A 144,179-nucleotide genomic window follows, 5' to 3' on the forward strand; every position below is an offset into this window, starting at 1 on the left:
ATCAAATATTGTGTTGTCTATTTCCATGCATGCCTTTACTTTCATGTTAATTAGAAATGTTCATGCATGTATTGATTTCAGTTTAAAAAATTATGGGTTAAAAGTTTGGTACTTTTGATTCATCTCCCCCCCCCCCCCACCACTCTCAAAAGTATTCTTCCCACTTGTAAATTCCAACACACCTAATGCTCCTTCTGATTCCTTCATTTCTACATTCCATCTACCTAGTCTTTTCCCTAGTTTTCCCCCTTCTTCTTTGTTAAGCTTGGTTTCTTGTATCATTATTATATCTTATTCAACGAGTGTTAAGTTATGTTTTTACATAACTTCCTAGTGTTATCATAAGGGCTCTCATAAAATATTTCATTAATAGAATTGGAACTCTTTGGCCCATTAAGGTTTTACACAGAAAAATCAAGCTCAAGAACTTATTTATTGGAAAATCTCATACATTGTAGCTTATAACCTTAAAATCATAATGTTCACAAAAGGAGATATAAATGATGATACACATAGAGGAGATTTATCAATAAATAATTATGTATTCTAAGTGAAAAATAGTCAAAATTGTATGCACCCTAAAATGGTCACCTAGACTATGGGCCCCCATTATTTAATTGATCAAATTTCTTGAATCAATGGTTTGCAATATTTTATTAAATCAATTTCCCTAATCAAATTCAATTTTTTTTATTTTTAAGGTTGATCATTTTATCCTAAGTCTTATTTAATTAAAAGAAAATCTCTCTCTTAATTAAATAAAATAAGTCCCCATTTTATTGAAAAAAAACCTATCTTTTACTTAAATAATTCATCCACATTTAATTAATTAAGAGAAAAATCCCCCTTTTAATTTAATTAAATATTTTCTATTTAATTAAAAGAACTTTCTCCCTTCTAATTAAATAAAAATCCCACTTAAATATCTCTTTTTGATGAAAAAAGAAATAAAAAAAAAAAAAAAATTAAATAAATCTATTTTTTGTTTTCTCTACACTTGATGTGGGAGTTATTTTTTTCCTCTTTCCACTTTCTTCTCCATTTAATTATTTTCCTATTTTCTCATTGGTGGATCTTTATTTCACAGAGATCATTCTTTCTCCACCCTTGATTAAATCTTTCTTCCCTCTTAATCTTGATCATCCAATCTTTTTTATAAGGGAGAACCCTCTCCTCATTTTGGACATCCATTATTATGCTATTGTTATGCTGTAGGTTTGGAGAGAAATTTTTGAAGGAGGAGTTTGAATACTAAATCTTTTTGTGGAGAACTTCTACCTTCTTGTCTTATTCTCTCTTGCATGCATGGCTTCCATCATGAGTTTTCATCCTTGCATTTTCATATTAACTTAGATCCATATTTGTTTTTGTATTGCATTTTTTATTAAATTTTCCTTCTTGCATTGTTTTGCATTGTTATCATTTATATTAGTTTTCATCTCCATTTGCATGCATATTGGATCTTTGAATTTCTTGTTTCATGGTGTACTTTCATGGGCATAAACTAGGTCAAGCTGAGGGCCTCCATTACAAACCTCTGCACTCCATGAATAGAGAGCTATGAGCCACCATTCGAGACCTCATTTTTTAACAATCTTGAATATAATGACTCATAGAAGTATGCCCACATTTTAGGCATACAAAAGTAACTATTAAATATCAGAAAAATGTTCCTTTATAGTTGGAAATATTCTTAACTAAATATACTTAAATTAAAATTTAAAAAATAAAAAAATGAATTCTATACATCTATAAATACTTGTTTTCTATAGCAGAAAAATTAGTTGTGGTTTCTATGCTAGAAAAGGCACACAAAAGTTCAACTGATCACGATGAATGGAGTCACATTGGTTGATGTTTTGGAGTCCAAACAAATTGTGAATCTTTGGTTTTATAATAAAGAAAAACCTCGTAGTATAATAGATGTATAATAGATGTGTTATAAAACATGAGTATGCATTATTTTTCTGATGTATTAAAAAGAGAAGACTTGTAAAAATAGAGGATAGAAAATAAAACCCTTATGAAAGCTAAAAGTATAACATCACAAAAAAGAAGGCTTTCTACCTATTATAATCAAATTAGATTCTAGAAAATTCACCATGTTGAAGCTCTTTTCCTTGGCATTGAGACAATAGCTCATGACTAGGTCACAGATCATGGCTCTTTCTTTGGCTTTTGCAAGCCAAAAAAAAAACATAAATGACAAGTCTAGAACTCCACTTAATGAATAATTTTACTAAAAATTATATCACTTTTTATAGGAAAAAAAATCCTATTCTTGAAACCTTCTTTGATAGTCTACAAGATAGTGTTGTTTTGAAGGCAATTCAAGGTTTCACAATCAAAGTGTGGTGGAAATTATGAAATGTCGATTAAAGGGAGATAGACATGGGATTGGACTGAGCAATTCATGATGAAGATTTGAGAGACCATGGGAAAAATAAGGAAAAATGTTAGAATCAAACATCAAAGCTAAAGAAAAATTTGGTATTTAGTATAGTTTGCACAATCCACTCAAGGAAAGTTTGAATTAATATGTTTCACACATTTTTTGTTCACAAATCATAAAAGAATTTTCTTTTAGAATGCTGCTAATTATAAGGAGTGTTGATTTTGGTGAAGGTGAATAAAAATCAAAAGAGGATATACAAAGAAAATTTTTTATGGGAGTGTTTCTAGAGAATTTCAAAGAGTACAACTGCTAAGTACAAAGTTTTATGCTACTCTCTTAAGATGGATGGAAAAATTGAGGTTTGAAAGTTGCCTAATTACTTGCTTGAAGTTAAAAATTTAATTACAAACACATGTGAGTCTACCTGTTAAAGAAGTTATTTTTTACAAACAATTTTGAGTCTCCTTACTAAAGGAGTTTTTTATCTACATGCAAAGTGGGATTGATAATGTCTAGTCGTACTCCATTACTAGTATGAGGTCCAACCCCATCAACAAGTTCAAAATTGTTCTTTATTAAATTGGGATTTTTCCACTTGTCATGCATGCATATGAAATATGGACACATTGGCAAGGTACATGTTAGCATAAGTTGTTCTATATTAAATTGCGGTTTTCCCACTTTTCATAGATGCTTGTGAAATGTGAACACATTGACAAGGAACATGTCATTGTCTATTACCAATAGTTTTTATAGCTCTCAAAGCTCAAAATTTTGGAGAATTTTTTTAGCAAGAAAAAGAAAAGATCGTCAAGAAAAATAAGTTGAGCTAGTCAAAAAATAAGAATTTTCTAGGGGGATTTCAATAGGAAGTGGTTATGAAACTATAGGATATACCACATATTAGAATATTTTCACCATTACCAAGGCTTGAACTATTGTAAGATAGACATCCCAAAACTTTAGTCTCTTGCCTTAATGATAGGGACTAATAATTTATACATAGACATTATTGATTAATTAATGTCTCTTTTAATGGAATCACTTTTATATTATTGGATGTATGGGAATACATGAGAGATGTGTATATAGGATTACTAATCATTATAAAACATACAATTGAGTCACTAGTTACATAATGAGATACTATAAAGATAGATAAAGGAAAGACAAGATAGAATTTAAAAAATTAATGACATGTATATTTAATAGATTGAGATCCATAAATGTTAGCTAGATGTTCATGGTAAAAATTAATTTTAATTAATATTAGTTATTATATAGGATATATAGTGGGTGCATCATAATTATTTTGCTATTCCATTATACAATAATTAATGTTAATATTGCATATAAAAGGGTCTATGTAAGATTAATTTTAAAGAACATGTGTAATAGATCATTGTTTGTCTAAATGGATACATTTTTTGATAAAGGAGGAAGGGAGAGGGCCCTGAACCCATAGTTACAAATATAGTAAGGCAAGCTAAGAGCCATTACAACCTAATAGCTAGCCAAAAGACCAAAACTGTCAAAGAGATCACTCCCACAAAATAATCAAAAATAGAAACCAACCAACAAAGAAACTAAAACACATATTGAGAGAATCGTAACTAATCAAAGATAGCATGAAACTAAAATTTTACTAAACAACATGCAACAAAAGAAATCAAGCCAAAATATAGGATTCGATATAAACTATATGCATATAACAGTGTTCTAAAAGTAACGAATCTTTAAAATACTTAAGTACTTAACATAAAAAATGTAAAGGTCCTAAATATATGTAAGTTAAAAATAATATAAACCATATTAAGCTTAGGACTAATATAAGTTTGTATACCTCTGCAACAAGCGATCTACAAACTAAAATAGGAAAGAAAACTAACATTTTCTAACATATTCCATTCTTTGGTAATTTGAGCAAGCTCCCATGCCAATATGTGACATCTCTAGCCTCTTGTTCATGATCCTTCTCATTTCTAGTGGAGTCCAAATCCTTGATCTTCTTGTTGATATGAGATTGTTTTGAAGAACTTGTAATGGAACAATCATTATTTTGTCATTGATGTCAAACCTACTACTTGTTGGTAAGACAAATGCCTAGTTGATTTGAGTACTATCATTTGTTTGATTAATGGAGATGTTTTGATCAAATAAGGTAATAAGAGCTCCTAAGGGAAAGATTGAGTTATGGTATGAAAAAGGAGTACAAAGATCAATTAAGACAGTGATGATGTAACGCCCCACTAAGGGATCCAAAAGAAATAACCTAAAGTTTTACTAAGTTTGCCAACATTTAAAAAAAAAAAAAAAAGATGAATAACATACACATCAAAAAAATAATAGTCGAAGCAATAACATACAATCAACTAAAAGCATACATAATAGGTTACATTTCTTAAGGATCCCATGATGTTGAAGCACATTTAGATTTAATTAATACTAAATTCATCAAATACCACATCCATATGAAAGAATAATTAAAAAGTCCAATGTCCATTTAATTTGGAATGCTCAATCATCCACTATACATATCACAGGGTATGAAAGGCTAAAAGAATATACATATGGAGAAATAGAAATACATCATCCTCTTCGGATCCATGGTACAAGTACAATAAAGTAATGAAACCATCCACCATACATGATATATCCATCCATCATAAAAGATATAACATCCATCATGAATTATAACAATCCATCATAATGATACATAGAAAGAATGAAAGGAAATGCAAACAAAGAATGCTCCAACCACGGTGACTATGGATAGATCTCAATGGTAAGAGTAAAAAAATAACTACCACCCAACTACATGGAACCTAAATGGCCCACTCCCACCATGCTAAGGAGATAGTCTCAAGTCCCAAATAGGATATCGAACCAAATATCAAAAATAATCTCTAAGTCCAAGAAATCCTAAAAGTATTCTAACTCAAGGGTTCCAAGATAGGTTGACATCTATACCCAGAGGCACACAAGACACATAGGAAACCTACTATGTAAGTGGGCAAGTGTCATCGAATGAATCACACTAGAGTTACCCTAGTAGTCTCTCAGGACCCCAGCCCCTAGTGATCCCTATGAAGCCACTAGCATCCTCTCATACTAACAAGGCATACTACAGATGCAAGGTCACAACCAAGCATTCTCTCTACTCCCACCCTAGTATGTACTAGCACTCAAGGCATGCGCGATAACATACAAAGACTCTTATTAGGTTTATTTTACTCTCATTTAGTCTAATATTTTCACTTATTAAACAACTTACAATGGGTTACCCTAGCATCCACTTAGGGCCCTAGCCCCCATTGCAAGCCACTTCTTGACATTACATATAGATAACCTACCCTAAGCTCATGAAATCACAAATCAAAGAATCAGAGTAAAACACCTCAGTCCATTACAAGTGACTGGAAAGCATCATAAATCACAATACCCATCAGTTGTCAACGAGCAATTGGCAAGTATCCCAATAATATTGATCCACGACTTAAAAATGGTTAAGTCAAATATCTCATAGCATAAATCTCGCCATCCTACAAAGGCACTGAAAATAGTAATCAGCAATATAAACACACTCAACATAGAGCATATCAACACATTACCATGGTTCAGTAAACATAATCAAAATTGAGTCAGCATACTTTCACACTCACAGAACTCCAAAGCCTTTTGTAGATGTCCTAGAACTGGTTAACAATCTAGTCAACTCCAAACCCCAAACATAGACATCACACAGAAAACAAGGTGTAAGTTTCATGTTTTGGTTTGTCTCGAAAGCACATGGTTAAGTTAACTATAAGGTTTCATTTTTCATTTCAAAATATGTTTTCAAGTAAGAAGATTCTCTTTTACCCTATAGTTAACCCATATATTTTTTGGAATAAAAATAAGGCTTTACCCCCATAATACTTGAAATCAATTTTTCTAAAATTTACTAAGGGTAAATATTATATTTGTTTGAATTTGCTAAGGTAAGATTCTCATTGATTTCTGATAAAATAATAGTAATTATATTAGAGTCAAAATTTAAATAATCTTCAACAAATTTAAAAAGATCTCCTATCTTACTAACTAATGCTCATAATATATTTTATTTTATTTTATTTTAAATAAACTAATATCTATTTAAATAACATTTAATTAATTATTATAAATTTATTTTAAATAAATTAATAACTATTTAAATAACATTTAATTAATTATTATAAATTAAAACTTTTAATAAATTTTATTAATAAAAATAATATTAAAACAATTTTATTATTCCTCTAAGCTGCAAAGCTTCTCATTCAGAGAACTTGACTCTAATACCAATTGTTGGAATTACAAGGGGGCTGGTGGTAAATCAAGAGTTTAAACTTGGACCCATAAAACTTTTACCATTCATACATCACATGCAATAACATACTAAAATAAAATGTAAAGTAAATGCATCTAAAGCATGTAAGCAATTAAACACAGAGACTTGACACCAGATATGATTACCTAGAAACCCTCCAATGAGAAGGTAAAATTGGGATGGGGATGACATTGACAAATCTTCACTACTACACCAATAAAGTGTAGTCAATTAAGGTTACAATGGTTTGACCATGAATCATGATCTGCTCTATTAAAGGCCTACCCTATTAAAGGCTTACAAAGACTGTTAAGTTCCACTTTGTTAGAGGATTTCAACACCTTGTTAGAAGTGTGCCTAGTTAAAGGAATTTAGGTCATTCACGTGGAACACCACCCTATTAAAGGATTTGGCAAAGCCTATTAGGACTACTTCACCTAGTAGATTTAACTAAAATCACTTGTCAAAATGTCTTAGCATAGGTCTTGCAGTTGGCACTTGCTTGCTTGATAATAGATCACCTCTATCCAATCTCTAATTAATCCTTCATTATCTGATGTACCAATGATGTATCCTCTATCCTATGTTCTTCACTTAACTGATTTTACAATTCACTCTTACTGTTAAGTCACCTTGAATGCTCTGCAAACTATCTTGTTCACTCCTTCAATTCAATCATTCACTCCTTCACAATGCTCTCAACTCTCTAAATAGTCATTGATTCTTTTTAAGGTCATTTTAGTAAAATATTTTGCGATAAAAAAGAAATTTTGTATACTAAAATTTTTTAGGAACCACCTCCATTTCTCTTTGTATTAATTCTTGACAAGAAAATAAAGAGAAACCAAATGAGTAGATGGTTTCGTTTCCTAACATTGTTCTAGAAATCTACTTGAAATTATAAGGTATGCATACTTTCCTAGGGTCATCATTTTTCATTCTCATTATGATTTTCCTTTATGAATATTGAAGTCTTAAAACTTTATGCTTAGAAATATCTAGTTATGCTTGATTGTCACAACCTTTTGTTTTAGTTCTCTTTAATTCAAGTGAAATGCTACTTTTACTGTACTCTAATTTTTTTACCCATCAATTGTTCATTTCAATTTCAGACATGCCCACTGGTTAAAATTTCAAATAAAAATGGTTGGTTCTTTTACTTTTGACATATTTCTCTTCTTATTAGCTTCAATTCTATGTACCTACGACCAAAGTAAATCTATTTACAATTTTAACCTGTTATTATTTTATTTCAAGATGACAATGATGCTTATTATTTTACCTAAAAATCAAAGGATAGAGTGGTTTATATATGAGTTAATGTATTTGGACTGGACTCAAAATATAATTTATTTTGAGCTATTTTGAATGTTTGAGATTTGTGGGTGTTGGAGCTATTGATCTAAGATTGTTTTTGACAATTGAGTGTCAATACAGTTAAGACATTTAGTTAGTTTATGCCAAACTAGTAATGCATGTCGAATATAACATGTAAATATAAAACCATGCCAAGTTACAATGAGTGTTGAGTCACTCATGTGCTAAGTCACTCAAGTGCCGAGCAGATAGACCATGTTGAGTGATTCAAGTGCTGAGTGAACATTAGGTGTTGAGCAGTTCAAGTGCCAAGTTAGAAGCAAAATTATAGTATATGCCAAGCATCAGTAACTACATATGCCAAGTAACACAAATTGGACATATTTTTTTGTTATGTCACAAAAAACTATATAAACCATTCTATTGCTTTAGTGCTAAGCTTTTGTGATGTTCCAGTTGGAGTCCCTGTTGTAGGAAAATTTATCAATGTTTGTATTGCCTCTTGTTCCTTCTCCTTAGGAATTTCCTTGTCCTCTTCAAAATGTTCCTTATAAATTATTGTGATTTGTGGGGGTGCACCTTATTCTTGTGCTATAGAGATAGAGATATCCATTTGTCCTGTTTGATCCTTTACTTGCTCCACAACAGTTATAGAGACTATAGCTCTGGAGTCAACCTTAGTTGATGTATCTTGTGAAACTTTCTCTTGGGGTTGTCCACTTGTAGTTTTTGGGATATGAGAAGGTGGTTCTTGTGGATTCACCTTATCCCTTGTGATTTTAGTTGCATCCTTTTGCAATTCTTCCATACTCACCAAGACTGGATTTGTACATAGTTGTGCTTGCAGGGTAGTCTCGTGAAGGATTCTTTTAAGATCCTCTATAGTTAGTAGATTTATGTTCTGACTAGAATTGTCAGGAACATCTTGAACAATTACTGTAACTGTAGGTGTGGGAGTTACATGTGGAGGACTTGGTGGCGGAAATTGTATGTCTTGCACACTCTATTTTGTTTGCTACTGTTTAGTAGTTTCCATTTCATCTTTTTGTGTCTGCTTCTCCACTATAACATCTACCTTATCCTTTTCACCTTGTTCTTCCTTCTCATTGTCTTCTTCATCTCCATTATTTCTTCCCTCAAATGGATCTGCCTCTCCTTCTTTCACAATTGTGAGGCCATAGATTAACTTCCACATTAGAGTGGACTTCTTCACAATATCCTCAATTTTATTTTGTAGAATATTGAATGCTCTGTATTTGGGTGCAAATTTTCTCCCATGTTTCTTATTTGATTTGCTAATTTTCCCTTTAGTGAGTTTAGGCATTACTCAAACCAATGTTGACTCTATTATTTCTTTTTCATATTAAGGCAATAATGTCATTTATTTTCTACAATGGAATATAACTCCTTAGGCATTGAATTGTCAAGTTCAAGTGGAGTGTTCTTGAAATTTTCCATCATGGTGTAGACTGACTCTTCGACCATGTTCTATTCCTCTCTGTTCAACTTATTAAAATCAATACTTTTTATACTGACAAGTCTACATTATCCTTAATATTATCACATATGTTTTCTAAATTAGACTTAGTGGTGTGACTTACCACTCTGAATTGGCTATTGTCATCAGATTCTATTCTTTCTTCATCTGATTCAAGGGGTGCAAAATATTTTCTTCTCAGCTTCTTCTTGGCTAGAGCTGCTTGCTTAGCAACCTTCTTCATTTTTCCTGCTCCTTAGCCTCCTTTGTTGTAGCTCTTGTACTGGCCCTTGTAGTAGGCTTTTCTAGGCTAGGATTGGCTAACTTCTTGCCTTTGGGATGAGCTACAGTCTATTTTTGAGCTTTTCTCTTCTTTGGCTTAGGCTTGGTAGGTGCTTCCTTGACTTGCTCTTCCTCCTCAACACCTTCTACCTCTTCTGCATCTTCTCCCATGCCTTGAGTCAAAGAAAGTGGCCCTTGCTCCTGCTCTTCTTCATCCTCATCTTCCTCTTCATCCTCCTCTTGACCTTCTGCTATTCCTTCACCAAATCTAGCCTTAAGCTTTTTCACCAATCTATCCTTTTTCTTCAGGGTTGAAGTAGTTCTCAATTCCATTTCAACTTTGGACTTCACAACATCAAAAGTGCCAAAAGGTTTTGTAATTTTGTCAATGTCTTTTGCAAGAAATGTTTTGATTGCTACAGATGCCTCATCAATATTGATTTCATATCCAAGTGGCGTTAGCCCTCTCACCCTTGGTATTGCTACTTGGATGTATGTGAAATCAATGTCAACTAAGAGACAAATGTCATTAATATGTTGTTCAACAAGAGAGACAGGTATCTTGAGTCTCTGTTTCATTGACTTCTTAAAGTCTTTGAAGTAGCTAGTCATTATAGTTTCAAAATTTCCCCCCATTTGATCTATTTATTCATTCATGTGTACTGCTATTGGCCTATTTTTTTTCCAGCTTACCTTTCCAAAAGAGGGGAATTCATTCTGAACATAGAAAAATAACCATATCGAGTTTTCCTTACTTAGCTTCAATAGGAATTTCCCTTCACTTGACATCCACTACTAACTCAACTTCTACTGACTTTGGTAGACAACTCTGCATATACTAGGATTTTACCCGACATCTGAAGGAAACTTTCCTTACTTGACAATAATGTGAAGATATTGAAGATTTAACTTTGCATCTTTATTCATGTTGATCTATCCTTTTTATTACTAGTTTAGTCTTGGAACTAATGTATGATATAACATTTAAATATTAGTCCCTCATACCTTCTTTTGCTTAGTTGGATGAAATGTGACCACTTGACCTTTTAGGTGGAGTGATCCCTCTTTTCCTTTCCATGTTCTATTCATTTCTCCTCTAATGTGTTCAATATCACTTTTTCCTTATCCTTTGTTGAACTCAGAGTTGGGTGTCTTTGATCTAGTTGGGCAATACTTGCTAATGTGTCCAATTTTTAGGCTGCTAAAACAAGTGATTTGACTCAACCACCTATTGTAATTTCCACTAAAGTGTGTTCTTATGTAGTTCTCAGGAATGTGTCCATATTCTTGATAGTAGTGACAACTCTGCCTAGTGTTGTAGTCCCAACTGTAGTGGTGTCCATGACTATTTGTCTTTTCTAGTTGGTTTGGTATCCACATAGGCTTAGATCTAAATTCAAAGGCTCTATGTCCATACTTCTTGCAATTGTAGTAGTGACATTCAAATCTTGGTTCTTGATGGTTTTAGTTCTACAATCACATGCCTGATGACCTTTCTTATTGAACATGTGACAGTGTCCCATGTTTTTAGGTTTGTCATGCTGATTGACATTCTTGCTTCTATATAAATTAGAGGTATGTCCCTTTTTACCAAAAAAATTACAAGTAGGTTTTGTGTTCTTACCTTTGTCACTTCTTTCTTTTGTAGTTTTTGACAACTCTCCTTTTTTAGTGCTGGTGTATCTAAGTCCTAAAGTTTCATTGCTAGATCTTGGTGATTTTAATAGTTGTTCAAAGTATTTGATAGCTTCATTAGGTTTGTTGAAAATCTCTACAATTTTATTCTCTCTTCCCAAGTCATTTTGCAGTTGTTCATTTTGCATATTTAGTGTGGAGATCTCAATGTCGTTGACATTTAGCTCATGATGGGCATTCATCATTTGGCTTAGGATGTCTAGCTACATATTGGAAAATCTTGCAAGCTCAATTAACTTTTCCTCTAGCACGTTGGCAAGGTTTCTCTTGTCATCTTCTATCATAGCTTTATCTTCAATAGCTCACTTCTTCTATTCAGTCACTTCATAAAGCATCATGGCTTTTGATTCTTGTTCAATGTTTAGAATTCTGATCTCTTCCACTTAAGCTCCATTCTTCTCCATTAGGTTTGCATTTGCTACATCAAACTCCTTAGAATCTCTAGATCGACAAATAATTTTGTAGTGTCAATCTCCTTATACTATGTATCATTTTTAGCTATGGCAATTTCTTTTCTTCTCTTTAGGGATTTCCTCAATTCTTCCCTAGCTTCTTCTAGAGAATGTAGAATGAGATGTATTTCAATCTCCTGATTCTCTATAGTCTTCCCAAGTTTGTAGACCTCCATTGCTGGATCTTTTCTTCAAGTTGTAAGGCTTCTCCTTGTAAGAACTTAGCTTTGATACCAATTGTTTGAATTTACAAGTGGGAAGAATACTTCTGGGGGGGGGGGGGGGGGGTGAATTAAAAGTACCAAACTTTCACTCATAAAACTTTTAACTGAAATCAATACATGCATGAAACATTTCTAATTAACATGAAAGTAAAGGCATGCATGAAAATAAGCAACAAAATATTTGATCACCCAAAAACCCTCCAAAATGAGAAGGTAAAACTGGGGTGGGGATGACACCCACAACTTATCACTGCAACAATATGTAACTTGTCGAGGTTACAAAGTTTGACCATCATCAATGGTCTACCCTGTGAGAGGCCTACCTTGTTAAAGGCTCCAACACCTTGCTAATGGTGTACTTGTCTAAAGAATTTTAAAAACACTCACTTGGAATGTCACCTTGTTAAAGGATTTACAAAATGGCTATTAAACCAACCTATCTTCATAGGATTTTCATTCTCCTAATACAATGGCTAGAAAACATAGTAGAATGTGTTGACTTGATAACTTACAATCTTCAATTGCTGATATCATATCGATGTTTAGTCTACTATGATATGATCCTCTTTGATCTGATATGATTCTATACAAAGTGCTGATATCTAGTATGAATCTATGTTTGAGATTCATCCATATTTCCCACTCAATTCTTTCCATTTTTTGATTTTTTGCATGTTGATTTTATAGGGAATCAAATAGATTCGATCTTATCTTTTAATCCTCTGAGATTCATCATATGTTGGCTTAGAAATAATTTGCATCTTAGTTTGTGAGGGTACAAACTCTTATGCTGATTCTATGTTGGTTGACACTTACTCATTATTGATGCTTAACACATAGAAATTCTATCTTTCTTGGCACCTATAGTTTACTCGGCACATACACTAGCTCAGCATCTTTTAGTCACTTGATAGTTGAAACTTGCTCAACATTGTCTATCTACTTGGCATCTAAATGACTAGGCACTTGTTGAATTTCTAGCTCGACACATATTGTAACTCAACATCTATATTATACTTGGCTTCAACCTAGAAAATTTCTTAAGTGTGTTAACACTCAATTGTCAAAACCAATTTGAGATCAACAAGGTGCAATGGGAATCATTTAGAAAACTAGGACAAAAAACATTAAAAATATAGTATCAAAAAATAACTGGATGGGGAGTATGGTTTCAAGCATTAAGTATAATCCCTAATTCATTCTAATTAATGTTTATGGCCCAATACAAACTTTAGACAAACGAAAAGTTTGGAATGATATATTTTCCTTTATGGAACTATATCCTACAACAAACATGATCATAGGTGGTGACTTTAATGCCATACTTGACCTCAAAGAAAAATTTGGAGGTTCTGAGATTTTAACAAGAAATATAGTATAATTTAGAAAATGGGTCAGAGTTAATAAATTGATAGAAATACCAACCAGTAATAGAGTATTCACATGGAATAATAAAGAAAAGACTTCAATTATATTGTAGAAAAATTGGACAAATTCTTTTTCAAAGGAGAACTAACAGAAGTGGATTTCACAATCACTGCCTCAATTCAACATATTGCAAGATCAGATCATTATCTTGTTAAAATTGAATTAAGAAAACCTATAAAACCTAATAGGAATCCTTTAAAACGTGAAAAGATGTGGTTCTTAGATAAAACATTCATGGAGAATATTAAACAATGGTGCGATGAAGGGAAGTTTATAGGATCAAAGATGTATTATTTTGTATCAAAACTTAAAATGCTCAAAGAAAACATACAAAAAGAGAATAAAATACATTTCAATAATATATTCTAGGACAAACTAAATAATGAAGAAGATCTTAAAAATTTAAATAATGAAATCATTAAAAATGGCAAGGACAATGAAAAATACATTAAAGAAAAAGAACTACTAATCATATAAGAAGAAGTCTTTTGGAGACAAAATTCAAGGAAAAAATGGTTAGTAAAAGGAGACAAAAACACAAAATTCTTTCACAATCTTACAGTACACAACAGAGCTTTTAAAACTATTACTCAAATTAAAGATAATAATAGTAGTACTATTGATAATCCAGTAGAAATAGCTCAAACTTTCATCACATATTATGAGAATCTATTAAACAATTATGACTCATCTAATTTAACTAAACAAAAAATTATGCTAAATAATATACCTAAAGTTATCACAGAATTTGACAACAAGGAGCTCAATAAACCTTTTACAAAAGAAGAAATCAAATTAGATCTTTTTAAGCTTAGCCTAGATAAATCTCTAGGGCTTGATAGTTTCCAAGATTTTTTCTTTCAAAAATGTTGGAAAATCTTAGCGAAAAAATTATGGAAAGCAATAGAAGCAACTAGAAATGGGGGATCAATCTTAACTAAAATTAATCAACCTTTTTAGCATTAATACCAAAAAAAGCTACAGTAAAGTCACCAGAAAATTTTTGCCCAATAGCATTATGTAATACAACATATAAAATTTATTCTAAAGCAATAGCAAATAGGATTAAAACTTTGCTTCCAAAAATTATTTGAGAAGAACAAATTGGGTTTGTATCTAGTAGATCAATTCTCAATGGAATATCCATCATTTAGGAAACTATACATTCAACAGTTAAAAACAAAGAAGTCTGTATGTTTATGAAGTTAGATAAAGAAAAAGCATATGAGATAGTAAATTGGAGGTTTTTATGTAAATGTCTAGAAAAGTTTGAATTTTCTAAACAATGGATAAATATAATTTATAACTGTATATCTACTCAAAAAATCTCACTACTTATTAATGGTACTCCTAAAGTCTTCTTCAAGATTTCAAGGGGTATTCAACAAGGAGACCCCATGTCACCTTTTCCTTTTATAATTAAGGAAGAAATATTTGGTAGAGCTATTCAAAAGGCACAAGGTGTAGGATTAATTAAAGGCATTACTATCACTAAGAATGTTCCAAACATTACCCATCACCAATTTGCAAATGATACCATTCTTCCTAGGAAGTAGTACAAAGGAAAAAATCAAAGCTTTTAAACAAATTATATTGGATTATTCAGTAGCATCAAGACAAAAGGTTAATGAAGAAAAATCAGAAATTTTCTTTTTAAACACACCAATGAACATGGAAGAAGAATATATATATATAGGGATATACTCAAAAAAAGGAGTTAGGAGAAAAATAGATTGGGACAATATATTAGAAAGAGTAGAAAAACAAATAGAATCATGGAAAGGGAAATGGCTAACTAAAGTTGGGAGAGGAACAAAAATTAAATTTTTTCTATCAGCTATTCCTACTTATCCTCTATCTTTCCTTCCACTATCAAATAATGTTAATAAAAAATTGGAAGGAAAATTTAGAAATTTTTCTGGAGTGGAATAGAAGACAAAAAGAAAAAAACACTAATAAAATGGGGTAAGATATGTAGGCCAAAGAATAAAGGATGATTGGGCATAAAAAAATCTCATTTGGCAGAATGAGGCATTAGGAGAAAAGCTAGTATGGTGCTTATATAAGGAAAAAGATAAAAAATGGGCAAAAATACTTTATAATTAATCTCTCAATCCATTAGATCCTTCCTCTCTCTTTAGAATCAGAAATCCACTAAGAGGTTCAAAAAATTGAAATTTTATGATGAAATGCAGGCCTCTAGTTAGCAACTATCTTGGGATTTAGTTAGAGGCGATGAGGCATTATTTTGGTATGATTCATGGGATGGTCAAACCCTGATTATTAATTCTAGAATATCGAAAAATAGCATCAATGTCATTATTGATATTTGGGAATCCAAGGTTTCTGATGCCAAAAAACTTATCAAGATTCATGAGACCAAGACTTTGGTATGGAAATCTTTGGATACTATCAATATTCTAAGTATAGATAAAACTATCCTTGAAAATATCCTTAAGGGTAGATCTATGACTCAAAATAATCAAGTAGTTAAACTCATCTGGGGAGCATCTAATGATGGAATATTCAAAGTTAAGCTAGGATATGATCTTATAATTAATTCATAAAGATGGGATAATATTGCTTTAGCCTTGGATCTATGCTAGGATTCAACATGACTACCTAAGGCTGGTATCTTTCTTTGGGGGCAGCAATTTAGAATCAGATTCTTACAGCTGATAGACTCTCTAAAATGGGATTTGAAGGACCATCCAAATGCAGTCTATGCAAAAATGAATCTCAAGATATAGTGCATACTTTGTTTAAGTTCCCCTTTGCACAAGACTATCAATATTGCGTTAAGAATAAATTGGATTGTACTTCCCCTTTACCTCAACATAGTATGAGATTTCTTAGGGGTTGGGCAATTAAGAATAGGATAAGGGTCTATGAGAAACTATGTAATAGTACACCTACAATCATTATGTGGGAAATATGGAAGGAAAGAAATAGTCAAATATTTCAAAATTTAGAACTTAGTAAAATAACTTTTTTCAATAAAATTGAGGCAACCATCATAGAAGTTATAAATTACCATCTCAGGAACACACCAAAGGGGGAAGGTACATTCTTAGCATGGGATGAGAATATGAGGAAAAATTGGCTTCACTTGATTAGTTCTCCCTTAGTTTATCCTAAATAGGTTAATATAGCTAGGAAATAATGTAAATGGGTAGCACCTCCGATAGGATGGAAGAAATTAAACTTTGATGGAGCTTCTAGAGGGAATCCTGGAAAAGCAGAATTGGTCTATATAGTTAGTTTAGAACATGAAGAATGGATATTAAAACAAGCTAAACCATTAGGTAATGTAACTAATAATATAGCTAAATTCAAAGCATTAAAAGAAGGATTAAAATTAAGCATAAAAAAGAATATTAAAAACTTAATTATTGAAGGTGATTCATAAATTATCCTAAATACAATTAGAAAGCGACAAATACCAAATTGGATATTAAATGTTAAACTAGAAAGTGTACTTAATATTATAGATCAATTTGAGGAGATTAGAATACAAAATATTTATCATGAAGGGAATTTAGAAGCTTATAAATTGGCAAATAAAGAAGTGGAAGGAGAAGACATTATATATTTAACATAATAGAATTAAGTTAAGTAGAATACTAAGATTAGAGAAAAGGACAATTTAGTAGAAATATGATGCACCTTTATTAGAAGTAATTATTAGACAAGCATTCGTAGCAAGAAAATCTACTTACATTTATTAGACATCTGAGAAATAATCATGAAACATTAAGTATAGTCTCTTTTAGTATGTCTCAATAATTCCACACACATATGAGTAGGCATCAATTAATGCTTAATGATCATGAGTAGCCATCTATTATTTAAGGCTTGGAATACTAAATATTTTTATAGCTTCTCTTTCTTATCAAACCCTATTGTTTCACTATGAACATGGAGTCATCTATTGCTGTCTCTCATGGTTTGGAAGTGAGGATAATCGTATTCAGAGGGGCTATCAAATAGGAGAGGTGAAATAGGATCCTTAACCCAGTAGATGATGTTCTAAGGTGGCAATCTCTTGGGCAATTGGGGAGAGGTTGTATAATTATTCTCCTCTTAAGCCCATAAGTATATGATAGGAATAAGAAGAATCAATGAACATCTAAAATTATTGAATTTAGTTAATATAATTTTGATGAATCTTTCCATTCAAACTTGATAAGGGCCCTAAATATCTAATCCACTCTAAGTATAAAATGTAAACTAATTAGGTAATGAGATGAGATTTTAGATAAAGATTCACATAAAGCATATTATAAAATCTTCTAATTAACTCTATCGGTACAATTCAAGATTCTTATTGTATGAAGAGTCTCTCAGTGTGTTAATTGGTCTCTTTACTCCTCCCATTTTTATGATAACATTGAATTGGTACTAATCCGAAATTGGACGATAGTTGTAATTTGTCATGCAGATGGCAGATGGATTAATTCTTCATGGTAGGATCCTTGCTAAATTTTGTTCGAAACCTTTCCTCTCTCTAGTTTTATGTCCCCTTTTCAAAGGATGTCTATATTTTATTACTTTCTTCATCAAATTTTGTATTAGCCTGTATGAAGCTTCATATAAATTGGGGTACGACCCTTTTAAACTGTATAAAATAGGACTTCAGTCCTCGATAAGACTGGATGTTTTCTTGCTCTATTATTTCCTACCAGTGCCTGCTTGGATAGAGAATTCTATAAATTAAATTTATTTTATTCAATATAATACAAGGCTTTGACCGTTTACTAATAGTAAAAAAAACAAAAACAAAAAAAACTAGGAAGTTGTGTAATTTAAAAATGATGGTACTCATTTTGTTGAGTACCAATCTCTTCATTTGGTTTTTCATTTCTTTGATGCATGTAACCAAATAATATCATTGTATATTTGGTTAAAGGTAAATCTAATTTTTTTTTTAAAAAGAAGAAATAAATAGTTCTATCTCAAATGACCCTATATTTGAAAAATGATATTTCTATATACATATTTGTAGATTTGACTATTTAGAGTAATTTTGATTAAAGTTTATTTAATATTATATGATTTATTATTACTATGAAGAAAATTAAATTTGAGATTTACCTTTAACAAAATAAAAAAAGAAATTTCTCTAAATTTTTATCAATATTTTCAATTAAATGCCTTTCCCTATGAATTGCTAAATTTCTAATGATCAATGAATTTATTTTCTCAAAATTCTAAATAGTCATTTTTTTTTCTATGGATATTTTTAATAGAACACAAATCTTGTAGCTTTTGTGAATTTGTAGTGAGAATGGCTTATGGTGATTCCCTCTCATGGTGTTTAGTGATTCACCCTCCTTAGATCAAATAGGTGAATGGGTCGTTCTTAGACACACAATAAAAGAAAATGTATATGCTAAGTGAGTGCTCTACCATGCTAGGTGTAGGATAACTCTGTTTAATGATAATTTTCATCAAATAACAACCAACTTTATAAATTATTTTTAATTATTCAAACAACCACATCAATCCTTCCCTTTCAATGGGATTTTATCTACGCTATTTTCTTAAAAGCATGGTAGTAGAAAATAAGGTTATAGAGTGAAGAGGCACTGCAAAAACTATATGTTTAGGAAACAATGAGGAAGATACTAATGATTTAATGGATTAGGCAAGGAAGTTACCACTGCCATGCATTATATTTTCTTAGCTACAATTTATATTTGAGGGTAAAAAATAAATGGTATACACTTATGAAATAATGTTAAACACACTAATAGTAAATATAAAGTAAGTTTGAAGCATCAGTAAAATATAGTCTCTCATCATACTAAATGGTGCACACCATGCACACCCTATTTAAGAGATTCTTAGAAAATATGTTACATTGATGCACCTCTATTTATTATAGCACCACATTGAGCTAAAACAAAATCCCATATGTGTCCTTTTTGGATAGGTTTTCTTGTCCTAATTCATCACATTTCTTGCCTTTTGTAATCTTGGAAACAATTCCTCTAATTTCAATCACTACTATGTGCAATGCTAGCCAAATGATAACATCTTGCTCCTACTCAAGGTAGGGACTCTAACTTGGGGTGCAAAACTTGTTATCTAACTAGGTTATGAAATAAGTATCTATTAAAACTAGGTATAATAGAGTGTGCTCCTTATCCTTCTTTAATAACTATATGAGATACTATGTAGTATAGGGAGAATAAAGAAAAAAACAAAACCATGTAATATTAACAAGAGACAAAAGTGAATAAATTACCTTAAACCATGAGGATATTGTACCTAGCATAATAAAAAAGAAAGTGACACCACTTTAAAAATAACACATCCAATCATTTCAAAACAACAAAATATAATATTTTTCACTAATAATGCACTACTATATACTTTTAATATTCTCTCATTATTGATAATTTGTAAGATTCTCCACACATTAATCTATTTTCATAATATGTAAATCAACTATCAAGATCACTTATTCTATATATATATATATATAAAGTTCTAAGTGACTATAGTTTTAGACCATTTTCATGTATAAAATAAACTTTGATTTTTTATTTTTAAAGAGGGGTAAACACTTTGACCTAGAGCTATGAACTAGTGAGGCCACAAATAGGGGACCTCATCCCCATTATATTTGAACCTTGATGGCAAGGATAACAACTCAACAACTTAACCATCACAACATGCCACTATTGGAAAAATAAAAATAAACTTTGATTTAAATGAAAAAATAAAAACCAATTATTTCTCATTATTTTTCATAATTAAATCTATTAATTGTATATACTTTAAATTAGAATAATAATATATAGGCTGTTGGAATTACAATAGGAATGGAAAACTTCTAAGAGACGGGGAGGGGGTTGGTGAATTAGTAGTTTAACCTTGAACCCATAAAACTTTCACCACACATCCATCTCATACATTCAATGAGTAAACTGAAATAACATGCAAAGCATATACATCTAAATCATGTAAACATGTAAGCATTCACACACATAACACCAGATATGATTACCTAGAAACCCTCCAAGTGAGAAGGTAAAACTAGGGTGGGGATGACACCCACAAATCTTCACTGCTACAGTAATAAAGTATATCAAATTAAGGTTACAATATTTTGATCACGAGTAATGAATCTACCCTGTGAAAGGTCTGCCCTGTTAAAGGCTTACAAAGACTATTAGGTCTCATCTTGTTAGAGGATTTCAACACCCTGTTAGAAGTGTGCCTTGTTAAAGGACTTTAACTTACAACTAAGTAAACACCTTGTTAAAGGATTTCATATAGCCTATTAGGACTACTATGTTAAGAGATTTTGATTGAAAACACCTGTTAAAATATCTTAGCTTTGATCCTACAGTCAACACTTGCTTGCCTAATAACATGTCACCTCTAAGCACTTCTCTTCTTGATCCTTCTTGATCAAATGTCTCTATGTTGTATACTCTTCTCTAGCCTCTATTATGCTCTAACTGATTTTGCAATTCAATATCACTTCATAAGTTCTAAGCCACCACGAATGCCCTATTTCACATGCAAATTTCTTTCTTAGCTTGTTATATTCCTTACACACATAGAGAGTTTAGGGTTTTGTCCTCCTTAAGAAGACTTAGTGACTTAGGGTTAGGTATGAATCTACAACTGAGATTCATCTATTTTGCCACTTAATCCTTGCCATTTTTTGATTGGCTACATGTAATTGCATAGGGAATCCAACTAGAGATTCATCCTTATCTCCAAAATATCAAAATTCAATCTTAAGTCAGATCAAAAATGGTTTACATAGTTATTTGTGCCATTAAAAACAAATATGTCAAGACTGTGTCAGTCAGCATCTGAAGCCTCTAATGCTCAACATGCATTAATATTTTTTCTATGACTCGACACTTACATTGCTCGACATCCAATATTTACTCAGCTCCTATGTCACTCGACATATACTATATGCTTGACACTTGAGTGACTCGACACATGAGTGGCTCGGTACTCACTATGACTCGACATGGTCTATGTTTTTCTTGACATATGATACTAGTTCAACATGAACTAAGTAAATAAATTAACTGTGTTGATACTCACTTGTCAAAACCAATCTAAGATCAATAATAAGCAAACAATATTAATTTACAAATAAAACAAAATTTTAATTCAATAATAACACAAAACTATGCTTATAAATTTAAATTTATTTAAATCATTATTACTTTCTACTTATTTATATTTTTATTATCGTATTTTAATTATTTCTAAAAATATATCTATAGTACAAACATTTAAATTCAAGTCTATTTTTATATATTTGTTTTAATATTTTACTAGTACTTTCTTTTAATAATTTTTAATGTGAAGGAAAAAGATTTGTTACTACAATGTCTAAATAAAATTTTGTTTATTTTACATTTTTGAGTCATCTAAATTTATAATTTTGTTTCTACAACTTATACAATTAATAAACTTCATATATAATTTAATTTAAAAGAGTATAACCAACCATATAGATATTAAAGTACTAAGTTTAAGTATAAATGTATTATTTATATAATGAATATCATAATAAATTTATGTATATATACATATATATTTTTAACTTTAAAATTATAACTAAATTATTGAATAAAAATAACTCTAAATTATTATCGTTCAATTTGTTTATATGATAAATGTAAAAGCTATATAAAATATATTAATATAAAAATGCTTTTCAATTAGTAAACTGGAGAAGATTTTTCCTTCCTTCCTCCTTTCATTTTAATGGAATTGAAATATTTGGCCTTAGAAGTCAAGATGTCACTTGGGAGGGTAAAGGTTGGACTTTGCAGTTTAAAAAATTATTTCCTCTTGTGTTTCTTAACATTGTGAGACAAGGTTTCCAAAACATGTAACCAAATGGGTTTAAGGAAAACCCTCATTTTCGCTTTATCATGTAATAAGAATTAAGATGGATATTGTTGGACCCAAGTTCATTAGAAAATCAAAGAAAATTGATTGATACAGTTGAAGGTAATTTCAGTGGAGAAGAGGATATAGGATAGTCGGTTAAAGTTACAACCAAGAGCAATGAAGGAGAAAGGAGTGATGAAGCTAAAGAAGAAGAAGAAGTTGATATTGAAAAACCAAAGCCTAAGAAAGGAAAATAGTAAACAAATTGCCACACCTTAGAATCTTCAAGCTACTTGTTCGAGGATTAGAGCTACTACCCTTTCCACCCCATATGTCAAGAAAGGATTTGTAAACATCACTAAACCTATACAATCTCAAGCTAAAACCTATTAAAAGAGAAAGGATAGTTAATCATCCACTCACAAATAGACAAAGAGGAGAAGAAAGCTAATTGTTATTGAAGATAGTGATAAAATTGAGTTAGATGACATAAGCCAATTTAGAGGGGAAGAAAGTAAGAAGCCCAATACAGTTAATGAGATTACAGATTCAATAAGAGCAACTAGAGGTTTAGCTATACTTCTAGACATTTTAAGTATCACACATTAAGAGATGTAGATAAACTTAAGCTTGAATAATATATTATTGATATGATGTATAAATCTAAGTACATGCCTATTGAATTTTACAACATGATTGCTAAAGATTTCTATAACCAAATTATTACAAAAACAAAGATATGTGTTGAGAGTTGAGAGAACAATGAGAGAGAGTACTCGTGTAGTCACAATACCAAACTTGTTAGTACCGAAAATGAATGAGATAATGCAAAAATATTAGGGCAGATTTATGCACAAGAAAAGAGCATTAGAGGTGTTAACTAGAAGACTTCATGAAAATTATGAAGATGACATCAAGATGTGGAAGAAAATTTTAAACATAAAGTACACTAATGAGACAATTCATGTGTCAAACATTGAGCTGACATCAAAATTTGAAATGGATAATAAGAAGACGAGTATGAAAATACATGTATACAAAATGTTATTGATGATATACCAACACTAGTAAAAGGTATAGAAGAAAATGTGTTAATTGTAGACTTGATAGTAAAAGATCTAGATGAAGAAGTAAGTGATGATCAATATGTTATGGCTACTACCAAGAAAAATCTTGATGATCAACTATTTCCTAAGTCAACCACGATGTATATATACTTGGTATTCACCTATTATTAAACAAGTCCAAGAGTATCAAGCTACTACAACACCAATTGAAACACCAATTATAAATATGAATGTAAATGATTCTTTCAATTATTTACCTACTAACATTCACATGGATGTAGACAACACTAATACTTAGCAATAAAAAAGGGAGAAAATAAAGGGATCAAGTGACCTACCAAAGGAAATGGTGGAACGATATAAAACGAAGGAGATACCAATGCAAATATTGAAGATACTTCTTCTATTGGAACAAGTAAAAGGTCAAATGCTCAAAGACCTCAACATGAGGGATTAAAGAAGCAAGAAAAAGGTAAGACAACTGAGGAACAACCTCAAGTGCCAGCAAAGAATAACACTCAGAAAGAATCCCATGAGAAGTAGAAGAACAATTTAGAGAATAAGAAGAAGAATGTGCCAACAAAGACAAATCAAGAGCATAAGGCTCCTATTCCACCAAAATTGTTCTTGAGCACAAGCTCAAAAAATTATAAGGATAAGGCCAAGAAGAATAAGACATGAATATATGGTGTAACTTTAGATGAGCTAATTGTAATTCCATATGATGACCCCTCAAGTTAGATCCTAAAGCTTTGAAGGAATATAGTAAATTGTGTGCAAGGAAAGATAAACAAGATAAACTATGAAAGCAATTAAATAACAAACATGTGGTGATAGATGTTAAGGATATTCTCTTGCAAATTGTGCTAGATGTACAACTTTGGATGAAAAAGAACACTTGGTAGATCATTTAGCATTACTTTTGGAGAAGGTGAATGCACTAGATATTGACACACAGGGAAAGTTGATAGAGAGATAAGAAAAAAAATTAGATCAAAGTGTGATGTAGATGGTTGGATAGCCTATTTCTATCCAAAAAGTATAGCTATCACCAATGGTTACCGAGCTAGAGGATCTTACAAAGGCGACAATTACCTTATTTCAAAAATTGTATAATATTTCATACTTTACCAAGGATAATAAATAAGATCATTGCATTTATTAGGGATATTAAACATTTTTTTACATTTATTAGGGACATTAAACATTTTTATTACATTTATTAGGGATATTAAATATTTTTATTATATTTATTAGAGATATTAGGGATTATTGCATTTATTTAACAAGGATAATAAATAAGATTATTGCATTTATTTGTGTGTATTGTGTTTATTATCCCTACTATAAACACAATAACCTTATTTTTCATCATTTCGCCTCTTCCTTTCCTCTTTTAATATTAAGAAACTGTCATATTTTCATGGGATCTTCTTATATACATGGGTAGTAATCATTTCTTATCATTACCCTTGATCATAGGTAACTTTTCATTTCCTCTAAATGTATCTTAGCTAGGTTTTTTTTATTTTTTGGTGAAAGTGACCCTCATTACCATAATTCACAAAATAATCGACTCAGGGGGGTTCATTCAAACATTCACATAAGCATCTTCAAACAAATTCCTTGGGAAACTTTAAATGAAGCCTCCAGTTTGTTTGAAGGTGTAAAGAATGAAAATAAATAATTAAGTGCCAATTTTACTTTATGGATAAAAAGTGGGAATCGCTTTTGTAGGCTAACTAAGCTTCATCCCATAGATCTCATACATTTGACATTATTAAAGTATTTCCCTTGAAAGAGACATGAATTCATCATTGATGAATCATTATAGATTTTCATCTAAATACGCTAGGAAATAAGTACTTCTTGTAAGTAGGTATAATATCATGAATCCTATCCTCCTTTAATAGCTATACAAGATAATATGTAAGTAAAGGGGAGAAAGAAGAGAGAGAAAAACTATAGAAGAGTAAAGAGAGAAAAAAGTGAATAAATTATGTTGAATTGTAAGGATATGATACCTAGAATTTCAAAATTAATTTATAACTATTATTTCTTGTATAATATAGCCCTATTTACTTCTAATCTTCTCTCATTAATGATAATATGCAATACCATCCACACATCCTCGACTGTGTGCTTATAATCTTGTCCCATAATGGCCCTTCAATCTTTACCTATTCTATTTTAATAATATCCAAGCTATTTATGAGTACCACTTATTAAATAAATTCAAACGCAAATAGGTTCCAAGTGACTAGAAATTCTAGACCATTTTCATTTATCAAAAAAATTTCACCTAAATCAAAGCAAATATCATTCAATTGTTTGTCATAATTTTCTAGAGTAAAATCTATTAATCATACATATTTCAAATTATAATAATCAAACACGGTTAATTTACACTTAAGCTAAAATTTAAATGAACAATTTCAAATAATATTTATTAATTTCAATAAATATAAATTATTATTTTGATATTGCTTATTTTCTTCCTATGAATATACTCTAGTTCTTTAAATTGTTATTTAAACTAGCATATATATATATATATAAAATAAGTCGACAGATATCGTTGTCAGCGTTGCTGTACTGAGATAATTTATGACAATAGGTGCCTTGAGAAGATATCCTTCTCAGGCATTGTTGTACTGAGATAATTTATGACAATAGGTGCCTTGAGGAGGATATATCTGTCCAAAATATGCAATGAAATCTGTTGCAGAGCTGAATAATACTCTCCAATCATCCTTTTTAGAGGCATTGGTTATGAATAAACTTAATCTACTACTCCATCCACTCTCCTCCATTCTCATTAAATATTAATAAAAATTCTTAAAACACGGGGGTTATTTTTTGCAACAAGTGACTCTTTAATCTTTGTTATTACTTTTTGATTGCATTCATCAGTTACATTTGCAATGAACAGATGTAAAAATAATTATAAAAATATATGACACTTATATGAATGTCAATTTTTTAAAAAATAGTAAAAGTTTACATTGATGAATGTTTCCATTGTAGAAAGCCTCTCCACTTAATTATTTGATATTAAATATCAAATAACTATATATTTAAAGTACTATTGAATTTATTAAAATGCTAAATTTAAATATATATATATATATAATTTTAAAACAATAAATTAATTGTTAAATAACTCAAAATTAATATTATTCAATTTGTTTATGTGGGAAATATCAAAGCTTTATAAAATATATTAATATAAAAAAAAATTTCAATCAGTAAGCCGGAGAAGATCTGTGCTTCGTTCCTCTTTTCATTAAAGTCACAAACAGAGATTATTTAGCAGGTTTTGCGATGGATGGTATAATTGCAATATAGATAAGCTAATTGCAAACCTCATTAAACTAATAACAAAGGGAAACACGGCCCTAATGAAAACCTAGAGTTGACAAACACACATTCGAACTCAACCCTATGAAAAATAGGACATAGGCCTCCTGCCGTTCCTTTTGAAGTTAGCAATGGCTTCTCTAACATCATCATAGAGATAAGCCCACTTACAGAACCCATTCAGCTTATATAGCTCTGTATCCAAACTATCATCCTCCTCCAATGGAGTTACCAGAAACTCATTATAAGGATGATGTTTAAATGTAGAAGCATCATAGTCCACAATCACAACATTCTTCACACTCGCATATTCCATGTTTAAATCCTTATTCAGAACACCAATATCCTTATACAGCCAATAATCTTGGCAAGAGTCTCTGTAAAGTCTGCGGTTGAGATGAAAACCAATGTCCAGCTTATCAAGAATAGGATGTGCCTGTTTTCGAGTATAATGAGTATAGAGAACAATCTCATAGTTTTGCTCCAGCTCGGCCAAAAGATTGTCCAAACCAGGCCTCTTCCTTACATAAGTCGTGCAAAGCTCTCCAGAGATACGAACCGGAATAGTGAAATCATGCCTCATAAACTCCTTGCTTCTCTTCACCAAAGTGTTCATCAGCTCCAGAACAATAATCTTCTTTTGCGGTGCTATTGCATGCAATCCCCATAAAAACTCATACTCCAAATTGTGACAATAACCTACAAGAAATACACATTTGAATACATATAAATTAATTCAAGATATTACCAGATATGAATTTAAGTTAGTCTATTAATTCGAGAGATCAATGAAACCCTAATTATTAAGGATGAAGGAAAAAACTGACAACTAGAAAACTAAATGCAAAACATTGTGCAAGTAAAAAGAATTATTAATGTTATTCCAACACACCTATGGCCAGATATATTTTGATGGTCTCTCTCACATCGCAGGACAGCGTCGCAATGATGGAGAGGTCTTTTACCCAGCACAGCTCTTGATCGTTTAAGTCCCCAGAAAATGGTTTCACGGGGAAGGCATTTTCCGGGTGAAGTTTATAGCTCGCCGGATTATTCTCCACAATTATGACATTTTCGAGGTCTCTTTTGAGGACTGTGATGTCTTTGACGTAGCCGTCTTTGTTAGAGAGGAGGCAGGAGTCTCTGTAGAGGCGGATGTCTATGTTGGCTTTGTGAATAATGTCGATTTGTAGCTTGTCGAGAATGGCGTCTGCGTATTCTTTGGTGGCCGAGGTGAATATTATTATCTCGTAGTTGATTCTCACCAGTTCTGCCATCAGAAGGTCTATTGCGGGCCTCTTCTGTACGTAGTATGTGATTGTACTTGGGGCTGAGTGCTCCTGATGGCCTCTCACGGATATTGTGTAGTCATATTGGGGGATGACTGTGGAGCTTGAATAAATAAGGGTGTTCTCCAGATCTAAGACTATTGTTTTCCATTTGGGCTTCTCGTTCTCGTTGCTGATCGCTTTGTATGATGAGTAGTGCTCCATTTCTTAGGGTTTTGCTGTCTCAATCAATTTCAAGATATCTTCAATGGTGGATGGGTATTCTGTGCTGACATGAAACTCCGGGCTTATGTTTATATGGATCTTAATGGTGGGGTGATCAGTCGCAACCGCTCCTAACTTTTTTCAATACCAATATCATCATCTTAATAATAAAAATAATAAGAATGATTCGAGCATGCTAAGAAACATATACAAAAATATATAATGCTTTGTCTTTCTTAACTCTATACAAGTGCTTGCAATCGGGCGCACCGCCCTCGATCTGGGACAGAGATTGCTGGGCTGAGAAGACAAAATCCAGTACCCATGCCATCTATTTATTTGCCAGGAGCTGGAGCACTATGGGACCATTATGAAGATGAATTCTCATATCCTCCTCATCTAGTTGACTATCTATTTTTCGTTTTTTTTATTAGAGGAGTCAGAAAAGTGTGTGTATATATATACACACATACACACACTTTAATATACTCAAATAGAATTAAATATTCGTTACACCATTTTCTAATACAATTTATCATTTACAATTCATATTTTTTTCAAATACATGATACTTGTTTATACTTTCTTCAAATTCTGTTTTATTTAATAGATGAAAATAAAACCTTGACACACTTATTGTTAGTTCCACCTATGTAGCGGAGGCTTATGTTTTCACTTCATTTTATATGAATTATCTTATTTTATTTTATATATTTTAAATACTACTTTTTTCATTTTGATTTTCAAATATTTTTTGCAACCAATTATAAACAAAAAAATAAATAAATTTATTTGCCAACATTTAATGTTTTCAATAAGATTCATAAATAAATCAATTAGACCAACTTAACTAACCAAAAAAAAAACAGTAAATTAAACTTAATACTTGAGTTTGACTTGACAATTTTTTTCCAGTTCTTATTAAATAATAATAACAAGAAGCATGAGAAATATTGTTCATCATTGACTTGTCAAAATTTTTCCATATTTTAAACTTCAACCATTGTATTGGGTTCATCAAATCCTTTAAAGATTATGTTTAATCTGAACAACTTTGATGGTATCTCAAGACGTAATAATATTTTACAAGCCCGCAAGATGTATCTCAACATGGTAGACATTTTCTCTCAAATTCCTTTAAAAGATCTTCCAAAAATCTTTCAATTAAAAAATGGTTTTTATTTATAGTTGTTTTTTACTAAAGGAGGTGGGAAGGCAGTCCTAAACCTGTAGAACTAGAGAACATTTATATTACAACCAAGCTACATAAAAGACCATCACTAACACAAATTGTTAGAGGTTCACCACCAAAAAAAACTTAATAAAAAAACTATAGTAATAACTACTAATTCTAGAGTCTAACTAATAAGCCAATTTTTTTTTGATAATCACAAAAAATAACTGAGTCTTAGAGTACTGCGGATTAACATAATTTAGTTTAAACTTAACAATATTAAAATTATGTCCCAAAATTATAAGCATGAGCACAATAACCCACACCAAAGCTAAAGAGAACAAACAAAACATTAAAAGAAAAAGAGAAAAGGAAGCCCAAGGCCTAGAAAGCTAGGCCTTTCTACTTGAATATTATTCTTTTGAATTCCAACTTTTTAAAATTTTCTATGTCTAGTAATAGATAGCCTTCTACATCGTCTCTTTTTGGACCTTGCATAAAGTGGAGATGACCACACCCATTTCAACGCAAGTGATTTTATTATCAAATGTGTTGTTCAAAGACACCATTTTTTCATTAAGGGCCTTAATCTAGTCTTCTAGGTGATTTTTTATCTTTCAACCTTTTCTTCCTCATTAGTAGAAATAATCTCATGGGTTTTAATTTGTTCTTCAGTAGGGTTATCAGCATTGGGGATCTCAACATCATGCCCTAAAAAAACCTCAATAAAAGCTTCCTAGGAATCTTTCTCAACCTCATTTGAGTCTTTTCCATCAGCATTGGCTTTGAATTCTTGCTCAGTAGTACTATTCTCATCTTACTTAGGTGTTTCTTTGATCTTAGTATAATAAGGATCCTCTTCATTTTTATCTTGGGTTTCCTCTGTAATTTCTTCCTTGTAATTCTTTCCCTTTTCAAAACTTAATCTCTCTGACCTCCTTTCACTAAAGCTAGCCTCAATATGGTACCTTTGAGCTTTCAAATTCTTGTCTCCAAAGCCTCCCTATTGGAATCCTTAGAATCCTATTTATCCACCTCAATAACTTCTCTAAGGATTTTACTTTTCATAAGGTACCAGCAAGGTTTGATTTGGTGGCATTTTCCATTTAGTTGGGGTTTCCAACATAAAGGATTCTTGAAGTGTTTTGGTTTTACCCTTAGGTTTTTTAGATTCTTGCTTGGGATTAACTGATTCTCTAGGCTCAAGAAGAGGGGTTTCTGGTTCATTATCTGACTTAATTTCTTCAATAACCATAGAGTTTCCAAGAGTTTCTAGAGAGCTCTCTTTATCAATAAGAAACTTACCTAAACCTAGATGATGGGAAAACACATGGTGATAGAGGATGAAAATCAAATCCTCGTGAATGAGTTGATTATCCCCTTTTTTATACTATTGGCTAAAGACAAAAATAAAATGAAAGCAATGTTTATCTTTCCACCATGTCTTAACATGTTTGAGAGTGGGAAGTGGTAGCCATGATAAGTGGTAAACCATCTTTCTAAAGTAAAATAATGCATAACCCAAAGGGAAACAATTGCAAAGGGCAAGGGAGAGAAGTATGATCGTACCCATTACAAGACTTAATTCTAACTGGCTATTCAATACCTTCAAAAAACTTGTTCTTGAATTTTCTATAATTTCCTATCCCTTTCCTCTCCACCTTATCCCCTTTTCATCTCAATCTCATCACCTTGCTAATTAGTTGGGGAGTCACATTAAACTTAACACTACCTATGGCACCTCATCGTTGTACCAAGAATTTGGAAACTTAGTAGAAAGCATGGAGTTGTGACTTTTCATCACTACAATGTAATTGCTCAACCCTGCCTTCACAAAGTAGTTCCATATTTCCTCATTCTGCAAAATATTCTTGTAGCTTCTTGGCTTGACCCATTTGAAAGGATCCCCCAAATATAAGCCTTTAAAAAAACCCAAGCTTCATCAAAAGTAGTAGTATAAAACCTACCCTAACTTTCAATGTCTTTCTACATTTTAATTATCCTCCTCAAACCTCCTAAAACCAAGAAATAATAGTTAATGATAGTATAAAGGCAAAGAGAAAAATGAGAAGTGGTACAAAATTTAACTTTTTACCACATTAATTGAGAAATCCTTGACATAAAAAATGATAACTTTTAGACCTTTCAAATGACAGGGGTCATTATGATGAATTAAGCCACATTGCCCATTCCATAAATAGGTGTTTTACTTTCAATGATTCATTGAAGTCTCCTTAGATTTCAACATTATTACAATATCATGTGTCATAGCCTTCCTTATTATAGATTTTTTCCACAAAAGTTTCATGTTTAAAATGCAAAAGGTATCTCCGCTAAATTTAGGATTAATTTTTTAATTTAAAATATGTTATTTAGAAAAAATAATTCGACCAAGTTTCTCACTCAACACTTTATTCATCCTTCTAACTAAATTCCACTTCTTTGAGAAATTACAAAATTGACTAAAGACACCAAATATTTTTTCCTTCTTAACATTGATATTTATGGAAAAAAAGTAAACTTTTCCATTCATTCTCTTTCTAGAATTGGGTGTGTCTTTGATCATTTAATGCTATAATATTTAACTCCTCATGACATTCAATATCAGAAACCTGTCCCCAATTTAAAAAAAGAAGTTGTTACCACATTTTGTTTACCCCACCGAATTTCAAAATTCAAATGTTACCCCGTCCAACGGTCACCTCCCCAATTAGTAATATTTTAATACCCATGGAAATATTGAAAAATAACAAGTTCCAAACCTTATAACATATTTTTTGCAGCTCGTAAGCTCTCTGCCGTCATATCAAAGGAGATCAATGGATGGCGCCATCACGCTATGAAAAAGATGCACGATATTTATGATAGTGAGATGGCACCCTGATGACACGTTGCCATGGTGGGTCCACATTCAGCAAATAGGTTACAATGAAGGGCGAGTCAAAAAAGTTCTGTGGCACCGTAGGTGCTATGTCGCTATCGCGTGTTGGCCGAGAAATCTTCATAGCGACATAGCGCCCGACGAAAAGGTCTGACGGCGGGCAGGCTATGTCACCAAAAATGTTAGCAGTGGGTGAGCATGTTCTGATGACCGGAAGTCTCAAAAAGTGGCAAGGCACCAAGTTGCCAACGAAAAATCCACGAGTTTTTCATTGGCGACATAGTGCCCAAACGGAAGATCAGACCACGGCAAGAGCAATCAGGTATGGTGGGTCCCAATAGTTACTTCGCATGCACGGTAGGATTCCTAGTGCTATGGTAACCAATCAGATGGAGACACGTCTGTGACAGAAGGACATGTCATTAGTTGGATGCTATGGCTCTACGGGGATTTGGCCTCAATTTCCTCATAGCGACATGGTGCCTAGTTGAAAAGTGGCCACTCCATGGGGTCAAAGTCTTGAGTCTACCAGGGTGGTGCTTCATTTGGCCAATGAGGAACCACCACATATGCCAAGTCAGAACAAAAATGTGTCGTGGTACCATATTTTCATGTAGCCAGTGCAGTGAAGACAAGCAGATTTTTCGTGGCCATCAGATCAAGGCAGATCGACGGTAGGCACCCTCGCGCTATGGAGAAGTTGCATGAGATTTACAATATCGAGTTGGAACCTGGTGGACACGTGTCCTCGTGGGACCAGGTCTCACCAAGGAATGTATGCTAAAGATGGCTAGGTGTCATTCAAGCATGGTGCGGTTGCTGAGGTGGCGCCAGGTATGAGGGGCCAAGGGTAAGAAGCAAGTACGACACATGACGAGTCTTCACGATCGTCAGATCTGCAGAGATCATTGTATGGTGCTGTATCACTATGAAGAAGCTGCATGATGTATATGTTGATGACATAGCACCCTGATGACACGTGTCTCATTGGCCCAGTCGAGATGGACAATCGAGGACTGGAAATTAGTGTAACCATCACAGTTAGTATTAATATTTGAAGGGTGGCACCGTTAGTTCAATAAAGGTGGTCAACCATAGGAGGACTTCCAGGGTGGCCAAAAATAAAGAGTATCATTGGCCTGCATGGCCCAGCTGGCTTGTATAGCCTGGTTGAATGTTTGACTTTGACGGATTCATGAGACCAGGAATGATAAGAGATCAAAGTTTTGCTGCGAATCTGATTGTGTAATTAATTGCCACCAACTCAGAATGAATACCAGGTGTAGAAAGACACTCCATCCATCTAGTCGATCTATCTACTATGTCAAGAAATGTTGTGGCACCATTTCTATCTTCTCCAGGCTCTCTCTCAAAGAAATATCAGATAATTTTTTGGTACGCAAACCATTTTCAAATTAGATCTTTGATTGGATTCCCAGGGTGAGAAGTTAATGCCAGTAGGTGAGAAGTAAATGCAATGCAAAAATCCTTAGTTATGCCTGAACTATAAAGGCAATTTTGTGATCTTTTTCTAGGGTCGACTCTTTCTGATTTCTCTACTACTGCTTGCACATCTGCAGTGTAAAATTCCCTTTGTCTCTGAGCTGTATAACATTCTGTATCATCTCCTTCAGCCATCAATGTGCATGCGTATCCATCTTGCCTCTCATTGGTGTATTGTTGAGATCTGTGGGTTGCATACTGTATCTATTTTTGACCTATTGGATAATATATAAGTGAAATCCTCCCTTTCCTTGTGTTATTCATTTTGGTTTCTTGATCTATATGTGGTTATTGATTGATATAAGTCTGAATGTGTATGTCTCTTGAATGTTATTTTGGTTTTGTAGCACATATATGGGCAGAAATGAGTCTAAACACTCTATTTTGGTGCATCACCTCCATAATTTAGGTAGGGTAGAGTTGTTGTCTGCATCTCCTTCTTCCCCTTTTCCTTCCAAGAGTAGTTAGGTGCGCGCTGATAGTAAGAGGAAGTTGGCGTTCTCCGAAGACTCAACCTCATAGTTCAAGTCCCACTACTCAGAGGTTGCTTCCATGTTTCACTAGGTTGTCCTTGCACATAGGCCTTGGACAAGGGTGCAAACCTAAGTGACAACAGTTTTTGGCACACTCGGTGGGACACTTTTTCAAACAAAATTTAAAGTCTACTGGTGTCAAGAAGAAAGAGTTCAAAGACTAATGCTAAAGAGGTAGTGCTGGCTTCAGTATTCAAGCCTTTAAGAGGCTGATCCTTCAAAGTACTTGGTGACTCTGAACATCAACAAATCTGGTTCCAAGAAAAAGTTGCAGAAATTCATGCCTAGAGCTTAAACAAGGGTGTCTTCTAGAGGTAAATTTCAATATCAAGAGCTTTCTCTTTCAAACCCTAGAAGAAGGAGGACTAGGAATTCATTATCACTAGTTAGGGGTGTAATAACAGTTAATATACCTATAAGACCTGTCTCTACTCCTCCTATTGCTCGAACTCAACCTAGATTTCCATCAACACTCATCAATAGAACACTTGTTTACATGGCACAACCAAGAATTCATGCTTTTTCCACCTTTAATGGTGGAAGTCCTCTATTTTCATCACAAAGACATGATATACCAATATGTGCATGAAAAAGTATACCTGATTTTACTGGTGAAACTTCCATCTCCCCCTTAGAGCATATCCAAGAAGTAGCAAATGTCTGTAATATTCATGGTATCATAGAGGATGATGTTGCTGTCAAACTTCTAGCCTCATATTTAAAAGAGAAAGCATTACAGTGGTATAGAGGCTTAGCTCATGGTTCTATAACTGATTGGAATGGACTAGGAACAGGATTATGCAAACATTTTGAGGATAGAAGTGACCATCTATCACTTTTAGAGTAGCAGACTACTATAAAAAGAGCCCCCCATGAATGTATGACTAGTTTTAATTATAGATTTCAAAAGACATGGGATAGAATACCCACTACAGTGAAGCCTACCTCTGGTAATGCCTTCTTGCATTACCTTAGACATTTTAACAGTGATATTGCCACTACAATCCGAAAAAAGGGAGGATATACCTTGCCTAATGCTTATGAGATAGCTATAAAAGGTGAGAATATCCTGATACAAGGAGGAAAGTTGGCTCCAAGTCCCCCTATGCCTTTCTTTCCTGATGTTCCCAATCACCAACTAGAAATGACCCCTCTTCCTACAACTTCTACATCACAAGCCCTTACTCCAGTCCCTCAAGCTTCCACATCCTCAAATGGGATAGAGGAACTCAAAGAGATGCTCCAAGGTCTAGTGCTGAATACAGATAAAAGAGAGAAGACCTTGGATAAAAAATTGCAAGAGTAGGGGAGGGAGTTGAAAGACCAAGGGAAGAGATTAGAGGATAGTTTTTCTATAATACAAAAAATGAGTAACAAAGTGGTGGACTTAGAAAAGCAGCAGGCTCAAGGTGGCAAGCCTCCCCAATTGCAATATCAGGCTCTAAATGGTGGTAGGCCTCCTAATAAGTGGAATAGCTCTTCTAATAAGGGTAGGAAAAATAGTCATGCTTTTGCTGCAAGCTCAAATCAGAACAGAGCTATAGTCCCTCGAAATAACTTGGCCCAAGATCAAGATTTTTGTCCTTCTTGCAACTATTCTTATGCCTATTGCATGTGCCAGAAGGTAGAATCTTATTTGGCCCTGACTGACCAAGAACTTGCAGCAAAGCAACCATACAAGGAAGATCTTCCCAAGGAGGCCTCATATATTCAAGGATGTGATGATTGCTCTTTCATGAATCATCAGATTGGGGAGCATTGTAATGTAAACCAGGATTTTGTTGCTCATAACACAAGAAGTAAGAAGAGAGCTATGGAATATGTTGCCCCTCCTTCTCTAGAGCAGGCCTCAACTTCAAGTGCTACACCTGATGCGCATGCAGCAAATGAACAAAAAAGTACTTCAGAGTAGAAAAAGCAAGATTCTAGAAAGAAAGATGCAAGTGATCGTTATGTTGCCCCATCTCAACCTCTTATAAGTGAAGCCCCTAAATTTTCTACCAAAGTTCCTAATACACCATTCAGTGTGGTAGAGAAAATGAAGAAGACCAATGTGAATATTTCTATGTGGGGTGTTGTTGCTACCATACCAATGCAAAAGAGGATGCTACAACAAGAATTAGAGAAGATTGAACCCAAGGATCAGCCATCTACCATGGAGAGTGCCACGAGTCTAGTACAACCGACAGGGGATGTGGAGACAAGTAAAAAGGTTAGACATCCTCCATTCTATGTTTCTCTAATTATAGGGGGCAAATTAGTCCGCAATTGCATGATAGATTTAGGGGCTAGTAGCTCAGTAATGCCTAGGTGTGTTTCTAATGCTTTAGGAATGAAATATGAGCCCATTGTTAGGGATGTGTTACAATTAGATGGTAGTACTATCAAAACTGTAGGTATCCTTAAGAATGTGGAGATGGCCCTACATGCATGTCATGGTTGCACTGTAATTCAAGACATATTTGTTGCTAAAGTCAAGCCCTATTTTGCTATCTGTCTTTCAAGAGACCTCACTACTCAAATTGGTGAATTCATATCTACTGATTGGTCATATATGTCATTTAAGACTAGATATGGAGCCAATGCCTCAATTAGAGCAGAACCTCAAGCCCTTCATCACACTGAATCTTACACTGCCAATCCCATCAACATGAATTGTCCTATTCTAGAGGTGGATGAAAATGACATAGAAAATGAGCCTATCACTTCCACAACAGAGATTCCTGATTTCTTCTTGGATGAGTGGGCAAATGCATATCAGTTTGAGCCTATGTCAGAGACTCTTGAGATAGGCCTTAGTACATATTGCATAATAGAGAAAGATGCTCAACTTCCTAATTTAATTGGGACTAATGATGATATAAATGAAACATGGAGTATGTACTTTGATGGTTCAAGGAATAGAAATGGATCAGGGGCTAGTGTTATGTTGATCTCTCCTACACAAATAAGATACTACTTCTCCTTTAGGGCCCAATTCAATTGCATGAATAATGTGGCCGAGTATGAATCTTTGATTCAAGGTCTCTTACTTGCCCAAAAAAGAGGAATTCAAGCCTTGAGAGTATATGGGGATAGTGAGTTGGTAGTTAACCAAGTGAGAAACAGGAATATAACGAAAAATGGCCTGCTCAAGTCTTACAAACATAGAGTCTAGGATTTTCTTGAGGACTTCAATGTGTTTAATATTCAGAGCATTCCTAGGAAAGAAAATAGACATGCTGATAGACTTGCAGTAGTGGGTGCAGCTTATGATGTACCAGGGAATCTTAAGGAAGAGAAGAAGCAACAAATAAGGGTGGTAGTGAGGCCTGCCATCCTTGAAAACAACACTCATTGGCAAGTGTTTGATTCTAATGAGCAAATTGTGAGTTTCTTACAGAATGAGGCAGAATTCTCAAATAGAAACCAGTCAAGATTGCAAGATCAGTATGGTGATCAGATCATTCATCTCAGTTCTAACAAGTTGCCCAAGGGTCTCATTACCTTGGAGAGTGTCTTTAATCCTGATGATCAAACAAGAGGCAAAGGAATGAATCTAGCTGCAAAAAAGGATGATTATGCCCTAGCTACGATTGTTGATAGAAAATTTTTGAATATGGGGAAGGTATGTTCTGAAACTGAGCAAAAAAACTTCATCCATCTATGTCAAGAATTTAATGATGCATTTTCTTGGACATATGATGATTGAAAAGGGTTTTCCCCTAGTTTGTTTCAGCATACCATAGATTTAATTGATAAGGCCAAACCAGTAAGGAAAAAATAGAGGCCAGTGAAACCTAAGATTGAGCCTCTAATGAGAAAAGAGCTATCCGAGTTGATAGAAGCTAATGTAATATTTCCTATCAAACACTCATCATGGATAGCTAACCTTGTCCCTGTAAGGAAGAAAAATGGAGAAATCAGACTGTGTTTGGACTTTACAGACCTCAATCAGGCTTCTCTTAAAGATCACCATCCTCTCCCTTCCATGGAGAAAATTCTATCCAAGGTTAGTGGGTCAAGGAGATTCTCTTTTCTTGATGGATTTTTTGGATATAACCAAGTGTTGGTTAAAGAATCTAACAGATATAAGAAAGCATTTACTACTAAATGGGGCACCTATGCTTATTGCAATATGCCATTTGGATTAACAAATGCAGGTGCCACAGTTCAAAAGGCAATGGAGATGGCCTTTAAAAAATTAATTGACAAGTTTGTCTTAGTATACCTTGATGATATAACTATATATTCAAAAAATGTAGAACATAATTTTGATCATCTAAGACAAGTATTTCTAAGATGTAGAGAGTTTGGGGTTTCCCTTAACCCAGCCAAGTGTGTCTTTTCTACAAGTCAAGGAAAATTATTGGGACACATTGTATCTAAGGATGGGTTAACCATTGATCCAAAAAGAAAAAAGTCAATACTTGCCCTTCCACTTCCTAAACACAAGAAGGGGCTGCAAATTTTCCTTGGTAGGATAAATTTTTTAAGAAGGTTTATTCCTAATCTTGCTACCATGGTGAAACCTCTTACAGCTATGCTTAAGAAAGGTATGGTCTTCTCATGGACCAAGGAAGGGAAGGAAAGGTTTGAAGAAATCAAGGTAGCCATAGCCTCAGCCCCTACTCTCATGAATCCAAATTTTGAGAAAGATTTCATCCTCTACACTCTAGGTGGTGAGTCAAGTATCTCTGCTGTCTTGACTCAAACAAATGACAAAGATGAGGAGCAACCCATAGCTTTCTTTAGTGAAGGGCTCAAGGAATATGAGGATAAGTACAGCTTTGTTGAGAAGCAGGCCCTTGCGGTCATCAAAGCCTTGAAGAAATTCAAGCACCTCTTATCCCACAATAGGATCCATTTGTTGGTGCCCCATGCCAGTGTAAAAGACTTCCTGTTAAGCAAGGATATTAATTAAAAGAGAGTTGGATGGATCACTAGGGTAATGGAATATGATGTTGATATTCAGATTACCAAGTTGGTAAGAGGGAGAGGATTGTGCAAGGAAATGTTATCAGGCCAAGATTCTGATGAAGAGGCTACTATGGTAATAACAGAGAAACAGGAGGAAGGAAATGTTAATGGTCCAAGGAGCTGGATAAATGATATGAAGAGCTTCTTATCAGGGAATGGATACTCTCAGGGATTGGACAGGACTAAAAGGAGACAATATATACTGCAATCCATTCCCTGTGTTGTAATTGATGGTATCCTATTCAGAAGAGATTTTAATGGGACCCTGTTGAGATGCGTTGGAGAGGATCAGGCTGAGAGGATGATTAAGGAACTTCATGATGGCCCTGATGGTGGCCATTTATCTGCAAGAACAACTACCATGAAGATCATGAGGGCTGGTTATTATTGGCCATCTCTATTCCATGATTTTTATAGATATGTGAGAAAATGTGAGAAATGTGCTTTCTTTTCAGGCAAATAAAGGCTTGCAGCTCTCCCCCTTCATCCTATTTAGGTGGATCAACCCTTTACCCAGTGGGGGTTGGATTTTATAGGCCCCATTAATCCTCCATCTAGTGCAGGTCATAAATGGATTTTGGTTGCTATTGATTATTTCACTAGATGGACAAAGGCAGTTGCCTTGAAGGATGCCATAGAACCATCAGTTGTTGAATTCCTTGATGGAATTGTATCTAGATTTGGTGCTCCTTCTACTATCATTTCAGACAATGCCAAGTCTTTTGTTGGAACCCATATTTGTGCATGGGCAATGAATCACAATATCTACTTGAGCACATCATCAAATTACTATCCCCAGGGTAATGGTTTGGCTGAGTCTTCCAACAAGAATCTGATCAGAATCATGAAGAGGACAATAGAAGACAATCAAAGGGTCTAGCATGAGAAATTAAGAACTGCTCCATGGGCTGATAGGATAACACCCAAGAGAACTGTTGGGAATTTACCTTTTGTGCTGGTATATGGTAGGGAGGCTAGACTCCCAATTTCATTGGAATTCCCAGCCTTGGAGTTGGGTCATTAGCTGGAATTGATTGAAGATAATGCCATGTTATTAAGAATGGCAGAGCTGATTGAACTAGAAGAAAAGAGAAATAAGGCTATGCAAACCATAGAGATACATTAGCAGCATATGAAGAGGAGTTTTGACAAGAAGGCTAGGGTTAGGACCTTCAGAGAAGGAGATTTAGCTCAAATGTGGGATTTAGACAGAGTAAAACTAGGAAGACATTCCAAATTTGATGCACTATGGAGTGGCCCCTATCTGATTGCCAATTGCAAATAGGCCAATGCGTTTCAATTGAGCAAGCCCAATGGAAAGATTTTGCCCATTCTAGTCAATGGGATCTATTTGAAGCCCTGTTTCTAAAGATTTGAGAATCCATGTACATAATTAGTTTACTTCTTTCTATTGTTTCCTACTTTTCAATAAGTGCACGTGCACATGGTTCTCTCTTTGAGTTGCTAGCTTTCAAAGTTTTGAAAGTTTTGAGGTTACAGAGGCAGAGCTAGGGTTTTCAATGTTTTGTTTTCCTCGCACAAAGGTTAGGGTTTTTTGCAATTCTTAGATTCATACCTTTCAGATCCATTTTTTGACTCCATAGCCCAATGGATTTTTTCACAGGCACTGGTCTGATGCATAGCAGGCTTGCATCCCCTACGAGTCGCCAGAATGTTACCACATTTTGTTTGCTCCGCCAAATTTCAAAATTCAAATGTTACCCCGCCCAACGGTCACCTCCCCAATTAGTAATATTTTAATACCCATGGAAATATTGAAAAATACCAAGTTCTGAACCTTATAACATATTTTTTGTAGCCCGTAAGCTCTTTGTCCTCAGATCAAAGGAGATCAATGGATGGCGCCATCATGCTATGGAAAAGATGCATGATATTTATGATAGTGGGATGGCACCCTGATGACACATTTCCATGGTGGGTCCACATTCAGTGAACAGGTTACAATGAAGGGTGGGTCAAAAATATTCTACAATGCCGTAGGCGCTATGTCGCTATCGCGAGTTGGGTGAGAAATCTTCGCAGCGACATAGCACCTGACGAAAAGGTCTGACAGCAGACATGCTTCATCACTAGGAAAGTTAGTGGTGGGCAAGCATGTTTTGACGGCTGGAAGTCTCAAAAAGTAGCAAGGTGCCATGTCGCCAACGAAAAACCCACGAGTTTTCTGTTGGCGACATAGCGCCCAAATGAAAGATCAGACCACGAGAAGAGCAATCAGGCCCAGTGGGTCCCAATAGGTACTTTGCATGCATGGTAGGAAGCCTGGTGCTATGGTGGCCAATCAGATGGGGACACTTCTGCGATAGAAGGACATGTCATTAGTTGGGCGCTATGGCACTATGGGGATTTGGCCTTGATTTCCTCATAGTGACATGGCGCCTAGTTGACACGTGGCCATTCTGTGGGGTCAAAGTCTTGAGTCTGCCAAGGTAGTGCTTTGTTAGGCCAATGAGGAACCACCACATATGCCAAGTCAGAACACAAATGTGTCGTGGGACCATATTTTCATGCAGCCAGTGCAGTGAAGAGGGGCAAATTTTTTGTCGCCGTCAGATCAAGGTAGATCAACGGTAGGAACCATCATGCTATTGAGAAGTTGCACAGGATTTACAATAGCGAGTTGGCACCTGGTGGACACGTTTCCTTGTGGGACCAGGTCTTTCCAAGGAATGTATGCTAAAGATGGCTAGGTGTCATTCGAGCATGGTGCGGTTGTTGAGGTGGCGCTAGGTATGAGGGGCCCAGGGTAAGAAGCAAGTATGACACATGACAAGTCTTCATGATCATCAAATTTGTAGAGATCAACGGATGGCACTGTATCACTATGAAGAAGCTGCATGATGTATATGTTGGAAATATAGTGCCCTGATGACACGTGTCTCACTGGCTCGATCAAGATTGACAGTCAGTGACTATCAATTAGTGTAACCGTTATAGTTAGTATTAATATTGGAAGGGTGGCACTTTTAGTTCAATAAAGGTGGTCAACCATAGGAGGACTTCCAGGGTGGCAAAAAATAAAGAGTATCATTGGCCCACATGGCCCAGCTGGCTTCTATAGCTTGGTTGACTATTTGACTTTGATGGATTCATGAGACCAGGAATGATAAGAGATCAAAGTTTTGCCGCAAATCTGATCGTGTGATTATTTTCCACCAACTTAGAATGAATACCAGGTGCAGAAAGAAACTCCATCCATCCAGTCGATCTATCTACTATGTCAGGAAATGTTGTGGTGCGATTTCTATCTTCTCCAGGCTCTCTCTCAAAGAAATATCAGATTTTTTTTGGTATGCAAACCATTTTCAAATAAGATCTTTGATTGGATTCCCAGGGTGAGAAGTTAATGCCAGTAGGTGAGAAGTAAATGTAATGCAAAAATCCTACGTTATGCCTAAACTATAAAGGCAATTTTGTGATCTTTTTCTAGGGTCGACTGTTTCTGATTTCTCTGCTACTACTTGCAGATCTGTAGTGTAAAATTCCCTTTGTCTCTGAGTTGTATAACATTTTGTATCATCTCCTTCAGCCATCAATGTGCATGTGCATCCATCTTGCCTCTCATTGGTGTATTGTTGAGATCTGTGGGTTGGATACTGTATCTATTTTTGACCTATTAGATAATATATAAGTGAAATCCTCCCTTTCCTTGTGTTATTCATTTTGGTTTCTTGATCTATATGTGGTTATTGATTGATATAAGTCTGAATGTGTATGTCTCTTGAATGTTATTTTGGTTTTGTAGCACATATATGGGTAGAAATGAGTCTGAACACTCTATTTTGGTGCATCACCTCCATAGTTTAGGTAGGGTAGAGTTGTTTTCTGCATCTCCTTCTTCCCATTTTCCTTTCGAGAGTAGTTAGGTGCAGCCTGATAGTAAGAGGAAGTCGACCTTCTCCAGAGACTCAACCTCGCAGTTCAAGTCCCACAGCTTGGAGGTTGTTTCCATGTTTCACTAGGTTGTCCTCGTGCATAGGCCTTGGATAGGGGTGCAAACCTAAGTGACAACAGAAGCTCCCAATTAGCAATAAAATCAGTATCTTTATTTCCTTCTCTTAAGGTATGTCTTATTATAATATTTTGAAAGGACTGGAGATGTCTTTTACAATCATCCATAAGACTCTAAATGCACCATCAGCACCTAGTTTTATCAAGAATGATATTAGTTATAAGTTTTGAGTCTCCTTCCAATTCTATATTTTCAGCTGCATAGTCCTGGAAGAGTTTAACTCCATACCACATGGCAACTCCCTTAATAAAATTGTTAGAGTTAACTCTAATGTTCATAGAATATCCCATGAGAAGAAGACCATTATTGTTTCTTATGATACCACCTGCTTTTGATATGCCCAAATTTCTTTTATAACAACCATCCATGTTGTATTATCAAATTTTCGTAAGGAAGAATCCTTTTATACTACATTATTTTCCAAATATTGTTCTAGTTTAAATTGACCAAGCTTTGTGCGACATTCCAATTTTGTTTGATTCTTATCAATGTAGGATAGAGCAACCCTTTAGGGAAGTAGACAATTATTGTTTCTCTCCCTGATAATTCTCTTACTACTATAGAAAATAGGAGGGATTTTCCTTTTCTCTTCTTTGAAGATTCTATTGTTTCTTTCCTTCCATATAGACTAGGCAATAATAGGGGGGAATAAGAGGCCATAGGTTATGAAGGATAGGGCAGAGTTTAGAAGCTTTGCTGCATTATGGTATAAGAAGATTGATCGATCTCATCATCACTATATTAATTATTGTTTCCTACAACAAAAAGCTATATATCTCTAATAAAGGAACACTAAATAAATAAATGGTCAATAGTTTCCGTGACATTCTCACATAAAACACATCTATTAGCAAAGTTGAAACCTCTTTTGTTGAGATTATCTAAAGTTATGATTTTCTCATGAGCAACTTCCCACCAGAAGTAGTTAATTTTTGGGGAAATGTTAGCCACCTAAGCTTCTTTCCACAAATTAGAATCTTCTCCCACTAGTTCTATCATAGAGTAAGTAGACTTGACCGAGAATAGACCATTATTGTTATGTTTCCAAATCCATTTTTCTTCCTACATAATGTTTAATAGAGAAGGGCTAGGAAACTAAATTTTTAGAGTGCACACTACCTCCCTTCTAATGCCAACAATTCACCAGGAAGCCAAGTTTTAAGAGTTCACACTTCCTCCCTTCTAATGCCAACAATTCTCCTTAACTCCCTTTACCTCCCTTTATCTCAACCATAGATTTTCTAGGTCAATCCAAATAACTTTTGCATTCCTCCAAGAAAGTTATTTTTCTACTTTGATACCTATAATAGATTAGAGCCAATTCTGTAAGTCTTGGTTAATAGTCATCTCTTGGAATGCGACACTAGTAGCCCAGGATTCACTAAAAAATAAAGTGTTTCTTCCATTACAAATTCATTGGTTTATTCATCAACCATTTCAAACGTGTACTAAGAATAATACAAGATTTCATAGATGAAAAATCCATAAGAAGTAGGAGTTTCTCCTAGTTGGAATTTGAATTATTAATAGTTGGATAGATAAAATACTCTATTCCATAATCCTCAAACATCCTAACTCTGTGGTATATGTGGACATCGATCTGTATAAAGATAGTCCTTTCTATGCTAATAACCATCGTCTTTTCATCTTAATGTTAATGTTGAATATAATATATATGTAATTTACTATGCTTTAGGTCAACATTTTCTTTCAAATAGTTGATGTGCATCCTTAATGATTCCACTTTTCATCTACTTTGAAAGTTTCTAAGACTTATAAACATAGACACAACACAATTTGTAGGTATATGGTCAAACTTGACACTGATTATGTGTTCATATTTTGTACCTCACCAATTATGTTTTCTTTAAATATCCTTAGCTTTGCTGATAATCTATATTCATAAAACTTCCACATCATCATGATATAATGAGATGGCATCTAAATGAGCCATTCTAACAAATAATTTAAATTCCTTTTTCTATGCTTCCCATTTCTCACAACTTGAAAAATAATTTTTAATGGATGTTCCTTTGAAGGCTTTTGTCAAGCAACCACTACACTTCTTTCTTGCACACATATTTTATAAAGTAACCTATGATCAACAAGGGACATGGTTGAATAGTTCAAAGTAGTGGTTATGGTTCTCCATGTTTTCTCTTTGTATCAACGAGGAATTGGCTTCAACCTTGATACTTACAATCCTTTCTATCCACAATCTCCCATTTCTTTGGAACATTTTATGAAATAGTTAGTGTTCCTTGCTTGCAATCCTACATTTTGTTGCAATATTGGATTGTTGCTAATATTGAATTGATTCTTTCCTAAATTGATTCTTTCCTTTTTTTCTTGTAGTTGTTTGCTTTCCTGTAGCTTTATGTATTTGGCACACAACTATATATGTACCTATACAATTTTATGTAAATACATGAATGAAAAGTATTCTTCTTGATTTTTGAATTTCAAGTTGGGATAAGAGCTTTGAAGCTTGAATCATTTGTATCCCTTTATTGAACCATGACCGATTTATATTCAAAAGTATTTGGGAGCAAATTTTCTCCCATTATTATTCAATCCAAAGGTTCATCATTCAAGGCAAGGATTACACTCGATGAAACAAACTATGATTCATGGTCTAAAATCATGGAGATGCATATGCTGAGAAGGAGAAACTCTCTTTCATTCATGATAACTCATAGCCACCTATCGAGAAGGATGATGGATATCAGAAGTGGTATGAAAAAAATCAAAAGGTCAAAAGATGGCTATTCATATCCATGTCTCAAGAAATTATGAAGTGATACATTCGGTTACCCACTGCTCGAGATATTTGGAAAGCTCTTTCTAAGACTTTTTATGATGGAGCAGATGAATTGAGGTGTTTGTCTTGAATTAGAGGGCTTTCTCAGCCAAACATAATGGTAGAACACTCTTTGTGTATTGTGGAGAATTAACCGAGATTTTTGGTGAGTTGGATCATCGTGATAAAGCGATCATGGAAAGTGATAACGATGTAGAATCTTAACAAAAATTAGTTCAGTGACAAAGGGTGCATATTTTTCTTGCTAGATTAGATGGTGACTTCGAACAAGTTTGTGGTGAAATTTTGAGAAAGGATCCTATTCTCAAATTAGAAGTATGTTATGCATTGGTCCATTGTGAAGTTGTTTGATGCACAACAATGATTTGAGAACTAGAAAAGATTGAAGCTTTAGCCATGGTGACTTGAAACCGATCTAATCAAAATGGACCTCCTCAAAACTTGCATAAGATCACTAATGGTGCTGATAAACCCACCTACATATGCACCCATTGCAATCAAACTAGTCATACCAAAAGTCACTATTTTGAACTTGTTGGGTATCTAGAATGGTGGCATTGTAGCCACATTCATAGAAGAAGAATTCCAAGAAGACCTCTAGTGCATCGTTTGTTGAAACATAGACAGAGGATAATGTTGCTAGACAAATCTCAGCATTAGCAACAGTAGTAGGTAATGGTGATAAGTCTTTAAATATGTCTACACTTGTTTTTAATAGTGCATTAATAATTGATTATGGTGCTACAAATCATATGACGTTTGATTCTAGACATGTCTTATCCCTTAAACCATCCTCACAAATTTTTTTTTCCACTGCGAATGGCTCTTCGGCCCCAATTATTGGTGAAGGATCCTTACCTCTCACTGATACTTTGTATCTAGATTCTATTTTAGTGGTTATATCTTTAGATTACAATTTGTTTTCAGTTTTCCAAATCACCACTACTTTACATTGTGTTGTAATTTCTTGGCTTGATTTCTATGTGTTTAAGGACATCCAAATGAGGCAAATGATTGGTTTTGGTGTTAGCTGAGGGAAGCTATATTACTTGGACTTGGTGTCAAAGAGTTCAGACAAGTTGCGTCAAGCTCTAGTGATGGATAGCTATGAGGGGGACAAGCAAAAATCTAAAATTTGGTTATGGCATCGACGTCTAGGAGATGCTTCCTTTGGTTATCTAAAGAAATTATTTCCTAGTTTATTTGGAAAATTTGATGTTTCTAGCTTCCAGTGTGGAGTTTGTGAACTTGCAAAAAGCCCTCATGCTTCTTTCTCCATTAACTTTTAATAAAAGTCCAATTCCATTTATGATCATACATTCTAATGTTTGGGGTTTGTCCAAAGTCACTACCTTGGGTGGATCACATTGGTTTGTTACTTTTATTGATGATTGTACTAGGATGACTTCGGTATGCTTAATGAAGTCTAAAAGTGATGTTAACTTTTTATTTCAAAAATTTTATAACATGATTCATACTCAGTACAATACACAAGTTCAAGTTCTTCGTAGTGACAATGGAGGTGAATATTTGAGTTCTGAACTTCAGTAGTATCTGGAAGCACACAGAACTATTCATCAAACTACTTGTTCCAATAAACCTTAGCAGAATGGGGTATTCAAGAGAAAAAATTGTCACTTGTTGGAGGTTGTGCATGCTTCTCTGATAGAAGCCCGTATGCCATTATCCTATTGGGGCGAAGCACTTACTTCTGTAGCATATTTGATCAATCAGGTACCCTCTAGCACTATTGATTTCCAAACATCATCCCAGGCTCTCACTAAGGTGGTTGTTGCTCCAGCTATCCCAAATTTATGTCCTCATATCTTTGGTTGTGTAGCTTTTGTACACCTCCATAAGCGTCAACACAACAACTTATCTCCTCGAGTGCTGTGATGTGTCTTTCTAGGATATGTTGTTTATCAAAAGGGCTATCGATGCTATCATCAACCAACCCAATGACTATTTATTACATTGGATGTAGTTTTTCATGAAGACTTGATATATTTTTCCTTTGAGCCTGAACTTCAGGGGGAGCATCAGAAGGAAATTCAGACTCTAGACTATGATGATCACATCTCTAAAGATGTGGATGTTTACATCTCTTAAGATATGGGTAGCTTGGAAATATTTGAAGATGTGGATAACACCTTTGAAGATGTGGATGTTGACATCCCTAAAGATTTGGGTAGCTTGGACATCTCTAAAGAAGGGGAACTCTCATAAACTATTAATCAAGAAGTAGGCGAAACTTTGGATCAAAGTAGTGATGAACACCTAGAAACTAAAGCTATGGGTCCACCTCCATCCAAGTCCCTCACACCATACCAATCACTTACCAAGGATGTTCCCAAACCATCTAGAAAATAGCTACCTTAGCATCTCACTAGATGTATTCCTAAATTCACATATGAACCCAAATTTTCTAGTAAAGTTAAATATCCTATGAGACATTATGTGTCTAACCCTTATTTTGTCATAATGAAATAAGTCATTTGTAAATCAATTATCTATTGTATCTATTCCAAACAATGTGTAGGAAGCCTTAACTGATCCAGGGTGGAAAGCCACTATGAATGAGGAGATGAAATAATTATAGGAAAATAATACTTGGGAACTTGTTGACCATCTACAAGGAATAAAACTAGTTGGATGTGAGTAGGTTTATACTGTTAAGTACAAAATAGACGGTACAATTGAATTCTTTAAGGTAAGACTGGTAGCAAAAGGGTACACCCAAACCTATGGGATCAATTATATAGAGACATTTTTACCTATAGCTAAAATTAATATAGTACAAGTCTTGTTGTCTCTAGCTGCAAACTTGGGTTAGCCATTACAATAGTTTGATGTGAAGAACACCTTTCCACATGGAGAGTTGTTTGAAGAAGTATACATGGAACTCCCACCTAGCTACATGATACCAGAAATACATAGTTTGAAGGTGTACAGATTAAAAAAGTCACTATATGGGTTGAAACAATACCTGAGGTCATTGTTCAGAAGATTCATAAAGTCAATGAAAGCCTTTGGTTATCGTCAGAGCAATTCAGACCATACTTTATTCATAAAGAATTAGTAGGGTAAGATCACTACACTTATTATGTATGTGGATGACATGATAGTTATAGGAAATGATCCTAAAGAAAGGAGGGCTCTATAGGATTACTCGTTCAGAGAATTCAAAATGAAAGACCTCGATCCCTTGAAATATTTCCCTAGGATTGAAGTGTCTCGATCTAATAAAGGGATCTTTCTATCTCAAAGAAAGTATGCCTTAGACTTGTTACAAGAAATCAGTATGTCAGCATGTCAACCCATTGACACAACCATGGAAGAAGGATTGAAGTTATGTATTGAGTCTAATCAGGTACTAGTTGATAAAGGTAGATTCCAGAGACTTGTAGGAAGATTGATTTACTTAGCACACACAAGGCCAGGCCTTGCCTACGCATCAAGTATTATTAGCCAATTTATGCATAGTCCTAGAGAGCAACATATGAATTCAGTTAAGCAAATTTTGAGGTATTTGAAGTCTGCTCCCGAAAAAGAAATTTTATTTACTAGAAATGAGGATTATCAAAGTGTAGATGCATATACTGATGTTGACTGGGTTGGAGAAATAGATGATAGGCATTCTACTTCAGGTCATTTCACCTTTGTAGGAGGTAATCTCATTACATGGAGAAGCAAAAAAATAAAATGTTGTTGCATGATCAAGTGTGGAAGTAGAATTTAGAGGTATGGCACTTGGAGTATGGAAAGCATTGTGGCTAAGAATTCTCCTAAGAGATTTGTGTTGTCTGCCTAGGTGACCAATTCAACTATATTGTGACAATAAACTAGCATGTGATATTGATCATAATTTGGTTCAACATGATTGTACAAAGCATGTGGAGGTAGATAGATTCTTTATTAAGGAGAAGTTGGATGAGAAAATTGTGGAGCTTCCTAAGATTCGATCAGAAGATTAGCTGGTTGATATTCTTACCAAAGCAGTTTCAAGTCGAGTGTTCTCAAAGCTTTTGGGCAAGTTGGGCATATGGGATATCTATGCACCAACTTCAGGGGGAGTGTTGCAATATTGGATTGTTTCTAATATATAACTGATTCTTTCCTAAACTATTCTTTCCTAAATTGATTCTTTCCTCTTTTTCCTGTAGCTGTTTCCTTTCTTGTAACTTTATGTATTTGGCACGCAACTATATATGTACCTGTATAGTTTTATGTAAATACATGAATGAAAAACATTCTTCTTGATTTCTAATTTTCAAGTCATTTTGCATGCATGTCTATCAGAGCATTCAAAATCTCTATATTTGACTAGGACTTGTGATATACAAATAGGTGTAGCATCTTTTGAAGTAGTTCATAATTAGTGAAATAAATCTACCTTATATATGTATGTGATGTAGGTGGATAAAAATACAACATTTAACGAAAGTCTTTATTACTTTTGTCCATTGCTTCTAGAAATTTGTCCTTTTGATCACCGATCTATTTCCTCTAATGTCACAATGCAATTTGAAAGAGCTTTAATAATTCAAATCTCTTGAAGGATTCCATTGAATAGATCACTTTTAGTACTATTTTATACAGTCAAGACTTCTTGTCATTTTGTGCATATAATGCAATCATTGGATTTTGATAAAAAGATATTGTTATATGATAACCTACTGCTTAGTTCAGGGACATTGCTTTATGATTAAAGATGAATATTGCTCATTCACTTTATAATGTGTCTCAAAGGTAATCAAGTAGATCATTCATGGTATATTATTTCTTCCCAACTTTGTGAATGCAACTTCTTGGAGAAGATGGATATGCATTTATTTGCAAGATACAATATGTTTTCTATCCCTTTCAAGGAAATAGTATTTATTTACTTCAATCTTTGTAGGTTAATAAGTTAGTTTAGATTCACACTTTTGAAGACATGATATTGTTAGAATTTTTTTGTGCAAGAGGAGAATGAATTCATGACAATCTTCTATAATAGATAACAAACAACTATCTTGGTAATGGGATAGGAGATGTTCTAGTGGGCATTTTGAAAATAGTTAGTTTAGATTCACACTTTTGAACACATGAGATTGTTAGAATTGTTTTGTGCAAGAGGAGAATGAATTCATGACAATCTTCTATAATATATAAAAAACAACTATCTTGGTAATGGGCTAGCAGATGTTCTAGTGGGCATTTGGAAAATAGTTCACATTTCTCTCACATTTGGTATATCTATTTAGTAGAACCATATCAATGGTATTTTTTAGCCATAGAAAATGTAAACAAATGTGCAAAGCTAAATTGAAATAACATTCTTACTTGGGGTGATTTATAACTGCAATGACACAAATCTTATATTTTTTAACAAATGGTGGGATTCCTACTACATGCAACTCTTGTTTTGGCTAGTGTAGCCTTTCATAATCTTCTATTACAATGACTATTTCTATTCAATTTATATAAATTCTAATGAGAGATACTTACATGAATAAATAAATAAATACAGAGATGTCTCATATCATATATATTGTATCAAAAACTTCATATAATTATAGGTTGTACCCTTGTACATGTTCTTGATGAAAGCATTGGGTTTAATAGTAAATGATATGAGAATAGTTGTATGGAGAAAAAAATCTTATTATTTAAATGATCACTATAAATAATTTGAAATGTGAATCCTAGTTAAATGTGGAATGTAGACCCTAATTAAATGTGAAATGATGTGAACTATTTGAATCAAGAAGAAATTCTTATTTAGAAATTAATTATTTACTTTTATTTTTCGTACAGTCTACTACTATAATCTTTTCTATTTGTAAGACTATTTGGAGCAAAAAGAGATTCTTTCTATGTAAATGAAATAGTAAAAGTTAAATTGAAATATAAATTTTAGGGTTTAATGTTCAATGATGTGAGGTTGAACAAGAAGAGATTCTTATTTTGGAACTAACTTTTTGTTAAGGTTTCTTTTATGGTCTATTTGTATGCTCAAACATGCAACTAGTTGAAATTTTTTCCATACAAATGAAATATAAAATATAGTGTTCAATATTCAATGATGTGAGACTAATTGGAACATGATGAAATACTTTATTTAAAAAAAATTTAGACTCTTTGATTTCTCCAATGGTCTACTACTAGTATTTTCTCTTTGTAAGCCTAGTTGGAATAAGAAGAGATTCTTTAGTTAAGATTTTTTAAAATAAAGTTTCTCCTATATGCTCTACTAGTATAATCTTTTCTATTTGTGAATCTAGCTAGAACAAGAAGAATTCATTTTTATTCTTTGTGAAGAAATTCTAAATATACAAATAGAATATTAGAAATAATTTAATATATCATGAATCTTAATTCAATATCATTGACATGGAACTAAGTGGAACAATAAGAAGAGGTTTGTAGTTGTGAACTATTTATTTCTTTCTATTTCTCATAGGCTCTAGTAAAAAATAATCCTATTATTTACGTTTCTCTTATGACCTATTATTTGTTTGAGGAGATGATTACTAGCAATCTAATTATTGTCAGAAATGTTTTTTTAGCTATTTAAAAATAAAATATTAGAATTTTATTTAGTGAATCTAAATTAATTTCTTTGTTTGGAGACATTTTATTATTTTTAATTTTATTGAAGTCTTATATTTTTTAAATAATTAATAATATTTAATAATTTTTATAATATTTATAAATTTTAAATATTTTATAAATTTTAAATATATGTTTTTATAAATTTTTAATATTTTATTAATATTTGAATATTTGATTAATATTTGAATATTTTTGATATACTTTTATATTAAAAATATAATTTTCAATTTAGATAGATTAAAAAATTATCCAATATTTTAAATATTTAAATATATGACACTTCTTTTTTTGTTGTCTTAAAATGATGTTTGGCAAGAGCTAGGTGGTAACCCTAAAATTTGCATATCTTTGATTCTTTGATGATTTATCATTCATAGAAAATTTTGGTTTTTCGTGCCCTATATTTTATCCACATCTTAAAATTTGAAGGACTCTTAACATTCCAATGTATTATTATAAGCAAGGTATATTTTAGTAGCTAATATTTGCAAATTGAGTATCTTTAGAAATTTTTGGATAGTAGTTTGGTTAATAATTTAAGATTTGACATAACCTAAATTGCCATAGTTTTATAAAATTTAGTTTTAGAATATTTAAAATCGCTCAATAATTTATTTTATTGAAAAATCTAAACTCAACTATTTGCCACAATTTTCAATATATGATTATATTTGAGTCACCTAAATACTATATATTATTGTAGAAATTAAATTGAACTGATCAATAATTATCACAATTATTAGTTTCTTTAAGAATATATCACTAATATTTAGTTTTCTCTATTGATTTAAAGTATATGTAACGATCCTCATAATATTACACGAGGTTAAAAAATGTTCAACTTTGATTTGTAATATTCCATGGTGATTAATGAACTTCCTATTATTATTGAGATTCGTCAATATTTTATATAAAATGTTATGATTTGAAACTAATTGCCAATATTTATCATATATGGAATAAAAAATTGAGAGATTCACTAATAGAAATAATTTTGTTTTTTCAAAATAATGAAAGGTTCACCAATATTTTATGTCTTTTTTGGAGGCAACTTTCTTAAAGTTTACCCTGATTATAAGAGTTCCTTGTTATGCTTGGAATATAAAATATTCAAGTAATACAAATTTTAGTAAACTGTAAGACAAAAATAATTACCATGTAGTGGTTTTTGTTTGTCATAGTTTAATAGTTTAATTAGATAGAATATATTAAGTAGAATAATTAAATATTTTAAAAGAATCAATTTATTTGATGGTGATGACAATATATCAGATTATTGATTTTAAATTTTAATGTTTTTCATTATATCATATATATATATATATATATATAAAATTCTAATATTCAATTAAAAAATATTTTTAATTTATAAATTTTCATTAATTTTTTTAATATAAAACTATTTATCATTGAAAAATAGTTTATAATATATAATATAAATATAATGTTAGTATCTTAACATATTGTTTTTTTTAAAATTCAAAACCTTTTAAATTTTAAAAAAACTTTTAGAAAACATTTAATTATAACTGTAAACTAAATTATATTGAAAACAAACCCTAACTAAACTAAATTAAATTAAAGTATTACATTAAACTAAATTACTATCATTAACCAATATTAATCTTAAAATTGAATAAAATCCTTATACTACTAATAAGGTAAATTAAAATTTAGCACTAAATTGTAACCCTTATTATAAATCAAAGTAAAATGTAATAAAAAATCAAATTTTATAATAACTATTATGATAGTATTCAAACTATTTGTTGAATCCAAATAGAACCATGTCTCTATTAGTGAAAAAATATGAACATTGACTAATCTTAACCAAATTGATTTCCCTAAATAAAATTACACAATAATGAATCCTCACTCAAATCATAATTAAAAATTAGGGATAAAAAAAAGCTAAACTATATTGAGCCCTAATCTAATCAAGAGATGGTGGTAGGGTAAAATAGCTCTTATAATAGTCATATCTTGAAAGGATATTCTTCTTTTCAACTAGGTAGAAGAAAAATTTGATTTTAGAGTTCTGACTTGATCTTGTGTATAAATTTTTGTTACACCATTCCACAATATCACATGCATTTTTGAATTTGGCTTTTTCCTCAAATTTTAATTGCTTTCTACTAAGGGCTCTCTTCACACATGCACTGACACCATCATGTTCTCCTTTACCATGTCTAGCCTCAAAAAATCTCCACACATGTTGGATATTAGTTTTCCTATGTGTACATTCTAGCATTCTTGAATTATCCTATACAATTATCTGACCATATCCAATGTTGTGTCATTTTAATTTGCCTCTCTCTTAAATTATCATAAAAGACCTTGAAACAATATTATAAAAACTCAGATGAATAAAGTTTATTATTACTCATATAGAAATGGTACTCTCTTAATATCTTTCTATCCTCCTCTATACTATTAGGTGCATGCCTATAAACTATATGAACATAAATTGTTACTTGCACTAAATTGTAATATTGTGGTTGTACCCCATCTTGCAGTGCAAGTAAGTAGTTCTTTGCAAACTCAACAACTAAAAGTATAATACCAATTGAAAATATATTCTTACATATGTGAATGTGTCCTTCAAGCCATCTAGTACATTGAGAGTGTTTAAAATATTTTGATATGATCACACTCTTAAACTCATCCATAAATGTATGACAACTAACTTTATCTGTATCAAGATCACACCTTCTTTCAATCTTCCCATCCTTCAATAGATATTCATTAGTTTTGAATCTTTTTACATCAACTAATTTTTGTCCAAAAGTAGTCAACACATTTTCATGAAAACATTCATCTAACAAAGACAGATTACCACACGTATCACATGTACCAGAAAGACATGCATTCAAAAGAAAGAATTGATCATTAGGTGGCTTACAAAACAAACTTGATATGAAATCTTTTAGAGTTTGAGAAGGTATTTTTATACCACATTCTTGCAACATTTCTTTACTATGTATAGTACCATGTATAGATCGAAATACATCATAATGGTAATGAAATTGAACATGATTTTTACAACAACATGTGATTCTTTCCTTGTTAATCCTTACATACCATGGTTTACACTTTTCAAAAGATTTTTGACTAATGGTAATATTTAACACCTTACCATCTACAATTTTTTTGAACAATTTAGTTTGAGTAATATCCAAAAGGTTTTTAGGATATGGATCATGTATTTTTGACTTCACTAGTAAGTTTCATATCACATCTCGGGAGTCTACTACTAGAAGTCCACAAAATATTTTCTGGATCACATTCAAAGTTAACCCTTCTCTGTTAGATTGTGGTGACTAATCAGGAAAGTACTATACATACTTCATAAAAAAATTTTGGGCAGTAGCCGACATATTATGGCCGACATATGGCCGACATATTATAATCCTAAAGCGGTTTAATATTTGTATAAAAGGGCTTAGGGTTGGGTATTTTTCATAATGTTGTGATACAAAATTGGTTCTTGCGACGATATTGAGCTATAAGGGATTACAGATTGTAATCAGGTTGTAATCACTGGATTGTAATAAGATTGGACTTGTTGTTCGGTGGACGTAGCCCAGGGATTGGGTGAACCACATTAAATCTTGGTACCTTGTGTTCATTTCTATGTGTTCTATTATTTTATGTTATTGGTTATATTTGCATATAGTTTTTATTTCTGTCCGTGGTTTATCCTAACAAGTGGTATCAGAGAAAGGTTGTCTTTCAGTTATCCTCTGTAGGAAAGTCTCACGGTTAAGTGGGAGTCTCACGGTTGAGTGGGAGCAATGGCAGATGAGGGTAAGTTGAGGGTTGACAGGTTTAATGGGTAGAACTTCTAGTTATGGAAGATGCAAATGGAAGACTATTTATATCAGAAGGATTCATGGAAGCTGTTGGAAGGAAAAGCCAAGAATCAGGGAACTATGTCAGAGGCTGAATGGGATCTTTTGGACAAAAAGGAACTCAGAAGCATTCGGTTATTCTTGGCACCATCGATGGCATTTAATATTACAAAAGCAAAGATGACAAAAGATTTGATGAAAACCCTAGCGACATTGTATGAAAAGCCCTCCACTTCAAATAAGGTATTTGTCATGAAGCATTTATTTAATATGAAAATGGTAGAAGGTGGATCTGTTGTAGATTATTTAAATGAGTTTAATACTATTACTAGTCAATTATCTTCTGTGGGTATCCATTTTGATGAAGAAATTAGGGCTCTCTTGATTTTGTGTTCTTTTCCTGAAAGATGGAATGGCTTGGTAATGGCGGTGAGTAATTTTGTTCCTGGATCTAGTACCCTAAAATATGATGATGTGATCAGTGTTATTTTAAGTGAGGAAACTCGTAGAAAATCCTCAGGTGGATCTACATCAGGAAGTGCTTTAAATGCACAAAGCAGGGGCAAAATGACTGAAACAGGAAGTAACTCTAGAAATCATGGGAAATCAAGAGGAAAGTCAAAGGGGAGGAGGTCTCAATCGAGAGGACCAAATGATTGCTGGTACTATGGGAAACCAGGGCACAAAAAGAAAGATTACTGGAATTGAAAGAAAAATGAAGGAGATAAATCAGATGGAGAAAAGGAGGCAAATGTGGTAAGTAACAAATCCGAAGAGGATGCTTTGCTTCTGTCTTTAGAGAGTATTGATGATTCATGGGTTTTAGATTCTGGTGCTTCATTTCATGCTACACCTCATAGAGGTTATTTCATTGATTATGTCCAAGGGGATTTTTGGCTTGTTTATTTGGGGGATAATGAACCCTATCAGATTGTTGGAAAGGGAAAAATTAAGATTAAGTTGCAGAATGGGAATCATTGGCTACTACATGAGGTAAGACATGTTCCAAAACTAAGTAAAAATTTAATTTCAGCAGGGCAACTCGGTGATGAGGGTTGTGTAGTTACTTTTAATGATAAAAATTGGAAGGTTTCAAAAGGTTCCCTTGTAGTAGCAAAAGGTGTGAAAGTAGGCACCTTATATCTTTGAACAGGTCATATTGTTCCTTCTACTTTGATTGTTTCAGAGAAAAATGAATATTCAGGAACAATTACTGCAGTTGAGCAGGGAGAACAAATAGCTGCTGTAGATTTTGATACAGGGTTGTGGCACAATAGACTTGGGCACATGAGTGAGAAAGGTATGGAATTACTTCATTCAAGGAAAGTTCTACCAGGTCTAAAATGTGTGAATATGGATTTCTGTGAAAGTTGTGTGTATGGAAAACAAAAGAGAGTGAGTTTTGTAAAGACTGGGAAAGAAAACAAAAAGGAGAAATTAGAGCTTGTGCATACAGATGTATGCGGATCGGCTCAAGTATCTTCCCTTGGTGGCTCTCATTATTATGTTACATTTATTGATGATGCAACTAGAAAAGTATGGGTTTATTTCCTTAGACATAAATCTGATGTATTTCAAACTTTTAAGAAATGGAAATGCTTGGTTGAAAATGAGACTAGTAAGAAATTAAAATGTCTCAGATCTGATAATGGTGGTGATTATTGCAGTCATGAATTTGAAGATTATTGCTCCACTAATGGTATTCATAGACAAAAAACTATTCCAAGGACTCCACAGGAAAATGGAGTGGCTAAACGCATGAACATGACTATAATGGAGCGCGCAAGGAGCATGCGGTTGCATGCTGGGTTGCCCTTACACATGTGGGCGGAGGCTGTCAATACTGCAGTATATTTGATTAATAGAGGTCCCTCTACTCCTTTGGGCTGCGGTATTCTAGAGGAAGCATGGACTGGGAAGAAGGTGAGTTATTCTTTTCTCAAGACCTTTGGTTGTGAAGCTTTTGCTCATATAGACTCTGAAAATAGAACCAAGCTCGAAGCTAAATCAAAGAAATGTGTCTTTGTTGGATATGGCATTAATGAATTTGGTTATAGGCTTTGGGATTTTTAAAATCATAAAATTATAAGAAGTCAGGATGTCATATTCAAAGAAAAAGTGTTGTACAAAGATCTGTTGCAGCAACACGAGAAGAAAGAAGATGATTATGTAGTGCTAGATGATACTCCAAAAGCTGATGTTCCAGCCATTCCTCATGTTGTGCAACAACTGCAACAACAAATACCACACACACCAGTGAATGTCAGACAATCAACAAGGAAAATTAGACCTCCAAAAAGGTTTTCTCCCTCTTTGTATTCTATTTTACTTGCTGATGCTGGTGAACCTGAAAGTTATGATGAAGCTGTGCAGGTGGATACTAAGATTCAATGGGAGTCTACAATGAATGATGAAATTGACTCTTTGCTAAAAAATAAGACATGGGATTTGTGCAAGTTGCCTACAAGTAAAAAGGCTTTACAGAATAAATGGGTTTACAAGTTGAAAGAAGAGGAAGGAGGTAAGAAAATATTTAAGGCTAGGTTAGTTGTAAAAGGATTTGCACAGAAAAAGGGAATTGATTTTGATGAGATATTTTCTCCTGTTGTTAAAATGACTTCTATTCGTACTATTTTAAGTCTTGTGGCTACTGAAGATTTGCATTTAGAGCAGATGGATGTTAAAATAGCCTTTCTTCATGGTGATTTGGATGAAGAAATATATATGGCTCAGCCACAAGGTTTTGAGGTCAAAGGTAAGGAGAACTTAGTGTGCAAATTGAAGAAAAGTTTATATGGCTTGAAGCAAGCACCTCGGAAATGGTATCTAAAATTTGATAGTTTTATGCATGAGCATGGATATAATAGGTGTCATTCAGATTACTGTGTTTATTTTAAGAGGTTGGATGATGATAGCTACATTATTTTATGTTTATATGTTGATGATATGCTTGTGGCTGGGTCTAACATGGATCATATTAAGCGGCTGAAACGCCAATTAGCACATGCATTTTCTATGAAGGATTTGGGGGCAGCAAAAAAAATCCTTGGTATGAAGATTTGTAGAGATAAGAAGAACAAAACATTGACGCTATCTCAAGTTGATTATGTTGAGAAGGTGTTGCAACGTTTCTCTATGGAGAATGCTAAAGTTGTCAGCACACCTTTACCCAGTCATTTGAAATTGACTAAGGAGATGTGTCCCAAGACACAGGAAGAGGAGGATAAGATGTCCAAGGTACCCTATGCTTCAGCTATAGGAAGTTTGATGTATGCTATGGTATGCACTAGGCCAGATATTGCACATGCAGTGGGAGTCGTTAGCAGGTATATGAGTCATCCAGGATTTGAGCATTGGAATGCTGTCAAGTGGATTCTCAGATATTTGAGAGGAACATCCAATAAGTGTTTACACTTTGGGGGCTCTACTACTTATTTAAAGGGCTATGTTGACTCAAATTTGGCTGGGGATATTGATACCAGGCGGAGTACTACAGGTTATGTCATTACTATTGGTGGGGCAGCCGTGAGCTGGGTTTCTAGGTTATAGAATATTAATGCTCTCTCCACTACAGAGGTAGAGTATGTTGCTACTACAGAGGTAGCCAAGGAGATGATATGGCTTCAGTTCTTCTTGGAAGAATTGGGACATCCTCAGAAGGATAATTATTTGTTCACAGATAGTCAGAGTCCCATTGATCTTGCTAAGAATTCAGCTCTGCATTCTAAGACCAAACACATATAGTTGCGGTACCATTTCATTCAGTCAGTTTTGGAGGATGGATAGTTAAAGCTGGAGAAGATACATACCAATGACAATCCAGCAGATATGTTGACAAAGGTTGTAACAAGGGAGAAGTAAAACTCCTCTTCAGCTTCGGTTGGTCTTTTAGATTGAAAATGAATAAAAGAACAGTAGAGTCCAGGATGGTTTGATCCAGTGGGAGCCCCATGTGGTAGTGGTATTTCTATAGGATCAGTCTCCAAGTGGGAGATTTTTGTTTAGTGTGGAGCCTGATCAGTCCCCAAGTGGGAGATTGTTAGATTGTGGTGACTGATCAAGAAAGTACTATATATACTTCATAAATTTTTTTTGGGCTGTAGTCGACATGGTAGCCGACATATGGCCGACATGTTATAACCCTAAAGCGTTTTAATACTTGCATAAAAGGGCTTAGGTTTGTGTATTTTTCATAATGTTGTGATACGAAATTGGTTCTTGCAACGGTATTGAGCTATAAGGGATTATAGATTGTAATCAGGTTGTAATCACTGGATTGTAATAAGATCGAACTTGCTATTTGGTGGACGTAGCCCAGGGATTGGGTGAACCGCATTAAATCTTGGTGCCTTGTGTTCATTTCTGTGTGTTCTATTATTTTCTGTTATTGGTTATATTTGCATGTAGTTTTTATTTCTACCTGTGGTTTATCCTAACATTCTCTTTACATCTCTTTCTAAAGTTTTATGATTCACATTAAGATATCCACTTATATTACTAATCAATCTTTTGTCAGTTGTTGATATTTTAACTAAAGTTCTTGTTATTTCTTATCATGCTGCATTCTTATGTTTAGAGTGACTTCTCTTTTCGATAACATCAAAGGCACTAGAAATAGTGTATACAACTTTTTTTAAAGATTCATTTTTATTCTTAGGTTTTGCATACATTCCAAATCTTTTCATTACTTTTAACTTTTTAGACATTTTAATTAATTGCAACATCAATTGACATCGAAACCCAAATTTCTTATAATAAAAAAAGTCTATATAATCTATTAGCATGTGTCCTAATTTGTCTCCATGAAACACATCCATGAAGATTATCTAGCACATCATTAGAAAAATGAAAATTACGTTCATACACTTTAATATCATTTTAACATGTTTGTTTAGTACTTGGTGTTTCCATGTCTATTTTCATACCATTTTTATTTTCAATTGTCATTTCATTTTCAATGTTATTTGGAATTTGAATCTTATTTTCATTTTTTCTTAGTATTTCTTTCAGGGCATGCATTTCTATTGGAGTTTGTTGTGCATGATTGTTTGGCAATTTATTCTAATGAAGAAAATATAAATCATTTAAATCATAACCTGCTTCTAAAAAATCAACAATTTTATCACGAGAAAAAAACTTAAGGGTTTGGAGACACACCTATATTGAATGTTTGATTAGAATTTGCACCTGAATCTCCTTGTATTAGGTTATCTTCTTCAGCCTCTTCATCCATCGTGGTATCCTTAATGTCTTTCTCCTCTAAAAAATTGCTCAACTCTCTAATTCTTCGTCTTCTCTCTCATTGAAATTGTGATCTCATGTTTGCACCAGTTTTGAATTCGAATCAACAACTTGCAAATTGTAAAAGAAGACAAGAAAATAAAATAATTATGATAGACATTCACTATTGTAGTTTGAAACTGTCATTCATTCATTGCAATAACTGAAAGATGCTTTGTGGGGCATCTTTTGGGGCCCAACGGGTACATCAAAATTGGGTACCTAATTATAAATCAACCACTTAATTTTTAAATAATTGGGTAGCTGATTATTTAAAAATTGAGTGTTTGATTTGGTTAACGACTAAATTCAAATCAAGTGCTTAATTCTAGTGACATGGGCGGGAATTCGCCATGGGTGGGAATTCACATCGAGTTTTTCCTTGGGGAAAGGCATGGCATAGGCTTGGTGGGACCAAGCCTATGCTTTTATGAACCAATTTTTGACTAAGGCATTTAATTGACAATTTTAGGGATTGTCATTATTTTTATATGGTCGTCCTGATTGAATTTTTTGACAAAATTAAAACCCATTATAGGTCTTACTATTCTGATTTCAAAAGTGTAAATTTTATAGTGTTATGAGTTCATTTTCTATTTTTCCATTATTTATTAATCAAAAGTATTTCTTAAACATTAAATAATGACATTCACTAAAATTTTAATATCATTTTAATTTTTCATATTTTGTAAATTAATTTACATTTCATCAATTCTCACACAATTCTTTTGAGGTTGAAAAGAAAAAAAAAAAAAAAAATTGATTAAATTATGGCGTCCATACACGAGAGGTTTCAGAAATTAGCTTAATCATCAATTAAAAATTAATTTAAAAAATAGACTAAAAAATTGAAGAAAATTATTCTCATCAATATTTGGTGTGTTAGGTAACTTCATTTAAAAGGATTCACAAAAAATCATTTAGTTGTGTCAAATTATGGTGTCAGTACATGAGCATGGTATGCTCTTGAAACAAACATTTTGAAAAAGTAGTTTTTAAAGATCCATACCAAAAATATAATCTATCATATGGGTATACAAATAAATTACATATTCAAAAAGAAGATTCCAGGCACTATAATTTTTATTTTTGAATTTTTTTATATTTAATTTCTAAATGGCTCAAATTTTGGCATCATTTGACAATATATTTCAAAAATAGGAAAAAACACTTCTACTTTTTGGCCAAAAGTGAGACCAACTTCTTGCACTAACCCATACATGAATATTTGTACTATAGTCTCATAGGTTTAACTGAATGAAGCTACCAAACATCAACATTCCCTCTTAGCTAGGGGGGATAAACAAGAACATGAACAACATATTATCTCAATGTAAAAAATGGTTTCTAAAATGTCAACTCATTTGATATCCTGGTTTATTGAATGCCAACTCATTTAACATTTGAAAGTTAACTCATTTGATATTGGGTAAGTGCACCAAGTTGTGGTGCCAAAAGGGGGTTATAAGTGGACACCTTTTTTCTGAAATCAGCAATTTCTAAACTTCAACAAGAATTTGAAGATAGTTATGCTCAAAATTTTAAGATATGACAAAAACAAAAGTAGTAGTCCTTTGAATCTAGTTTCCAAACTACTAATTTTTTTCAAAATGGTTTACTTTTAGGTCCTCAAAAAAGGAGGCCACAGAAAGTGCAACTATTTATTTCAAAAAAATATAACACAATACAAAATGTGGCCCCCCTAAAATTTTAACTTTATTTTTTAAATTCTTTAATCACTCTAGTCAAAAGTTATCTAACACTATGTAGTTTATCCTAGATTTTTTGGGTAATTTTATAATGTGTATTTTATTTAATGAATTTTTTAATTAGACACATCCCAAAAATATAAAATATCTATGTGCTCCCCCTAGAAATGATTGAAAACTAATCTAAAATAAAAACTTCCTTTTTTTCAAAGTATGTAGAATGCAGTCTAGTTTCTAAGAAACTAAGTTGTTGCAAAATTTGATGAATGAGCTAAAATCTATAGCCCAATTAGTATATGTTGGTTTTTTACAAAAAATGGACATATATTCAAAATAAATTATAGATGAAAGGCTTAAAATAGTTCAAATAAAAAATAAATTATATGGTTATATAGCTAACACAGAGACCTACAATGTCATGTAACCTGATTTTATCAATGCTCAACCACAAGAAAATTTGAAGGAGAGCACACAAGAAAAATCAATCTTTTTTTGTATGTTTGTAGCAAAACATGTCTTAGACCAGTTTACAGACTCCAAACCTTTGGGTTGGATCCCCAAGGCAAAACCAAACCTTAAGCTTGGTAGAATGCAAAGCTTTGAATAATGTGTGCACCCTATAATGCACACATGCTATTTAAAGCTTTTTAAATTTAAGTCTTGATAATGTGTGCATGCTTTAGTGTACACACACTATTGAGACCTAAATAGTGCATAGAGAGGGAAGGAGAGAGATAGAATGAGAGTGAGAGAGAGAGGAGAGGGGTGGGGATGGGTGTGTGTGTGTGTGTGTGTGTGTGTGTGTGTGTGTGTGTGAGAGAGAGAGAGAGAGAGAGAGAGAGAGAGAGAGAGAGAGTAGGGAATGGGAGAGGGGACAGAGAGAGTACAGGATGGGTGAGAGGGGAAGTGTGTGAGAGAGTGTAGTTCCTACCTTCATTCACATCTTTTCTAGACTTATTGTTGCTATTATTATCAGACTATGTAGACTAGTTTTATGTTGATGGTTTAGTGGTGTTGTTTTGACACTATCAGATATTATGATATGGATTCAGTTGATATATGATGAGATCATTTAGACTTTAAATTTCATGTATGTATGATGATCATTACATTGTTTTCAATTATTAATGATGATTAGTTAGATGGTTTATTATCTCATGTGTTTTATTATGGTTACTTACCCCATACTTGCATGTGTATGGTGTGTGTGTTTTCTTAGTGTATGGCGTTTCTGATGTGGTTAAGGAAGGGAGTTGTAGTCACCTGCTTAGTCAGGATCTACATGATGCACCACTTCCTGCCACTGTCTGTTTAGCTTAGCATTATATATTGTATGTACATGCATAATTTTTCTGTAGGTTGTAGGTACCAGATATCAACTTCCCTGAATTATTAGGATGAGCATACCCTATTATACTATCCCAATGATAAGAGAAGGGAGATAAATTCTCAAATCCAAATCCCAAACCTAAAAAAACCATTTGTCTTAATGAGTTAGCACAAGTATCAGAGTTGAATACCCACCGAATGTGTCAGATGACATATTTCATGATTTTTAACCCTTTAGATTTATTTTGTATGATTTGTTCTATGATGGGTTTCCATATTTTATCTTGGAGGTTTATGGTGAATTTTCCATTAATTAAGTCTTAATAAATAGGTTTAATTAATAAATTATTTATTTCAGAAAATTAATAAAATATCATGATCTTTGATAATTTGATTGTAATTAATTAAATGTGAATTATTGGGGAAAAGAAATTAAATAAAAGAAAACTAGAAATTAAAATTAATAATAATTATAAAATAATAATAAAGTAATAAATAAAATAATAATAATAAAAGTTATAAAAATTAAAATGAAAGTTATAAAATTTAAATAGAAATTATTTTAAAAAGTAAATTGGAGTTATAAGCTTGCATGGGAATTAATGCACTTTTCTATTTCTCATGTGTCAACAACACGAGGGTTAGTGCATCAATTAAGCACATGGTGTCTACAACTCTATGACTCATCAAAAAGGTTGGAAAAGACCCATGCTTAGTTGGTGACACCTTCCAGCTATTTCAAGAAGCATTCTAAACGTTTCCTGAGAGCTCTTTATATTCAGGCATTCCTAGAAGCTTAGAGGTAGCCTTTGGAGTGCAATTGGAGCATTGGAGGATTCAAGAGTTCTGAACGAGGGAGCTTGCTCTGTGGGTTTTCTAATGAAGAGCGATTTAGCATTAGCATCCAGGTAGATTCTTGTGATTTTATTTATGCTATTTTTGCATATTTCATTTCCCTGTCTTCTTCGTGTCTTCTATATGTCTTCTGAGGAATTTTCTATTGTTATTGTATGCATTCTCTATGGGTAGTTAATTTATTTGAGAATATTGCATGCATAGATCTGGAAAAAAAAATGGGGCTAGGGTTGAATTGTAGCCAAATTCATTGAAAAAAATTATAGAGAAAATTTAGAGAGTAAATAATTGTAGGAAACTTATAAATATATATATATTCTTTGTGAAAATATATATATAGTTCAGATCTATATTTTCGTATATAAATTTATACTGTATAAAACCCTGTGTATATTTGTATACACACACACACACACACATATATATACATACACATGCATATATATATATATATATATATATATATATATATATGTATATGTATACATACATATATATATGCATGTGTATATATATATACATACACATGCATATATACATATATATATATGTATATATATATATGTATACATACACATGCATATATACATATATATATATATATACATATATATATATATATACATATATATATACATACATACATATATATATATATACATACATATATATATATATATATACATACATATATATATATATATGTATATATATATATATGTATATATATATATATATATATATAATTAATTGGAAGGCCGAGCGAGTTATCGCAGTAATACTCATTAAAACGCATTTGCGATTTCAATTTCGTTTCAGAAAAATTTTATAAAAGAAAATGTTTTAAAATATATATATATATGTAAATGTTGGTCGGGTATCATATACCCCACCCACCGCAGGCCTGCGATCTGCAGTGTACCTGCGGTGTGTTACTTTAAATAGCCGCGCGATTTTAAATCACATTGAGTCATATGTGGGTTTCAAATTATATAAGGTTTAATCCGCAATGTTATTTCATATGCGATTTGAGTTTCAATTTTGTTTTAAATGCTAAAATGTTATTAATTATTAAATGCTATTAAATATATATATATTTATGTATGTATATATATATATATATATATATATGTATGTATGTATGTATGTATGTATGTATGTATGTATGTATGTATGTATGTATGTATGTATGTATGTATATATATATATATATATATATATATATATAAGTATATATGTATATATAATTAGTTATAAATGATTATTATAAAGTTCTCAATTAATGGGTCACTCTTTTTAATGATTTAAAATATTACTATTAAGCTTGTCAATTATGAAGAGATATTAATAATTAATTTAATTAAACTTATTTTTAATTAAGATTAATTATTAGAATAAATAATCAAAGTTTTGTTCATAGGAAATGTCAATCTTCAAACAAAGTTTATGTAAATAAAATATTATTAGATCAATTAGAAAATTGAATCTAATGGAGAAACTTTTTATCTATCAAACAAATATATGGGTTAGGTAAAATGTGAAATTTCTCCACTTGATATAGTTGAGAAACGTAAAACGAGACCTTTGCTTTTGAAATTGAAAACTTAGCAAAACCAAAACATGTGTTTACATTGTGTATTCTTTATGCTATTATTTTGGGTTTTGTGTTGACTAGTGTTGACCAGTTATAGGACATCTACCAGAGGCTTGGGAGTTATGTGATTGTGATGTCATGATGATGTTTAATCTCAACCTTTATAAACCCAACCATGGTAATGTGATGGAATGCTCTATGTATTGGTTGTAATACTGATTGTTATAGTTGAGGTTCTTATTTATGAGACACTTGACTTAACCATTATTTTTGGTCATCGATCAGTTATCTTTGATTATTTTCTAGTCGCCATGATGGGACTGAGATGTGGATTTATTCTTGATGATGTCATGTTGTGACATGTTTGACTCAACCATTTTTGGAGTCTTCAATCAGTATGATTGAGATATATTTTGGTTATTGAGAACCATTGAATACTTTTGATTATCAGTGATACTTCAGTTGCCAATAGAGAGCTATTGTGTTCATGATTTTCTATGGATGTTTGCTCATGGGGATTTGATGCTTTTATGCATATTTGATGATTTTATTATGGATTATCTTTTGTAATCTTGAGATTTATGAGTCCATAAGCATTAGGGTAGGATATTTGCATGTAGTGTCGGGAAGTGGCTTGCAATGGGGGCCGGGGCCCTAAGAGGCTACCAGGGTAACTCATTGTAAGTTGGATTAATAAGTGCTAACATTCACACCTAATACTAACTGAATGAACCTAAAAAGGTAAGAGTTTTTGGCTCTCGCCCATGCCTTGAGTGCTTGTATAGGCTAGGATGGGAGTAGTGAGAATGCATGGTTGCGACCTTGCATTCCATAGTATGCCTTGTTAGTATGAGAGGATACTAGTGGCCGCATGAGATCAGTATGGACCCGTGGAGTTTAGCTAACTGCCAGGGTAACTTGTACGTGATAAATGCGATGACACTTTCTCACTTGCATAGTTTCGTCATTGGAACCTTTGAGTTAGTATACTTTTAGGATTATTTGGATTTATAGAGAGATGTGCTATGTGATTTTGATAGCCTATTTGGGACTTGACATTATCTCTTCAGCAGGGTGGGAGTGGACCACTTAGGTACCACATGGTCAGGTGGTAGTGTATTTCCCACTCTTATCATTTGAGATTCATTGAGACATCATCGCTGATGCGTCCTTCATGATGGTGGATATGTATCCTTTCATTGATGATTAGCATATGTTAGATGATTTTATCTTATGCTTATATTTGCATTTTAGATTACTTTCTACATATGATGTTGTATATGTTAGGTGTGACATTCCTACTATGTTAATATCGATGATCTCTTCGATGATTTGGGATGTTACGCATGGAGGGATGGCTAGGGCCCACGATGGTCTAATGATGCTATTAATGGTCAGGAGGAACCATGCACTTAGTTTATTTTGTTTGATTTTTATGATGGGTGTATATGTCTTCTATGATGATGTATCATGTGATTATCTCTACTTTGATGTATCACGGATTGGAATAGGATGATGTACCTTATTCTACATATGTATATTCTTTGAGCTTGTCATACCCTGTGACATGTACAGAGGATGATTGAGAATTTGGAAATGTAATGTATTTGATGTATCATGGATTGGAATAGGATGATGTACCTTATTATACATATGTATATTCTTTGAGCTTGTCATACCCTGTGACATGTACAGTGGATGATTGAGCATTTGGAAATGTAATGTATAAACATTGAACTTATCATTATTATTTCATGAAGATGTTGTACTAGATGGATTCATGTATGTAATTCAACATTAAGGGATCTTAAAGAATGTAATCTGTTATGTATGTTATGTTTACTTTTCAGATGGACAATGCTATTTCTTCCGTTATTGTGAAAAAGTTATATGTGATGTTTACTATCAAAAAAAAATAAAAAATGTGTTACCAAACTTACTGAAATTCTAGGTTAATTCTTTGGATCCCTTGGCAGGGCATTACACACAGAGAGAGAGAGAGAGAGAGAGAGAGAGAGAGAGAGTAGGGTGGGAGAGAGAGGAAGTGAGAGAGAGAGAGAGAGTAGGGGCAACAGAGAGAATATAGGATGGGAGAGAGAGGAAGTGAGAGAGAGAGTAGGGGTGGCAAAGAGAGAGTATGAGATGGGAGAGAGAGGAAGTGTGAGAGACAGTAGGGGTGGCAGAGAGAGTACGGAATGGGAGAGAGAAATTGAGAGTAGGGGATTGTAGAGAGAGAGTAGGCTATGGGAGAGGGAGAAAGAGAGGGAGAGAGAGAGGAGGATGGGTGTGTGTGTGAGAGAGAAATTAGGGCATGGAAGAGAGTGTGAGAGTGTCAGAGAGAGTAGGAGTGGCAGAGAGGGAAAGTAGGGGATGGGAGAGGGGGGAGAGATAGTAGGGGATGGGAGAGAGAGGAAGTGAGTGAGAGAGAGTAGAGGTGGAAGAGAGAGAGTAAAATATGGGAGAGACAGATTGAGAGTAGGAGATGGGCGAGAGAGAGTAGGCAGTGGGAGAGGGAGGGAGAGGGGGAATGGGATTGTGTGTAAGAGAGAGAGTAGGGAATGAGAGAGAGTGCAAGAGAGAATAGGGGTGGTAGAGAGAGTAGGGGATGGGAGAGAGAGTAGAGAAGGAGAGAGAGAGAGAGTAGGTGGTGGGAGGAGTGGGAGAGGGAGAGAGGGGGGATGGGAGTGTGTGTGAGATCTAGAGAATAGGGGATGTTAGAGAGAGAGAGGGGGGATGGGAGTGTGTGTCTATGAAAGAGAGAGAGTAGGGGATGGGAGAAGGGAGAGAGAGAGTATGGGATGGGAGAGAGAGTGAGAGAATAGGTGTTGGGAGAGGGAGTGGGAGAGGGAGAGAGAGAGGGGGGGATGTGAGTGTGTGTAAGAGAGAGTAGGGGATGAGAGAGAGAGAGAGAGAGAGAGAGAGTAGGGGGTGGTAGAGAGAGTACAATATAGGAGAGAGAGAGTGAGAGTAGGGGATGGGAGAGAGTGTGAGAGTGAGAGAGAGAGAGTAGGGGGTGGTAGAGAGAGAGTAGGGGATGGGAGAGAGAGAGAGTAGGCAATGGGGGAGAGAGTGGGAGAGGGAGAGTGAGAGAGAAAGGAGCATGAGAGTGTGCGTGAGAGAGAGAGAGTAGGGGATGGGAGAGGGGAGAGAGTAGGGGATGGGAGAGGAGAGAGAGGGGGGATGGGAGTGTGTGTGTGTGTGAAAGAGAGAGAGAGTAGGGGATGGGAGAGGGGAGAGAGAGTGGGAGAGGGAGAGAGAGGGGGGATGGGAATGTGTATAAGAGAGAGAGAGTAGGGGATGGGAGAGAGTGTGAGAATGTGAGAGAGAGTAGGAGGTGGCAAAGAGAGAGTAGAGAGGGAGAGAGAGAGAGAGAGAGTGTGTGTGTGTGTGTGTGTGTGCGCATGTGTGTGTGTGTGAGAGAGAGAAAGATAAAGAGGGAGAGTGGGTGAGAGAGAGTAGGGGATGGGAGAGACGAGAGAGAGAGAAAGAGAGGGGGATGGGTGTGTGTGTGTGAAAGAGAGAGAGTAGGGGATGAGAGAAGGGAGAGAGAGTAGGCTGTGGGAGAGGAAGTGGGAGAGGGAGTGGGAGAGGGAGAAGAGAGAGGGGGTATGAGAGTGTGTGTAAGAGAGAGAGAGTAGGGGATGGGAGAGTGTGTGAGAGAGAGTAGGGGTGGCAGAGAGAGAGTAGGGGATGGGAGAGAGAGAAGAGAGAGGGGGTATGAGAGTGTGTGTAAGAGAGAGAGACTAGGAGATGGGAGTGGGTGATGGAGAAGAGAGAGGGGGTATGAGAGTGTGTGTAAGAGAGAGAGAGAGTAGGGGATGGGGGAGTGTGTGAGAGAGAGTAGGGGTGGCAGAGAGAGAGTAGGGGATGGGAGAGAGAGAGTGAGAGTAGGGTATGAGAGAGAGATTAGAGAGGGGGAGAGTGAGAGAGAGACAATAGGTAGTGGGAGAGGGAGAGAGAGAGGGGGGGATGGGAGTGTGTGTGATAGATCTAGAAAGTAGGGGATGGGAGAGGAGAGAGAGGGGGAATGAGAGTGTGTGGATGTGTGAAAGAGAGAGAGTATAGGATGGGAGAGGGGAGAGAGAGATAGTAGCCCGAGAGAGAGTAGGGGATGGGAGAGAGAGAGTAGGTGGTGGGAGAGAGAATGGGAGAGGGAGAGGGAGAGGGGGGGATGGGAATGTGTGTAAGAGAGAGAGTGAGAGTAGGGGATGGGAGAGAGTGTGAGAGAGAGTAGTGGATGGGAGAGAAAGTGAGAGTTCGGGATGGGAGAGAGAGAGTAGAGAGGGAGAGAGAGTGTGAGAGAGATAGTAGGTGGTGGGAGAGGGAGAGAGAGGGGGGATGGGAGTGTGTGTGTGAAAGAGAGAGTAGGGGATGGGAGAGGGGAGAGAGAGAGTAGCCCAAGAGAGAGAGTGTGAGAGAGAGAGAGTAGCAAGTGGGAGAGAGAGAGAGAGTAGGTGGTGGGAGAGGGAGTGGGAGAGGGAGAGAGAGAGGGGGATGAGAGTGTGTAAGAGAGAGTAGGGGATGGGAGAGAGTGTGAGAGTGTGTGAGAGAGTAGGGGGTGGCAGAGAGAGAATGGGATGGGAGAGAGTGAGTGAGTAGGGGATAGGAGAGAGAGTATTTAGTGGGAGAGGGAGTGGGAGAGGGAGAGTGAGAAAGACAGAGGAGGATGAGAGTGTGTGAGTTAGAGAGAGAGTAGGGGATGGGAGAGGGGAGAGAGAGAGTACCCCAAGAGAGAGAGTAGGCAATGAGAGAGGGAGTAGGAGAGGGAGAGCAAGAGAGAGTAGGGAATGGGAGAGGAGAGAGAGAGAGTAGGGGATGGGAGAGGAGAGAGAAAGTGAGAGAGAGTAGCGGATGGGAGAGGGGAGAGAGTGAGAGAGAGTATGAGATGGGAAAGAGAGAGTAGGAAGTGGGAGAGGGAGTAGGACAAGGAGAGTGAGAGAGAGAGTAGGCGATGGGAGTGGAGAGAGAGTGTGAGAGAGTAGGTGATGGGAGAGGAGAGAGAGTAGGAAGAGAGAGATAGTAGGGGATGGGAGAGGGGAGAGAGAGTAGGGGATTGGAGAGAGAGTAGGTAGTGGGAGAGGGAGAGCAAGAGAGAGAGTAGGGGATGGGAGAGGAGAGAGTGAGAGAGAGTAGGGGATGGGAGAGGAGAGAGAGTGAGGGAGATTAGGGGATGGAAGAGAGAGAGTGAGAGAGTAGGTAATGGGAGAGGGAGTAGGAGAGGTAGAGCGAGAGAGAGAGAGTAGGGGATGGGAGAGGAGAGAGAGTGAGAGAGAGTAAGGGATGGAAGAGGAGAGAAAGAGTAGGGAGAGAGAGAGTAGGGGATGGGGGATGGTGGGCTAGGGAGAGATTTATTTTTACATAGTCCATACACACTATAGTGCGTACATGCTTTATAGTGCATACACACTATGTGAAATCACCAAAAAATAGTCATAAAGCAAGTTTGGGTACCTACTGATCCATATTCTACTTTTGTTGGTTTTGTGCATTCTATTGTTCTGATAGAAAACATGGGTTTCAAGCTGTTGGAAGTTAGAAAACACTATTTGAAGAGTTTTTGAAGCTAGCAAACATCAAATTCAATCATTGGATATGTTATTTGAAGGCTTTTTGAATATTTTTTCTATAGAAAAGGTTAGTGTAGTCCTTTTTAAATATTGTTTGTTGATATATAGAGACAAATTTGATTATAATTTGACATGTTTAATATATAGTGAATTCATTGAAATTTTTATGTTTAAATGAATTATTATTTAGAAATGGTTAGAAATTTGGCAAGTTGTTTGATATATATTGTGCATTCATTGTAATAATTGTAATTTTTATATTTATTTGAATTATTTTTAATTTATAAATTGTCAGTAATTTAGATGTTTGAATAATTTGACATAGAGAAATCATCATCATGCCAAGGAAGAAACCAAAAACTCAAACAAAAGAAGAGAGGGAGGTAGATTTGGCAATTAAAAGAGATGAAATGAAACTACTAAATGAAGAAAGAAAATTGCAAAGCAATAATGAAGAATTGACTATCGAAGAGGAATAAAAACCATCGATACAAAGAAACAAAGAGGAAGAATTGGAAAGACAAAGAGAACGAATGAGACTATTATGCTCAAAAAGATAATTAAATTTTGAAGCTACACCATCTTTCAATATTGGAGTCATATCGTCCTCTCATGTTGAAGAGACACTAATTTGTACATCCAATGATGTACACATTCCATCATGTCATGTTCAAGGCACAACATCAACATATCAAGTAGGTGATATTCCATCTTTTTCATCTTATTGCCAAGGCACATCATATTTAGTTCAAGGTACACAAAATACTCAACCTTATGTTGATGTTCAAAATGTTGAGGGAATGGAAGATATTATAATACCTTCTAGAATTCGTTTTAGAAGACCAAAATATTTGATTGATATTTATACTAACATTTTGAAATCAATGCATGACAAGATTAGCAAGTGTACTTGTCAAAGAAAATTTAATTGTATGTGGAGATTATTCTTTGAAGAATTAAATATTATAGGTCAATGCCAATTATTTGTTGAAATGATGATGAATTTGAAATTTAGGCCTATCATGAACATTTTTGGGCTAAGAACAATGGACGATTCAAATGAAAAAAGTATTGTAAAGAATCTAATGAGTGCTTATGACAAAGTGGGTTCTAAATCATACATAAAAGATAGTAATATCACAAGATGAGTACTTACATCGACAATAGTAAGTACCCAAATGAAGAAATCTCGACTCATGAGAAAGACAAGCAAAATATTGAAAATTGGTAAAGGTACTCTAAGGAGAGCCATGCTAAGGCCTGAGAGGTTGGAAGATCCAACAAAAAGTGAGTTATGGACATTTAGTAGTAGACTACCACAAAAGGATAAAGAAATTAGTGAAGCTTTGAAATCATTGATCAGAGATTTTTGGAAAAATAACACGTGTTTCCCCTAATCAAAGAGATGTTGTAAGAATGAGGATGGGTAGCCAAAATTGCGACCCACATGCGAAACATTTTTTGGACTCAACTCAAACATAATTTTTTGCAAAATTTATTGGTATGTATCCTCAAATTTAAATAAGTTAAAGATTTTTTGAGATGGGTAAAGCTTTTTATGTGAAGATAAATCACACACACACAACTTGTTGTTGTAGGATACATATTGAATTTTCTAACCATTTTGATGTTTTTAGGCATATATGTGTATTTTTGCATTCTAAGTTTGTTTTGTAAGATTGTGACATGAATGAGCCACCAAGATCTTCAAGGGAATTCATATCCAATATTTTATGTGAAATAGGGGACAGCCAATTTTTTTAAAAGACATCATGCTTGGATGGTACATGCTTATTTTGTGGTTCTTTGCAACTTTTATCAACTTGTGAACATATGGATAGTACACATGCAATTGGAAATGAAATAATAGATTATGAAAAATTTAAGATAGTGAAATATGATCTAAAAGATGGGAAATAGAATAAAATATGTGATTTAGTAATTAAAAAGATTCCAGTGTATGAGTTCATGTAGATTTTTCGTGAAAAGATTATTTATGAGTATGCAAGGCATACACATAGAGCTTGATGGTTGGATTTGCAATTCAAGTTGTGCAAAGATATGTTTCCACTAGATACCATTGTTTTGGTTGTAAATTTCAGAGAGAACTACACACTACAACCACAAAATGAGGTGCAAGCAAAGTATTATACTTCTCAACAAGTTTCCATATTTGTTCACATAACATTCATGCATTCACCTACAAGTACAGAGGATGATAGGAAGATTTTGAGGGAGTACCATTTTTACATCAGCGATGATCGATCACATTCTATGGAGTTTGTACATGGTTGTTTTCAACTATTTTATGGAAATTTGGTTAACAAGGGCATATCATATTGTCAACACATTATTTGGTCAGACCATTGTGCATTTCAATTCAAGAATACATAGATGTTCTATTGGTTGAGCAGGATGCACAGGTTGTGTAGAATTTAATATATGTGAAATTTCATAAAGCTTGGTCATAAAAAGGGAGATCACGATGGTATAGGCACATGCATCAAAAGAGCCTTAGCTCATGAAGAACTAAAGTACAAAGATGGAGCAATATTCACATACAAAATTCATCATCTAGTGGTGTAACACTAAAATGTGTCTAGGTAAGGAAGGTGAGTCTATGGTTCACATATTTTTTTGGTTGATAGATAATACTAACATTGCACCATATGAGGATTGTTGCACACTAACAAGATCAAGTGAGTTGCACTCTTTTAGAAGCTCTGATGTAGGTTCATGGAGTATCCACACATAAAAAATGGCATGCTATTGTCCATCATGTGTAGAGATAAATAGGGATGATTGTGAGTTGGCTGAATGGGTGGACAAATGGCATATACGAGTTTTGGACCCATTTGACACCTATCATCCCCCACAAGCACTGGAAATGGTAGAGATGGATTCATCTATTGATTTTGACCGCTTGCCTGATCTAGTGCATATATATATATATATATATATATATATATATATATATATATATATATATATATATATATATATATATATATATATATATATATATATATATATATATATATATATATATATATATATATATATATATGTGTGTATATATATATATACCTTTATAATTTCAATATGTAACTTTATAACTTTTACTTAAGTATTTTCTAAATTAATGACCACATTTTATACATTTATTACTGGAAGCCATGTCTTTGTTGTTATTTCACTTGAAGATAATGAAGAAGGGACATATTATTATTTGTGTTGTGTCCAAGCCAAACAAAAATTGAATCACTTGATTATAGATGGTGAAGGTTAAGAGTACCATATCAGTATGGTCGTTATAATCGACACATGGCTTAGATGATATTCTAAGAAGAACCCTAACTTGTGGTTGTTCAAGGATTGGCAAATAGAGAGGAACGTTCTTCATTATTCAAACCTTGTTGTTGCATCAAATGTCCACTTGATAAAATATGGTGGAAAACCACATAATAAGATTCTTTGGAAAGTTTGTGAGTCAGACCATGAGGCAATACTTGAGATATTAACATGTAGAGAAAATCTAGTTGGTTCATTAGATTGAATTGGGAGAGATGGAGAGAGAGAAAGAGTGGTTGTTTGGATCCTTGGTGTCATTATAAGCCACGATACCAAATTGAATCAAAGGTCAACTTTGAGGAATTTGAGTTATTTTATATGAAATAAGGACTTTGTAGGTCTTTAGATAGATTTAAATGCCTTGGGGTCTTTGGGAAAATATTTAGGTGTCTAGAAGATCAAAAGAAGCTATAATGAGTTGGAGTTTTCCTTTCTAGCATTCCCTCCAAATTCATTGTATTCCTCTACCTTGCTTGTTTCTGCATTGGTATGTTATTTGCATACCGAATGTGGACTGTCCCTCACCCAAAACAATGTTGCAACCTCTCCCCCAAGACTATCCACATGACAAGGTGGGTATTGTTATTATGTGTAAGTGATGAGATAAGTTTAAACCACAGATTTTATGTTTTGATTTGTTTAAAATCTAGATACATTATTTTAATTTATATTAGATTCTTTAATAGGACCCATTTTTAGATTAGTCATTTGAATAAGAGAAAGTTTAGAATTTGTTGTTTAGATCAAAATGTAATGAAAGAACATGAAAATTGTTAGAATGTGAATGCTTTGTGATGTAAAGTCATGATTGTGTGCATGTAACCAGAAACTTGAAACTGGCCAAAGCAAGGACATAATGGGAGAAGTTTCCAGGACTCATCAAGCCATTCAGTAAGCCACTTGATCATTGCTAGAAGCTCAAAAAAATAATTCTTTGCATTTGGAACATTGTTATCAATAATGATATTATGACTAACATGATTTTATCTTTTATTTTTTTTTCCATCTATCATTATTTCACATAAACTCTAAAACAAATTTATTTTTGAATCATAAACTTATAAAACCTATCTTATAATGCTAGATTGAATTTTGATGTGTTATCATCTAAGATATATATAAATGTATGAGAAGTTTAAATTAGCTAAATCTATTGGGATAAGTGGTATTGTAATAGATGGTTTTAAGATTCATTTGAAGAATATAAAGGGGCATAAGTGATGCATGTCATTAGACAAAACAATTTCTTCACTGGAAATGAAATTAGGAGCAGCAAGAGTTGCGAATGGAATGAAGATGAATGGATTAGAGAAAGCAAATAAATCTTCAGCCAAAAAAGTAATTGTTGTGGTGGGAATCAACATTGCTTTCAGTAGTAGAAAATGATGTGATTCTATTTGACGCACTTGGATGCCGCAAGGTCAACAACTATACTCAATTTAAACACTTGTAACAATTGTAAGTATTTTAATTTGAATATTACTATGTCTTGTTTGAAGCCCACAAATAAAATGGGAAATGGGAAATGAGAATGGCAAGGGCAAAGCTGAAGAAGTTGGAGGAGGAGAAGGGGATAGTGATAAAGTTTGTGATTGGGCACAATGCTACACTAGGTGGCATTTTGGATCATGTAATTGAAGAAGAAGATGCAAAGCATAATGATTTCCTTAGACTCAAACATGTTGAAGGCTACCATCAGCCCTCAACAAAGACCAAGATCTACTTCTCTACAACACTCACTAAATGCGATGTTGATTTCTATGTTAAAGTTGATGATGACATGCAATCCAATCTAGATATATTATAATAATTCATGGTTTCATCTAAATAGTATATTTTATGTTATAATTTGTTTAGATAGTTCATGTGTTTGTTTTTTGGGTAGAACTTATTTGTTGTTTTCATTAGAGTGGGTAATACTACATAAAAAGCTAGTGTCATTTTATATGTTTTTTAAAGTTGATATCTATCTTAAAAGTCTAAATCTTTTACATTTGCGTAATATTTTAATCCAAAGATAACTAAGAATTCATTGAGTCTTCAAGAACTAGGTAAAAGGTGTTTTAAAAGGTGATAAATTGGCCTTGTCCTTTGGAAAGTTTGGAAGATTGCTAAGGAAAATTTAATTTTGACCTACTAGGAATTCTAGGCCTAAGTTAGGGATATTGATCCTTTGAAGGTGTTGGGGCCTTGAAAGTGCATGAATCCTAGTTTTTTAGTCATAGAAATGATGAATCGAGTCTAAGTTTGAAGTCTTGAAACCTTTTTACTTGTTTTCCCTTAATTGGCCTAGTTAAGGGCAAGTGTCCCTAAAGCCATATTTTGATCCAAGTTTTCCAAGAACCCTAGGAAAATGGAAGGACCTTAGGAGGGTGGATTCCACTTAGATAAGTAAAGGTCATCATTTGGCAAAGGTTGGTAACCAAGATATCATCTTGAAGTGGGTTTGGGTACCCTTAGAGGTTTAAGAACCAAGTGGTCGAAGTAGGCTATGTACTTTGCATCTATAAGGGTCATTAGACCTAGGTGTGATAGCTAGGGTGTAGGAAGTCACAATGTATTTGGAAGAGTCACTAATTGGTCTAAAATTCAAGGCATATCTTACCATAGGGGAATCAGCAAGTTAAGGGATAAGTCTCTAGCTTAGGGAAGGGTCTAGCATGGAATTGCTAAGGGATAACCCATTTAACAAGTTGGATGTGTTAGAAAGTATTTTGCATGTAGTAGAAGTTTGAATTATATAGGTGAGCATAGAAAAGAGTAAAAAACATATGAAGCAAGTTAATTGAACAATGCACATATTGTTTCATCCTAAATAACAATGTATATTGAGATTTGACTTTTTTTAAAAGGGTTCAAAGGTAGATTGAAGGTCATCATCAATATTATTTTTGTTTAACATAACCTTTCAATATGTTACTCTTGATTTTTGCTTGGTAAGAATTAAGTATAAATCTACACAAAAATCCATTTGCATTGTGGCTCATGTCTCTTAGTGGTGCAGGAGCACTCTCACATGGAATGATGAAATAAGGGTGTTTGGGCCTCTTAGGTTCAGCGTCAACTCTTTTGTGTGGCCCATTAGCAATTTGGGTATATTATGAACTCGTTGCTCAATGAGCTCACAACGACACAATTTATGTAATTTGAATGCATATACTTATAATATAGGGTCTAGTAGTTGTGTTTGGTCAATCTAGACTCATTTGAATGGTTAAAATGCCTTTTAGGCACTAAAATGTAAAAAAAGCATTAAAAGTGCAAAAGTTGCTATGCAACTTTGCAACTTTTTGCATAACTAAGTAAATTTGCTTCTAATATTTCCTCCAACGGTCACAACCTTTCAGATATCATTGGATCAGTTGGGGAAGACCTTCATATATCTATTTCAGGTGGGTGGAAGATACACTGTACATTTTTTGCATTGAAATCATTAAAAAGAACCTTATTTTCTGCATTCTAGGCTATTTTTCTGCATGGGTGAACCCACAATAGTGGGTTACACTTTTTTGCCTAAACTGACACTGAACTCTGAATTTTTAAGAAAATGTTCACTTTCAAATGCAAATTCATGTTTAACAGTTAGGAATTTGAAGATGAAGTAAACTAGAGTCTTTTAGGATTTTGTGTCTAGATTCTAAATCTTTTTTTTTTTTGAATAAAAAATTATTTTATTGAATTATTTTTTCTCCTACGAAAATTGGTATGATATCAAAAACCTGATTTTTAAAGAGTGACACTATTGTTGACACACATAACTTTTTTTCTACAATAGATATCAATGTGATTCTTTTGAACTTAGTTTGTTAACACCCATACCTAAACCGTAGAGTTGGTCTTATATCTTTATCATTAGTATTTCATATTTTATTGTAGTTTAAAGTTGGAATAACACTAATTTAGACATACGTGGCTTTTGACACATGTAACTGATTATATATTTACCCAATTTTTAAAAAGTAAAATTTGATTGAAAGGTGACTCAAATACAGAGACTGTACTTATTTTTCAAAAAATTTATTTTTATATTTACTATTTTTCCATGAGCGTTGAATATCTTAGTTTATTTTTTTCAATAAACCTATATTTAATTAATGTTAAAAAAATATTTACTTAAAAAATTTGAAAAGCACCAAATTCATAGTCATTAGAAAGCTAGTTCAGAGTACTTCAATCATGTACAATTTCAGGTCTTTAGTGCTCCATTTGAACCTGGTAATTCAGCTCTGAAGAAAGGAAATCATTGAAAAAACTTCAAACTATTCATGGGGGCTTCTATCGAAACTATTGGCAGCTTAACCACGTAGTTAGCAAATCGATTTCCTAGTTTCGATCGAAACTATCCACCTAGTTTTGATCGTGGTACTGTCATGTATAGATGCCTCAAAATCTATGCTTGGTATGGTTGGATAGATTTTTGAATAATATTTATAATGCAATTGGTTCAAGGTCTTCAAATTCTGTAGAACTCAAGTTATTCCTATTTTAGTGCCGACAACCCAAAATTCAAGGGTTTCAAGGGTTTTGATTGAAATCAAGATATAATGTGAGACTCCACCATATGAAAATTATGGCCTTTTGTGGAATCCTTTTATTTGTAATGCACTTTAAGATGATTTTTTTTTTAAGTGATAAGATGTAGGGAGAAGAAATAAACATGATGGCCTAGGTACATATACCTTGTATGCATCAATTCACAAACCTTTTGTCCCAACATTTTAAGGCCTCAACATTCCATATTATGGTCTATAACTTGGTAATAAACATATTTGGATCATTCCTCAACATCTCCAATTGGTCTCATTTTTTTATCACATCTTTACATGGTACCTCCTTTGTAAATGTGGCCTAATTAGCCCTTGTGTCTAAATGTTGTCCCCACGGGTTTTGACAATTTTCTTGCTAATGTGATCTCTCCACTTTGGAATCTGATAGTACATTACAAATAGGAATTAATCTTGGTGTTAATATTTTTCTTTTCATGTTGAGCATACAAGTTGTAGTCCTAAGTCTCATTCCTTGGGCTATTAGGAATCCAAGAGGTTAATGAAGGAACTATGTCCTTTTCTCAGTTTGGGGTCTTCAATTCCAGTCAATATGCCTATTCTAATGTAAGAACATCATTTCTTGAGTCTAAGTTCTTGGTTCCATGTCTGGTGTAGATTTCTTGTATTAAGTAATATTTGTTGTCAAGGTGCAAGTGTGGGTTCTTGAGCCTTGTTTGGGTTGTCAAACCTTGTTAGGTTGTTCTTGTAGGTTGTACTCTCCCAATCTACCTTGTTAGTACCCTGCCACTTGCATCACTTAGGCCCTTTTGTATGTCTTTTAACTCCCTTGCATTATCTTCATATTTACTAGTGTATAGGTTGATATTTGAATCTCAACATGTGAATAGTTTGTCTTAGTTCTCATATGTAGTCAAGGTCCTTGACATCAATTAAAAGTCATAAGTTAAAAGTCATAATGGTTTTGATTACCATAATACACCCCAAATAACTATTTTTCAAAATACCAAGAGCCTATCTCCAAGGTAAACCAATCATCCCAACCTACTAGACCTACAAGCCCCCAATTAGCCCTCAAATGTTGTCCTCTTGCATTTTCTCCATATTTTTCCATAACATAAAGAAAATAAATTGAATATTAGGATACCCATTTTTCTTCTCTATAACATATCAAAAGATGAGGTATGGTTATTTTGGACCAAGTCTTTGTTGTTACACTGTGGGCCACTTTTTAAGCATAAAAACCCCTCCATTTACAAAGGAACTATATAGAATAATTATCCCCCAACCATACAACTTCGTACCCTAAAGTGAGGATTCTTCAATTTTATTGAACCCATAAACTTTTTTTATGTGCTTTTTATGAAACCCTCACCAAACAAGGCCAAAAACTAGGGCCTCTTTAAATCTAACCAAGAAATCACTTTCAGGACCTATTAGTTGATCCTACACCATGTTTATGATGACTAATTTTACTATTTTATATAAAATCATGGCCTCCTTTAGGAAGATCTCCCGTTGCTATACCTATGAAATCAAATTTAATGCATTTTTATGCACCCAAGCACTTAGAACTTGTCTAGTTGAATGATCATCTGCATCCTCTGACTATTCCCTACATTAGTATGTATAATTACTTATGATATATTTTAATATTCCATCCCCAAGTCATAGCTAGAATAGAAAGGGGATGGTTACATCATTTTTCTTGAAGGAAAGTAGTGTAGGGCACCAAGGCAAATGGATAGTGGTCCTAGTTTTGGATTTGGAAAATTAATAAAAATTTTGTAATAAGACCAAAATGTAAGGTCAATTGGGCTCTAGGTGCCATTATAAGCCAGAGTGTCAAATTGTACAAATGGGTCAAAAATAAGAAATTTTGGTGGTTTTTAAATGAAAATAGGATTTTTGTGATCCTTAGAAGGTTTTAATAGTCATTAGGGTCATTTGGTCAAGTCCTAGGTGTATAGGAAGTTAGCTATCAAAAATTGCAAAAATTGTCAAGAAAAATTGCAAAAATACTGACAACTTTTAAATATGTTTGCAAAAATGGTTGTATGTTGGCATAAAAATTTGAAATATGGTTATGACCATTGAAGACATAGAGGACATGTTTAAATATGTTGTACATGGAGAGGACAACATGATGGTACGTACTAGTGAACATTTGCATGAATAAAACTCTGATTTTCTACCATTTTCACTATTTTTCTATGTTGTATAGAAATGTAAAGATTGGGAGAAGGGATCAATTGACATGGTTGGATAGCTTGACGAACTAGGCTTCATTTTATTTTGGTTTGAAGGATTTATCTTTCCATTTGTTCAAGTTATTGCATTTTTTGCTCAAGTTGCTTGTTTGGGGCTGAATTTGAGTGTTTTGGGAAACATGCATGGTTGGAGTTTAATTCCACTTAGAGGAATGCAAGTTAGGGGAGTGTACTTTAATATGGTAGAGTTTTATTCTTGAAGGAGAAGGTTTCATATTTTTACCAACCGGCCCAAGCTGAACATCCCTATGTGTTCAGCCTAGATTTGTAGGAGAAGTGGTGATTAGACTTCCAAACCAACTAATCTAACCTAGGAAAATGCTAAAATGGAGATGTGGTATGGGGAGGAAGAGTTCCATGTAGTTGTGCTGGTTTAATGAATCCATATCCTAACACTTGCTTTGGAAAGCCAACCTAATTAGGCCTATTAGGTCTGTGAACCAAGTGGGAGTTAGGACATGCTGGAGTAGGTTCAGCCCAAGATATTTTGCAGTCTTCAAGAACCTGCTAAAGGGTATTTAAAAAGAAAATTTTTTTGATACTTGATTTGGAAAGTTTGGAAGTTAGCCATAGAAAACTAAAAATTGACCTACTAGGATTTCTAGGCTTGATTTTGGAAATTTGGTCTTTTGGGGGTGTTAGAACCCTAAAAGTGCATGAATCTTTGTGGTATGAACCTACTGATGTTGATCCTAGCCTAAGTTTGGAGTTTGAAAACCGGATTTCACATTTTGCCTTATTTGGCCTAGTTGAGGGCTAGTGTCCCTAAAACCTACAATTGACCCATGTTTTCTAAGAGCCCCAGAGAAGGTGAAAGACCTTAGAAAAGTGGAGTCCACTTGGAGAGATAATGATCAGCATTGGGTAAAGGAGAGTAAGCCTTATTGGCATCTTGCAGTGGGTTGGGTGTTACTAGGCACTTAGGAAGCTTTTGGTGAAAGAAGGTTGTAAGATCTACATTAGAAACAATGTGAAAATGACTATCTACAAAAATTCATCTAAATAAATGAAAACATCAAATTGGACCTATGTGTGGTAGTATGGGTATTGGATGCCATTTTTCGCAAACTTGTAAACACAAAGAGTTTTTTTCTGCATTTCACCAATCTCACTATGTCCATGGTCATTGTTATCTTTTCATTAATGTTTGGGGGTATGTTACTGGTGCATAGCACCAAGGCACTTGGTTCAAATATTTTTTTTTTCATGTTTTTTTTTTACCTACTTAGGCTAGAATAAACAACCCTTGAATGAGAAGTCCATGGTTGTCAAAGAAAGACACCATTTTGTATGCTTAAGCCACTTTATTTAATTTATAAGCAAAAGTTGCTGATTAGGAAAATTCAAGATTTTTAATATTTTTGGTCAAGAAATCTTAGGATTAATTTTTTTTTATCTAATTTTAGGTATGTTGGAACCTTTTCCAAGTCCTAGACGTGGAATCAAGTGAAAAATGTGAAAATTGCACTTTTTGTGCAAAGTTGCATTGTTGAAAATTATAAAAGTTGCTCAAATTTGCAACTTAGTGGGAAAAGGGTTATAACTATTAAAATATTGGTTCTAATCATTAAAATATATATAAGAGATATATATACCTCATTTGTGAGGTCTGGAGGACATTAATATATAGATTGGAAGAAGTTGTAAAGAAAGCAATTTAGTTTTTGAGTCATTTTTACTGTTGTTTTCATGGTGCACAAAATGTATGGAATTTTAGACTAGACGTGATAAATTTCTGAGATAGATCTTCGAATCATCTTTCTTTTTCTTCTAGTCTCATCATTCTACATGTTTTCTAACTCAAGTTATTGTATTTTTAGTGAAACTAGGTTTATAAGACAACATTTTGGTGCACACAGCAAAAATGGGCCTCTAACTACAATTTCCTTGGTTGAAATTTCAAGAAAATTTAGGAAATGAAATTTAGTAGGGTCTTTTTTAAGATTCCAGGGTTTCAAGACTGGAGGATGTGTTTTGTGATTTTTCCAATCAAGCCCTAGGTCAAGTACCATGAAGGATTTGACCTCTTGTAGTGTGTTGATTTGTGAATGGTAGGAGTTTGGGAATTGGTGAAGTGTTGAGCATTTGGAAATAAGTTATTTTAGTGTTGTCAAACCTTATTGAGCATTGAGTTCATTTCCACGACCCTGTTTCCTACTAGTTGCTTTGTAAACCAGTCATCTGCTTGATTGGGACATGCTTGGGAACTAACAATCTCCATTTAAGCTGAAGTCTCCATTTAAAGTTGGAAATGAGATTTTTTTTGTTCTACTAAGATCATTAATATATTTTGATGAAAAATTTGAGGGATAATGCCCAACTTGAGTATCCTAGCATCCCAAGTCCTGTAAATGCAAAGTTACAATGTTGCTCAAAAAGTTGCTTGAGCAACTTTTGTAATTTTTGCAAAAAAGTTGCAAATGGAAGATTGGGAAATTGTAACTATCCATGCTTGGGTATATGAGCATGGGAATTTTTTTTTTAAGGTTAGATGGTTTCTAGTTAGATTTTCATTTTAAAGCAACTTTTACAACTTTTGCAATTTTGCACAAAAAGTGCAACTAATGCAAATTTCACTAGATTTCACTTCTAGGACTTGGAAAATGTTCCAAACTAGTAAAAAACAATTGAAAACACCTAATCCTAGGCTATCTTGGAAAAAAGCTCAAAAAGACTCAATTTGGCCTAATTAGCAACTTTTGCCCATATCTTGCACAAAGTGGCCTACGCATACATATCTTGCTCATATCTCTATCACTGTTTGTCATGGGATCAATCTATTTATTTCATTAGCTTTGGGTGGCTGGGTAAACCCTTTCCCCAAGCTCATGCTATCCTTTTGAGTGCTCAAACATTCTCGAGCACACTGAACTGAAACATCCCTAAGGGTTACTAAATGCCATACGGCAGCGATCTTTGATGGGCCATATCTTGGAGCTCGTGTGAGGTATGGATGCGATTCTAGGTACTATAGGACCATTTTGTAGAGACCTACAATAACCTCTCTCTTTTTAGAGATCTTACTCCTTTTTTATTTTGCAACATCATCTCGGGTGATGCCAAAACTTGTAGTGTTGGCTAGTACAAAGTTGCCAACTGCCAAATCTCCCTCACCATTCATCATGAGATAAAACTATATGTTTTATTAGCTCTGGGTGGCTGGGTAAACCCTAGCCCCAATCTCATCCTATCCTGTTGAGCCCTTGAATTTTCTCAGGCATGCCAAACCGAAACATCCCTAAGAGTCACTAAATGTCATAGGGCAGTGATCTTTGACAAGGCATATCTCGGAGCGTGTGCGAGGTATGGATGCGATTCTAAGTCTTATAGGACCATGTTGCAAAGACATACAATAAATTCTCTCATTTTTTTGGAGATCTTACTCCATTTTGATTTTACGATGCCATCTCAGGTGATGTTGAACCTCATAGTGTTGGCTAGTACAAAATTGCCAACTGCCAAATCTCCCTCATTGTTTGTTGTGGGATCAAACTATCTATTCTATTAGCTCTGGGTGGCTAGGTAAATGCTAGTCCCAAGCTCATCCTATCCTATTGACCACGCAAAAATTCTCGGGCACATCAAACTAAAATTTCCCTAAGGGTCACTAAATGCCATAGGGCAGTGATCTTTGACGGGGCATATCTCGAAGCTAATGTGAGATATGAATGCAATTTGAGGTGCTAGAGGACTATGTTGTGGAGAGCTAAAATAAATTCTCTCACTTTTTTGGAGATATTAATGCATTTTGATTTTGCTAAGCCATCTTGGGTGATGTTGAAACTTGTAGTGTTGGCCAGTACAAAGTTGCCATCTGGAAAATCTCCCTCACCGTTCATTGTGGGATCAAACTATTTGTTCTATTAGCTTCGAGTGGCTAGGTAAACCCTAGCCCCAAGCTCATGCCATCCTAATGAGTGCTTGAGCATTCTTAAGCATGCTGAACAGAAATGTCCCTAACGGTCACTAAATTCCATAGGGCAACAATGTTTGATGGGGCATATCTCAAAGCTCGTGCAAGGTATGGATGCAATTCTGGGTCCTATAGGACTGTATTATGGAGACTTAAAATAAAATCTCTCACTTTTTGGAGATCTTACTCCATTTTGATGTTGTGATGCCATCTCAGGTGATGCTGAAACTCGTAGTGTTGGCCAATACAAAGTTGCCAACTGCCAAATCTCCCTCATTGTTCATCGTAGGAATGAACTATCTATTCTGTTAGCTCTAGATGGTTGGGTAAATCCTAGCTTCAAGTTCATCTAGTCCCATTGATCATTTGAATGTTCTCGGGCACACTGAAGCAAAACATCCCTAAGGGTCACTAAATGCCATAGGGCAACGATCTTTTATGGGGCATATCTCAAAGCTCGTGTGAGGTATAGATGCAATTCCAATCCTAGAGGACCATGTTGTAGAGACCTACAATAATCTCTCTCACTTTTTGGAGATCTTAATTTGTTTTGATTTTGTGATGCCATCTCGAGTGATGCTGAAACTCATAGTGTTGGCTACTACAAAGTTTCCAACTACCAAATCTCCCTCATTGTTTGTTATGGGATTAAACTATCTATTCTATTAGCTTTAAGTGGTTGGGTAAACCATAGCCCCAAGATTTTCTCATCTTGTTGATTGCTTGAACATTCTCGAGCATGCTGAACCAAAACATCCCTGAGGGTCACTAAATGCCATAGGGTAGCAATATTTGACTGGGCATATATGAGAGCTCGTGTGAGATATGGATGCAATTATAGGTGCTATAGTACCATGTTGCAGAGACCTAGAATAACCTCTCTCACTTTTTGGATATCTTACTCCATTTTGATTTTGTGACACCATCTCAGGTGATGCTGAAACTTGTAGTGTTGGCTAGTACAAAGTGGCCAACTGCAAAATCTCCCTCACCATTCATCGTCAGATTGAATTGTCTATTTTGTTAGCTCTGGGTGGCTAGGTAAAACCTAGCCCCAAGCTTGTCCTATCCAATTGAGCACTTGAATGTTCCCTGAACCAAAACATCCCTAAGGGTCACTAAATGCCATAAGGTAGAAATCTTTGTCAAGCTATATCTCAGAGCTCATGCAAGGTATGGATGTGATTTTAGGTGCTATAGGACCATGATGCAAAGACTTATAATAAACTCTTTCACTTTTTAGTGATCATACTCTATTTTGATTTTGTGATGCCATCTCAGGTGATGTTGAAACTTGTAGTGTTGGCGAGTACAAAGTTGCCAACTACCAAATCTCTCTCACCTTTTGTTGTAGGATCAAACTATCTATTTTATTAGCCTTAGGTGGCTAGGTCAACACTAGACCAAAGCTTTTCCCATCTCATTGAGTGCTCAAATGTTCTTGGGGGAGGCTGAACTAAATCATCCCTAAGAGTCACTAAATGCCATAGGGCAATGATCTTTGATGGTGGTAATTGGATATGTCATCTTATCCAATGATGGAGACTCCTGATAGAAGGTAAAGGGGTGATCATTAAAATCATTTTGAACATGTTATTTTTTATGCTAATAAGGAAATCCTTGTTTGTAAGGTCAAGGAACTTGAGGTTACCTATAAACCCAAATTGCCATAGTCCTAACAATTTTCCTTTTTTTATTATTTTTGTTAATAAGTTGACTCAATAAGTGTTTTGAGAGTCATTACACCTTATATAGTTGCATGTCATCACTAAATGGAGTTAGTGGAAGATGTTAATGATCTTTTTGGTTGTCTTAATAGTCATTTCATGGGTTTCAAACATAACCACTTGCCTTTGTGAAGAGTTGTCCGAAAATCAACAAATTACATGTTGTTGCAAAGAAAATATAGTCATAGGATGTTAGAAGATTATTTTCACTCATAGGATGTTGAAGAATCTCTTGGAAGGTGGTGCAGGTGCACCCTTTCAAGGATCCCACATTATCATTTTTGGTGTGATGAACTTCTTTGAAGAAGTATGTGAATACAATAAGGGCATTTAGCTCATGCTTGTGTGTCCAAGCTAGGATAGGTCTTAAAGTTTCCTCTTTGGTATCTAGTGAGAATGGTACCTTGACTCTGGGTTGGTACCATTATTAGCTTTTTTTGGGGGTAAGGTTGATTTAGGTGTTTTTATTGCATTTTAGGTGGACTTTTTTAGAAGATCAAAGTGCATGAATAATGCAATGTTATGTAAATCTGCCACCTTATGGAAGGGATGTTATTATGAGTTTGGTGATTCTTAGGTGAAGGAAGATAGTAAAATTTTCAATCCCAAGGATGTATTGGAAAGCCATAGCATAGGCTTGAAATGTTAGTCAAAACAAGACTACTCGAGCAATAAAAATTGCCCCAAAATTGCTTGCAATTTTTAAAAGTTGTTGAGCAACTTTTTCCAATTGTTGCTAAAAGACCTACATTGTCAAGAAGCTTTGAAAAATCCCTAAAACCTATCTCTAACCCAAGGAGAAACATATTTATTCTTGGAGGAACCCTAATCAAGGGTTGACAACTCATTTCTTGTAGGAATCCATACTGTTGGAGTGTATGTAGTAGATTGAGACTGTTTTAGCATAGATTTTACAAGTTTTGAATCTTGTTTGGAGGAAAATCACATGGATATTATCACTTTGTTACATTTTGTAGTTGTATTATTGTTTTTTTTTTCATTTTCCATGCACTATTTATAGTTTGTGACCAAGTTTTGAAAGGTTTTGTAAATTTCTTCAAAGATACTTCTCTGCTACTAGTTTTGGAGTAGTATATCATGAAAGGGTTGTTAGTCTTATCTCCACTACAGAAATTCCATGGTCTTATAGATTTCAAGGATATATAATCTAATGTATTAAATTATGCAAGAAAGGGCCCTAAAAGTGAGTGCAAAAACTTCTTTGACCAAGCCGTAGGTGAGCTAGGCAATGCCTGACTAGGGACTATCAGCAAAGAAAGATCTCTTGAGAGCAAAGCTTGAAGAATAAGGCTTTCTCTTCTAAGGGATTGAAGAGGGGTATGAGAAGGTTCTAATTTGTGGAGGAGGATTCTTGATGAACTATGGAAGGTTTCTTAAAAGTGGAGATAGCAGACAACCAATATAACCCTACCAAACCCTCAATTTTGCTATTTTTCTTGTACGAACTGTAGACACCCTAAGACCCTAAAAATCCTTGAGCATGGGTCCTATGTATAATTTTTTATTAAGTCTAGAGGTGTTGAAACTCTAATATGACATAGGCAAAGGGTGAATAACTAGGGCCAAGGGCTCCCCCAGCTATCCAAACCACCCTGAAAGAGTTAACACAATGGAAGCAAACACAAATGGACAGCAACCAAAGGAGGAGAAGATGAAAATAATTCTATTGATTTATCAAAATATCTTCATACATGCCTAGCTGTGAGGCCTTCTTGGTTATGGCCAATTTAATACATTCAATTACAAAGATCCAACAGCAAATTCACACTTTCAGTTCTGCTCCCTCAAAAATTTTCTTCCCAAAAAACTTACTTAACTCTAAGCCTAAACTCTCTATTTATACTTGCCAAAATGGCTTATATAAAATTCTAGAACATTACATAAGAGGAAGGTTGACCCAACAATGGTTTGGACTCATCCCAAGAAAAGATCTTAACATAAATGTGGCGAATGAAATAAATGCCACGAGTCGGCTTGCAAAATCATGTCCAAATAATGACACTCAGCATATACGAGGTAACTTGGCACATGAAGAATCACTCGGCATCCATTGGGTAACTCAACACATGAAGAATCACTCAGCATCCACTGGGTAACTCAACACATGAAGGAATGCTATAAGAACTCGACACAAGAAGGAATTGCTAGGCACATGAAGGACTACTAGGCACATTAAGGAATTGCTAGGAACATGAAAGATTGCTAGGCACATGAAGGAACTACTAGGTGAACAAAATGAGCAGGATAACAAGGCAACCCAGGATGCTCCTACATTGGACAACCGGGGTTGAAAGAAATGATTCTCCTAAATCATTGAGATGTCCCAACCTAAGCTGAATCCAACTCAAATTGAAATATCCATGAAGCATCTTCAATAGTTTTGTTCTTCCACTTCACCAAATATTCATAGTAATCTTTTCCTCTTGTACTCTTTCCAACTCTTTGATCCAATATCTATTGAACTACCTCACTCTGTTTCTTAGGATAATCATCTTGTATAACAACTTCAACCTCTGACTCATGATACTTATAAAAATTAGCAATGTTAAATATAGGATATATATCCATGTCATCGGGTAACTCCAATTCATCAGCATTACCACTGTCAAACTTCTTCAATATCTTACAAGGTAAAAATTTATTCATCTTCAACTTGCTATATGTTCCAACTAGGAATCTTCCTTTCTTTAGATGAACCATCACCTCATCACCAACTTGAAAATCATGGTGTCTTCAAGACTGATTAGCATTCTTCTTATACTTTTGATTGCTTTGTTCCAACCTCAACTTCACTTCTTTATGCAAGGACTCCATAAAATCAGCAAATTCTTCGCCTGTAGCACTTTTCTTTTCTTCACCAGCAACATCTCTCAAATCTAATATACCTTTAGGATGCATTCCAATAATAATTTCAAAAGGTGTCTTCCCTGTACTCCTATTCACAGAATTTTTATATGCAAATAAAGGTTGTGCCAATACCATCTCCCAATTACTCAGTTTATTCCCAACTAAACATCTCAGCAAATTACCCAAGCTTCTATTCACAACCTCTATCTGTCCATCTATTTGTGGATGGAATGTAGAACTAAAATTCAATTCAGTACCCATCTTCTTCCACAAAGTCTTCCAAAAAAACCAACAAACTTATTGTCTCTATCCAAAATAATGCATCTTGGTAATCCATGCAATCTCACAATCTCTTTAAAGAAAAGTTTTGCAACATGCTCTACATCTGATGTCTTCTTACATGGTATGAAATGAGCCATCTTAGAAAATTTTTCCACTACAAAAGAATATAGAATCATACCCCTTCACCATTTTAGGCAATCCAAGAACAAAATCCATACTAATATCAGTCCAAGGTTTCTCAGAAATAGTAATAGCTGTATACAAACCAATATTTTGACTCACTCCCTTTGCAACTTGACAATCTCCACAACTCTTTACAAATTTCTAAACATCCTTATACATTTGTGGCCAATAATATTTCTCTTTCAGTAAACTCAATGTCTTATCAATTCCAAAATGTCCAACTAATCCACCACTATGCTTTTCCTTAATCAAATTCAACCTCATAGGACTTCTAGGAATACACAGCTGAATACCTTTGAACAACATACCTTCTTGAATGAAATACTCATCATACTTACTTATGTGATCTATCAGATTTGGTCCTTTGCACTCTTTCCATGCCTCCAAAAAATTAGGGTCAGCATCATATAACTCTTTCATCTCATCAAAACCAAGAACTTCAACCTTCATTTCAGTCAACAAAGAACGTCTTCTACTTAATGCATCAGCAACGTTGTTAGTAACTCCACTCTTATGCTTGATTACAAATGTAAAACTCTGCAAATACTCAACCCACTTTATATGTCTTTGATTCAATTTATGTTGACTTTCCAAGTATTGTAAAGCTTTATGATTAGTATACAACACAAACTCCTTAGGCATCAAATAATGTCTCCACTTCTTCAATGCTTGAACAATAGCATAAAACTTTTGATCATACATAGAATATTTCCTTTTAGCATCATTCAACCTTTCACTAAAGAAAGCAACAGGCTTACCTTCTTGGCTTAATACAGCTCCTACTGCATTACCACTTGCATCACATTCAACCTGAAATACTTTGTTGAAATCAAGTAAAGCCAATACGGGTAATTCAGCAACCTTTTGTTTCAAAGTCCCAAGACTCTTATCAGCTCCATGTGTCCACTTGAATTCCTTTTTATCTCCCCTCATTTTTTAGTCATAGCATTATAAATAGCATTGAAATTATTTATAAACTTTTTGTAAAAACTAGCCAAACCATAAAATGATCTTACCTTACTTACATTCTCAAGTGTAGGCCATTCCAAAATTTCTTTAACCTTCTCAAGATCCATCTTCAAACCACTAGTTGAAATCAAAAATCCCAAATACACAATCTCTTCTTGCATAAAAGAACACTTTTCTAGATTAATCAACAAATTTTCCTCTTTAAACCTCTGCAATACTTGCCTAATATGCTCAAGATGTTCTTCCTTAGTCTTGCTGAATATCAGAATATCTTCCAAATAAATAATCACAAACTTACCCAAGAATCTTTTCAGAACTTCATTCACCAACCTCATGAAAGTACTAGGTGCATTAGTCAAACCAAAAGGCATAACCAACCATTCATACAAACCATCTTTTGTCTTGAAAGAAGTCTTCCATTCATCACCTTCTCTGATTCTAATATGATGATATCCACTCTTCAAATCAATCTTGGTAAAATACTTTGCTCCACTCAAATAATCCATTATGTCATCCATTCTTGGCATAGGAAACCTATATTTCACTGTTATCTTGTTAATGGCTTTGGAATCAGTACACATTCTCCATTCTCCATTATTTTTGGGTGCTAATACAATAGGTACAGCACATGGACTCAAGCTTTCTCTGATCAAACCTTTCTGGAACAATTCGTGCACTTGTCTGTTAAGTTCTTCATTCTCTGCAGGTGTCAATCTATATGGTGCTTTGTTTGGCAAACTAGCTCCAGGGATCAAATCCATATAATGACTTATACTTCTTACTGGAGGTAAACCATCAGGAATATCTTCAATAATAAAGTCTTTATACTCATTCAACAACTCTACAATTTCTTTTGGTACTTGGTCAATACTACCATCTATCACTCAGTCACCACTGACTAGTACTCAATTAACATTTTTTTTTGGCACTCAGTCTTCATTGAAAAAATTTGGTTTTCTTGGAATTATAGCAAAACAAGCTTGATTCTTTTTCACTTTTTTTTCAAATTATTTCCCATTAACTATGCAACTTTTTATAGTAGTACAATTAACCTTATCTGGAACTTCAATCAAAGGCAACAATGTTTGTTTCTTCCCATTTACCCAAAGAGTATATTGATTCAATCTTCCATCATGTACAACATATCTATCATATTGCCAAGGTCTACCCAACAAAATATGACAACAATCCATGGGCATAATATCACACAAAACTTCATCAAAGTAATGTCCAATTTTGAACTTCACAAGGCATTGCTCACTTACCAATATCTTATGCTCATCTTTGATCCATGAAACATGATAAGGTTTGGGATGTTTCAACCTCTGCAACTGCAACTTTGTAACTAGCTCTTCTAATGCTATATTTGTAGAAATTCTACTATCAATGATCACTTTACAACATTTTCTAGCCATCTTACATCTTGTCTTGAAAAGACTTCTCCTTAAAATAGGCTCCTCATCACTTCCCTTATTGCATAAGTTTCTTCTCACCATTAGATTTTCTCTAGCCTTAGGTCCACTTGGTGAACCCTCATCATCCTCTTGAATCATAGCATTTTTGTTACCTTGTCTACTTTCAGAGGATCTACATTCAAAAGATCTATGTCCCTCTTTACCACATCTAAAACAATTACCATGAAATTCACGTCTAGAATAAGAATTACCTCTTCCTTGGTAAGAATTAGTGCCTCCTTGGTAAGAATTACCACTTTTCCATTCAGTCTTTCCTTTGTCATCATTCTTCCATTCAAATTTTCCTTTATTCTTCCTAGAAATGTCAGATCTACCACTTTCTCCATAAGATCTACCTCTGCCTCTCTGGAATCTACCACTTCTACCTCTTTGTCTTTGTTCATGCTTCTTTCTTAAGATCTCCTTAACCTTCAAGGCATACTGGTATGCTTCTTCTACACTTTCCAACTTCACAAAACTTATTTCATCTTGTATTCTAGATCTCAATCCATTAATGTACCTTGCAATTTTCTCAACATCATCATCCACATGTCCAGATCTAATGTCCAGTCTATAGAATTCCTCAGTATACTCTTCCACAGTCATGTCTTTTTGCTTCAAATTTTTCATCTTTCTTAACAAGTTAACATGGTAATCAGCATGAAGGAATTTTTTCTTTACCTTGTTCACCATCTTTGGCCAAGTTCTGATCTTCTAATTTCCTCTTCTTTGTCTATCAGTTTGCAAGTGCTCGCACCATAGAGATGCATGACCTTTCAGCCTAGTGGCTGCAATCTTCACCTTTCTATTATCAAGAGTGTTTTCATACTCAAAGAACTTCTCCATATCAGAGATCCAATCCACCATAGCATTGGTATCCAATTTCCCATCATAAGGAACAACTTCTACAATAGGCTTTGAATTCACTCTAGACAATACTCTCAACAATCTTTCCTCATCTTGATCTCCTTCAGGTTCTGGATTATGGTTTGGTGCTATTGCTTCATCATCACTTACATCATCAAGATGTGCTCCTCTCCTCTTGGCTATCTCCACAACATCTAATTTAGTTGCAATTTGTCTCAACTGATCCAATATAGCATTATCAACATTATTTCTTCTACCATGAACCATCTTTACAAATTAGGTTCCTGCAAGATCGTAACCCTCTAAAAGTTATAGGTGAAATCCGCAGATCTTCCACCCTACAACCAAATCGCAATCAGGGTTCTACACAATCCAATCTCCACAAGGATGAACCTAAGGCTCTGATACCAACTGACGTAGGCAAGTGGTGAATAACTAGGGCCAAGGGCTCCCCTAGCTATCCAAACCACCCTGCAAGAGTTAACAAAATGGAAGCAAACACAAATGGATAACAATCAAAGGAGGAGAAGATGAAAATACTTCTATTGATTCATAAAAATATCTTCATACATGCCTAGCTATGAGGCCTTCTTGGTTATAGCCAATTTAATACATTCAGTTACAAAGATCCAACAGCAAATTTGCACTTTCAATTCTACTCCCTCAAACAATTTGTTCCCAAAAAACTTACTTAGCTCTAGGCCTAAACTCTCTATTTATACTTGCCAAAATGGCTTACAAAACATTCTAGAACATTACATAAGAGGAAGGCTGACCGAACAATGGTCTGGACTTATCCCAAGAAAAGATCTTAACATAAATTTTGCGAATGAAATAAATCCCACGAGTCAGCTCATAAAATCACATCTAAATACTGACACTCAACATATACTGGGTAACTCAACACATGAAGAATTACTCGGCATCCACTTGGTAACTCGGCACATGAAGAATCACTTGGCATCCATTGGGTAACTCAGCACATGAAGAATCACTTGGAATCCACTGGGTAACTCAGCACATGAAGAATCACTCGATATCCACTGGGTAACTCGACACATGAAGGAATGCTACAAGAACTCGGCACATGAAGGAATTGCTAGGCACATAAAGGACTGCTAGGCACATGACAGAATTGCTAGGCACATGAAGGAACTACTAGGTGAAGAGAATGAGTAGGATAACAAGGCAACCCAAGATGCTCCTACATCATAATACAAAGGATTTATTGGCCCTAGAAATCTGGGTGTAGGCCTAATTAGGGGCTCTCCTTGTACCCCTTTTGTGAAGAAATCTTGAAATCGGATACAAACCCATTGTTGTTATCCATTCAAGCATAGTACAAGTGTTCCAATAACATCTTAGGACATCATGGAAACATTGGTTAGACTGGGGATTTCTGTGGTGCCCTAGTAGATCTATAAAACCTTTGGAGGGATAGTGTTCCTAGAAGAGTAAGGGAGTGATGCTGCAAGTTTGGATTAGTTAACCTAGTGAGGAGGTTGGGCAAGGTCAAGGGATGTCCTAAGTAGAAAGAGATCCTATAGACCACATAGGTGTAGAGAAAATAGCAAGATCCGCATATAATATACAAGGTTGCATGGGGATGGAGGTACTTGGGGTACTTAAGGTACGGGTACAACTATTTTTAATAATAGGGGAGAGGGGTACTTGGGTATGTCAAAATTTATTTTTAATTATACTTTTATATTTATAGAAAATTTGAATTTATGAGTCATGACAATGATTTTTCAAATCAAGAACAGTGATAAAGTTTACAAGTGTAATGTATTGTTTTCAATTTCAGATTTGTTAAATGTTTGTAATAATAATTTATGATTCATGTTTAGATGCATAACATAGAAGATAGACTTAAAAAATGAACAAGAAGATCATAAATCATATGATAATGACGTATTGAAAATGATAAATTTTTGGCTTTAACACTGAGAAGGTTTATTGTCGATCAATATTGTATCAAAGTTTCAAAGTGATTAGATACTGAATTAAGATTGAAAACAAATAATAGAGAAGGAAAACTTTAAACATGAATAAGATCATAAATCATATGATGATGACATATTGGAAATGATAAACTTATACTTGAAAAGTGATAAAGTTTATTGTCAATCAATATTCTATCAAAGTTTTGAACTAATAAGGTATTGAATTAAGCTTGATAATCAATGAGCTAATACACAAACAAAAAATTGAAAAAAATGATTCAGTAATCTCAATCAAGGTTCTTAGCTATGATTCTCTTCACCGAGTACTCGATACTTGGGATATGTGTACCTGATACTTGGGTACATGGGTACGAGTACCAGGGGTGTGGGTACAAGTACCCATGCAACCTCATAATATATTATGATAACCAATAATGTCATACATGAACAACATATAATATATTATGATAACCAATAATGTCATACATGAACAAACATATAATATATTATGATAACCAATAATGTCATACGTGAATGAACATATAATATATTATGATAACCAATAATGTCATACATGAACAAACATATAATATAAAATGATAACTAATAATGTCATACATTAACAAACACATAATATATTATGATAACCAATTATGTCATACATGAACAAACATATCATATATTCACCAATAATGTCATGCATCAAATATATGTCATACATCAAATATAAAATGTCATATATACATCAAATGTATATCGAATATGTCCACTAACATAAAATCCAACATATATGTCGATTGATGCCTATACATGTGTGTCTAATGACTATATCTTCTCCTTCCCATGAGGGGAAGGAAACAAATCTCTCGAGGTCTTCGATCTTTGTGTGGAGGGAGATGATGGGATCTTCCTCACACGCTCGCTCGTCCTCTTGTTTAGCCTCTTCTCTAACTCGAGCTGATGCAAACAAATTAGATATGAATCAATAATTATTATAAATTGAAATCAAATATATGTACACACAAAATTAATTATTTTCTTACCACCATCAAATAGTCACTCTGCAAGTCCACCTCAAAGGCTCGCTGATGATTGCGTGTAACAAGACACTAAAAAAATTCAATCAATATAATAATTTCTAAATAAAATTAGAAATTTTGATACTAATTATTATAAACAACAATTGAAACCAAGAAAATTCTTTCATACCTCAGTCAATGGCTCTAAACTAGCCATAGCTGTAGCCACTCCATGATTGATGGGCTGCCGAAGATGAGGAGGAGTCCCAGATGTCAAGAGCTTTATGTCATACAATACACATTACATGTAACATGAAACATAAAAAATATATAATCAAATTAATTAAATTAACATGAAACAAATGTACCTCTGCAAAGCTCATATCACACCTAGGCTCAGAGTCCCTAGTGAATATCTATGGTCTAGTAAGAGAAGTGATGCACATGCATAATTTTTTTTGTCAATCCTTCATATAATTAATTAATAAATATATGTATTTATTTAAATTATTAAATTGATACATACCTTTGGACTTGTCGACAGGATGAAAAATGGAGTTGGGGGACCTCTACTAGGGCCACCAACACTCTGACCCTAAATTTTGAACAATGTCAATACATGCTAATTAATTAGTCATTCACTATACATATGAAATGTAATAAAATTAGTTTATTATAATTGTAATTTACCTATTCCTCAATGCCAAATATCTCATTCAGGAACTGATCAGTGACTAGCCCATCATCCATAGTATCTCCAGCATGATTGCCAAATGTGCATAAGGATCTGCATGATGTGCACATGTGATCACGATGCACAGAAGACTCCTCCTCAACTAATGGACTCATGCAACAAATGAGGGTCTGTTTCAAAGCATTAATAGTCCCTAGACTGCTAGCCTCTACATGTTCCTTCACAACTGAAGGAATAATCACATGCTCACCTTGTGGCTTGAAAATAAATGCCCTACCTACATTAGGGTCATGACATGCCCTGGCCTCTCAAATGATGACATCCCACCTCTACCTTGAGATTCTAATATATCAAAATAATTGGGGATCTCCCCAAGGACAAATTCACAATACAATTTCCTTAAGAAATACATTGGGACTTCATGATTATTGCAGGGTGGGGCATCAAAGATCATCCACCATCTATCCCAAAAATTACTTCTAATACCATCATGTCTGCACCAATGGATGGGAAACCATTTATTTGTCTCTCTAACAATATTTTGTTCACCAGGCTTTCTAAACAATGCACAAATGCTACCTTTTGGTGAATATATATATATATATATATATATATATATATATATATATATATATATATATATATATATATGTATACATACATATATGTATACATATATGTATACATATATGTATATATACATATGTAGATATATGTATATATATATGTATACACATATGTATACATATATGTATACACATATATGTATACATATATGTGTATACATATATGTGTATACATATGTGTATACATATATATATACATATATATATATATATATATGTAGATCTATATATATATATACATATATATTCATATATATATATATATATATCTACAAATATATATATATATCTACATATATATATATACATATATATATATATATCTACATATATATATATATATATATATATATATATATATATATATATATATATATATATATCTATGTGTGTGTGTGTGTGTGTGTGTGTGTGTGTATTACATCTTGATATGATAACTTTTTTGCATAATATCTTTTTTGTTCCTCCCTCTTAACACACCAAATATCTAACTAACCACTAACCAAAGATACATGGGTCATAATGGACTTAAGGGAGGATGCCAATTGTCCTCTTATTGGATTAGTTAGTCCACAAGCTTTCAACCTACCAATGATTTCTGGTAATTCATTTTTCCCTCTTTCTATTTCATTTATTATGTTGTCTTATGTGCTAGGAGGAGGTCTTCCAATCAGTGCAGGTTGCAAAATTTCTTGTTCTTGTTGTGGAGGATTTTGATTCTCATCTTCTGGAGGGTTTTCCTTTGGATCTTGTTGAGGGTTTTGGTTTTGATCTTGTTGGGTATTTTTTGGTTCATTATTCACATTTCCTAATATGAAACCAATTGCAATCTAAATAACTAAACATATTTAAAGAAAAATTGAAAAAAACTACAAAACGATGCAAAAACATATAAAACAATGCAAAAAGAAGGGTAGAAAACATATGGCGTGATCTTGATCTTGAACTTTGGCGATGAGGAGGCATTTTGAGGAGGCGGGTAGCGAAAATCTTCAATTCCTTCAACTCATGTATGCAATATGGCTATGAAATCCTTGCAAAATGGAGTGAAAATGAAATGGGCAATGGGTTTGCAACCCATTTTAATTTTTTTTTATTTTAGAAAGCATGTACATGGTATAGCGCGTATGTGTTTTGTAAAACTAGAAAAAAATAGGTGTCATGTTTTTGGCACCACAACTTGGTCCACTTACCCTATTAGAAAGCCAACTCTTTTGCCATTCGCTAATGTCAACTCATTTGAAATTCACTAGGTGCTTTTGAGTAATGGCCTCCTAAATGTCATGTTGGAAGATATTCACCAAGTACTATGAGCAATTACCTCATAAAGTCAACTTATTTGACATTCACCAAGTACTCTATGTAATGGCCTTCTGAACATCAATTTGCATACCATTCACCATGTACTCAAAGCATTTATAAGGTATGTTCACTCACATTCAAATAATGTGTACCATATAAACATCCACCATGCAAAGTATAATCTATCATGATCTGCATAGAAATTGTAAGATATCCATCATAATAGATTAACTTAAATTCAAGATCATCACCTTTCAATGACTCTTGCAAATACAAGTGATAGTCATTTGGAAGTAGTCACTTCCTCATGATATACATAGGTAGGCCCATATAGTTCTAAAGAAGAGAATTACAATGTTCTTGACTTCTATAATTTTATTGATTATTGGAGAATCCATCTTCAATACAATCTACTCCCTTTTAATCAATACATCCAAGATCACTAAAGGTTAACAAAACCATCTCCTCTGTTTGCTCTCTCTCTCTTTCAATGTTGTATCTATTGAAATGGAAAACTCCTTTTGAATACCAATCTCCCTCTGAATTTGAAATCAATCTTCCTTTTCCTACAATAACATTCTTGGAGGAAAAGATCAAGGCACATAATTCTCATAATAATAATAATACCTTTAATAATTATTCTCAATAATAATAAGAAGATTAAAACTTGATACTAAATTCATAATTAATTTTAATCCTATATATATATATATATATATATATATATATATATATATATATATATATATATATATATATATATATATATATATATATATATATATATATATATATATATATCTTATTTGAGTTAACTACATCTAATATACTCATACTTTAACCGCTAAGGATATATCTTATATCATATGCAAATCAAGTGCCCTAATATGTATGAGGTAAGCCTATCATTTTGGGTTAACCGAGATTGGCATCCTGGAGGAAATTGACATTTGTCATATTGTTCCTCTTTCTTGATATTTGGTGATTCACACCATGCTTCAGTGTTTATTATATGGTCTCGAACTATCCATGTACTAATCTCCTTATTTATTCATGTAAGCAACAACTAATCTTTTGTGGATTTAGTTTCTTGTGATCAAGGTGAGGCACAATTCATCTTCATTTTTCTCATATCCATCAGTGATGTGTGTTGTAGAGATAACCAACTTACCCAATCCTTAGCTTCTCACGATAGTTCTATGATCTTTATTTCATCTGCCAAGGTTTAGGAGAGGTTTGATAATTTTGAGGTGATCAATTACTATGAAGGGTGCCACTATGAGCATGTTGAGTGGCGTAGTAGCTAAGAAATTTAGAAGCAACATTACATGGGCACTTGGATCATGTCTAGTCTTACATAAGACAGTGAAAAATTAAGGGTTCCTTAGTACTTCATAACTTCCAAACTCACCTTTAAGTAATTTCTATGCATGATGTATTACGATGAGCAATGGATCTGAAGACTCTTATGTACACCATCCCAGCTTGATGTCACCCCACTTACTCTTCTCTGGTACCCACAAACAAAGCATGGACCAAATGGGTGCCTCGAACTTGAAAGCGACATCTTTTCTAAAACATTTGGATTACTTTCATCATTTCTAATATCTCAATCATGAATCCATTCATCTAGTTGTGTATTCATGGAGGTTTCATCTCTTCATCAACATGGAGGCTCCAACCACCATTCAAAGAGGATCCGTCTAAAGCTGAGAGTTATCTTGGTGAGCCGTAAAGGTATATGCTTTAGAAGTACAAGTTGTATCTGCAATAGAAGTATAGGTCATATTTGTGCCCTTTCTCTAATTTTTATTCAATTTACATGTACAACTAGGCTCTGATACCATGTTGATTTCTTAGGATCAATTGCAGATGTAATTGCATTGACATTTTGGTATATTCTTTTCAAATGCATCAATATCCTCTTACATACATACATACATACATACATACATACATACATACATACATACATATATATATATATATATTGTGAATGACAAATGGAGAGACATGTCTCCTCATGAAACATATCTATCCATTATAGTTAATAAAATAATAAATTAAATATAATATATATACATATACATATATATACATACATACATATATATACATATATGTATGTATATATATATGTATATATGTATGTATATATATGTATATATATATATATTTATATGTATATATGTATATATGAATATATATAGATATCTATATATATATATATATACATATATATATATATATATGAATATATATACATACATATATATATATACTATAGTCTCAATTTTTTATATATATAGTAAAAATCTCTTCCAATTCCAAATACCTGCACATCATTGGACATTTTAGATTATCATCATTATTCCTAAAAATTCCTTTTTGCAATATGAGTGGATTAAGCATATGTAAATTCTTAAAATTTCAAATTTTTTGTTTGGGTGTACTAAATAGGAATTGTAAATAGGAATACATATTGCAATTTTAGCCCAAAAATGAGCATTTGCAATTCTGTGAATTTATTTTAGAATATATAAATTTTTAGATCTGTAATTCCCCATCAAATTTTGACTGAACCAAACAAGAATATGAATAAGTATTCTTATTTTTATCCTAGAATAACAATTCTAGAATGTGTATTCCTATTCCATATTATTATTCCCCCAATCAAATATACCCTAATTTTTAAAAATTTGCTCCTTGTAAAAACATAGTATTCTCATGTTAGAAGAAACAATTCTCAATCTAGGTAAAATTCAGTAAAACAAGATAAAGCATTATAGATTTGTACATGTTTCTTAACATGCTCGAATCATTGTTATTATTTTTATTAACATAATGATAGGTATTGGTATTGGAAATACTTAGGAGGGGTTGTGACTAATCACCCTATCATTTAGATCAATATAAACATACCATTTAGATCCATATGAACATAAGCCCAGAGTTTCATGTCAGCATAGAATACCCATCCACCATTGAAGATAGCTTAAAATTGATTGAGGTAGAAAAACCCTAAGAAATGGAGCACTCATCATACAAACTCATGGTCAGCAACGAGAATGAGAAGCCCAAATTCAAAACAATAGTCTTAGATTTGGAGAACACCCTTTTTTATTCAAGCTCCACAATCATCCCCCAATATGACTACACAATCTCTGTGAGAGGCCATTAGGAGCACTCAGCGCCAAGTGCAATCACATACTACGTACAGAAGAGACACACAATAGACCTTCTGATGGTAGAACAGGTAAGAAACAACTATGAGATAATAATATTCACCTCAGCCACCAAAAAATACGCAGACGCCATTCTCGACAAGCTACAAATCAACATTATTCACAAAGCCAACATAGACATCCGCCTCTACAGAGACTCCTGCCTCCTCTCTAACAAAGATGGCTACGTCAAAGACATCACAGTCCTCAAAAGAGACCTTAAAAATGTCATAATTGTGGACAATAATTTGGCAAGCTATAAACTTCATCCAAAAAATGCCTTCCCCGTGAAACCATTTTCTGAGGACTTGAACAATGGAGAGTTGTGCTGCGTCAGAGATCTTTCCATCATTGCATCACTATCCTACGATGTGAGAGACCATTAAAATATATCTGGCCATAGGTGTGTTGGAATAACATTAAAAATTCTTTTTACCTGCACAATGTTTTGCATTTAGTTTTCTAGTTGTCAATTTTTTCCTTCATCCTTAATAATTAGGGTTTGATTGATCTCTAGAATTAATAGACTAACTTAAATTTATATCTTGTAATATCTTGAATTAATTTTTATGTATTCAAATGTGTATTTCTTGTAGGTGATTATAACAATTTGGAGTATGAGTTTTTACGTGCACATCAACGTAACTTGCATGCAATAGCACTGCAAAAGAAGATTATTGTTCTAGAGTTGATGAACACTTTGGTGAAGAGGAGCAAGGAGTTTATGAAGCATGATTTCACTATTCTGATTCGTATCTCTGGAGAGCTTTGCATGACTTATGTAAAGAAGAGGCCTGGTTTGGACAATCTTTTGGCTGAGCTGGAGCAAAACTGTGAGATTCTTCTCTATACTTGTTATACTCAGGAACAGGCAGATCCTATTCTTGATAAGCCGAACATTTGTTTTCATCTCAACTGCAAACTTTACAAAGATTCTTGCCAAGATTATTGGCTGTGCAAGGATATTGGCATTCTAAATAAGAATTTGAACATGGAATATGTGAGTGTGAAGAATGTTGTGATTGTGGATTGTGATGCTTCTACATTTAAACATCATCCTTGTAATGGGTTTCTGGTAACTCCATTGGAGGAGGATGATAGTTTGGATACTGAGCTATGTAAGATGAAGGGGTTCTATAAGGGGGATTATCTCTATGATGATGTCAAAGAAGCCATTGCTAATTTTAAAAGGAATCGCAAGAGGCATATGTCTTATTTTCATTAGGGTAGAGTTTGGCTATTGTTATTCATTAGGTTTTAATTGGAGCTACCTCCCCGTTGTTAGTAGGAGGTTCTGCAAGGAGTTCATCTACATTACATTTATTAAATACATGGCAAACCCTGCAGAAAAATCTTAAAATCTTAACCTACAGAAGAATGTTGAAATCTAAGCTAGAAAGAAAAGATCTTCACTACATTGATTAAAAATCTTTTGCATATTAATTTTTTTCATGAATATAAAGTAGCATACGTATCTAATATATGTTCGTTATATATAAAGGTTGAATAATGTTAATTTAGAGTCATTTTATTTGTTTCATAATTAATTAATAATAATTTAAAATTATATTTTTATTGTATGTATGTAAACATAATTTTTATTTGATATTTTTCTTTATTAATTGTATGTAGATATAAAATTGATGATATATCTCAATTCACTATATGCATGTAGACATAAATTATATGTAATATTTATTATAGAAATGATACATATATAAATTAAAATAATTAAAATAACATTTAAAAGAATTTAAGTATCATAATAAAAATAAAATTTAGTAAACTTAAATAATAATTTATATTTACTAAAATTGTTCATTTTAGTATTATGTGTAAATTAATCTTACTTGATTATATATTATTATTCTAATTTAAACTATGTATGACTAATAGATTTCATTCATCAAAGTTATGACAAACAATTCAGTGATATTTGTTTTGATTTTTGTATTAATTATCAATTTTTGAAGTAATTGATAGAAATCAAAAATATGGGAGGCTAACCTTGAAGTACAAAAAGGTTGATAAATCAACCGAAGCTAACCTCCCAATCACCTAACTAATAACAACTTTAAACTTCAAAAAAAAATATATGTCCATAGTCAACTTAACAATACTATCAGTCTTTAAACTAATATGGATAACATATTGTAAAATAAAACAACAACTCTTATAAAATCATTGCTATAAGTCCCCTTAATCAACATAAACATAAAGACCTCATAAGGTACCAAGTTCATAGGCGTAATCATAAATGCAACAAAAATAAACAAAAGATAATAGGCTACCTGCCTCTTCCAGCCCATGGTTGTCATCCTTCTCATGCACATCTTTGTCCACATCCCCCCCCTCTACTTTAACTAGTTTTTCTAGGATCGTCTTTAACCAATCCTCAGCCAAGAACCCATAGATGGATCGAGTGGTCATTGTGACTTTTTCTAGGTCCTCCTCTTTGTTGGCATGTAAAAAATAAAGGGTGGTGGCCACAGAGTGCATGACCTTGGTGAAAAAATCCACCAAGGTTTCAAACCTTTGGAAGATAGTAGTTTGGTTGTCAACTAGGTCTGTCATGGCTTTCTCCAGCCTTTCTAGTCTCACCTTTCTATGGCTATCCTTACCATTCTTACCAACACCTTAATTATCAGTTAGACAAAAGGTTAGTACATAGTTGTTTTATCTCATTGAGATTCTATAGAAAAACATATGTTGAAAGATATTACAAAATATATGATGTATGCATTACAATTATTCATAGGAGATCATATTAGCTAAGTGGCTCATTCGAAGTGTCATCAGAGTCATCTTCCACTAGGTAGTTATCAAGGTTGATCCCAATAATGGGTCCACTTCCATGTGAGTTTTGAGAACTATCTAAACCATCATCACCACTTACCTCTATTGGTATCACTTACCTTCTATTGGTTGCTTGGAGAAACTTTATTGTCAAGCCTTTTGGATTCCATTTTTCTAATACCTATGGTTTTGATTTGTCCTCTTTATTTCTAATGTTCCCATTTTCCATCCTCTTTGAGATTCTAGATTAATTCTTCCACTATTCAATCAAATTCATCTTTAGTGATTGTTGTAGTATGACCATATAAAAATTCTTTAATGGTGCATTTACGATTTTTTTCTCTTAGCAACTTGAGGAACTTTTATTCTAAAAGCTTGAATATTGCTATTACTTATAGAGAGATATTAGAATATACAAGTTTTCAAAGAGATTCAGTAAGGTGCCTAGATTTACCTTTAAATATGTCATCATTCCTAGCCTTCTAAATGATCCATAGCTCATGATCATAGATTATAGACCAAAATGTTTTAAATAAAGAGAATATGAGTAAAAGTGAAATAATAGTTTAAATATAGACAAAACATACTCTAGAAATCTTTAGAAAAAATATGTTCAAAGAAAACATAGTGAATAGACTCAATATTTTTTTCACATAGAGTAGCTATTAGGTTTACCCCTTAATCTCTTGAAGGGTAGTTTATGAAAAAAGAGATGATATAGGAAGTAAGAAATTTTTGGTTTAATAGGTTTGTACCCTAGTCTGCTAAGAGATTTCTCGCAAGTATCATAGTCTAGGTTCATTTTGTACTTATAATTGAGGTGATAAAGGATATCAATTTTTTTAGTTTGGATATAGAAAAATAAATTTGAGCCATCTAATGACCTCAATAGTTTAGAAGAGATTCCTAGTTCACAACATGGTTTTCGGTGTGCAAGGTCAAGACATCTTTCTTTCATAAGTTAGTATGTTCTCCATTGAGTTGAAGGAATGTAGAACTTGAAAAACTAATCTCTTCCCATCTCTTTAGTTCTTTGTTGCACAAAACATCCTTGAAGTTCTAAATAACTAGTGCTACCTATCTTTTGGTAGAGAAATCTTTCAATAATGTCAATCGCTTACAAGAGTAGGATAGTTGTCACCACATATTCTTCTATCCTTCTCCTTAAGATGATTTTCATCAAAAATATTTTTAATTGTGTTTCAATTCCCCCAAATGGATTTAAAGATGTTGGACCCTTCAAATTTGATGTGTACCTTTAGTGAAAACAATTTTATAATTAGTCCTTGTTATTTCCAAGATTTAGCATGAGTTGGTGCAACCCTCAAGACATTGCTCCTAGTAAAGATCTTCCAAGACTCTTTCTCATGACTTTCTTTGGTATTCCACTTTATTGCTAGTGAAAGCCCTTGAGTCTTTAAATCCTTTGGAATAAGATGTCCTTGCTCTCTACTTCTTGTGCATAAATCCCAACTAACCACATGTCTTTTCTTATTTCCCTCTCTATTAGATCACATGAAATCATGAATAATTTTTGAAGGAAATTGAATTGACTATGCTTAAATAACCAGGCTAAGTAATAATATATAGAATGAGAGGATAGAACCTTTTTAAAAATCTTAATCCTCCTAGCCAAGGATAATAATCTATTGTTCTATTGTTCCATTTATTGAGTTTCTTTTTCTATTTTATTTCTAATCTAGTCCCACATATATTTTAGATTGGGATTAACAAATAAAAGATATTTCCAATGAGATTTACAATTATTATTCCCACCTCCAATGCTCTTCATTATCTTTTCCAATACTTGTTGTTGAGCATTCTTATTCTTAGGATTTACTCTATCTTGGTCTTGATTAAAACCAATGTCAATATTATGTATCTTGAGAAGCTTCTCAATCTTAGATAGGCTATTGCTTGGGACTGTCACCTTATCAGAGACAAAGTTAAGCTTAAGCCCACCAAGGGAAGAATAAATATACTTGAAATTATTCAAGTGGAGAGGGGGGATTATAGGGGGGTCTTTTGTATTAGTTTTAGCATAAGAGAGGTGAGTTTCATACAATTGTGGCTCAATTTTGTGGGGATATAAGTTCATTTTTTGAATTTTTGAAATTACAGGGGTTTCTTAAAAAGAAAAAAGTAGTTTAATTTTTCTTGTGGCCCTCTTTCTAGCAAAAAATAGAAGATATTAATCCTTTGGGAAGCAATAATGAGAAAAATATAAATCAAATGAGAGATTATTATGGAGGTTAACACCTTGGTTGATAGGTCCAACAAAACTATTACATCCATAGTAAGTATGAGGATATTGGACCTATTAACCTAGAGCACTCTACCAATTGGGTCTGAGGCCTAAAAGATGAGGCTCCAAAGGAAGGGTGAAAGATTCCATACTGTAAGTCATGGGGAGCTTGAAAGAGGAAGGACTTCACTATGGATAGGCACAAGAGACTAGAGGGTATTACTAAAATCACAAGACCTAAGTCTCCAAAATTATCTATTAAAAAAATCTTTTTGTAAATGATAGTTATAGAAAAAATACGAAAATTAAAACCTTTTTTTTCTTTCCTAAGTATTATGAATCCAGTTGTTTGAAAAAAACTCTAGAAGAGAGCTTCAAAATTTTAAGGGAAGAAAAAAAAAATAGGACAACCCCCAAGCCTATGCTTCTCCTACTCAATGAAAATTCCCAATTTGGTGTTAGGCTTGATACATAGACTAAAAGGAAAATGATCATTAGCAACATCACCTTTACTTGGGCCAAATTATTCTCTCTTCTACTCTTTAGGAATAGACTTGGATCCATATTTTATAGAAGAAGTCCCCTCGATCACTTCTCTAAAATATTTGAAGCCTCCTAATTGTTCAAAGTAATCTTTTTTTTTTTAAAGGTTTTGAAGTGAGAGAGGTCGACAGCTACTAGATATTTTTCTAGAAGATGAATTAGGACATAATACATTAGAATAGTTATTTTCTTCAGTTAGAAGAAATGCCTCTACTTTTGATAATAAATCCTTGTGAATGCATATCCATGTAATCTTCAAGGGATGAGAAATAAATGCAAGCAAGTAGGCTTTGTATACAAATTTTAGAGCCTACTTCCCCTTCTACATATTTCTTATTATTTTGATCAATTTTTATTTTCTAGATCAACATGGTAAAAAATTTGCAATCATTTAGAACCGATTCACCTTTGAAAATATAATTTTTATTTTTTTTGATAAATATCTTAGATATTATTAAAATAGATTAGGTCACAAATGAAGGGTCGTGCTATTAGAGAAGATTATAAGAATATAGTTAGAGGTGTGTGGATGACATTGCACATTATTATTAATGAGAAGATATTAGGAAAAATACTATATTATAAGTGAAGTAATATTTATAAAATAATTGTGAAATGATAGGTATAACATCCTCATGGCTTAAGATAATCTATTCACTTTTGTCTCTCTTTACTCTCCTATAGTTTTTTTGTGTCTCTTCATTCTCCCCTATACTTACATATTATCTCATATAACCATTAAAGGAGGATGAGATGCATGATATTGTACCTAGTGCCAAGAAGTACTTATTATCTAACCTAGTTAGGTGATAATATATACAAATTCATCTATGGTAGTTTCATGTCTTTTTAAAGGGAATCACTTCTAAAATGTTAGAATATGAGCATCTATGGGAGTAGGATTGGTTAGCCCCCAAAAATGATTCCCATTTTTTGACACAGAGTAAAACTGACACTAAAAAAATTTCCTTTTTGACCCCTTCAAATGAAACTAACAAAAGTTCTTCTAAAGATTAAAATCCACACTAGAAGTATATTATCATCATCTAAAATATTATAGTCATCATTAGGAAAAAAATATAAAAGGATTATAATGGATATTGTTTGATCTACCAGCCCAATAGATATAGTATCTCCACTTTATAATTTTCCAATGATAAGAAAATTAGGAGTGAAATCCATTCTATTAATGACTATTCCATGAGTGATTTGATTGATATTTTTAGGAGATATTTTGTCAACTGAGGTACATAGAATACATCATTATTTAGGTTTCATCATAAACATCAAGATATCCTTTCCCACACACACACACACACACAAATACAAAGACTACATATGAGAGAAACACCATAATCTAGAATATTTCTCACTTATCATGACTTGTAGTAGTGAAATGATATTTTCCTTTATTATCACTTGTCACAAATTTGTGATCTTATCCTTATCATATTATATTTATTTGGAAGAATAAGTTGAATTAGACATGCTTGAAGGAAATTTGATTATATTCTTCTTCTAGAGATACATATATTCATAAATATCATTCTTATGAAAATAATTTCCTTCATGTCCTAGCTTCTTCAAATATAAATAGACATAATTATCCCCCTTTTATCGTCCCCACATAATGGAGAAGACGTATACTTTCCTTGGAAAGAGGAAGATTGTACTCTATCCTTATATATATTAGGCTTTGATTGATTTTTCTTCTTGTTGGATCCTTTTTCATGACAATCTACCAAAGCATGTGACTTCATCAATGTAGGGTTACTCATTTTGACCAACACTTCATGTTAAAGAATCAAAATAGATATGAATGAATAAAATGATGCTACATAGCCACGTATTCCCATATTCAACCAATGAGTATGAAAACTAGAAATAAGAGCTGCATACTCTGAAGGAAGATTTCCTAGTAACTTGAGGACAAAATGTGCATCCTCCTTCTAAGTGCCACAATCTTGAAATTAGGCTCTGATCTCATTTTACTTACTAGCACACTCCTATATTATATCAAAATGCTTAGGATATAAATTTGGAATTTATTAATCCTCCAAAGTCATCAAGTTTTTTATATAAGTGAACAAGTTTATCCCAAACATACTTAACAATTTTACACATAACAATGTAAAATATAAGATGGATTGTTATACATATCCTTAATATTTTAAGAGCCATAAAAATTCTAATGGTCTCATCTATTTTCAAACTAGGATATATGTTTCTTGAATAATTCAAGAAGTGCAGTAAGTTAATTATTTCTATATTAGTCTATTTTGTGTATTTATTTTCTACATTGTATACTTATGTGGAATTAAAAGTTGAAATTTAGTATTTCCCATGGAAAGATAATAAAAAAAGTACTAGAGATAATTTAAGGCATAAATGTGTTGGTATCTCTAAGTTTTGTTGTTTATTAGTGTAAAACACTTAGTCATATATAAGTAAGAGTCAATCAATCGGTCATCACTACGACCGAACTACTCTATATAGGTTGAGTCACATATAAGATGAGCTATATAGGAATTGAGAAAGTCTTTGGTCACTAATTACTTTAAGTATAAGTTGAGGACAATTATTGCTGAGAAGATAGAGCACATAGTTCTGAATTATACAAAAGGAGTCGAGAAAGTTAAGAATGAGCAACAACAGGAAGACTAGTTATGACCAAGCATCAGAGACTATAGTGCCGCCTAGCATAGAGATGACATAAATGTTTGGAATGGTAAAAAAATTGATGTAAACCATTTCAAGCTGATATGTAAATAATATTTAATGATTGTAGAGTTTTTTACAAAGGTTATTATGCATTTTGATGTGGATCATCAATCCCTATGACGGATGAACAACCAATCAGATGAAGACAAAAAGATGGAAGTATCTAGAAGACTCTATAGATGTCTTTAAATAGGTATATCGAAACCCTATTTTCATATATATAAAGAGAGATATCACATAAGATATTTCAAATTGAGTGATGGAAGCAAATGAGTTAAGTTTTTGGATGCTACAAGAGAAATTTGTGAAGAATAGAGTTAGTGACCTAATGAAGTAGTGAAGAATAGAGTAAAGACATACCAAATTGGAGATCAGATCAAGGATTAGATGGAAGAGATCCCTAATTAGAAATTTTAAAGGATCAGGTACTCAATTAGTTTTGATAGATTGAATCAAGGTGGTTTTAACAGACCTTTCTACATCTGCTATTAAAGTCCTTCATTTTAAGTCTAAAATCCTTTAATCAAGGTAGACCTGATAGTCTTAAAGCTTTTAACATAGCATACCCCTCACAGGTAAATCATCATAAGTGATCAAAATTGTATTCGTAATAGGATAAATTTGTTACTATAGTAGTGAAGATTTATGGGTGTCATCCTCACCTCAATTTTACCTTCACCTTGGAGGGTTTATGGGTTACCAAATCTTTTGTGCTATGTATTTACATTTCATGGATGTGATGCATAGTTAGATTTATTTCAGCATTTTATATTTTCAAGTTCTATTATGCATAAGATAGATATGATATGGTTAATGTGGTGAATGTAGTAAAATTATTTTGAAGGATAAAAGTTTTATAGATCTTGATTCTCCCCCCTCTCAGTATCTTAGTTTTCCCAATTAACTTCCAACAAAATGTACAATAATACCCTAATTTTAGTTGAATAAATATACGCCACCCTCTCCAAAGAAATGATTTATCACTTCATACTAGTGTCAGTAAAATGACATCGTTAAAGTAATAGTAAACACATAACTCTACTTTTTCTAGATAAAATGGCTATAATCAATGTATCATACTTAGATCACTATGAAAAAATAAAGATAAGATATATACATAGTAAAACTTCTAAAAACATGTCAAATAAGACCATGTACAGAATATGAAATTTCTTATCGTAATGACTAAAAACTAATAGTACTACTATGAAGTACAAAGAATTATACACTTTAAAAAAAATAGCATTTGAAAAGGAGTCCATATGAGACTGACTTAGGCCTTTGATGTTTCAAAAATTGAAATCACTCAAATTTTTGATTTAAAACTTAGGAACCAAAATGAAAACCACCAATATCAATACAAAAAGTAGAAAGATTTACCCCAAATAAAAATTATTCCTTTAAAATAGGATTTTTTATTACAAAGATATCACTAATTAAAAATCACTTCCAAGATGTAGAATGTTTATGATATCTCATGGTATCTGCCAAATATTTATGTGGCTCCCCTGACCTAAACTATGGGACTAGGTCAACCAAGGTCAACATGGACTGGACTAGGTTGAACCAAGTCAACATAGTTCTCCTAGGTCAACCTAGACCAAGACTAGGTTGCCCATGTCAACCTAGTCCTTGACGGTTTTGGGGCTTGAGGCCTGGAAAGCCTTAAGGGTTTAATTAATTATCTTTCACTCTCCCATCAACTTGTATTGTTTTCCCATCCAAAACTCATATATAAGGAGACTTGGAGGTTTCATTTTCATGTCTTATTCCCAATTAAATTCCAAGATTACAAACTCTTTCTATCAAGTGAAAATTTTTTCCTTTTGCATTCAAGAAGTTCCAATATTCAAGATTTTCAATCATTCAAGTAAGAAGATTCCTATTTAGTATAGTAGGATCCTTTGTGAGTATTTCCTCTTCAAGATCTAGTTTATTGTTGACCATTAAGGGAGGGGATCTATATTGAAGCATTCATCTTCTTCATTGATGCACATTTACATCCATGGAACCATGATGGGATTATGGTAGATCCCTTGTAAAGTGTGGAGATATGATCGTACATGTTCGTAGTTCAAGATATACAATATACTTACATAAAAATTCCTTATTGACAAGGATTTGAAGAAAGCAAAATCGTAACATTTATCTTGTCTTTTAGTCATTTACATTTAGATTTCTCAATTATGGTTAATTCCCTTAGGGCTTGACCAAGGCAAGATCTCATTAATCCCAAACCAAAAAATCCTTTCTTTTCTATGTTTATTTGTAGGATACCAATTGAAGCTTACAAATCGGGAACCTACTTTTCAAGATCTTTCTGGAGATTTCAGTTGCAAGTCACCAAACAATGTCAACCTAGTATAAGGGTGCCTTTCCAAGTGGACATAGACCTTAAGATTTCTTTTCTAGGGAGATTTTTGGGTTTTGTTCCTGTCATCATTTTATTTCAATATCCACAAGTAGATATTTTGAAACAATTTAGACTTGTGAGTTTTGGAGCTAAAAACATCTTCCTTTGTGCCTATAAAGGTGAGTATTTCATACTTTATTTCATTTCATATCTTTACCCTAGATTTATATCTTAATTGTGCTAATTATGTATATATTGAATTTAGATTTACATTATTTAAGTGATTACTTCAGTTCCATATTCACTCTATGCTATCAAGGGCCAAAGAGTACATTTCTTTGTATCACATTCCTCTCTATAATTCAAATTTAGTATTGGCTCCCTCATCCCTTTGGGTTATATCCAATATAATACTTGAGCAATCATATTTAGAAATTCCCTTCCTTCTTTTTCATATATATTTGAATGGTTTAGTTTCCCTAGAAAAGAGGATATCTACAATCCTATTAAAGTGTCTCTCTTTTCTCCCTAAACAAATAAATACGAGCTTATATAACATCTCATAAAAAGGAAACTACAACACAATAGTAAACTATGTACCTTGTACCTAGGAGGTCTTGGACTAGAGTCTACTTGACATTAAAAAATAATATAATTAATTATAAAAAATAATAATTAATTTTTGTTTTGAACAATTAACCATAAAAAAAAAACCTCACATAAAAAAAGATATTATGATATACACTAGCCTCCTCCATAAAATATTTGAACTATCTAATGTGGTTTTGGAGGGTGAATTTAATACAATTTATTCATCTCAAGAGAAGAAAATACTTATTTGGCCATTGTATAATACAATTGACACTTCACAAATTTCATTTCAAATAATAATCTCAAGGGCATATTACCAAAAAAGAATCAGTTGCTTGAAACTAGTTGTGATTACTAAAAAGTTACATGTCATTTCTCTTGAGAGTTTCCATCCTTCCCCTATCATTTCAGAATGAGATGGGGGGCATACAAAATTCTTGACATGGAATCCATTTGGCATGGTAATCTTTGTGATATTATATTGTGCTCTCCTTCATTTTGTGCTTTTGTTATATGTTTTGAGTAGATTTATTTAGATAATCCTTGTTTCTTTGTCAAGAACAAGAAGATAAAGTAATTGAAACTATCATACATATTAGTCTACTTGTATCTCTTTTCTTTTATATATTGTTACATGTTATGTTGTACCTATGCTATTATTTTTACCAGTGTTCTTGTGTAGTTTTCTTGGTCTCTCATGATATGGTGGCACCAATTAAGTTTGGTCTCCATGTTATTGGCCCAAAAAGACACTTATTTGTAACTCTTACATGTCTTTTCCTCCATTTTGTTGCAGTTCTACTTCCTTTGGGGAATTCTAGTATTTCATACTTGATATAATATTACATATTATCATATGATCATATTGTAACTAAAGTTAATAAACCCCTTCACATTCTCACTTTTTTTCATGTGTCCATTTCCCTTGATATATTTATTCTCTTGGGGGGATCTCATAGTGGAAACATTCTTTAGTGGATGCATGTGTGCTTCCATTAAATCCAATTCCCCCATTAAGGTGTTGGAAATCATTTTAACATAGAGGCATACACTCTGCTCATCCTTTCTTATCATGGAGTAGAAAATATGGATAGTGTAGGAGTTGATGAAATCCAACTCCATAGTTGCCAAGATCACCTGCAATGCAAATAGCTTGCCGAAGAGAAACCTAATGAGCAAGAGCTTAAAGGAAACAAAGCAAGAGAAAATATTTCACAATAGAAAAATGAAATTGCTATGTGAATGGATGAATTTACAACGAGAGAGAGACCGAATATAAAGGCCTAAAGGAAGCTTGTAGAACAACATGGAAGGTGGAACATGCTAGAAGGGAACAAACTCCCATGTTGTTAACAACTCATCACTACAACCATTAAATACTAAATATTAAATAAATGCATTAACCTAAGTAAGCTTAAGTGAATAGAATAAATAATAAATAATAAATTAATTATTTATTCTAACACCCCCCCTTAAGTGCAACGTAGGGGAATGCCTTAAGCTCACAAAACTAAGATGAAAAAGTAGAATAGATCCTGGCAACAAGGCCATGTTAGGTACCCATGTACAATTCAAAGAAATGCAACCTTTGAAAATGGGAAAAGAGAGAAAACCACGTGGGAAAAACCCTCCCCCAAAAAGAGGTAAGTACAAACATGCTGAAAACATAAAGGAAGGAAGGAAGGCCTCAACAAGACCCCCCCAAGGACAACTTCCATCGAAAATGTTTCAAGAGACTCTCTCAAAACCACAAGTACAACCAGCCCCCCCATGAGAGATAGAAAAGTTGTCAAAGCCCCCCCAGATTAATGGAGCTCTTGAAGAAATAATCGAACCAATGAAACTCCAATGTGGAGTAAACAAGGGAACAAAACAAGGGAACCCTTGAATGAGAGGGAAGACTGCAAGGCCTATATGATGCTCAAAGGAAAAATATGAGGATCTTGAAAGGGAATCCCCAAGGTAGTTGTGATGATTCTGTCATGAATGTCCACTACAGAATCTACAATAGGTACACCTAGAGGCTTGATAAATGGAGCTAGAGGATCAAGTGGAGAAAAAGAAGAAGAATCCTACTGAAGAGAAAAGTCCTCAATTGGATGTAGTGTGGCAATCAAAATATAGATCTCAGGAACAATACAAAGGTTCAAGTATCTTTACTGCACCACATGATGTTCCTGTGAAAGAGAAGTATTGTGCTCCAACAATGCAGATGGTGGACCAAAGTGCGAGAAGGTGTAGAGATGAGTGGAAGGATCAATTTCCCCTATACCAATAAGACCTCCTACTACACAATCTTGAATGAAGACTAAATAAAAAATGAACTCAACTATCTTCCTTGATCCATTGTGCGTAATCTGAGAAATTGAGAGAAGGTTTACAGATAGAAATGGAACATACAGTACATCATTAATGCCATCCTAAATGCTAACTGAACCTTCTCCATAGACTGGCAGGGCAGTGTTATTCCATGAGAATATGAGGAATAGGAGAAGCCTCAAGAGTAGAGAAGACACCTTGAGAAGATGTCATATGGTGAGAAGCACCTAAATCCAATATCCAAGGAACTTGTGAAGGAGATGCAATGGAAGCCTGTAATGCATGACCCTTTCCAAGATTTGATGTAGATGGAAAAGATGTCGAAGAACACTGAAAGGCAGACCCCTATGAGGTAGAAGAGGATGGAGAAGAAAAAATGTTCTTCTTCTGAAGAGCTTGCAAATATGCAATTTGTTTCTCATAGCCATCAAATCACTTTTGAAAACAATGTGCTTCATCATGAGATCCTTTCTGACAATAGGAATAGGTAGGAGTCTGAGTCTTCTTTTTCTCATTCTTCTTAGAAGATGATGAATCAGTAGAAGAGGGATTTGATATCTACTTCAACTTCTGCTCCTATGTATCCTTGACAAGCAATGCCTATGACTGTAAACCTGAAAGTGAATCCATTTGAGTGATCTTAGACTATTCACAAATTAACCAATCACAAAATATCTCAAATGAAGGCATCTTGTGTCTGTCACCCAGGGCATCCATAGTGGAGTAGAAAGTGGAAGAGAAAATATGATATTGTTCCCTCAACTTTAAGAGTATCAAAAAGATATACTCATCATCTATCTTGGTTTTCCCACATCCCTACAAAAGTGTACACAAAGATTTGAACTTCATCAAGAAGTCCTCAATGGTGGGAAAGTTGTCAAGTGTCAAAGAAGTCAACTCTGCATCAAGCTGAAGTGCCCATAACTCATTTAATGTGCCAAACAAAGTTTGAAATTTCATCCAAATAGCCCATGGAGTGGTCAAACCATCCAAGTGAAATAGAAGACTATCTGAGATGTTCAGTGCAATCAATCCCATGGCCTCATCCATTTTATTCCTATGCTAAAGAACCTCAAAATGGTGTGTAAGAATAGGTTGATTCTCATCTAGACATGACCATAAGCCCCTTGACATGAGAAGCCTAGTCATTTGTGTCTTCCAGGTGTGATAGTTGTGTGGCATGAGACGGGTCATAGATGGATCCTCCAATGAGAGAGAAGAAGGTAGAAGTAGAAGGGTCTTGTTCTAAAGTAAATTTCAGAAAAGAAAATGCTCCCCCCCCCCCACAATGTATAAATTGGGCACTCTTTACTTAGTGCGATTGCAATAGCCAATTTAGGGCCTATTTTTGAAAGTAGTATTTTTGTCCATATAACCTATAATCTAATTGAAAATCTGTAAAGTAGACACAAAAATATATGCTTTCAAAAAAAATAGACCCTGATTATGTGTCTAGATGAGCCCGTACTAAGCATTTGAAGTGGAAAAAATTGGCAATTGCAAATTGTAGAAAAATTCAGGAACATAGATCTCAAACCATCTACACGAATGTGTAGATCGTGAACTCCTACCCCAAAAAAAAAAAATTGCTCGAAAAAATGAGTCTATATGAGGGAGATGTGACCATTTGAAAATCACCTCTATAGTTATTTTTTCTAAATCACCACCATCGCACCTCCAAAAAAGAAGAAGAAAAAAGCCCAAAAAATATCAGATCTGTTATGTCAAACCCTCTTTCTCCTTTTTCTCCAAATACCAAAAAAGTCCTCTTCCTCCTGATTGAAGAAAAAATCACAAAAAAAATAGGGTTTGTGTCTTCGAATTATGGCTTCAAAAATCCTTCGGACCAAGAAGCAGTCATGAGGCTCTAATACCATGTAGGAGTTGATGAAATCCAACTCCACAGTTGCCAAGATCACCTGCAATCCAAGTAACTTGCCGAAGAGAAACCTAAGGAGCAAGAGCTTGAAGGAAACAAAGCAAGAGAAAATATTTCACAATAGGAAATGAAATTGCTATGTGAATGGATGAATTTACAATGAGAGAGAGATTTAATATAAAGGCCTCAAGGAAGCTTGTAGAACAAGCTGGAAGGTGGTAGAAGATAAGGTTGACAACTAAATACACTTTCACAAAAAGGTGGAACTTGCTAGAAGGGAATGAAGTCCCATGTTGTCAACAACTCATCACTACAACCATTAAATACTAAATATTAAATAAATGCATTAACCTAAGTAAGCTTAAGTAAATAGAATAAATAATAATTAATTAATTAATGATTTACTCGAACAGATAGTTCTTGGGGGCTTGGTCTCTTTGGATCTCTCTCTAAACTATGGACGGTTTAGGAGGCCCAATTTTTGTTTTTAATCCTTCTTTTGACTATTGACAATTTGGGAAGCCTAATATTTTGTTGATCAATTAAGGGCACATACATCCTTATGCCTAGATTTCCTTTTGGACTCTTCTTTTTGAGACATGGAGTTCCCTCAAAGTTGGATCCTTTAATGGACTAAGTAGCATTCCACATACACTTGCTAGACCATTCAATTCATTTTTGATGGGTTGAATAGCATGCAAACACACTTTATAGATTATTCAATGCCATCCCTTTTGCAGAGACCTTTCCCCTCTCTTTTATTTCCTTTTCACATGTAGTTCATAATAAGTTAAAAAAACCTTATCAACTCTTTTCTTTTGATCTACTTTATTGTGAGTTTGAGGAAACTCATACTCTTGCTAAAGTGGGGGCTAATTGTACCATCTTAAAATGGACACACTTTCCTTTTGATATATTTAATCACCTGTTCCATAATGACTTTCTAGACCATGGATGGACATGCACACGGTGCATTGTTTTCCTTGTTTCTTTCCACCTTCTTCCCAAGATCTTCTATCATCCATCTAAGCTTTCTAAGCTTCCTCCATCCCCTTCTCTAGGACCAAGTCAAACCAAGTTTACCTAGACTAGTCAAGGTTGACCCAAGTTAACTTTGATCCCAAGTATTGAGAGGATCGGAGCTCAAAAATCCTTGGGGGTTTAATTAGTTGACACCCTCTCTCTAGTTGACTTGTATTGTTTTCTCGCTAGATAAATCATACACAAGCAGACTTGGATGATTCATTTTTTAATGCATAAAAGAATCATCTCATAGCATACTGAAACAAGATTTAAAATTCTTCTTTTATACTTTGTATTCAAGGAGTTCAAGCATTCATATCATTTTTCAAGTATTCAAGCAAGAGAGATATTAATAAGCATTAAAATATCCTTTGTGGGCATTTTATTTTTGAGATATAACACATTGTTCGACATCAAGGGATGAGATCTATATTGAACAATTCATCACCATCTACATTGATGCACACTTACATCTATAACACCAAAATGGAATTATGATAGATCCATTGCACATTGTGGAGATACCCTAAATTTGCATATCAAATTCAAAGTCTTGAACACTCTACAAGGAAAAATCCTTATTGACAAAAGTTTTTAAGAAAAGAGAATCCTAACATTTATGTTTTTTCAATCATTTATATTTACATTTATTATTTCAAGGTTGATTCCTTAATCTAGAGCTTGACCAAGGAAAGCCGTCATCCAACAAACAACATAAACCCATCATTTTATGTATGTAGGAGTAGGATAGTAGAAATGTGATGACATATCTGGAAATAACTCCCCAAGATATTTTTGGAGAAGTTGGATTGAATTTTTTACATTTCTCATAGTACACAGTGACCTCAGAGATACCTAAATAGTCAAGTTACAACCAAGTCGACCTAGAATTTTCTTCTTTCCCAAAAAAATAGTTTCTAGGTTTTGTCCAATTCATCAATTTACTCAGCAATTCGTAATCATATATTTTGTAATAGATCTAGATCCATGGTTTTTGAAGCTAAAATGCATCTTCTACTACACATTTCAAGGTGATTCTTTCATACTTTAATTTCTTTCATATCTTTATCTTAGATCTATATCTTAATTGGGTTGATTGTGTATACTTAACATCTAGATTTATATTATTCAATCAATTAATTCAATTATTGCATACACATTATCACACATGGGTCAAAGAGTGTATTTCCTTATAGTACATTCTTATTTACAATTGAAATTTATAATTGGAACCCTTTCTCTTTTTGGATCTTGCTAATCTAATTTGGATATGAAGATGAATCATATTTGGGGATTATCTAGCTTTCTCTTTACATGTCCTTTGAATGGCTTAGTGGTGAAAAGTGGATATCTACATCCTATTAAAGAATCTCCCTTTTACGCCTAAATAGTGATTAAGTAGTGAAGGTGCCTAAAGAATTTTACCTTCTAGAGTTGATGCTCTTTGAAAATATCTAGGTAGAATTTAATTTTAGTAATATTTTACTACGCCTCTTGGTTGTTTGGATCTTCACTTTATTACTTAGCTTACACATCTACTTGTATCAATGTGTCAAATCATGGCTTCTTTATTTTGGTATTAATTGGTGGTCTCCTTGATTTAGTACAAGTTTTTCCCCAAGTATTTTTCTTTCTTTGGATCTACTCCCTCATTGTTGGTGTTACTCTTTTCTTGGAGATGAGCATTTATTCTCCCTTGATATTAGGGTTTAATTGTATGTCATCAATCATTAATGGTATTTTTGGCCTCTCTTACATAGTTTCTTGAGTTGTATCATCTAGTACTATGAATATTATATCTTAGGAAGCTATGAGTTTTGCTTTAGCACTTCCTATTATTTATACTTGGTTTTTCCTCAGTGTGTTATTTTTGGAACTATTTGTTGAGTTCTATAATTTGTTCTAGTGGGTTCTCTTTGGAAGTGTTCACTACCATCCTTGAGATAAAACTTGATTTTCTTATGTAATTTACAGGTGGGTGTTCTAGGAGATCAGTGTTATGTAGGTTTTGATGAATGATGGAATCCTTATTGGAATCGAGTCTAGTTTAGTAGTGATTTATTAGTATTAGTGGCATGCAGAAAGTTGGTATCGATATATGTGTTATATCAAAGAGGGATATTCCTCTTATGTAACTTCTTATGATAAGAGATCTAATTTTTAATAGGTGTCTCTATTTTCTTCTAAGGTCTCTATATTTGGTCGTTTAACTCATCTTTCTCCTAGGGATCCTAGAGAGATGGCTCACTTATTCTTCTTGTATTGAGATTTTTAAGGTGGTCCTTTCTATGTTGGTTGATTGTAATATTTAAAAAAGGATTTTAGGAACTCTTCTACCCCTTTTCACTCCTATAAACACATTTATTTATAGAAGACTCACTTGCAATAGGTGGTCTCACTGGGAAAAGGTTTTAGGATGGATTTTAAAAGTTATATTTCTTTTTTATTGCATCACCCCTGTTACTTCTATAATATGAATCTAATCAACTATATCAATATGAAGTAAAACTTTGAAAACTGGGAGAGATTCCACTACCATTCTAAAGGGCAGCCCTACTCTCTAGAGGCAAGATAGCCCTAATAGGCGAAACTTATCATCATAAAGTTGTGTTTCTGCAAAATAGATTGATTAGCAAAACTTCTTAAAGTTGTGTTGTCCCTACCCTCACCTTGCATGCCTACCAGAATGATAAATAGGTTTTGGTTGTGTATGTAGGGGCTAAGGCATGAAGATGAAAGTCCTACTATCTATCTATAGGTAGTGCCATAGCCATATCCACCAAACCATTCTAGGGATAGTGATAGGGTGGAATGGTAGGGGATTGACTTAACTCACTACAGTTAGGTATCCATCATTTCCATGCTCTTTGAGTACTCTTTTAGAAATTAACAATGCTCTCAACATTTATTGCTTTGGAATAGCTTCCAAAATTTTATTTTTTTAATGTATTAGTTGTCTATTTCCATGTCTTGTCTAGGTAGCCCTCATGCTCATAGACTATATGAAGCCTTTCAAAATTCACTATTAAATTTTTATACTCCTTTATAAGTTGAATTAAGTGAAATGTTTTTATTAGGAAGATGTTTTAGGGCCCCTTCTTGAATCTCTCTGAGGGGAAATTAACTTATTGCCTTATTTTCAAAAAATATTACCCCAACTCTACTTTTTCACCCCTTCCAATACCCCCAATAAATATTTTCTTCTATAAACCTTATATATAGATAGATGGATGGATGGATGGATGGATGTTTGTGCCTTCCAAAAAAGACAAGGAACATTTAGGGAGAAAAATAATTAGTTGAAAAAAGGAAAGTTTAACTTTTCCCATTCTCTTAAAATAAACATTCTTTATCACTATATATGTAATACAAATTATTCCATACATGTTTTCAAATACATTATGTTTACTTGAGAAAATAAAATTTTAACCATTTAGTTGAGGAGTCATGTCCTATTGAAATGAAGTGTTTTTGCATAATTCGCACTTTGAAGACATCATAATTAGTTAAAAACATGTTTACTATAAACAAACATTAGAGATGGTACAAAATGTATGGTTGATTTGTTTTTAAAATATATACTATTTCTCTCTATAATTATATTGATAAGGTTGATTTTAATAGTGAATGGAACATATAAACCATCTTGGCCTTATTATGCACTCAACAAGACTTATTTTTTGTCGGATTATTCAAAATTATTTAGCTTCACTATTTTTATGATTCTTCAATTGAATTTTGAACATAATTTATACCAGTCATTTTGAAATAACATTCTTCTTAACTTCATCCATTCAATATAATTGTTGATTAACTGTTAACTGTCTATATACTTAATCAATAGAACATTGAAAAATCTCAACTTCATCAGCATCTTGTCAACTTCATCCATTCAATATATTATTGATTAACTGTTAACTGTCTATATACTTAATCAATGGAATATTGAAAAATCTACAATGCTACATCTCATATTGAAAGTTAAAATATTGAACTAATATCAGTTCATATCATTTATAAAATGAAATAAACATCACCTAGTTCTGAATAGCTAAGTCGATAACATTTTGATTTGGGAAGAAGGAGAAGGTTAAAAATTGATGCTTTCCTTCCATTGTAGATCATGACAGAGAAAATTTACAAATGACACATGTATCTAATTATTTTGAGTGCAATGATCCATTATAGGTTATAAAAAAACACAGATCATAGCTGAAAGTAAGTTTTGAAAAATCTATAAGACATCGTTGAGAAAGGTTTTTCCATCTCTATTTACAAGACAGAGATGGCCTTTCAATTGGTTTTAAAATGGTAAGAATATAGAAATGAAGAGGGAGAGTTCATGAAATATTGCAGCTTAAGGATAAAATTTTAAGCCAAGACACCCATCTAAGTCGCAATTTCTCTGTGAATTGATTCTCTAACAATTAACTCTCAAATCTGCTTCTTGTAAACCTATTCTAATTCAATAAATAAAAATGGAATATCAATAATTCCAGGGTTGTGGATCATTCATGCCTTTAAGAAGTGGAAAATTTATTATTTTGATTTACAAATCCATTTTTATTCTCTGCTACAGCGGCCATGGTGGATACAACACGTCTCTCTTCTTTCTTGTACCGGATGCCACATGCATTGCACAGAGACTGTTTATCAACCCATCAAAGAAAACAAATATTAATTTGCAGAGATATTCATATATCTAATGAGAAACAATATGCACTGTATTGTTAAAGATATATATTGTAACTGAATTGATGAGTATGACTGTATTAAAAAACAAATCCCTAGATGTGGGTATTAATGTACATTTATTTAGGGTTTTTGGTTATAGATGAACATTTATTTAAGGTGTTCAAATCAGAAACTTCAGAGCAAAGATCCTGATATATGTATTATTTGATTGTATCTTCAAAACATATGTTTCATGAAATTTACCTTGGGACCCTTTGGACCATTCCTCCACAATGGTGTAGTATTGGTGTGGCATGTAGAACACCTTCTTCCTGAGCCATGTGAAGTAATATTACTTTGCTGGTTCTGTTGCACTATTCTTGCGGAGCTGCCATTAATATTGCTCATGGGGTTTCTGTCACTTGTCTTCTTGAGTCCAAAATCTCTTGCATGGTTTCTATTTGTCAAAATGTCATTGGAATCCATAAACTTTGATCTGGAATGAGCTATTGGAAACCAAGCTATGGGGTAGGAAGTGGTAGCAGCATTGGCTATGGCACCCCAATGAGACTTGTAGAGTTGGGATCTATTAACATTGTTGTTTACTGATGACGATATTTTGTACAAACCATCAAATGCGGCTGCTGTGTTGTATGAAGCTTCTATGTCAGAATTCTTTACCTGTTATGAGAACAAGAAACCAAAATGATAAGAGGAGACAAAAGACCAATCTATTCATGTCAGTAAAATTTATTTAATAATCAGTTCGATTTTCAAAAAATCATAGTGTATTGAAGCCTTATGTTTCTTTGTTAATGTTGACAAGAAAACTTACATTTTCACACTATTGCTAGTGCAAACCGACTTTCATTCATAGACTATAAAGGCGCATATAACTTTTTTGAGGCTGCTACTATCACAGATGAAATTTCCTTTCAAGAATTTAAAAAATTTATATGATATATTTTATAGAACAACCTTCATCATATTCATGAAAGATTAGTATTTCTTCTTCTTAAAGAAAGAGTAAATCTCTTAAGCACAAATATTTTTATTGATAAGTTTTGATTTTGCTTTGTATCATAGTCACAATCCAAATTAGATTGGTTGTCACGACATTTTGTCAATGAAAGGTGCATAAACCTATTTAGTTGAGCAGAGAAATTAATGAATTTTAAATGGTTCCATTTAATAATCTTTATGCTTGCAATTTATCCAATTTTGAACTTTGTCCGATCAGATCCTGATGCTGAACTTTGTCTGGTCAAATCTTGATGATTTTTCAATGACAAGAAGTAAAGAGGCTATATTTTTTGTTATAACTATCTGTGACTAATAAGCCCTCGCAAAGAAACCTTACATACACCTAACAGCATGACATTGTAACTCAAACTCTTATTTGACAATTAATCAATGAATGAAAGAAATTTTAATGTAATTCCAACTCTTATTTGGTAATTAAACAATCAATGAAACAAGTGCCACACAAGTTTTAATCAAAATCTTGGTCACAAAGTGAATGACACCTTCATAACAATGCCGAAATCTTTTCATTTTCAATAGATAAACAAGCAGGGTGTGAGAAGACAAATAAATTTAAATTTAGTTTTTTTTACAGTCAAACATAATATGATAAATAAGGCTAACAAAATTACTAATGTTTTCAGTTTCAACAAGCTTCACCCTTGATAGTGCCAAAAACTTAATTTATCCTCAAAAACATTCTCTATCATAGAAATGAAATGAGAGTGGTACCTTGGGTGAAAGAAGGTTAGATTGCATTTTCTCAATGAAGTTGAAGCTACCTTGCATGGTCCTTTGCTTTAGCATGTCCATAGGGTTTTGTTCCTCTGGAGATAGTCCATTATGGGGCATGCCTAGAGAGAGTGTGCAATCCACACCATTGATGAAAGAAAATGAACTATTGTCCTTACAGCTACTTGAACTCTTCATTAGACTACTGATAAGATCTTGCTCCTTCAATTCCTTAGAGCTATTGTTATTTCTACTATTCGGATTCTCTGTAGTTGCTTCAATAGTCTCACAGGAACTCCCATTGAACAAATCCAGAGTGCAACTATTTCTTCTTTTTCTCTTCACAGGGGGGGAGCAGAGCATGAGTTCAAGTTCTGTTTCATCCTTGTCCCAGCAATCCATATCCTTGATCCTCACAAACCCACTTCACAAAACCAGTTGTCAAATCCCAAACACGACTCTAGATGAAGTTTTTCTCTCAATTGAAATCATGCAGCAAAAGCACGAGACATCATTTGATAACCCAATAAACCGCTTTGGCCAATACACATTTAGAACCCTAATTTATGATTCAAAACCAGCACTCAATTATTTTTGTATTGGAACCCTAAGTTATGATTCAAAACCAGCACTCGATTATTTTTGTAAGACCATGAAGCATACGTGAACCGAAATATATCACTGAAAAACAATCAATGAACTCATATGTTAGAAAGATTATATACTTTCAAATAGGAGATGCACATATTGTAACTTAGACAACCTGATACGCACATTTTTGAGCTATACAAACGTTAAAAACTATCTTCAATGGCAGCCTAACTTGTCCTATAGGTCAATGGACACATACACATAAGATATATCTCTCTGGATGTATACACAACATGTATCCAATGTATTCACAGCCACATCGATATTCCCAACCACCACTGTCGTCAACAACATATGTCACATATACAACTCTGCAAAAACTTATTCCTATCAAACTAGCGTACACAGTCCTATTTTTAAGCTCTCTCCACTAGGAAATATATTGCATGCATATACACAATTAATATATCTATCAGATAATAAATAAATGGTTGGGAATCCTAGAACATAATCTCCTTGTATGAATATTAAGACAGCGAGAAATGGGTTATATGGCATTCTCATTCTATTCTATTATTTATGAATGGCCATATCGTTCTGGCAGGAATAAATGCCAAGGAAAGACAGATTTAGCTAATCCAAGATCAGATATTTATTGGCAGAATTGATGGAAAACCCATCTAAAATTAGCTCTGTCGGCATGTTTCTGCAAATCTGACGTGCACAGTGTAGCAGCCAAGTGTTTTTCGATTCTTATTTACTGTTTTGCATCTATGATTAATATCCTCTTCATCTTTCTATTTTTCATCAGTGCTATCATTACGTATCTCCTTCCGTCGCCAAACGCAGGGTAGGAGTGTCAGGTGAATCCGGCGATTTTTCTTGCAGTGCCTCCGAATGTGACGCATGTAATAGTTCAAAATTTAAGGGAGCTTCCCACCACTTTGGTTTACCTCCTTTTACTGCTTGCCAGCTCGACCGAATCTTAATAATGTACAAAGGCAAGCCATGTATTAGCATTTTGAAGGCTGCTGATCACTGATTTCTCCATTGTTATGAAAGTTTCATAGATCTCTGTAGAAAACTATAATGTGATCTAGTGAGTGTAAGGATGGGACAGCTTAAACATCACACTCTAGACTTTATTTCTGAGATTATTGTCTGCAGATTCTCCATAAGAGAGATAGATAGTAAGATTTGGCAAACTCACTGATAGTATGGCGAGATCACCTTTGTATATTTGTTAGAATTAGGAGGATTCAGTAGCCGAGTCCTTCAAAATCTTATAAGACAAATTTAAATCACTTGTATTTTTAACTGTTATTTATTTGAAAAAGTTTCTTGTTTAAAATCAAGGTTTCATTTCTATAGTTTGAAATATTGATGTCATATGGACATTCATTTTGTTGTGAAGTGAAAAAGATTCAAAGCAGTAGTTGTGCACTAATAATGTTTTATTGCTGTTACTGTGGCATCTCAAGATTAGTTTTTATATTATTGGAAGGACTAATAATTTTAAAGTGAAAACTATTAGTGTTATATTATTAAGAATATTACACATTAAATCAGCAAATGCTATGACAACTACAATATCTTATTTCTTAATTTGAAGATGTTGAAAAGACTTTTGAAAGATTTTATCTCCCAATTAACTATACTTGAGATTGCTACTAAAGGTTTCTAATTATTTTAGTTTCATGTTAAGGATCAAAACATAGAGGTACTAGTTGTTGGTGACACAGGCTTCCAATTGTCCTTTTAATCTCCCCTGCCTTTACCTTCTCCAACTACTTTATTTATTGTTGTCTTCTCATCAAGAGTTCTAGATCTCACATTTTGTAAACTATACTTCTAGATTATTAGGTTTAGGTTTAGGGTTTGTTCCAAAATTTTGAGTTGGCTGTAATATTTTTTCAGAAGTTTGTAGATGTTTCGTCTTCTCGGCTAATGGTAGATTTCTTTAGAATATTGTATGCTTTCTTATAAAAAGCACTATGTACTCATTTTAGATCACAGAGAATAAAATATAATATAGTTTATTGTGTAGCAACACATTGTGTTGTTCTGTGTCTTTGTTATTTTTCTTCTGCACATCTATTAGATTGGTATGAGAGTTGTAGAAAATTTGGGCAGATGTCATTGTGGGTAAAGGGCAAAAGACAACAAAGATGAAGATGTAAAGAAAAGATCATAGTTGTTGTGTGAGGAAGGAAGAGAAAGGGTTTGTAGTTGTTACGAGTCAGAAAGTTTTACTGTTAAATCATGGAAGGAACTAGTGGAAGTATTTCATAGCCACAAATTCCAACTTTTGATGGCAAAAATTATGATTATTGGAGCATCAAAATGAAAATGCTTTTTTGTTCTTAGGATGTTTGGGATTTAGTTGAAAGTGGGTTCCCTGAACCAACAAATTGACATGCATATCAAGCTCTTTCACAAGCTGAAATTTTTTTATTAAAAAAAAATAGGAAAAAAGGATGCTAGGCACTGTTCTTTATTCAGAAGGTAGTGGAGGAAGCAATATTTCCAAAGGTAGCTGCTGCCGCAAGCTCAGAGAAAGCATAGGACAACTTGCAATCAACATACTAGGGCATAGAAAAGGTAAAAATTTCAAAGTTACAAAATCTTAGAGGAGATTTTGAAAATTTACAAATGAAAGATTCAGATTCAATAGACTCATTCTTCACTCAAACAATGGGGATAGTAAATCAGATTAGATCATATGGAGAAACCCTTGGGGATCAACAATTTGTAGAGAATATACTTAGAAGTCTACCAAATAAGTTTGATTCAAGAGTTGTAGCCATTGAAGAATCTGAGGATCTTTCCTTGCTATCAATAAATGAGTAAATGGGTTCTCTCTTATCACATGAACAAAGGTTGAATCTTTTGGGAAATTCATCATTGGAGAATGCTTTCAAGACTCAACTTTCATTTGGAAGAACATGAGGAAGATCATATTAAAGTATAGGCAGAGGACATTTTACATCAAGAGAGGAAGAGAAAATCCACAATTTGAGAGTAAAAGGCCAACATCAAGCTCACAAACCAATTTCACATCAACAAGAGGAAGGGGGAGCAACCATCATCAAGGAGAAAGGTATGACAAATCTAACATCCAATGTCATTATTGTAATAAATTTGGGCATTTTGCATCTGAGTGTAGAAAAGGATAATATGACATGAATAGGCAAAAGGCACATTTTAGAAATAAAAGTCAGCCCAACACTAGTGAGCAAAACACCATCTTGATAACATGCAATGTTGCACAAGAGAGTTCTAAAGAAGTATGATTCTTAGATAGTGGTTGTAGTAACCATATGAGTGGGTCTAAGGAGATATTCTCAACAATAGATGAATCAATAAAATCAGAGGTTAAGTTGGGGAATGATCATCAAATTTTAGTCATGGGAAAAGGGTCAACTAGCATAAGAACTAAGAAAGGTGAAGAAAAGGAAATTCCTGATGTATATTATGTTCCTAGATTACAGCACAATCTCATAAGCATTGGGCAACTAGTACAAAAGGGATATAGGATACATTTTGAAAATGGTGAATGTGTGATTCTAGATAAAAGACCAAGCAATAGGCTGATTGCAAAAGTTGAACTGACTCAAAATATAATGTTCCCACTTAAAATCCAAAGTGAATTATTCTTAGAGCCAAATGAATTGCAAAATGTAGCTGAATTTGCATTCAAAGCTTTACAAAAAAATGAATCTTGGCTATGGCATTTAAGGTTCGGTCATTTAAACTTTAAAGAGTTACAACTCTTATATAAGAAACAAATGGTCTATGGGTTGCCATCTATAGAGCCACTTAAGACAACATGTGAGAGTTACATTTTGGCAAAGCAACAATTTATATCAAGGTACACTCCACAACAAAATGGAGTAGCAAAAAGAAAAAATAGAACAATTATGGAGGTGACAAGGAGTATGTTAAAGGAGAAACACTTACCAAATGAGTATTGGGATGAAGTAGTTGCATGTTTAGCATACATACTAAATAGATGTCCAAAAAAAGTAGTAATAAATAAAACACCAGAAGAAGCTTGGAGCAAAAGGAAGCACAACATAGCATATTTGAGAATATTTGGTTGTGTGGTGTACTTATTGGTACCTCAAGAAGTGACACAAAAATTGGATGATAGAGGAGAGAAGTGCATATTTGTGGGATATAGTGAACAATCTAAGTCATAAAGGCTATACAATCCTATCACAAAAAGGTTAATAATAAGTCATGATGTTGAGTTTGTAAAAGATGAAGCATGGGATGGTAGCTTGGATAAGTCAACTACATTTGTAACTAGTGTTCCACAAGAAAATGAAAAAACTAAAACTCAAGATGTGCATTCTACAACACAAACAAATGTTCCTAAAATACCTACAAGGGCACCTACCACTCAAAACACTACTACTCCAGTAAGCACTAATAGTAGTGAATCATCTAATCCAACACTTGCTTCATTAAGATCAAGATCTATAAATACTTCAAGGAAGACACGTAGTCTCAAAGACATATATAATGAATTATAAGAGGCTGAAAATGATGATTTATGCATTAATTTTGCACTCTTAGCACGTGTTGATCCAATTTATTTTGAAGAAGCTATTAAAGATGTTAAATGAATTTCAGCCATGGATGAAGAACTTCAGTCAATAGAAAAGAATGATACTTGGGACATAGTAGATCTTCCTAAAGGCAAGGATGTGATTGGAGTTAAGTGGGTATACAAAACAAAATATAATGCTGATGGAAAAGTAAAGAAACACAAGGCAGGACTAGTAGCCAAAGACTTCACACAACAACTGGGTATAGACTACAATGAGACATTTGCACCTGTGGCAAGATTAGACACTATTAGAATGATTTTATCTATAGAAGCCAAAAATAATTGGAAAGTTTATCAAATGGATGTGAAATCAGAATTTTTGAATGACATTTTAGAAGAAGAATTTTATATAAAATTGTTGGAAATATTGAGGACTAACAAGGTTACTAAGAGGGGAGGGGTGAATTAGTAAGCTTTAAAATTTAAACCAATTCAGCACAATAACAAATTCACCATTCATTCATCTACTTTACTGAATGCATGAAAAGATTAACACACTGATTTGGTGACCCAGAAACCTTTCAAATTGAAAGTGAAACTGGGGTGGGGATGATGCCCACGAAACTTCAATACTGCAGTATAAAGTTGGCCGGTTAAGGCTTACAATGATCACTTCTGGTGATCTGCCCTATTAGGAGCAAGTAGGACTACTAGATCCACCTTGTTAGAGGATTTACAAACATACAATGAAGTATGCACTCTGTTAGGAGATTTACAAAAGACTGTTAAGTCTACCCTGTTAAAGGATTTACAAAACTGATGCACCTGTTAGGATGAAGCAGTGGATCTGCTTGCAATTGGTTTGCTGATTAGATCTTATGTACTAATCACTTGATGTGATGGATATATCTTTGCTGCTCCTTGATAACCTTGCTGAATACTTCGCTGCTGATTCTTTTCAATTCGCTCAATTACATTCTTACTTCACTCTTGCTTGACTGTTACTCTTCTTCATTATCTCTATATTGCAAATGGCACAATACATTACATATATACCATTCCAATATTTACAGCAACAAGGTCGGCCAAACACAAGTGGACAAAACATTACTGACTCGACCAGATAGTAGAAAACTCAGGTTCCTCAAACTCACTCGGTGACCTTCTGACACTCGGCATCCACTACATTACATAGCATCATCATGCACTCGGTAGAGGTAGGGGCTCGGTCCATACTAATCACTCTAAATAGCGTGGAACTTGGTAATCACTGGTGAATCGGTAAACATTATGTCACTCGATAGAAACTAACTCCTTCGATTCACTTGGTAAGAACTAAATATTTCTTTTACCTTTCTGTCTTGGTAATCACTGAAACCTTCATTTACCTTCTTGACTCAGTAAATACTAAATCCTTCGTTTACCTTCCTGCCTCGGTAAACACTAAATCCTTCATTTACCTTTCTGACTCGGTAAACATTAAAACCTTCATTTACCTTCTTGACTTGGTAAACACAAAAATCTTCGTTTACCTTTCTAACTCGGTAAACACTAAAACCTTTGTTTACCTTTCTGACTCGGTAAACACTAAATCCTTTGTTTACCTTCCTGACTCGGTAAACATTGCTGAACATACTTGGTAACCAACAAATGCTCGGTATGAACTATAAACTGAGTGATGAACTCAATAAGCATTTAGAATCAAATAAGTGTTGTAACTAATGAAAAATGTATCATTATTCCAACAATCTCCCCCTTTGGCATTAGTGACAAAAACACTTATGAGCCAAAATTTATATACAAGCTCTGACAAAACTGATTTGATTCTGCTATGCTGTGTACTGAATATACATGGGCTACCTTACATATAACTCCCCCATACAATATACACAAGGTTTTTACATGAGTTATATGACTTTCTTCTTTATTACTTTATTACCTTCTCCAATTTTGTGTCTGATTTTTTGATTTTCCTCTATATATTGCTTTCTCCCCCTTTTTGACAATAATGTCAAAGAATAAAGAATGTGTTTAGATGGAGACACCAAAATGTGTGATAAACTCAGAATGTACCTGAAGAATTAGTTGCAGAGTTTTATCCCAATTGTCTTGCAGGATTTCACATGTGGAGAGAGCTACTTGAACTTCTGCAGAAAGTTTAATCACATGGTCTGCAACAAAGAATTTTTTGTCATGGATTAATTTTTTTGAATATGCAATGTGCTTCTGCATTGTTTTCATGACAGGAAGGATCATATTCTAGATGTCAATCAGAGTAGCCTTGATCCTTGCTTCCTCTCTCAGCAATTCTGCCTGTTTCTCTGACAAAAAATTGATTCTCAGATGAAGGGATGAACTTGCACTGTGGTCAGATTGCAGCATTTGGGCACTGACCTTCATATCTGCATCAATTTTATTCAACTTTTCTTTTACTTCCTTTGTATACTCGGTAACATCACAAAGTTTTGCAAAAAGTGAGGTTACATTATTAAAAGAATTTTCAATGTCAGAAAAAATTGAGGTTAATTCAACCTATTTTATTGCTAAGTGTTGAGAAATGTGCTCAAGCACCTTATATTCAAATTTCTTTTCTTCTTTCTCTATTAATTTTTCTTGTCCTGAGATATCCTCATTGAATTTATTCACCGCTTCTTCTAGCTGTAACAAAATGTGTTGAGATGAATCCACAACAAAACTTATACCTTAGTTATTATGTTCTTAGCACTCTCAATGATGTTGAATTCTTTGTCCCTTTTATTCCTTAGCTGCATTTTCTGTGCCTTTTGCTCTAGACGCTGACTAGCCAATCTCAGTTCATTAACTGTAGCAATTTCTAGATTTATCTGTGGAATGACAATTTCTTCATCCAAATCTATATCACTATCTGTAAGCAGCAGTCTCAAGGGTGTCTTTGGTTTATCTACAGTACTTACCTCCTTTCCTTTTGAAGTAGATACAATGGTCGATGCTACAGGACTAACAGTCAAAACTGGAATGGGACCAACTAAAGGTAAACTAAGAGAGGTGCTGGCTGTATCAAAACTTGATATACTTCCCAAAAATGATGTACTAGTAAAAAATGATGTACATACTGGTATATTTACAATTGGAGAACTGACTGGAGCAAAAATTGGGGCCAATGTGGCTGAGGAAGACAAAATTGGTAAGAAACTGGGAAGACTTACTGTACAAGCTGCAGGTGGAAGAGATACATTCGGTGAAGTGACTGCTGAAGTTGATGACTCGGTGGCTGATGATGTTCTTGGAAGCTCGGTAACTGAAGAAGTGACTGCTAGCTCGGTAGATGAAGTGCTTGGCACTTGCATTGCAGAAACCTGGAGCTTAGAGGAGACAGGTGGAGAGTGTGGAAGAGATGTAATGACTTCAGCTGCAATTCTTACTGGATCTTCTTCCTCTTTTTCTTGTTCTTCTTCTTCCTCCATTTCTTTTTCAGCTTCTTCTTCCTCGATTTCTTTTCTAGCTTCTTCTTCAACTTCTAACATTATTGAATGTAGGTCTTCTGGTATGTCTTCAATGTCATCACCCTCATCATCATCATCATCATTATCATCACTGCTTTCATTGTCCATGATTTCAACAATATCCTCACTGGGTTTGTGTAGATGATAGATATTTTTCCACATGTTTGTTGCACCATTTACTACATGCTCAATGTCTTTGACAAGTATCAAACAAGTGTGGAATCTAATCATCATATTACCTTCGTGATCTTTCAATGATTTCTTCACTTCAACATTAAAGAGACTTGGCAGGAGATTCCTCAGGGTCTGCACATAAATGTCTTTGACAGTCTTGGTTGCAGCTTCCCATCTTGGTTGCAATATTTCCAATAGCTATTTGGAGATCTGAGAAGCTATCTGGTCCAGGGAGTATTTTCATTTACCCATTTTGTTCAGTACCAGATCCTCAATCTACATTTTCTCCTGTTCTATTTTGGTTTCAAACTTTAATGCTTTGAAATTTGTGAAGCTACCTCCTTCATCTAATTTCTTTAGTCTTGCTTCAAAGGTGAGTGGAGGCTTAACAAATACAGGTTCCTTCTTTCCCTGTCTTGTTCTCCTGGAGAATACTACAGTGGTTTGCTTTGTAGGTTTGGTGATAGTCACCTTACCTTTCTTTCGTTGAGGCTCTTCTTCTTCTTCTTCCTTTTCTTCATCTTCTCCTCTCCCTTTTGTTATCATGAGAGATCTAGTATTTCAAGCTCTATTATAACCTTTGCCTCTTCATAGGTTCCAAATGCAAGCAACTTGGGATCCACTGGTTCATTTACCAGTGCCTCAATGATGTCTCTGGTATCATCAATATTTAGTTCATAGGGCAATGGTTTTACCCATGCCACTCGAGGTTTGACTGCCTAGATGTAGACTCTGTCACAGTCAATCATGAAACAGACATCATCCTTATACTCTTCAACAAGTTTTGGAGGTATCCTAAACCTGTTGTTCATCCTTTCCTTGAAATCTTCAAAATAATTATCCATTACCTTATCAAAATTCATACCCATTTCTACTATGAATTCATTTATTTGATACAAAATTGGAGTATCTTTCCTCCATACAACTGCACCCTTAGATGGAAAGAATTTCTGTACATAGAAAAATAAACAAACTAGCAAAGAGCCAAATTTACAAGGGTTTGTCTTTGCAATCCTTATGCTATCCATGTTTTTATTCAATTGTTTTAACAGCACATCAACTAGGTCAAACTCCATATTTTTCTTTACAATCTTATATGTGAAATCTACAGCCTCATAGGGTACACTATTCAGCCTGCTGGAACTATACAGTTTGTATGCAATAACACAAATACCAAATTTCAGTTCTATATCTGAAACATTGTTGAGCTTTAAACCTCTGCCATCCCATTCAGCTTGGGTTAATTTCTTGAGGTCATCTCGACCTAGGGTTTCGGTGGTTTTGGCTTTGGTCAACATTGGTAAACCTGTGATCTTGTGGATTATCTTCTTTGTTATGAGGATGGGTTGCTCTAACCATAATTGTCCATTATGCACACGGCTTAAGATATACCTTACCCATTTCACTTGGAAACTCCTTGGCAGATGCGGGATATGGGTTAAGCCTTTGGTTTCCAAATGTTTGAACTCAAGTTTTAGGGTTCCATCCATGCATAACTCGGCTAGGGTACTATCCATATCTAGTGTCCCTATTTATTGCACAGTACACTTGAAATGAGTATGAATATCATTGATAAGAAGTACCTTTGGAGGGATCTGCGATTGAGCTCCATGCAGGTCGAGTGATTCAGCGATGGCATGAACAATTTTCAAATTGGACGCCTTCCATTCGACTCCCTTCACAAGCATTTCAGAACCTCTCTTCGCCTTGCTGCCACTGGTGCTTGTGTATGCCATTTCTGCTCGATGAGAGAACGATTTCGTAACACAAATTCTTTGCTAAAAAATTGCCTCAAATCACTTGAACTCGCTTGGATGCACTTGAAAATATATTTTCTCTGTGAACTCTGAATTCGTGCTGAAGAATGAGATCAAATTCTGCCTTTTTGATCCAAATCCTGTCATTAATGCTTGAGTACGAAGGTAGCTGAGAATTAGGGTTTTATAAATAGTCACTGACTTACTCGGTAAACCTTGTAGCTCGGTGAACACACAAAACCTTTCTTATCTTCCCGACCAAGCTCGGTAAAATCTAAAAACCAACCTTACTTGGTAGATGCAATACTCTGAATTATGACTTGTATCTGCAATACTGATTTTTCATTTTCACTTCTTCTTTTTGGAATTGCCTACGATATGGCTTGAAGATGCAGTCTCTTATCCTTCTTGATAAGTCTTAATTAGATATGGTGGAGTCACCCATTTTTAGAGTGACATTTCTATCATTTGAATTTTCTTGCTCGGTAGACTTAGGAATCCACTGTTGTTTCATTTTCTTTTGAATATTATCAGCTCTAGTTTTCTTTTCATCTTCAACCTTTCCTATATTCATGCAATTCTTGGCTATATGACCAAGTTGAGTACAAGTATAGCATCTTATGGTTGTATCTTTCTTCCTTAGGTGATGCCTTCTAGAGTTTGTTCCTATGTGTCCATATTCTCCACAATAGTGACATCTACACCAAGTATTGTAATCCCAACCAAATATTGCTTTGACAATTTTTTCTGCTGGATTGAGTGATTTTGATCTACATTCAGATGCCTTATGTCCTTGTTTCTTGCATTTGTGACACTTGCCTTCAAACTTTGGTTTCTCCTTGCATTCATTAGCTTTGTGACCATGCTGATTGCAATTGAAATATTTGCCATTGAATTTACCTTTACCATTACTCCAACATTTGTTAGATATATGACTTATCTTGCCACAATGATTACAAGTGGGTCCTTGATTCCTTTGAGTACCTTGTTCAGAAGATTCACCTTCTTCCTTGTATCCAAGACCAGCTTTACCTTTTTGCTTATAGAAATTATGCTCATTTTGCTGATTCAATTGATTCATGTCTTCTTGAGATTTCATCATCCTTTCATTGACTTGTTTTTCAATTTTTAGATCATTTTCCAAGCTTTCATTGGTTTGTCTCTCAGTTCTTAAGTCATTCTGTAGACTTTCATTTTGTGCTCTAAGAATCCTGATTTCTTCATTTGCATTGGATAGTTGATCTGCTAGATCTTCATGTTCAAGGGATTGATTTTGAGTTTCATGACTTTTATCTTCCAATTCTTCTTGTGCTTTGTTTCTTTTTTCCAAAACTTCACATAGCCTGATTGACTATATTTCTTGCTCTCTTTTATGCTTTCTTACCTCTTCTTGCTGAGATCCATTCTTTTCTAAAAGTTCTTTGATTTCTTTGTCAGCTTCTTCTGAATTACTTGATGGTAAAAAATCTTCAATCCTTTCTTCAACATAAAAATGGTCATTTATTTGTCTTGCAAGTTCCTTTCTTCTTTTTAGGGATTGAGAAAGATGTTCCTTTGCTTCTTTGAGTTGAACCATGGCCATCTCCAAATCTAGCTTCTCATTCTCAATAGTTTTGTCAAGTCTGAATATCTCCATTGTCCTTGATCTTTACTCAAGCTGTCAAGCTTTGTCCTGAGAACCAAAAAGCTCTGATACCAATTTTTGGAAATATTCAGGACTAAAAAGGTTGCTGAGAGGGGAGGGGCAAATCAGTAAGCTTTAAAATTTAAACCAATTCAGCATAATAACAAATTCACCATTCATTCATCTACTTTACTAAACGCATGAAAAGATTAACACACTGATTTGGTGACCCAGAAACCTTTCACATTGAAAGTAAAACTGGGGTGGGGATGATGCCCACGAAACTTCAATACTGTAGTATAAAGTTGGCCGGTTAAGGCTTACAATGATCACTTCTGGTGATCTGCCCTGTTAGGAGCAAGTAGGACTACTAGATCCACCTTGTTAGAGGATTTACAAACATACAATGAAGTATGCACTCTGTTAGGAGATTTATAAAAGACTGTTAAATCTACCCTGTTAAAGGATTTACACAACTGATTCACCTGTTAGGATGAAGCAGTGGATCTGCTTGCAACTGGTTTGCTGATTAGATCTTATGTACTGATCACTTGATGTGATGGATATATCTTTGCTACTCCTTGATAACCTTGCCGAATACTTCGCTGTTGATTCTTTTCAATTCGCTCAATTACATTCTTACTTTTCTCTTGCTTGACTATTACTCTTCTTCATTATCTCTATATTGCAAATGGCACAATACATTACATATATACAATTCCAATATTTAGAACAACAAGGTCGGCCAAACACAAGTGGACAAAACATTATTAAATCGGCCAGATAGTAGAAAACTCAGGTTCCTCAAACTCACTCGGTGACCTTTTGACACTCAACATCCACTACATTACATGGCATTGTCATGCACTTGGTAGAGGTAGGGGCTCGGTCCATACTAATCACTCTGAGTAGCTTGGAGTTTGGTAACCACTCGTGACTCGGTAAACATTGTGTCACTCGGTAGAAACTAACTCCTTCGATTCACTTGGTAAGCACTGAATACTTCTTTTACCTTTCTGTCTTGGTAATCACTGAAACCTTCATTTACCTTCTTGACTCAGTAAATACTAAATCCTTCGTTTACCTTCCTGCCTCGGTAAACACTAAATCCTTCGTTTACCTTTCTGAATCGGTAAACATTAAAACCTTCCTTTACCTTCTTGACTCGGTAAACACCAAAATCTTCATTTACCTTTCTGACTCGGTAAACACTAAAACCTTTGTTTACCTTTCTAACTCGGTCAACACTAAATCCTTTGTTTACCTTCCTGACTCGGTAAACACTACTGAACATACTTGGTAACCAACGAATGCTCGGTATGAACTGTAAACTGAGTGATGAACTCGGTAAGCATTCAGAATCAAATAAGTGTTGTAACTAATGACAAATGTATCATTATTCCAACAAAAACAACCACTGGGATATGAAATTTTTGGAGAAGAACATAAGGTATGCATGCTTAAGAAGGAACTATATGGCTTGAAGCAAGCTCCTAGAGCTTGCTACAACATAAAAAACTCTTATTTGTGAATAATAGTTTTAGTAAATGTGGCTATGAACCAACTTTGTATGTCAAAGTGAACAATGGAGGAGAAATATTGATAGTTTTCTTATATGTAGATGATTTGATATTCACTGGTAATATGTCAAGGCAGCCATGAAAAATGAATTTGATATGACTGATTTGGGACTCATGAGATATTTTCTTGGGATACAAGTAAATCAAAATGATCAAGGCATTTTCATTTGTCAAAGTAAGTATGCTACTGATTTGTTGAAAAGATTTAAAATGACAAATGTGAATTCATCCCCTACACCAATTGCATTGGGTATAAAACTTAGCAAGAATGATGAAAGTCCTAATGTAGACACAACTTTATTCAAAATATTAGTTGGCAACCTTTTATATTTGATAGCTACAAGACTAGATATAATGCATGGAATTAGTCTCACTTCTGGATTCAGGGACAAACCAAAAAAAACTCATTGGAAAGCTGGAAAGAGGATTTTGAGGTATATAGCTAGAAAAAAGAACTTTGGGATCTTATATGTGCATTCAGATCATTACAAGCTGATTGGCTATATAGATAGTGACTGGGCATGTAGCTTTGATGATAAAAGAAGCTTTTCAGGACATATCTTTCACCTAGGATCAGTAGCTATTTCTTGGGCATCAAAGAAGCAACGAATTGTGACATTATCATCAGCTGATGTAGAATATGTTGTAGCAACATCAACAGCTCGTCAAACAATGTGGATGAAAAGAGTACTTTCAGACTTGAAGCATCCACAAGAAGAACTTACAAGAATATATTGTGATAATAATTCTACAATTGCTTTATCAAAAAAAATTTCTTTCATCAATGTAGTAAACATATAGGTATAAGATATCATTATATTTGTGAATTAGTGAACAATGGTGACATAGGTCTTATGTTTTGTAGGTCCAAAGAACAATTGGCAGACATTTTCACAAAGCCTCTTGTAAAGAATGTCTTTGAACATCTTTGAGAAAGTATTGGTATTGCAGACATACATGACAGTGAAGATTAAGGGGGAGTGTTGGTGACATAGGCTTCCAACTGTCCTTTTAATTTGCCTTGCCTTTACCTACTCCAACTACTTTATTTATTGTTGTCTTCTCATGAAGAGTTCTATATCTCTCATTTTGTAAACTATACTTTTGGATTATTAGGTTTAGGTTTAGGGTTTGTTCCAGAAGTTTGAGTCAGCTATAATATTTTTCCAAAAGTTTGTAGATGTTTTGTCTTCTCAGCTAATGGTAGATTTCTCTAGAATATTGTATTCTTTCTTATAAAAAGCACTATGTACTCATTTGAGATCATTGGGAATGAAATATAATATAGTTTATTGTGTGGAAACACATTGTGTTGTTCTATGTTTTTGTTATTTTTTTCTTCTACCCATCCATCACTAGTCTAGTGAAGTCCAATGTTGTATAAAACATAGACATGTAAGCAAATTATACAAATTGTGTTAAGGATAGATAAGTTTATGGTTTTGTTTTGCTATTACATATGCATGGTAATATGTTAGACTATGATTTATGTGATTATCATTAATGGTTGTAATTGATGTCAATATATTTGATGCATACTTGTGATATATTTAATATTTGGTTTATTGATTGATGTGTACTAGTATCCTTAATGTATCAGGGTAAAAGCACAAAACGGTGTCACCCTTGAGGATAGTCAATAGGGTTACGACCAAAATGGTTATGACTGAAAGTGTTACAACCAAAACTGTTAGGGCTTAACCCATGTGGTGCCAAGTGGCATTTCCATGGCATGAAGGTGGCAAAATGGTTACAACCAAAATGATTTCAACCGTTACACTTTCAGCTGAAATAGTTATTTGAAAATTAGTGAAAAAAAGTGTTTCTCTTATATGAGGTCACATATGTGGGTATAAAATTCACCTTGAGTAACTTTTTATGTGACATCCTATGTGGCAACCACACAAACAAAAATAAGAGTTTTTTAAAACTTCTCACTTCTAAGGCTAATTTCTATAAAAATGAAGTTTCTTCAAAAACTAAAAATACCCTTTGGTAGATCTCAGAGTCAATATTATTATCATATAAATATAAATATTATAGTGTTTTGAGTAGTTATAATATGTTATACTTTTAAAATATTTGAATTAGGTATTTTAAAATTTAAGAAGATGTCACTTCAAAAATAAAATAAAATAGTAAATCATGCTCAAAAAATTAAAAAATTAAATGTAGCTTTAGAGGAGAGAGTTCTCTTTAAGAATATGTAACTTGTTTTTAAAAATATGTAGATTTAATAGGAAAAGTTGGTAGGGAAAAAATAATATCAATTTCTAACAAGTTCAACTTTGAACACTTATAATTTAAAAATTATACATAAAAAATCACAATTACTTTTTTTGTCCACTAGATATACATGTCAACTATCACATATTATGAAATTATAGAAAAATACGATCGTTTTCATATATTTGTTTGGCGGGAATGAAACTCTATATTTTCAGCATTAAAAATAAATAAATAAGGAGCTTTAAAGATTTAAATAAAATCAAAATTTTTCTTCTCTATTTAAAAAAAAAAAATTATTCCAGATGCTAGGATGATCTCGATAGAACTTTACCATCAAATTCTACAAGTAAACACTCTATCTACATATGCATGAAAGGTGGATATCCCTTTCCTCATCATAGTTGGAACTTATTCATGTCCTTTGCATTCCAATGCAAACAATATGTTGAAGGTGTTCAACAAGAAATGTAAGTTGGGCTCTTATGAGGTAATAAGACTTAAATTTGATTATGTTGACTATATCAAGAGAAATTTATAGTTGGGTTTGAGCTTCTAGCATGTCCCTGCACTATAAGATTACAAGGTGAATTGTGTAGATGAATCAAACAATAGAAAATGGTTCTACTTAAGGCTAACAATTCAACAAATAATGTTGTATGGTGTAAACATTGATGTGGATGGTATTGAGGATGGTGGTCTACATATGAAACCATCCAAATATCTAAAGGATATTGAGAGAACTCCTATTGATTCCACAACACCTATGAGACCTACAATCAAGGTCCTAGAAGAATTGATGGATAGCATCATAAATAGGATAGAAAAATGGGTGGAATCAAACAAGGCATGAAGGAAAATAATTGATTCCCTCATTGCTTCTATGAGCTCTACCACCATCACATCCATTTCATCAAGCCTTGCTCAAACTACTAGTAGAGGGGACCAAAATCTAGAGTAACATATTCCAATCTAGCCTACTTATAG

General features: G+C 33.7%; 1 protein-coding gene across 1 annotated transcript; it reads left to right on the forward strand.

The window, feature by feature from the left end:
- The first annotated feature begins 32,652 nt into the window (after positions 1 to 32,652).
- LOC149527937 (uncharacterized) lies at positions 32,653 to 105,529 on the forward strand. The gene is made up of 2 exons (XM_089811185.1): positions 32,653 to 32,800; positions 104,901 to 105,529. Exons 1-2 carry the CDS (start codon positions 32,653 to 32,655, stop codon positions 105,527 to 105,529), a joined length of 777 nt encoding a protein of 258 aa, XP_089667311.1.
- Positions 105,530 to 144,179: the final 38,650 nt, after the last annotated feature.

This window comes from Cupressus sempervirens, chromosome 11 (genome assembly GCF_028749045.1).
Source record: "Cupressus sempervirens isolate cs-2001-9-10 chromosome 11, ASM2874904v1, whole genome shotgun sequence".
Lineage (NCBI taxonomy): Eukaryota > Viridiplantae > Streptophyta > Pinopsida > Cupressales > Cupressaceae > Cupressus > Cupressus sempervirens.

What these genes read in the sequence shown, in the direction of transcription:
- LOC149527937 (XM_089811185.1), top strand. Translation starts at nt 32,653, where the DNA reads ATGTTAGCAGTGGGTGAGCATGTTCTGATGACCGGAAGTCTCAAAAAG. An exon ending in GGCAAGAGCAATCAGGTATG is followed by an intron (nt 32,801 to 104,900) that starts GTGGGTCCCAAT and finishes TATTTCTTGTAG; the next exon opens with GTGATTATAACAATTTGGAG.